Genomic DNA, 144,179 nt, shown 5'->3' with positions numbered 1-144,179 from the left:
GGCTCTCTAGTGCAGAGTATCCCTTCACTGCTATAGGCTGTTCATAGTAGATTAGGATAGTCTATGTCTCATTGATCTCTAAACCATAACTATGCTTCAAAACAATGGGACAGCTTAATCCAGAAATTGAGACATTCAAGTAAGTATCAGTGAGGGCTGTTCTTTTAGCTTGTGATGAAAAGTACTTTGCAACATCAAGCTGGGATGATGTATATCAGGAAGAGTTTGATTTTGATTTTTTTTCTATTTCATTCCTGGTTAGCAGGAGAAAAATACTGCACCTGTGTTGGTCACCTAAATTACGAATGTTCCTTCTCCAAACACTTAACATTGAAGGAATGCATTTCCCTTCCCTACTTACCTTGTTTTCTTTATTCCTTGTCATTGTTGTTTCTTTATATCTACTATGAAATTCTTGTAACTTACCAGAGTTTTGTCAATCTAATGCAGCTTTTTTCTTTCTTTCTTTCCTTTTTTTCCCCCTTAATTCTATCTATCTATCTATCTATCTATCTATCTATCTATCTATCTATCTATCTATTTATTTTTATATTTTTTAAATCTAAATACATTGTTCCCTTTTGCAGAAATGCAACTGCTTGCCCTTCATAAATATTTTTTGTGCCTGGTCTGTCAATGGAAACGTTGCCTGGTAAAGTAGAGGAAAGAGAGGGAAAAGGCATTCAACTCTGAAGAGCATCCTCTAAGCAAATCAGTCACATATTCAAATTAGAGAGGACATATTAAGATTTGGTTAAATTAAATTATAGCATCAGTACCAATGTATTGCAGGGGCGAGTGAGTGAGAAAGTAAAGATGAGGCCAAATTATCCTCCACTGAACAGAAGATGAGTGGAGAGTTGAGCTTGAAGTTTCGCTTCTCATAGCTTCCTGTTGAGACCACACTGTACTTATATGCTAGTCTGTAAGGTGGCTAAAATCCTGTTGAAGTCCTCCCTTGTCTTCCTCTTTTCCTTGGAGTGCAAGAGAACTAGGCACAAGTCCCAGCAGGATAAGTGCTTTGTGTTTCCCACATCAGAGCCACCATCTCCACCATGACATGGCCAAAGATGCCATGACCTCAAAACCATGTTTACAGCAGGGACTCTGGGGACATCTTTTAGCCCATAGATCTTTACCTTGATTAAACTTAATTTGCATTAGTACATTTACCAGTTTATCAGCAGAAGAGGAAGTTTAGGAGTGGTAAAATAATAGCTCTCCCCCTCTTAGATATGCTCTAGTACCTCTAAAGATGAGGGATGGTCTTTCTCTGCAGTTCAGGAATACATCTCCCATTGGAAGTCACTTGTGGAAAAGCCTAACTCCAGCCCATGAAGACTGCAAAGGATAATTACAGTGTATGTTTCTTAGTAAAAAGTGCTTTATTTTGTTTTGTTATATATGTAGTTCTACAAAGGAAGAGCTGTGCATTTACCACTATCTTTGTTGTATGTTCTTTCAGTCCAGATGTGATGATTTTTTCCCAGAAGGAGACTATAGTGTTCAAACCAAGGTTTTCCTGGATTCTCTGCAAATATATTTATGTATATGAGAAAAATATGCTACGTGCGTATTAGAATTAGGAAGTGGAGGACAATGACAAATACCGAGAAACTGTTAGTCCAAGATTTTCAAAAATGAAGGCTAAAGCTCAACTCCTAGGTGCATTAATGAACATTAATGAATACAGTACCTAGTTTCCTCACATCCTCAGAATCTGGAAGCAGATTTATCAGGCTCTCCACAAATGATCAGAATGTTTGGTTCTCAAAGTTGCAAATGCTATTCTTTGTCCACTCTGCATAGGTGGGAGAGCAGCTCGCTCATAATTTGCAGTGGACACTAACCCAGAGCTAGCCCACAGCCCTAAGTGCTCAGTAGATGGTATAGAATGTGCTAGAGCACCTGAACTCTCTTCAGAGGGCTCAGTTACTGCTGTCTCTGTCTAAATGTAGACACACACACGTCTCTTCTCTCAGCACAACTCCAACCTGCAGTCATCGCAGTAAGACATGTACTCTCTGTAGCACCTCTGGGACATAAAACATTATCCGCTCCCTGCCAGATCTTCTTGGTGTTGCTTTCCAAAAACGTTTTCTCAAAGGGAGGATACAACACAGAGGCCAGCCAGCAGCTCCAGACTCAGTAGGAGGTAACAATCTGCCCAGGCTCTGTGTGTCCTAATAATACATTTTAGCAGCAATAAATATCTGTTTTAATTTGAGTGACAATGTCCCATGTGGCCATTTTAATAGGGTCTGGAAATTCTGAACACAGAGCATTTCTGCTTTTGCAGCCCATAATAAACAGCAATGTTTGGTCAGCAAAATCTTCCTTTTACAAAACACCTTAGACTGGATTTCCATGCACATCCCCCACCCCTTAATAATGCTCTCAAAATTCTCTCTACATAACATTTAGGTAACTGGAAGGCAATACTTCGCAATGTAATCGTTTGTGGAACTTTTCTAATTGCTAATACAACTGCTAACTGAGGAGAACAGAAACATAGAACTCTCCAACTGAAATCACACCTGATATCCCAGGATTTCTCTGACAGGTATCATGCTGTATTTCTTTATTGTTTCCAGATTAATGTTTATACTGCCATGGACAAACAACAATAATGAAAAAAATAAATATCTTTTTTTTGCATTATTAGTTGTTAAATTTATCTTTTTTAGACAAGCAACTTTCTGAACTTCAGGCAAAGACAGGAATAACCCATGTCTAAAATCAATCAGAGGCAAATGCAACACAGTCCTTTGCTTCTTTGTGAGTCAAATGCTCTAGCCTGCAAATAAACATCTGCAAATAAGAAAAAAATAATGAAAAAGTCATTTTGATTGGGTGTCACATGTGAGAACTACCTGAGGGCAAATAACTGTGAGGATTACATTCTTATCAGCCCCTTCTGATAATAGCTTGTTTGCTGGGGACAGTCTGCTAGTGTTGGCCCAGTGGGTCAGATAACAATCCCCAGGCTCTCCCTCTCTTCCCCTGCTGTGACCCGGCCCATCTGCTTCTCTCTGGCCATATGGTACAGAAGTATCTGGGACTGGAGACATTATTGCTTTATGCATCTGAATGTTCTTTGCTTTCACTGAAACTTCACCATAAGGACATTCCTTTGAACATACCCTGACAAAAGTTTTTAGTGGTGGTGATGGCTTGGGTATTCATTTCAGAGTTCAAATGAGCAGTGATGTTTATGTCAACAGAGAATATCTAACAGATAGATGGGTGAGTAGGAAAGCTGATTGTGTGTTGCCTCCCCAGCTTACCTCAAATGCAGTATTACTTAGTCTGCCTCTTAAGAATGAAAACAGACTGGAATGTGCAAAAGAAGGGTTTTTGTTTGCTACTATTATGCCTGTGTGTTGTATGCCTGTATGAGCATAGTGCAGCTGTGGCATTGGCACTGCAAAGAGAAGGCAAGAAGCCCATTGGGGCAAGCTGTGCTGCGCCAGGAAGAGCTCCTCTCCTCTGGACCAGGCTAGGAGGTCCTGGGGCGTTGTGTCACTGCCTTACTCTGGATGAGGAGCACACAGGTACATCCTCCCTGAGTGCACTGCAAACTTCCAATTAGGACTAATGAGGGTTCAGCCCAGGCAGCAAAGGAAGGAGAGACAATAGCAAATGCACAATACTCCTCTTCATATTCCCTTTACCAAGAGAAGGATGTAATTATTGTGTGGTCTTTAACATAACAAAGTCCGTACAGTGGACAGGGTCCTGGGGCCCTTATCAGCTGGGACCTCTGGATATTGTTGCAAGCACCTTCATAATGGTGGTCTGAACTGGAAAATTAAAACAGGGATTCTTATGCAAACGTTACTCTAATAAGCTGATTTACAAAGTCTTTGAGGCAAGTGTCCAGTGGCACAGTTGTAGTTCAGTCTGTGTAAGGATTTAAAACAACAATAAAAAAACAGACTAACCTCTCCTATGGAATCTGTTTCTATATCTTTGTCATTCATTCCCCCTCTTATTTTTTCTATGGTCTACTCATGTTTTCACACAACCCCTATGGGATTTGTTATGGAAAATGCCACAGAATTATGAAATCAGCGAGATTCTCTAGAAGAATGCAGTGTTTTTGGCTACACTTTATGTTTTGTCAGTTTAACCCAACGTTTCACAGTACCAAGGAATTGTTCATTGTTTTCTTTTGTTTAATTATTTTAAGTATTGTTTTTAGTTATGATAAGCTCAACAGCTCTTGAGAATCCCTTTCTGAATCTGTTTTTAATGCCTAGAGGTCAGAAAATAATTAACATATTTTCTTGGGAAATCTGAAGATTTAAATTTGATTGAGAGTCTCTGTGCTGGAATTCGATGTAGATAGTCTGGCCTTTCTGCAAACAATGAAGCTGACCGCCTGCTGCTCATGTAAAATAGACCCCCAACCTCATGATGTCACAGCGAGTTTTGCCATGCCCTGGGCCAGCATTTAATTGGTCAAAATGTGTGAGCCCTCACCCTCTACAGCTACATCTGTCTGTGAGAGAAGGGAGGCTGGGGGAAGAGGAACAGAGAAAGAGAGAGGTGGGGTCGTCCTTTTTCTTGCCTATTCTATAAGACACAGCGAGGACCACATTACCTGGAAGGAAATAGAATGTTTTTTGCATTAGAACCATTCTCGTTCCTTCTGCTTGGAAAATTTATACAGATATGAGTCGCAGAATCATAGAATAATTAAGGCTGGAAAAGACTTCTAAGATCATCTAGTCCAAGAAATGGCGACACATATCTTGGATAATACAGAAGCATCTACATCTACCATGAGACTGTAATTTCCTTTAGAAAGTTTACTCTTTCTAAAGAGAGAGAGCACATAAAGCAAACTTCTTATTTTTTAATTTGGTACTTGCATTCAGTGAGGCTTTAGAAACCCTCCATATTAGGCCTTCTTCTGTTAGATGCTGTAAAGAGATTTTTTTAAGAGTCATGTAATACAATCACATTTCATTCTACAAATAATGTCACACCAATTAATACACATTACAAATAATTGATAAAGAGAATTTCTCAAGGATGTCTTTCATCATAGTCAACATGTACATGCCTGGGGCCCCCAGCACAAGGAGAATGCAGGGCTGTTGGAGCTGGTCCAGAGGTAGCCACAAAGATGAAGAGAGGGCTGGGGCACTTCCTCTGTGATGAAAAGTTGAGGGAGCTGGTACTGTTTAGCTTGGGGAAGAGAAGGCTACAGGCTTCCAGTACTTGAAATAAACCTACAAGGAGGAGGGGGACCCACTTGTACACAGGTAGATAGTGACAGGACAAGGGCAAATGGATTTAAACTGAAAGAGGGGAGTTTTAGCTTAGATGTTTGGAAGAAATTCTTCACTCAGTGGATGATGAGGCACTGGTACAGGTTGCCCAGAGGAAAACTGTGAGTGCCTCATGCCTGCTCAAGGCCAGGCTTGATGGGTTCCTGAGCAGCCTGATCTATAGCAGTTGGCAATCCTGCCCATGCCTGGGGGTTGGAACCTGATGATTTTGAGGTCCCTTCCAACTCAAGCCATTCTATGATTCTATGATCTCTCAGTCTGTGAATAACTATCTCTCATCCTACAGTATTGTTGTTCCTTAAAATGTACAAAAATGATTGTAGGATCTCAAACTCATGATAATCTAATATCTGGTTGAAAGAACAGGCCTTACACATGGCTTAATGGAATGACAAAACCAGTTCAGGTGATTCAAGGATAACGGGGGCTCTTCCCAAGAGCAGAGCATAGGGATGATGCCCTCAAGCCAGACAGTTCACTTCTCCTGACTTTTGATTTTCAGTGCTTGATACTTTCATGCTACATTCTCTTGATTTCTAAAAGTATTCAGTACCAAGCAAACCAGGGGATCAAACTGTAAGGCTGGAGTAAGGTTGAATGAATTGAGAGTATTAAGTACTGGGGAGCAGGACTAATGAAACAGTAGGTTAAAATTGTGAATGGAAGCTTCCTTAAGGATTAATTTCCAAATATGGTAAAAGGAAACTGATTCTTTTCATTTTTCTGATGTGAGCTTTTCTACATAAAATCTATTTTTAACACAGGGTTTTGTTTCTGTTTTTGCTTGTTTTCATACAAAAATCTTTATGAATGTCTTGATGCACAGTCAGGATTTCTTACAGTTTGCAAATACATGAATGAAGCTAAACTCAATTTGACACTAGTCTGTGCAATACAAAGACCAAGATGGGATGCAAACTTGAACTTGCTCAAAGCTGAGTAATGCTAGACTGTTATCTTGTCATTAAGAATTTATTTGAGTCTCTATCTGTTCAGCAACTCTAATTAATGATCATTTAACTGTACTGTCAGTCCCATTTAAATCTGAGTGTTGCCAGTTGCTTCCTTCATGCAGGCAGCCAATGGGTGCCGGAGGAGTCGTCCATGCATAGCATTGCCCTAGTGGCGCTGGGCCTATAGCATCCCAGTTTAATAGGGCATTCAGAGCTCATTAGCGAGGAAACACATCAGGAGTGACCGCTCCAGTGCCACACGTTGCAACTAATAGCCTCACCAAACAGAATCGTTTCTGTTTCTGCTCACTTGTTTTTGAATCCTTTCAATGTCAACAAGTGGTCATGTCGGCAGGAGCCCGCCATTCTCCCCAACAGTTTTATCCGTTGCTCTCCTGAGCCAGACTTGTGTCCTCCTCCATTGTTCCAGCAACAATGGAGCCTGAGCAATCACAAAGGCTTCACAGCCATTCATCATCAGCTCACGAATTCTGGGGAGATTACCCGCCAAACTTTTGGGCCATAGTTTTGGCATAATGTGTGAATACCCGTGAAATACAGTTTCTGAAGTTTAAACTTTTGTTTCAAATGCTCAGAATGGTAGTTTGGGGGGAGGGAGGGGTCCGGGTGTAGGGACTGGATGGAGGGAATGAAGAGGAAATAAAACCCAATACTGTTCTGGCCAAAACAAGAGAAGATCCTGTGGAGGGGAGATAAGAGATGATGAGAGAGCCACTGGAACTAGAGGTGGAGAAAAAAAGCAACTGGGGAAATGGATGTGTGCAAAAAAGTGTGATCATGTTTTTGGCTGACAGACTTGGAAAAGGTCTTTTGGCTTCACAAGGAGACACCAACAGCTCTTGTATAAGCAGACTTTGGGAGGCTCAGGAATGGGGTGCCCCTCACAAAACTCCCCAAGCCTTGTCTCTTCCTTCCATTCATGCTAATAGCCAGTATTTCTTCCTGGTTACAGGAAACGTGATTGGCAAAAGGCCCACTGGAAATACTCCAGTGCTGCTTGGTTTTTGGACTAGACCAGTGTTTAGCTCGTGTTGTATTAAGCACTGCACAAAAACATACTGAAAGACAGACCTCTTCCTTCTCATCCTTATTCAAAAAATAAGATAGGCACGTGGAAAGTGAGTGGATATTTTACAACTGGAAATTTGAGATGTGAAGATAAAATGACTTGACCAAGGTCAGATAGTAAAGGTCAGAGGTGAGAATCAAAGCTAGAATGTGCAAGATCCGGTTAATATTTTGTGTGTTACATTTACAATGGCACTTTCTTTATACCTGAAATGTCTGGGCTGAATTGCACCTTCTTGAATGCTTGCTAAATAGTTGTGGGGAAGCATTAATTTATTGTGTGCTGGCTGCTCTTCAGACATTCTCAATACACCCTAATACTCCATGTGGGGTGATGTGGAAATAGTATACTGTGATCTTAATGCATAATAGTATCATCAGGTGTTTGCACAGGACCTGACAATGAGCTTGACAGATATTTCCATTTCTTCCTTATTTTGTGCTCTTTCTGAACTTTACCTTGTCTTGATTTTGCCTTTGTAAGGACCATTGGCCATGTCCTAGTCAGCAAGATTTTATTATAGGATTAATTGGAAACTTATGATATCCCGCAATCTTTTGACTGGAGATTTCTCTTGTTGACTTGTTCACAATAATCTAAATGGAAAAAAATAAATAAACACATAAGCATAATTTCTTTATTCTTTTTTTCCCTATAAAATAGAACCTACCGTACAGCCTGGGCTGGTATAAAAACCCCAAGTGATATTGCATACCTATCGAACACATTTCCTCTTAATGTTTTGAGTGGGGATCTGTACCTCTCTCCATCAGCAAAGCTAATGGAAAATAATGTGAACATTTCAGGCCTTTTTTTTTTTTAATGTGATCATTGCCATTCAAAGATTGTCACAAACCGCTAATTCGATAAATACCAGATGTCCTGTTAGCACGTGAAGACCTACTGAATGCAGAAGAGAACAACACTAAAATCGGGCTAAGTATAATTCGGGGTTATCTATTGTTTGTATCTCACCTGGTTTCAGTAAAGTTACACCCAACTAATATTGCAACAGGGCAGGTGTTTTTTTTGCCTCCTGTAGTGTAAGGATGGAATACTCAAACAAAAAGAAATGCCTGCAATATGCCTCACTGATGTTTGTAGTTTGGGAATAAATTTATGAGCCTGATCTGGTGTTAATTTGAAACTAGACTAAAGCAATTCCGCTGATTTCATTCATGTGTGGTGTATGAGGAATCAAAAGCATGAAACCCTTCAGTTCCAGTTGTCCTAATAGTTACCATGTATAACTGTTGGGTGAGTCATCACTGGTGGTAAAATCTTTATGAAGCAGAGCAAAATAAATACCATGAAGTCAAAGTCTCATCTAACAGAGGCCTCTGTGTAGGGGTTTGTTGATTGAGGGAGTCGCAGCTACATCCATAACTGAACTTTGCACTTCTGAGGACAGAGAGTATTTGTCATTCTGGGTCATCTGCAGTCCTGAGTTGGGTGCTGAAGCTCTGTAAGATGTAGGAGAAGAAAGCAGGCAGGAATAGGAACCACAATAGCTAAACAGGAAACCATAGTCCAGAAATTCCACCTTCCTCCATTTGCATGTGGCTGATTGGGTAGACATACACAAGGGACATGTATTGTCAAGCCTTGCAGACAGGGTAATCAGAAGAACTTCACAGCAAGCAATCTCAGCAGGTTTAAGTGTAATCATTTCAGCAACTGGGAATTAAATGGGAATATCCATGTACAGTATCAAGTACTCAGGAATCTTCAGACCTATTAGCACAGGAAACCACTAAGTTGCTGAGCTTACGCAGCAGCTTCGGAGAATTTCATGTGCAGAATTGGGTTGTGGAGCGAATTATCAGTTATGACCAAAATCTTGACTTTGGTAAGAGGATTTTGGTCTCAGTCACTTGTGCCGTAATAATAAATATGTATTCAAGTTTTTCAAGGATATAATTCTTTTTTCTTTTCTTCCTAGTTTTTTTTATCCTCCTCTCTAAAGCTGCTTATGAAAGAGGTAGCTGCTCCTTTTCAGAGTCAAAGCAGTATATTCTGAACTGAATGCTAACTACACTTGGGGCCAGACCAAAGAGGGGTTTGGGCAGTTGTTCAGATCTGGGGTTTTGGCTTCAGAATTGTGAATAATTATACAAAGGGGAAATTATATCTTAAAAATGTATAGATAGCTGTCTCTAATATTTCTTCAGATTTTCTTGAAGTTTGAGGTTTTCCATAAGAGAAAGCAAATCTTGGTATGTAAAAAAGTCTCTCTTGTTCTTTTTGTTTTTGAATTATGAGAATGTTGATAAGCTGCATAGATTTTGGGACCTGGAATTAAATGTGTAAGGCTGGATAGGTAAAAAATTCTAGTGGTTCTCGCAAGGCTCCTTTCAGAGTTTCTTGTAGTCTTCTGAAACCAGATACTGCAACTTTTCTCCAGTCGAAGTCCTGTGAAGTCTTAACTGCATGCATCTGCCTAGACATAAACTGCTCATTTGCTTAAAATTCTTTACATTGGGATGAATTCTGTTTTATGGAAGCAAAATACAGGGGAAGTGATGTGAATGTCTACATCTTTGCAGGTCTGAGGTTTACAGGTGAACAAAGCAGTTATCTGAGAGGTGTGCTTGCCTCCCAAAGTGAAGTTTTCTTGTTAAGAAAACCTTTTTATTCATAGCTTAAAATCACATCTGAACAAAGAATGTTTTGCTGTATAGAACTGATGACTGAAAAGAAAATTTTAATAATTTTGAATGAGAGTAGAGAAAAAAAATTAAAAAAAATAGCACATAGGGAAGTTTTCTGAACTATGGACTAACTGGCTGGAGGCAAGTTTCCTTCCTGATATTGATATATTGATCTCATCAATACTTTGATACTGTTTTCTGATATTACATCTCAAACTGGTATTTCAAAATGACTCTTCTGCACCATGATTTCGTTTCTTGTCATCAATAGATACGTAATTAATTGGTAAATATATTGGGCACCTGAGATGTCACATGGAAAAATCAGGAAAAGCTTTTTTACAGAAAGGGTTGTTATGCACTGGAATGGGCTCCCCAGGGAGGTGGTTGAGTCACTGTCCTTGGATGTGCCTAAAAACTGTTTGGATGTGGTGCTCAGGGACATGATTTAGCAGAGAGTTGTTAGTTAGGGTAGTACTGTAGTTGGTTGTGGTTGGACTTGATGATCTTTAAGGTATTTTGCAACCTGGGCAATTCTATGATTTTATGATTCTGTGGGCTCTTGTATTGCTCAGTATCTTGCTTCATATTCCACATTTGGGTATAAGTAAGTATTATTTTTAGGTGGAAAAGTTGTTCCATTTAGAGTCCAGTAAAAACCTCCTTTAACTAGTGTTAAAGTTGCAGAAGTTCATTCTTCTACCTTCTTTTGTGAATATCTCTTTCATGCTTCACAGATGGAGCTTCTGGGTTTAAATAGCAATGTTTATACTGTTGAGCTAACCTTAGGTTTAACAACAGTGTAAGGAGGCTGTAAAGTGGTGAGAAGAGGGAAAGCATAGGCTTCAACATCAGAGAACTGATAAAAGGGTTAATCTCTTGAACAAGCATGAGCCAATCCAGCTTTCACTGCTGCATGCTCCTATGAACACAGGGTATTGCCTTTGGGTGCAGAAACTTCATGGCCTCAGGAGTTCATTTCTCCTCATACTTCCTAGGAATATAATCTTGGTTTTTAAGACCTGGAATTTTGACTATCCAGTGAAAAACAAATTGTTCAAAACCAAACCCTATGTTTTCTAGACCAAACTGTGTTGCATAGCTGTTAGTTTCTTTTCTCTTTTTTCTTTCTTTTTCTTTATTTCTCTTTTTTTTTTCTTTTTTCTTTCTTACTTTTTTTTTTCTTTTTTTTTTTTTTCTTCTTCTTTTTTTCCTTTTTGAGCAAGTAACTTAAAGAACAGCCTTTCCTTGTTGATTGCTCTACCATTCATTGAACCGCATATGGTTTTTGTCTTGGGAATCATCCAACATGTCACAAAGGAAGTGATACTGGACAGTTACTAGGCAGCTTTTGTGTACTTTGGGGTTAGGGGAAGATGGTATTTTAATAGATTTCCTTGGGGATCTCTTAGAAGGATAATTTAATTGTTGAAATTAAATTTTGGACCCCTGTCACAAATCATTACCTTATCTTTCATCCATCTATTCAGTTGTTCAAACTAATAAAACATGCACACTGCCCTCCATTCACGAGATTCCCCTTATGTTTTTAACTGGTAACTCTGGCTAATAATTAGCGGGTGGCCTGTTTCTGCTTGAGAATTTTTTTGAACGAATGGGTAGTTTCTTTAGCTACCATATCCACAAAGGGTGGGAACGTTCATTCACTCAAAATGAGAATCCACAAAATCACATGAATATTGGTGAAATTCAAGGATGAAAATGCCTGAAAGGACAATGCAACTCAAAGCATCACTTTGAACATTTGCATTTTAATCAATTGCAGGCAAATTTTAGGCAAGTGAAATGTTTTTTATGAGATCACAACCCCCTGCTCCCCCAGTGGAACTGTTTGTCTCCATTGCTATGGTGGTGTTTTATACATTTAAGCTTTCTCTTGGTAATGCTTTCAGAAGTTTTCTGCTGAATTTTGTTGTAGCTATTTGATTGAAGTACATGAGATGAAGTGCACCCTTGTTGTTTTCTGTCTTCTCTTGCCCAGGGGCTCTCTCCCTGCACTTGTGTTGGAGGAACCATTCAAAGTCCTGTTGCCTCAGCTGTTCTTACCAGGTCCAAGCTGTGTTCCATCCTCAGAAATACAGGCAGCATCTGCATTCATTCCATCCAACTCTTACTTGCAGGTGTAGCTTCTCTTGTTCCCTTTGTAATGTGCAGCTTCTCCCAATCAGTCTGAACTCTGTGGTTCTCCCAAGGATACTATGAAGGAGCAAGAATTTCAGCAGTTTGTGTAGGAAAGGCGGGGGGGGGGGGCTCTCTAAGTCAGCAGAGGCAATTTAAGGTGAGAATACAAAGTAAATAGTAACATAATAGTAACATCTACATAGCATGTGCTGTTAAGTTAGTGGTATGGTCTCAGAGCATTCCTTAACATTCTGCAAAAGTTCAGGTGACCTAGAAGCTGCTTGAACTTGAACTTGATATGAAGGCTGCATCAGCCTTATGTTCATTCTACAAAATTAGGAGTGGAGAGTCAAAAACTTGTAGGTTGCTTATTTCTCACAGTCTGACCAAATTGTTGAGACATCTGTGACTATGGGGACACTGAGGGATTTTGAGTGAAATGATTGTGTTTATATATAAGATAGGGTTTTCAGAAGGGCTTAAGCTTGGCCTAGCTTTCCTTCCATAGAGATAACTGGGTTTTTAAAAGAAGAATCACTGTGTCTTTGAAGAACTCAAAGTTCTCTTAAAATTCTTCCTTTGCAGGCAATGAACAAGCAGCATACATCCCTGCTGTTGAGTATTTGCCATCTTAAAAAAGGAGAAAACAGAATACTTAGGAACATCAGGTCCAAAAATACAATTATTAGTGTTTAGACAGAGAAGGTGTTACTTAGCAAACTGCACACAGCTTGCTAGATTATTTCTTTTCTTCAATTCTCTACTCACTTCTTGCTCCCTACTAAAAAAAATCCTTTTGCAATCTGTTCCCTTTCACCTTAAGAAATATTCTCTGAGATGTTATGAGATCAGAAAACATATATTTAGGATCACAGCAAACAAATAATAATGGCATTTGGGGCTGCTTTCGCTGAAGTCTTGCTACAACCCCTATTGTCTTAGAATGGGAATAATTACGCAAGTTAATAGATCTGCTTCTAAATATAAGTATTTTTTTTCTACTTGCTTTGGTGAAAATAGGATAAAATCTAGTGCCTCACATGCTTGGGAGCTGACCGCAGCTTAACACAGCTCTTACACATTTCTTTATTCCCAGTGCTAAGAAAATCCCAGCTTTTTTATGTTTCATCAAAAATATTTTTCTGGAACAAACCAAAACAAACAGAACCCAAGCGGCCTTTTGTTGGTTGCTCCACATCCCAAAGAGTCCCAGGCACTTAGTGACACAGCATCTGTCTTGGATGCTATTGAAGGCATTCAGCCCCTAAACGCTCTTCCACTGGCATTCTTTTATACTGTGGTATTTGACAAACTCATACAACTGTGATAGAGGACAGAGGAAAGGCATCCTTTGAGTAAGATAGAAAATATTTAGTCTTCTCTCCACCTAATCAGCTAACATCCTAAGGAACCCATGTGTGCCATTTTGACTTGTTTTTCACTTTGAAGGAAGCCAACTATCTTTCTGTTGTGTCATTATTATTAAAATTGTTGTTGTTCTTGCTGTTAACAACTGCGATTGGAATAATCCCTCCAGGATTTAAAACTGAAAGCTCCAAGCCTCAGTGCACTTTTACTGAATGTATGTTCAAGATTACACCCAAGATGTGTGCTGCTTATTTTGAATTTTATTTTCTCTAATTTAGAAGGAGAAAATGAATAAATACAATTTCTTCCTCAGTAAATCTGTGAACAGAGACTAATGATGGTCCTTTGAGAACGGCTTCTTTAAACCATCTGAGGTGTTTATTTTGTGTATGAAGAAAGACTTCACTGCTCTGAGTAATATAATCCTGGCTGTGTGTAGAAATGGTGTGTGTATGCGTGTGTGTGGAAGGGGGAAGGACAATTGTTCTTTTTGTTCTTAAAATACTACTTTTTATAGAGAGCTTTAGTGTAGCCCTCTGTATTTTTCCTCGCTATCGAGAAATCCAGTGAAATAGTATCTATTTCCTCAGATCGCTGTTGTAGAGACCGTAATGCCGAATGGGTAGTAGATATGCTAAATTAGAGGGGATTTTTTTTAATCACCTTTGTGGAAGTGTTTGTTCTTGTATCTTTTGCTTTTCTTCATAGAAAGGGTGGGGGAAAAGAAAGAAAAAGAAAAACTTCACAGAATAGTAAACCTGAGACAGGGATTCGAGTGCCAGACAGTTGAATGAACAGGATAATCGGGGTATTTTTTTGACAGGTGCGACAGCCTGCCTATGACTGGCATTATAATCATTACCATTTTAATAAGGCTCTAATAGGGGGGCCGATAATTCAATGGGGTGTGAGGATCCTAATTCAACTCCCAATCCCACATGAATGTGCTAGAATTTGTGGGCTTTGTTTTCCTCTTTTGTACCCCTGAATGCAAATAATTACTGGCTATAGATTCAAAAATTCTTAGAACTGGAAGCTAAATTAGCTCTCCTAATACTGCACAAGAATGTCAATACTCAGGGAGAAAAAAAAAAGGAAGTAAGTGGTTTTTGGTTGGGTTTTTGTTTTTGTTGTTGTTATTGGGGGGTTTTTTTTGTTTGTTTTTTGGGCTTTTTTTTCTTACACTCGTGTTACTGTGAAGGTTCTGCAGCTTAAGTGGTTTGGTTGGAAGCATGAATACTAGCACTGTTTCTAAAGGACATGCAGCTCACTTTATTCCCCCTCCACCTCCCTTCCCCCCCCCCCCCCCCCCGAAAAAAGGAAAAGTACATAAATTTGCCTGAAAATCATTTCTGACAATTCATACCCTGCTTTCTATCTGTTATATTTTGTTGATGTTTTCTTGGTCTATTTCACTGTGTATTCTTATAGCAGTGGTTTGTGTGTCTGTGACCACAGTTTCCCAGGCACCCTTTGGACTCTAGCATGGTCAGTATCCCGTTCAGATGACCTTACAAGACAGTTTTGAATATTGTGCCAGTGCCTTATGCTGCAGTCCCAGGCTGAGTACTGAAGACACTGAGTCCTTGCAGGAGCTGTTCAGTGCTTGAGCAGAACTGATCTTGAAAAGTAGTAGTGCTCACTAAACTCTGTTTAGGAGAGTACTCACATTTGTGTTCAAAAGGCATTTGAACAGTTGCTATAAACCAAAAAGCCAAATGGTAAGTAGCTGCTCTGCCATGTTCCTGCTGACTGCTATACAGAAGCAGATGAACTGGAATGGTCTCCTCCTCACCCCTCTCTCCATTTAGAACCATCCCAAAAATCACAGGCCCTTCAGTTTTTTCTTTTTCCATTTTTTTTCTTCCCTCAGCAGGCCTATACAATGGATTTTGCTATTCATTTGTGATCAATAATACATATGATAATTTCTAATTAATGAACAAACATGCTACACGGGACAGGACTTTGAAAAAGGGAGAGGGTTATTTCCATATAACCCCTTGCAGCTGGAATCGGCTTGTGCCGCCCACTATTTCTTATTCCAAATTAGCTGTGGAGTCTTGCCATGATTTTAGTCCTCTTACTCTTTTTGCACAAATATGGTTTGATGCATAAGGAGTATGAGTAGTGCTTGATGTACAAAGGAGTAAAAGATAAGCAAATGCACTTTATACCATGTGAAAGCAGGAAATAACTGAGGTAGATGAACTGATCCGGGAAAACCAGCTTGAACCTGTGCCCCAAACTGAAATGCAGAATTTTGGAGGTTTGCCAAAATCTGGTTAATCTTTCTCCCTCTCTGTCTTTTAATGGTATTTATGGTTTTGCCGCACTTCCTGGTTTCAGCTGGGTCCAAAAGCAGGAGACCAAAATATCGCTGAAGAGGCTATTCAAGGTATTTCCAGCTGGCTAGGACAAGGGAATGAGGGATCTCTCACAATAAGGTTTGTTCCAGAAGCATTTTTGCCCAATTTCCATCCTGACGAGATTCTGATAAGCAGCCAAGCAGTTAGGAAAGTATCCTAATTAAATAGAAACTTTGAAAATATGTCCACTCAAAAGTAACCTCTGTCCTTCATGTGGGAAACCTGTGTAGGGCGAGAAGTCTATCTTTTTCCTCTTTGCTTGGAAGATGTTAGCCTTGTTTGACCTTGGAAAGCTCCTCACTGAATTGCTGTGAACAATTTGTGTTCAACATTTGTTGCATTTCAGGATTTCATGAACACTGGGATGCAAACCTAGATAGTCTTTATTAAGATGCTGAAATTAATTCTATATCCTACTATGAATATGAGTGGAAGAAATGAAATTTTCACTCATTATGATAAGGGTACATCAGTACAGAACATGACCTCAAACATCGATCTTCCAGGCTGTCTATCTTGGTCAACCAATGACATCTGAGTTGCCTCAGAAAGCACCCTGCAGATTCTTTAGGACTTCTCTCCACTGCAGTCCTGCCTGCAGAAGGGGGTTGGAAGTGGATGGGCTTTAAGGTCTCCTCCAACTTAATTCATTCTATGATTCTATGATTTTACTGTATTAAGAGTTTCTGTTTTCAGTTCTCACAGAAGGATCACCAGGCATCCTCTTCATCCTCTATGCATTTGTGTAGAGAGACAGAGAAGACTTAACACCTCCACAAAGTTTTTATCTTTTTCATTGTGGGCTGACAGTTCACATTATGTACACAAGACTGGTAAATGATTCAGAGGATACGATGTCACAGTCCAGAAGTGGAAGTGTTATTATATTGACACTGACTGAAAGGCTTGTAAGTAAGTATCTTTAAAATATTGTGCTGTAGTTGCAATGCAAGAAAAAAAATGTTTCTTTTTCAAATCTGTGCCTGTAATGTACAAACTCCTGGTCCACAGATTTGATCTGAACACTAAACATCTTGTTTAAATCAGATTAGCTGACACCAAACAGTTGTCACTGAAGAAATACCACGTTTCTTCAGGCAGAAAATCACATGAATTGGAAATGATCACTGTGATTCACCAGGCATTTTGAAGAGTATATGGAGAATCATTCTCTGCTGCACATAGTTGGATTTAGTCTAGGTGCTATTACAAAACAATCTGAGAAGCTGGGAGAAGCTTTGGAAAAACTCACATAGTGCAGAGCAAAAATGTAGCTGGAAAGGTACATCTTCCCATCCACTTGCCTTATCTTTTGTTGATGACATGGCTAATTATTACTGCTGTATGACAGTTTTCCACCTGGTACTAAAAAGATTGTTGAGAAGTTTGTGGAGGACTGACCGAGAAACTAGATGTTCTTTCCTTATTTACCAGGCCTAGCCATAGGTCTGGGGCTAAGCAGAGGACTAGAACAAGTATCCTGCCCCAGACAGCTCAGCGCCCTGAGAAAAATATAACATAAAAAGAACATAATGGAACATTTGTCTATCCTGTGGTTATATGGAATAACATGGTGGAGGAAAACTGGTTCTAAACATAGAGGCAATTGAAAAGAGAATCCAGAGTAATTTCTCTTGCTTTGTAGCCTTCCATGAGTTCCATGTTGCTATTACCAGCTGGTGAAGTCAGAGGAAACTAGTTGGAATATCTTTTGTGGCTGTGAAGAAGACAGTGAAACAACAGTAGCCACCAGTCTGCAATGCATTGAGAGTATGGCCTTTACTGAGTGTTTTCTCCTATGCAGGGTTTAAAATACTTCCTTTTTTTTTTTTTTTTTTTTTTTTTTTAACTAGAAAATCCCTAAAGAATTTAAAGGATACTTGCAAAAATGAGATCTCTCCCTGTTTCATTTTTCAACTGTTGCACTCACATAAGTCACTCATGCAAATGCTTTTATGGGTTTAGCTAAAGCGGTTACTGGGTTGGAGTTAATTAGGATTGACCCAAGCCACTAGGACAATACCCTTGATACTAGCTCCAGTGAATCCAAATTTGCAATGGGACATGAAATGGAGCAAAGTTTGGCCCTTTCTGATAGAGTCTGAAGTGGAAGGAAACAAGGGGTGTGGAGATGCTGACTTTCCCTCTCCCAAATCAGGAACCTGAATGATATTAATAAGGTCCTGTTGAGGTTTCTTCATTTAGTGAGTAGCAAACATCTTTGCAGCTGGAAAATTATTCAGACTTAATTAAAGTGCTTTCCAAAATATGGAAAGAAAGTAAAAGCTGTGACATTTAGATTTTAATAATATTATCCAGGCCCAAGGATTATGATGCAGTAATCAAAGATTTTGCTTTTGTATCCCCACTGGCATATTTCCTGGCCCCAGCATTTAGCTGCTCTTGACAAAATAAGACCTAACACTAATCTTTCTCTGAACACGTGCATCAAGATTCACAAAGTGTTGTGGAGAAGGACTGTGGTAAGGAAGGTGCTGCTGTTAAGAGAATTACTGTAAAAGTTTTGACCATTAGTGTTCACTCTTATGTGGCAAATGTAACCAAGTTCCCCTAAGGTGCTGGAAGTTTCACTGTGTGAAGAATTTAGATTAACATTAAATACAGGAGGTTTTAGAAATCATTCACCTTGAAGATTGGCAAAACTGGCATATTCACAGCAGAAGTGAAAGACATGTTTTATCTGCGTTGTCCTTTGTAATTATGCTTCTGAATAACACAAGTATTATCACACCAGGGTTAGTGCCAAAGGATTACCCAAAGTTTTTCAAATGGGATGGTAAAGTGGTGCAAACAGGTGCACAGACAAAGAGGAAAACGAGGGGGGAAAAGTGAGAGAAAGAAAGCTGAGGCCTTCTAGTTTCAGCCACATAACAAAATTAATGGTTTCTCTAAATGAATAGCATGGCTAGATTACTATTGAGCCTGTAAAATTAGAGGAATGACTCAGATTCTTCATTTCAGTCCTATTTTAATTTAAGCAAAGAAGGTCAAACTTAATTGTGCTTCACCTCAGAAAAAAGAAAAAATCTTTTCACTGGAATAATTTTGCACAGGACAAAGTGAGTCATAAGAATAATATGGTCTCTGAAACCTGCTTGCCAATAGCTCCCTATGCAAACCGGTTCTTTCTGACCAAGACCTCTCTTTGAATGTCCCACACGTGTGTATTCAGAAAGAGAGAAGGAGGCATTTCTAAATGAAGCTGAAAACATCTTTACAAGAAAAACAACCAGCACAAGACCACGGTCCTTGTTATTCTTTTCTGGTGTTGCCTTTTTAATCTATCTTTATGTATTGATTTATTTGCGTACATTAGCACCATGTGGATGCTTCCCAATCACTGCATCTCAAAAACAACAGTTTATGTTTGCACAGTTCTTTTGCAAGATTAAATAAGGAGATTGCTGGTTCCACTTTGGAATAGTAAACACTGTATGTATATCAGGAGATGTGTTTCAGTATTTCCTGCCAAATACTGAGCTGTTAAGGGCTAAGAATTTGGATGTGGACTTCAAGGGGAAAGTTTGGTGAGGACAGTTTCACTCTCCCTCATGAGGAGCTCTCTGTTACATGGCAGCTTCGGGAGTGTGCTGTGGCATGGGGAAGCAGGGCTTCAGGGATCTGAGTCCCTGAGGAAAGTGTCACGTCTCACAGATTTCTGTGTTACCTCCATCTGTTGGTGCTCACTGGGAAAAAGAGGCAGTTTTGGTTATGGATTACCCTATGTTTGAGGGAAGCCTTCAGGTAACCACAGGCTGGTTGCTACAGACTTGATCCCCAGGATGCTACAAAAAGATGTGGGAGCTCCGAGTGGGTACGGAGGAGTGGGAGGTGGGACAAGTCTGGCATCACGTGTTGCTGTTTCCTGTGAATAGTGCCCTATACTGGGATTTCTTAGCAAGACCTTGAAGGTCTCTACATTGCACCTGTAGCTTTCCTTTGTTAATTAGGGCATGGTGGCACCTCCTGGGGATAGTTGTTATAAAGATTTATCAGTGTAAAATCTTAAATTTCTAGTCCCTGAATCATGTGATATGAGCAAATGATGGGCTTCGTGGCCATGCAAATAAATAGAAGCCTTGTGATGCCCCATCCCCTCTGCTTTCCTGTCGGTTCTGTTCTTGTGCATTACTAAAGGGCATTGAAATTGCACAAGTCAGTTGTCTCAGTGGGCTTGGAGCCCTGCTGGCTCACAAGAAAGGGGACAGCGGGAAGTTTAGGGGCAACAGAGTACACATGTATGTGTTCCCTCCACACGCACGCCCTGCCTGTCATCCCAGCAAGACCCATCACCCTCCTGATTGTCATTTTGATCCTACTTCTTCAGATGACATGCTCTGAGTCCTCCAGCCATGGCTGAGGATTGACACTTCCCTGTCCCAGAAAAAGACATGAGTTTCTTTAATCCACAGTAGCCTCTATGGAGAGTCAGATTTGGTTTCTAACTGAATTTGAAGTAGTGCTGGCTTGCTGACAGTAACTGCTCACTGTTGTCTTATTTCTTCTGTGTTGCATTATGGCCAAGAGGGTCAGTCCGACATCAAGTCTTAGTTTACTCAGAAAACAGAACTTCTTTTCTTGTGAGTAACTTTAACATTTCTGTGGATACATGTAAATAGTGTTTCCCTATGGTTTGGAACAATTGTACTGAAACAAGAGGCTAGTATTGTCAAAACCATTGTTTCTTTCTTTTTATTTAGTTAATTTTGGAAAGGAGCAAATTTATCTGTGTTTGACAAGGTCTGTATTGCTTGATAGGGAAGTATTTTGTTTGAGAATGCAGGGTAACCCTAACTGCATGGTTCTCAAGGAAGTTTGCAGTAAGTGAATATTTCGTGTTCCCAGAGTCCAAGACTTTTGTGAGATTTGGTATTCTCTGAAGGATGCTGTGGTACCTGGGATCAATTGAGGCTCTAAGAAAAAATAGTTGTTCATTAAATGTGGTTTAAAGCAGTTCACCAAGTGAGACATTTCTGCCTCCTTAGTCTTCCTGAAGTTTGATGTATGGATATGGGTATGGACAAGATGAGATTCTTCTTTATTCTTTCTTTTTAGCTCAGTTCTCTAGGAAACGTTGTATGTTAACCTGGCTCTTGGTATCTCTACCTATCAGCTGTCTAATTTTTCAGCACAGCTACTGGATAGAAGAGGACAGATGAATGCTTTTACTGCACGAAAGCCTGAAACTTAAGCTCAGTTGTACTATTACCAACAGAGAATCTGCAGGGGGATGAGAGATATGCAGATACAGGCCTCCTGCTGCTCTGCTTAGCAGACAGCACACTTCCTTCCTTAGATCTCTCATTATGTACTGTGTTTATAAGGATATTCACTGAGGATCACAGCTGTTGGAGTGGGTCCACCAGAGGGTCACAAAGATGATCAGAGGCCTGGGGCACAATTTGCTTCACCAAAGAACAAATTACTACAGCCATGTTGCTGCTCCATCTGATGCAGAAGGACCACCTCACCCTTGGCTGCCCTCAGCACTGAAGGGATCAAAGCGGCCCTACCACCCTCTGCCATGCTGGGTGTGAATTGTGACTTGCACCAGGACAGCTTCACAGAAACTGATGCAATTAATGGAAATTGCAAATTCAGTAACGGCCAAAACTGAGCAGGAACTGCTAAATAAGAATGAAAACCTCACTGATTTCCAACAATTGTTTCTTTGCGATATTGATTCCTGGAGGAGTTTTGAAGAGAGATGGGTGCAGGAGGGAGAAGAGAAAGATATCTGAGAGCTACAAGGGACCAGAATCTCTTAAGGACTTTGGAGGTAATACAGTGCAAAAAGCAGTATGTTCATGGCACACAGGTTGTGAGGACCCAAAGCTAACAGGCAGCTCTTGTGGTGTCCTCTGGGAGCACAACCGTGAGAGGCTGGGATCTGGGATAACACTGTCTCCATGTGAATATACATTCTGAGAGAGAAAATGTGTCCCTAGAGGAAGGGGCTGTACAGTGGTACTTTGAAAGGACGCCCAGGATTTAAATGTGCCAGCATTTGTGAAGGCATTGAACTGATACCAAATTTAAAAACAAAAAAAAAGGAAAAAAATAAATAAAAAGGAGGAGTTTTTTATAAGCCAGTGGAGATTTCCAAAAACACTTGACAACCACCACAACAGTCCTTGGTCTCTCTATTTTATTTACGTGACTTCACAGAAATATCCTAAAAAAAAGAAACCCAAAAAACAACTAAAAATAATGTATTATCTGTCATTATCACATACATTCAAACAAACAAACAAACAGCTATTGCACAGGAGGACGATAATGCCAGGAACTGACATCTTCCTTCTTCTCCATTTATCTCAGTAATGCACTCAGTCTGGTGACTGTGATATTGAGCATTGTCAGGTTAGGTTTCCACTAATTAATGAAAAACAGGCTGAAAGCACAAAGGATTAATTTGGCCTATTCAATCTGATCACAAACATTTTGAGAATCTGTTTAGGATTTTTTGTTTTCTTGTTGTGTTTTTTTTTTCTTCTGAAGGGTGTGAGGTAAACCGAGATAAACAACATCTTCTTGCAGCTAGTCAGCCACAAAAGAAACGTGGATTTACCTAATAGGGTCAAAGCTAAGAAAAGCGGAGTATTGTTCCCAGGAGCCCAGCAAGGCTGTTATCTTATGGAGAAAGCTGATACAGGGGCTTTAACAACTTCAGAGCAAGTAAATATCCCCATGGACTTCGGAAGAAAGCTTTGCTCTGCATTGGGAGGGTGTTTTGCATTATCAGTCTCAGGTGCATCTAATGATGCCTCCTGTGTTTCTGGCAGCCACAGGTCCTTTACAAGCCTTTTGCTTTCAGTTTAATATGAAGCATCAGAGTCAGGTTCTCAGCTGGTGAAATCAATGTACTCAAGAGAGTGGAAATCTATATTCAGGTCCTACATGTGTAGTATTGAGTGTCTTTGATTAAACTATAATCAGAAACCAGCAAAGAGATAATTGGCATATGTATTATTGCAAAACGTGTAAAACCCAATTCTAGGCTGATGCTTTAAATATGTAGCTAAGCTGGTGCACTAGCAATGAGTGAATAGCTTGCTTCAAGAAAAGGTGCACACTGGCTTAATTACATGTTATGCTCATCAATAAAAGGTCAAAACAATTGAATCAATATTTTATGGTGCTGTTGTAAACTGTAGTTATAGCATATTAGATTATGAATGGCTGACAAATTTAAAGGCATGTAACTGAATAAAAGTCTGAGTAACTGTTATGTGTGCAATTTAGAACCAGTTATACCTTCCAATTGAGAAGATTTGTTTCTAATTAATATAAAAACTGTTTATTTCAATCCTAGGCAGGCAGTATTTAAATACAACAACAAGTCACCTGGGAGTTTCATCTAATGCATTTTGTGGCAAGCTGTTATGCTGCTCTGAAATAAATCCCACATGAGGGAACAGTACTTGCTTCATTCTAAGAATAGAGGTACTCTCTGCATGCTTTTTTCCTTTTTTTGATTTGTTATTTCTTCTTTATTCTGAGCATACAAAAATGTTTTCGGCCTAGTTTCTGATGAAGAAACAGTACAAGATGTAGTGCTGCTGCAATTTCCTGTATGTTTTATTGCCTGTATATTCTTAACCGTCTATTGGCATCTGCCACTGGGGAGAGATGTCATGTATGCACTGAATGAAAAGGGAGCCCTAGCAAGAGGAGCATATGGTGCCAATAAGGCAGGGAGGTGCACAGGGATAGGCAGTGTGCTGTTGAGCAGCATTTTCAGCCTTCTTAATAGTTAATGGTTTATAGAGTTTCTGGAAATTGTGAGACTATTGCTGTTTTCTTGTAGGAACATTTGAAATGGACTTGTTAAGATCTTTCTAAACATAATTATGAGATTTGGTGTATTTACAGAAGTTCCTAAAACCCTGTCCCTAGAATAGTCATAGGACTGTGGAATCATTGAACAGCTTAGGTAGGAAGGGATCTTAAAGATCATCAAGTTCCAACTCCCTTGAGGGGTCACTGACTTATTCCTTGTATGATAGGATGGTGTGGGAAAAATCATATCCTAATAATGTTGTTGTTGTTAAATTAAAAATACATTCAACATTTTTTTTTGCACCTGTAGTTAAAAGGTATAGAAAAACTTCTTGATTTCATGTGAATTCATCTTTAACCATCTTTTCCTCTCATTCATTTCCTTCAAATTTCTCAGTTTTCTCCCTTCTATTTTTTTTTTTCTCCCCAATTTCTTCTGATCTCCTCATTCCCCATTTGCATGCACTGTGGTGACAGACAGACATGCAGCTCATCCTGGGTCATCTCAGGATCAGTGTAGGCCAAAGAAAAATCAGGCACACTGGTGAGTGTTGGCACTGGTAATTCTCTCTCCTTTCATAATTCCCTGGGTAGGTTGTGAATCTTTGCTAAGTTTCCAATGGAAAAAAACAAACAAACACAAAAAAAAACCATAAAACATAACTACTCTTAGCCATCTGATGGTCTGGGCCAGATTTCTCATTGAGACTCAGGCAGGGTTTATCTAATAAGTTTGAGTAAGGAGTCAGCAATTACCAGTTCCATAACTCTCCCCTGTTTAGCTGATGGACAAATTAGCTCCTTGCAAACTGAGGAAAGCCAATGCCTTTGTTTCATTTTCCCTTGGCTTAGCTGTAAAGTTAGCCTCACATAAGTCTCCCTGGTTCTCAACTGCATACTAATATGGTGCTTACTGATTATTTCTTCCTTTCTTGAAGGAAGCACAGGACCCAGCATTGTACACAGCATCTGGTACTTCTCCATTTTGCCCTGCTCTTAGCCCAGGTGCATGACTTAGCTGGAGGCTGCTGCATGGCCCACGGCATAATCCCTAGAAATAGCGCAAAGCAGTACGTGAAGTCCAGAGCTCTGTCTCATTGATGTGTTTTGTGGCACCACCATCATCTTTCAGGACAACCAAGTCTGCTCCTTGTGAAGAATGGCTTTGTATTAGAACTGGGGAGCAAGGAATGTTATGGTCCTGGCTCATGGAAGTGTTTGCCATGCAGTCAATTCCTATTTACAGGGAATAAATGAAGCAATTTAGATAACAGAGGAATGAGGCAAAGCCTCATTTGTTTCTCTTTTTCCAACATAAAAGTAGTTCCACCGCCTCCTAACACACTTATTTCTGTGTATCTCTGTATTTTCTTGTTTGTTGTGCCCCTCAGCACAGTGAGCTTTAAGATAGACGTGTTGATGAGCAAAAAGAAATAACTTCCTGTAAAAAATGATAAATCCCATGCTAAACCGAGACTCACACTCTGAGTGAAAACCTTTTAGATTTCAGCTGATGACTGAAATATAACTGCTATAGTTCATTGGCTTTTAGGATGCCTGGGCTCTAATATGTCGGCTAGCTGGGGTTATTGAAAAATTATGTGCTGCTTTCAGCAGCACATGGAATAAGTAGGTCCTCTATAAACCACAGCTGCACTGAATTGGGTGAGGCTATTTCAGGTTGAACCACATGCCTTGAGGTGAATCCAGAAGGAATCACTGTCAGTGATCAAACACTGATATATTAACATACCCCCTGATCTTGCTGTAATTTGAGTCATTTATGAGTCTTTACTCAGTAGAGACTTAGAACCACGCTCACTTCAAGCCTGAATTATCTTTCTGCCTGAAGAGCAGGTGGCCAGTCAGTGCTCAGGTGGGGATTATTGCTGCTGACCGTGTTAGAAGGCTTGCTCTGCACCTGCCTCCTCCTCGTAACAAGCACACAGATAAAGAGAATCCGGTTCCCTGGCACTGCCAACCAACCCTTCCAATCTTTCAAAAACAAATACTCAGCCTTGACTGTAAAATAAAATAGAAAATAAGAGTTACAACTACCTTCTATTGACTGTTGATTGACCTGAGTACTCTCCAACAGTGAACATAAAAGATTAGATATCACTTTCCATACAGGTGTTTAAGTAAATGATTTTTCTTCTTACCAGGAGGCTGAATTGTTTAAATTCTGGAAAATGTCTGTGTGCAGCTTTACAAGTGTACTTAGCAACAGGGAGGTATTGCCTTATGCCTTCAAAGGTGGTGATTTACGGAGCCCTGTGCAATGTTTCCAAAATCAAGAGTTTTGTTAAAGCTTAGCAGTATGCACTAAAAAGAGATCTCTGACATTGTGCTTGTATTTACAGGGCAAATACAGGAACAGACTTTTTAGAAATGAGTAACTCAAAGTGATGACACATAGGAAACAGACAGCACTATTGGTGGAAGAAAAGTCGGGTTCTTCTCCTTAAAGACTGGAACAAGTCAAGAGAAACTCCAGCATCTTTTAAGTTCCATGTGGTAAAGTAAGTCTGAGGAGATGAGTGAAAACAATTTCTGCTCAGAGAACAATTCTGTCCCTTTGCATCTTGCTGCAAGAAAGTGTTATTTCAGAGGCTAACTGTCCTAATTTGAAAGCACTTAGTCATCGAGCAGTTGAAAGAAATACGCTGTATAGAGACTGCTACCTGGACAAAGACAGTGTATTTTACTAATTTAGACAGTTTATTAGCAGGACGATGCCACTGCGATCTAGATCCTTGTTGCTACTTTACATCAAGAAGAAAGTTACCCTTTACTTCACAAGTGTGTTCTCATAGTTTTCATTGATACAGAGTGGCTAATGAGGAGACAACTGTGCTTTAGTTGTTGTTTCAAAAACTGTGTTTTTGTTGTTGTTGTGCTTTGTAATGGTCAGTGTGCAGTGGGAAGGTTCATCCAGCCTGTTGAGATCTCAACAAGTTTATACTTGAGGCCTGCCAAATCTGCATGGACAGTTGTGGAATGGGTCTGGGCCAGATGTGAGCTGTGAAGAGCTAGTCCCAGGTCTCCTGCCTGGCTCTGTGCTGCTTCCATGCGTGCATGCAGAGTTGAGGTGAGTGGGCGGACACACTGCCATCATGGCTAGTACAACAAACAATTCACAGCATAAAGACAGTAATGTGATGTGGTCCTTTTTTATTTTTCAAGTTTCATTTCAGAAGCTCTAAAATTGCATTTCCTCTCTTTCATGCAATCACTTTCTATCTTACTTCGGGGAAAAATTTTCCTGCTTCTTCATTGGATTTTTTCCCGAAAAGATTAACCCTTTTCTCAAACATTTTTAAAATGCTTTTCTATGATTTTTCTTTCTGTGGCCAGTTTTTAAGCTAATGATTTGGTCTGGGAGCTGATCATTTAAGACTCGACACTGCTTGGTTTCAATATTTGTCTTCTAGCAAGTTCTACAAATCACAACCACTCATCCACCCTGAAGAGGAAAAGATTAAAGTCTTTTCTGGAGTTCACTGCAGGATGTGTATTCATCAAAACAGAAATGTTTTTATTATTATCTGTTTTATCAAAACAAGCATCTTAATTATTACATGAAGACCAGGTGTGCCCTTTGGCCCATCCTAGTGTGGTACCGAGTTTTACTTTGTACATACTACTTGTACTGTAGGCCACTGTTAGCACCAGTCTGTATTTTTGTGATTATGGTGTTTTAATTGCCAGTGATTTATCTCAGTAGGAATAGATCGGCTGAAATTGCTTATGACATTTTCCACACTTCAGGCTGTAATATTCAGGATGATTACTCCCAGCCAGGATCACATTTGAACCTGAAAGATCAAGCTTTAACGTGTTGGGCAGCTACGAGGTCTGCTCTTGTTTTTTGGACATTTCTCACTTTGTATCACTAGCCAGATCTTCACAAGAGTTAGTTTGTTTGCACACTTCTCCTCTGGCTGTGGGAGATGCGTGTTCAGTTCTTCCCCCCAAAAAGGCAAAGAAGAGATCTGCATCATCAGTTTCTCACATTTCTGCCAGCCATCATAACCTTAGACTAGTCCAAGGTGGCTCTGCATCAGTGGACAGGGGCTGCAGTCCCAACTGCACCGTACACCCATGTGCTGCAGCAGAGAAGAGGAGATAAGCTACTTAAGGGATTGGGCTCCTGCAAACTTGCTTCCTCTCTGGGCCAAGGCCAGCTTGGTCTTTCCAAGCTCACACTGCATCCCTTGTTGTCCAGCTCAGTGCTGCCTGCATTCAGACCCTGTGGGAATGCCATGAATTGGACCCAAATGATTGGTGATAGTCACAAGCCTGAAAACAAAAATGTACTTTAAAAGTCAGTTCCTATCTGGTATTGTGTTTGTCATGTAGGACTATTTCAGAGAAATCTAAACAGCTTCAATCAATGCTAAATGATAGAAGCAAATAAAGTGTCCTCTCCTGAAACCTCAGACAACAAATGAAAAGCAAGTAAGGGGAGGAATGGTGGAGTGTCTTATCATCTGCATGTTTGGCTAAGCCTCAAACAGAGTGAGAGAGATCAGGGTTGTATTGTCAGGGAGTTCAGTGAAAAGACACTCTGTTGGCTCTGATCTTGCCAGTCCAGTCCTGTGTGTGTGCTGACAGAGTTCCGAGCCCAAGCAAATATGCCTGGCAGAGAGGAAAAGTCTGCATGTGTCAGGCTGATAAAACTGCTGATCCTGCTGCAAGTGCATCTGCATGGCAGAGTAGTCCTCCATGCAGGTGGACAGACCCTGTGGGTCCATGATCCCCTGGGTTGGGTCTTGATTCACACTGGCTGGGAGAATGGGCAGTGTGTTATACCAAACTCCTTTTCTCCCACCTTGTATCTGTTTAAACTGTTATATCTGTATAGAGGATTTTTATGGCATATCTATGTTTATTTCCTATAAGAATTACTAATTAAAATGTTTCTGGAGATGTTTATGGATGGAAAAAAAAACAGAGCACCATAAAGTGTCAGATGGACTTTGGAAAAGTTAGTCTCTGCACAGTACACCCACAGAGACCCCAAATACCGCTTCACTTAGCTCATGTTGCAAAATTCTCAGAGGACTGACCAGACATAACATGTGAGAATCACAGCATACCATAGTTCAGGACTGCAACCATTGTCCTATGCAGCTCAGGTGCTGGCCAGGTGAGTACTGCAGTACACAATCAAAAAATCTGTTGCCTCTGGTGCCAGGAAAGGTGCTGGTGAGACAGAAGAGTGTGTCAGTATTGTTAATCATTAACTATATTGACTAAGTGAGCTTTTGATGTGGGAGATATTAGATTAAATTTTGTGGCTGAAATCTGTGAACCTTGCCCTTCCTTTAGACCTGTGTAGTGTTAGTCTAGCATACAGCCAGTTACCCTCAATGTGTTGATGCCTTGCAGCCCTGCCTACCAGATATGAAGCTAATATCTACACATGACCCTGTGTCATCCTCCTTATGCATATGAATTTGCTTTTCTAGCCATCACCAGAAGGTTCATCTCATCGACTCTTGTTACTGAAACAGCTTCTTCCATGGCCAAGAATTGAGCACCGCAACTTGGTGAACTTCATCTACCATATCAGACAACATGGAGTGCTTTTCCACCATTACATGTTCATCAAGAATCACAACTGCATTCACCTGACAGTTAGGATTACAGTATCCTATCAGCCAGGCCTATCATTTTTGCAATCTCACTGGTAAAGGAGGCAGCTATTCTGTGGCTTCATGCTGGGACACCTTGGGACACACTTTCTGTAGCTTATTTTGCTCTGCTGAACATGACAAACTGGACATAAGAAGGCATTATAAGTACTGGGTGAATGCTCATGTCTTTGCTGTCCATTGGAACAGTGTTAAAATAAGGATCCTCTTGACAACACTTAGGTATAAGCATCGTTTCCAGGTAGGAAAGTGTTCTGAAGATCTTAAGCCAGGTGATTTTAAAAATGCTCCTTTTGTAACAAACAGGACCTCGGCAGAAATTTTGGCTGATGCATCTGTGATGGAAAGGGGAATATATCAACATGACTTAGCCTTTGGCTCCCGGGAATGATTCCGCGTGTGGGAAACGCGGCTGCAAGAGCATCGGCTAAAGCGCGGTGATGTGGGTGCTGTCCGTGGTGCTGCCCCTCCGGCCGTGCGGGGCGGGTGTGGGTGGGTGTGGGTTAGAGCTGCCGGCGTGGATTGTGCAGGGCTTCGTGTGTGTTCACTCAAATCTGCTCAAGAACATGTATGCTCACATAGAAAGGTGGGTAAGTTACAGATTTTTCCAATTAACTGGCATTTTGATGACACTTAAAATCCATAATTCCTTATCAGTTAATTAATGTCTTCGTTATACTCAAAACATGTACTACTGTGACAAAACACAGTAATTAAAATTTCAAACAGTACCAAAAATGGCAACACCTTTTTTTTTATCGCAATAGCAGCCCTCTGAAAAAGTGAAAACATCTATTATTCATGTTTAAAATCTTGAACATTTTTGTATCTTGTCATCATATACACAGAGCAGAACTCTCATTGCAAATTTGGAAGTTTCTTATAGGTCTGTGGTTTTTGAACCTCCCACAAGGCTGAGAAGCCAGTGTGATCTTCAAGAAACCATACAAGTTACAATTGCCTTTGTATACATCTACTCCCATGGTTATAAATACTACGCAGAACATAAATGTGAAAGACTATTTTAACATAAATTGAAATATTTTAGAAGCCTTGCAGTGATTCCAGTGAACACTTCTTTCTTGGCCTACTGGTGGCAGAAAGCAGCACTTGGCCCATTAGCTGTTATGGTATTTTAGTCAGATAATAGAAATGCTGCTAGATGATCTTATAGGTCCTTTCCAACCTTGTGATTCTATGATTCTATGATCTTGTTGGGAAAAACAACAACTTCCACAAGCACACTTTTTATTGTTTGCTGCCAAGTTTTGTTCATTCCTGTGAGTACAGGTATAGGCAGTTGTATCATTGGCAGCCTAGGTATCAGCCTGAATATTTAAGCTGTTTCTGGGAATGTCAGAAACCAGCCAACAAGGGGAACTTGGCAAAGATGTTCAGCAAAACTTATCCCATAGCTGATGAGGTGTGTCCCTTTGCTGCACTCCACCTCTGGGTAGAATTTCTTCTGTTGTTCACCATTTAGAATCTGAATTGGACAGATGTGGCCTGCTCCCTGATGTATGCTGCTGGTGTCAAGCACCTCCTGACACCCATGGTGCTGCTCTGTTGTAACCAGCTAACAATAAGCTTTATCAAAGGAACCGTTTCACTGACTGCAGAATATCCCCTCATCATGTATGAAAGTGCTATTTTTGGTCTTAAATTCTATCATTCCTTGAGATGATGGGAGGGTTCTTCATGGACTGTTCATGTTTCATAACATTCATTTACAAACTATTCTAATTATCCCTCTAGTTACCCAAATGTAATCATGAATAAGTTACAGTGTGGAGCCATAACCCTTCTGCTGTGCCTCCCCTTGTGTTTTGATGGTGTGCTGTGAAACACCAATCCACTTCACAGGATTCCAATGCAGAGAACATGACAGGACTGTTGTGGTTTGCAGGATGTCAACAGCAGCTGTTCCAGCTCTGGAGCACCATGGAGGCAGCTGTTTGTGGGCTTTGCGCTCATTGAGGACCTGGGCATGCTGTTCTTATTGCCTTGTTGTGCTCTTGGTTTGAACCCTTCAGTGTCTGTTTGCTGACCTTTGTGTACTTATCATCCTCTTATCTCATTGAAAGGGACAAGTAGTTCTTGCCCCTTTGTTCCAGAAAATGCTTCATTGTCTACACAGTTTTCTAACTCAAAATAGATAAGGAAATCATTTCATCATTATTTGTTAGTTTGGCTCGTTGTTAGCAGGGATCTAGGGCAGCTGCATGCAGCTCTTAGATTCCTTAGAAAACATTGGGCCTTAAATACTGAAGTATTGTCTCAGAGAGGGGAACAGAATGAGGATGCACTTTGCTCTCTGTAACTGGTGAGATTAACAAGTGGATGTATAATGTGTTGCCTAATGACAAGAAAATATATCGAGTGACCAATTATCCTTCAGTTTCAACATTTTGCTAATATGTCATGTTGAATTTATGGCACCATCAGATGATATGTATGACCAAAAATGGGGATTTGATCTCTCAGAGAATGAGACCCAAGCTTATATCTAGGCTCTCAGGAGCAAAGTTGTCTGAGGGAAGATTTAATTCTACTGTCCTCCTTAGCAGATTCATGGTGCTAGTCTTGAAATAAATATAAGGTGTGAGGAGTATTACACACCACAAAAAAAAAATAAAAAAATCTAATTTACAGAGTTTATTCACCAGACAGCCTCCCAGTCTAGTACTTTCTTTTATACCACCCCTATGATGCAAAATGGGTGATTAACCCTACTTTGCAGATGGAATCTAAAATACAAGGAGGCAAAGTGTAGGGCCAAATGGCGAGCTGAGGACCCAGCAACTTAGCTTTTACAGCTTTCCTGTCACTGTATCACACCTCTGTGCATGCAGGCAAGGAGCCCAGCTTCACCTTTACCCATTCTAGAAGCAGCTTTCATCAAAGGCTGATGATCAGGATATGGGAGGTGAATAGCACTTTCCACAAAAGTATCTTTGTCGAGATAAATACCTCTCTGTGAATCAGACTGACAGCAGGAAAGCAGCTGAAGATACGGTCTGAAGCCTCAGCCCTGCAGGACTGTTACAAATATTACTGTCCCGACCTAATGAGCTACCACTGATCCTAAACAATGTCTGGGACAAAAGACTGGAGGGGGATTGGCTGCCCTTACCCTGCTGCCAGCAGACTTCTGACAGCCCATTAAGGTTATAGCTATTCAGGCCGGTTCAGACAGCCCCTTTTTTGTCTATTTCTTTTTTTTTTTTTTTTTTTTTCCTCCTTCTTCCTAATAACTCCCAGCTAATGAGCAGACAGTGTTATTTTTATTTTGCACAAAGAATGTGAAGATAAATAGGAGTATGTTCAGACTCTGGAAATGAAGTGAGGTGGCTGTGAAGCCCTCCTTGTAGAGATGTGAGGTGCATCGTGTGAGCCGAGGGAGAGCAGCTCTGCCCACTTCTTCCCCAGCTTTGCAGAAATGAGCAGGGGAAAGGAGATGAAGCCAAGACCTAGCTTGGCATGTGCCTTGGGCTGCCAGCATGCCTTGGCCGCTGCCCTCGCCGTGTGCCTCCCTCCCGTCCCACCGCCAGCATCGCAGAAGGCGCCTGTCTCTAACACTGTGCCCCCCTTCACTCATGCTTTACTAAGTGATTGGAGTTGCCCTCTTCCTTTTGCTCCTTCCCACCTCCTTCAAGCTCCCTCTTCAGCAACAAGCAGCATCACTAATTGCTTTTTAGGGTCTCTTTTCTGCTCTCTGTTCAAAATTCACGAGGCATTCCCTGGCCCCATTATGCTCCTTTCTGAACCTTTTCAGCCTCTTTTACAAACTTAGCACTTTCTGTGCTTCTCTTAGCCTTTGCAAAAACAAAACCCACAAAACCTTGGATTTTTTTTTTTTTAATTATTCTTCATATTATTATTATTATTATTATTTTTTGCAAGAAGGCCGCCTCTCTCCCTCCAAGTCCCCCTCCCCACCAGAAAAGCACACGCACCGGCCCGCCTCCCATTGAATGGGGGGCTTTGTGCGGGGAATTTCCGGAACACAGCCCAGGGCTGGAGGCGCAGTGTGAGTGGAGGGGCTTTGGGCAAGGAGCCTCCCCTTAAGCCCACCCCATTACCACGGTCACTGTTTGCCCTGGGCTCTCTAAAAGGACCATTGTTGCCTGTTGCCAGGTATTCCCTAGCAACACTTAAGCCAAGCTGCCTCCTCTATTTATGGCAGAAACTTTTCAATGGTCTCCAAAACACGTGCTTGTCAACTCAGGAGAATACCTTCAAACAGACACAGAAGAGAAAAAATAATCCCAAGCGCTCGCTTTGGTTGAAATATGTGTGTTGGGGGTGTCTTTCGATTTCTTGTCATTTACCTTGGATCAGAAACCCAAGCAATTACAATTTGAAAAAAAATCCCTCCCCATCGCCCCCTCCCAGCCCCAGACCCCTGCACTGCCCAGCCTTCCTACTAGCAGGTGGGTTGAGGGGCTGTTAATGGATGCAGGAGCTTTTGCTACATTTGGAAACTTTTTGCACAAAAGGTTCCTTCACTGTTTTAAGACAGATTTTGGTTTCTTTGTGTGTACCAGAGCCCTTGCAAGAACTACCCTGCTTGTTGTGCTGGCTGCTGGTGAATGGCCTTCTACCAAGGGGGGTGTAGGGTCAGAGAGAGGGGCAATTGTGTGCCTTTACAGCATGGGTGTAGCACCACTGAAACAGATCACCGATCAGTTGAGGTAATCATTTGAAGTGGATGTGGAGTTTGAAGGCACATCCATGCCTTTATTCCAGGAAGGACATACTTTCATGCTTGCCTTTCTGGAGTCAGTTTATCAGCTATAGACAGTAAGCAATCCAGTCAAGTTCAAGGAAGAAAACAGGCTGCTGAATCTCCAAAGGTTGCATGCACATTTTGGTGACTGGGTGTAATGAGGTGACCAAAAAGCTCTTAAGGGCAACTCCCTCTTGATAGTTACAGTCTTTAATGTTTGTGCATACATCACATCAAGAACTTTAACATAAGCTGGTATTGTTGTCAACTACATTTTATTACTTTTTTACATATCATGGTCACCAGTGGGGAAAATCTTACCAGATAGCAGGAAAACAGAAGGCATGGAAAGGATTTATGAAGGCAGTCAAAGCAGCATGGTACCCAGCTAACACTGAATTTTAATGGGCAGTGAGCGTCTCCGAGCTACCCATTCATATACTCATGCTGGCAGTGGATGTAATTCTGCCATCATAGAGGACAACACACTGCTGCAGCATTAGCACTATGTCTAGAGGAATAATCTGAAGCCTTCCCATCTGCAAATTTATACTAGTTTTCCTGACACGTCCTTTAAAGCTTCAGTACATCAGCATGACATCCTGATTTTCAAAGCATTTGGTTCTAAGTTACTACTGCCTCTTTTTTTTATGGACTTCTGCTGTCCTCTGTGGCTACTTCCCACACTTTTTTCCACCTGTTAGGTTTTTTGACTCAATCCCTGCATGCCTCTTCATCATCAGTCCCTCATTCATTGAGTTTTGTTCTTGTTTTCATCCCATCAGTCTCTCTTCCTGCCTATTTTTTTCCCCACTCTCACTTCACTATTTCTGACATCATTTCACCCCTGAGTAATTTGTCATGTATTTACCTTTCTCCTTTTAAACACTTAGCTTCTTTCCTTGTTTTGACTGTCATTGGCTTACCAGTCCATCACATTTTCCATTTTGTTCCTATGGGTCTTCTCTATATCACATCTACCTCTTCCCTATTCTTTTATCTTGTGAGCTTCATATATCTAAAGCTGCCTTTCTGATTATGGCTCAAACCTTCTCTAAGGCCTGTCTGCATCTGCTTTGTTGTCATATTTTACTATTTACTATTACCACTGTAACCTAAGGAATCCACATTTTGTGACCATAGAATAAAAGAGGAAGAAATTACATGATTTTAAAGAAGTGGGGGACTTGTTTCTCAGCTGTAGCCTCCAAGCTGTTGAGTGATTCTCTTTGATGACCTGTAACTATGGAAGCTTCTCAGTCAAGTAGTGTCATCTCATTCCAAAATGATAAGCACATTTTGCAGTGGTAGTACAGCTTTTCCTAGGTGTGTATATAGATGTCTCAATAGAAAGAAAATATAATACACCCACCTGTCTGCAACCAGCCCTGGTGCTTCTGCATCCCTGTCTGACACAGAGCAGTCTTTGCTCTCAGTTCAGCCTTCATAACCTCAGTTTTGTTTCTGTTTTATAGAAGTACTGTAATTAGAAGATGCTGCATTTCCTGTGTTAACATATTCCCCTGCAGAGCTTGACATTAGAGTGAATGTAAATGGTTTCTTGAAGTGCAAGATTAGGGCTGTTTAAATAATTGTTGTAATTGAAAATATGTGTATTATTATGTCTCAAGATGTTTTAGATTAAATTAATGAAGTTCACATCTGGAGGAGCAGACATTAACCCTTTATGTGATCCTGATCCCTTAACTAGGTAATAGAAATCTGAAGCTCAGATTTCCAGTTTACCTCACATAACCCAAATTTTCTTAGCACTGAAAAATATTTTGACTTACTCCATGATACTTTTCCTATTGTTGTGTGTAGCCTAGGGCAAATTACACAAAAACAATCAAGCACCTCAATATTTGGAAATTTGGCCAAACAGCTTCTGTTAAAACCTATAGACAACACAAAACCTAACAGAGACTCATCTTCCCTGAATTTAATTGCCAAGTAGAATAACAAGCATTTGAAGGACAAAATTTTAATTTCTGGAAATTTCCATGGTTGGACTTTTTCACACAGGCAGTGTGTAAAAAGGGTGTTCCTATTCCTTAAAACATCTTTCACAAGCTCTTCACTATCTTAGTCCCATGATCACATTTTACCTTAAATGAAACTTAAAAAGAGGCATGGAAAAAATGGATTCCCTCCAGAGGAACTGAATAATTGTTCTATACATTCTATAAACAAGGATTAACTTCTAGCTTCTCTTTTTGCAATTGTCCGATGGGCACTGTAAGTAAGTTTCTGCAAATGGCACAAAAAGTGGTTATTCCCAAGTGAGAAGATATATAGCTCTGGACAAGGGGTTTTTCTGAGGACAATGTTCTTCAGTTTAGGTAAAAGTCCTAAAGCTTTAGGAATTTTACTTTTGTCTACATTCCTAGAGCTTTAAGACTTTTACCTAAACTCACTTCCACCTTCCTCAGAGGAAATTGGCTTAAGTCACTCTCAGAATACAAAAAACATTAGCATGTGCCTTTTTTTTATATGCAATTTGTGAGCATACACGCAAGTAATAAACAGCCCTGCTGACTTGCATGCTCTGTGAGCAGTGCTGAGGCACACAATAAAAGGTAAATTACCAGACCTGACCAGTTCCATTCTTGCCACTGACTTCTTTAAAACTTGAGCCCTGCCACTCCAAGAGTGTTAAACCATCACTCAAGATCAGCGTATTTCCTCCTGGGACACACGAAGTATAAAAATCAGCCAAGATCAAAGTTGGAGCAATTCCTATTCCTCCTTTGTTCATTTTTGGAAAGTAAACTCTGTCTATCAGTTACATTTAATATGTATGCGAACTGATGGTGACCTTGGTATGACACATCCCTATAGACATAGCCTCTTTCATACTACTGAGTCACCTAGTTTCAAAGAGAATGCCTACATCTCTGTGTATTTTCTCTGTTTCCCATCCATATGGGTGTTTCACACTGAGCAGTATGCAGATATCTGCATACACAAGCACCACCTGGGATGTTAGTTTATAAAAATGCCTTGGGATGAGAATTTGAAGGAAGGAAAGCCTACCGTTCTTGTCAATATTCAATGGCAATGACTAAGCCACACCTCAGTTGAACATTTTCTAAAGGCTTAAATATTTTATACAATTTTCCCTTCTCTGTCACATGATCCTGCTCCTTTTTGAGACAGAAACACTTCAAACATCTGGTTCTAGCAGGCTTCCAGTCTGACTAGATTCAAGATACTGTGCTAAGAAGTCTGATAGACAGCTGATTTACTCATCCATACTCTGTTTCAATTTGTAGATACACATGGTTCTCGTCAAGTGTGAAGTTGACTTGCTCAGATAGCTGGAAATAGGACTGAATTTGCAAATCTTCAGGGTGAGATATCTTGAAAGAGTTTGTTTCACATAAAGTGTTGAAAACCTACTTTGAGAAAATAAGTCTTGAAATATTCCTTCTCACATTTGGGCACAGAGATCTTCACACACTCTTATGACCTCTGAAGATCCAAGTCACCTTTAGGCAACAGTTGAAGTTTATTCATGCTGAAGTCAATAAACACAAGGAACTGAGAGCTGATGATCAGTGTGAAGTAAGGATGATCTCCTCATGCTGCATAGCAGGCTGTTGCCTGTCTCTCAGAAAACACATTCCACGTATCAAACAGCTGCTTCCAGTAGAGAAGCCAAGAAGTTAATTGAAGAGACTGTGTGTTCCTCCTCAGTGCTGAGCTTTTCTCAGAGGGCAGCTGAGAACTAATTTCAGTGGGAATCCTCGCCTTGCTGTCATCCTAGTTACAGTTAGTGCAGCTGGGAAAGTACAGAGCAAGCTCTACTCACATAGCAAGTAGCTAAAGATGTTTTAAATTAGTGTTTATTGTTTTCCAGCTTCCTTATCCTTTTCAGTATCACCCACTGGCTCTCAAACAAAGTGTTTCCTCTGAATTTCCTTCTCTGGTCCTTTCTCTGCTGTGTGAAAAGTGCATACTTTAGGTGTGTCCTAACTTTCACAAAATCAAAGAAGAGGAATCCTGAACAGATTTGGACATGTCATCCACCTGAGAAGACAGGTGCTGACCTTCAGAGGCCATGGCATCTGGTGACTGAATCTTGAGAGGCTTAAGTGCTTCTTGCTGTTGCTCTTGCATCACTCCCTGATTTGGCAGGACAGGATGTTTCACAAAGGCCAATGGCCCTGCTGATCTTCACAGTAGTCAGCTTTTTCCTCTTTAAGAGGCAGTATCTTTCAGACCCTGATGAGTTCTTGCAGTCCTGTGTAACCTTTGCTTCAGCAATGATAACCACAAGTTAGAATAGCACCATTTAAAGGCTATTGACCCCATTCCTTGCCCTGAAGGCAGCACTGGCTATACAGCCATTCATAGATTAATAGACTTAAGTGCACAGCAGCACTATCGTCGCTGTACAGCAGCGTGCTCACAGTTGATTTTATCTATTTATGTATGTACTGGGAGAAAGGATTAGTTAAAACCTACAAAAGTAGGATCTTTGTGGTGTGTTGCTCCAGGTTGGCTCTTGGACTATGGGTGATTCCCTCTATGCAGAAATGCAAGGGTAAATTCTATGTTGCTAGAATGTACCCATATCCAGAGGTTTCTGACTCCTTCCTCCCATCAGTAGAAACATGGCTCTAGGAAAGGCTGGTATTGCTTGCAATGGGATCAGAGAAAGGATTTCTTCCTAAGCAGCTGATAGACACCTTGGTCTTAACTCTGAACATAAACCAAAGTGTCCTGTTTTTGCTTCAGTCTGGATATGGAGAAACTGTGTCTGATACCATGAAGACATCCCAAAATTAGTGTCTTGGAGTATTACTTATAGGAATAAGAGATGTTCTACATTATGACAGTGCAATTTTGTTACGAGTGTTCAGCAGTAGCACAGTGGAATTTTAACCTTGATTAGAGCTTCCAGGCACTTCCATAATAGCAGTGATGATTATGTTAACAATAATGACAATATAATAATGATGCAGTGTACAGGATGAGTTTGCTCCGTGCTCCTTCAATTCTCCTTTCCTCAAGTCTGACAAAAAGGAGCCTCAGACTGAATGGATCATTAAATGAGACCACACTGAAATAGTACCAGAACTCGTTTGGTTGATTGATTTGTACAGGCTGCATCTAATAATTAATAATTGAAGAAGAAACATAATGAGATTACACTGTAACCTTTTTCATGAAGTAACTGAAGTTCTTCTGAAAGCTGGACTCCATATGTAGTTCTGTCCTTATCTTGCCTGTTCACATTTATCTTTATTGAAAGCAACATTGCAAAAAGGAAACATGGATTTTCTGAAGGGACTCTCATCAGGATCCATATTTTGAATGAAAAAAAGTTTATAAAATGGTTGTTCTATGGACAGTTTTTGACTGGATGAAGATCCAATAGAAATCTATGGAGAAATCCTCATAACCTATTCCTACATGGAAACTGGAATGAAGACAAAGCTTTTGCTTCAAAATCTGCTTAGATCTTCAGATTTCATTAATGCTGTGGATTTTCAAAGATTAACTTTTCTCTTTCAAACTGCATTAATAGCATTAGGTCTCAATTAATCAGATTCAAAATTTGGAAACAAAGGAAGTATTTTGTCTGTATAATCACTGAGAAGCCATATAGTGAGATCTTTTCTTACCAGCCTTTCTAATGATTATTTCAGTCCAGATTTTTTTTTTTTTTTTTTTTTTTTTAAAGGAACCACTGAAATCTAGGCTTTGAATTTTGTAAATGAGCCTGCTGCCCAGTGCACTTCTCAGCAAGATAAGGGCAGAATGGCATTTGCAGAAATGCTTAGCTATCTCTCTAACAATCCTGCTTGGTTGTGGGCCCCTTGGTAACAGCTTGGCAAATCTGCAAAAGGAATGCGACTATATAGTTTGTGTGTGGATTGTTGAGTCATTATAGCCTCCAAATTGCACAGCAGATCATTAATCATAGGCCAAGATAGGCAATCACTGCAGAAACCTGATGAAAAGGCTCCAGAATAATGCCTGCTAAATCATGTTTAACATGCAGACCTTGCCTGTGCAGATATAGAAAGGGGGAGGTAAGGAAAAAAAATCATTCCCCTTTTAGGAAAGAAAACTTCTACTTATCTTTGATTTGCATTCAGCCCTCCCTCAATAGTCCTTAAGCCTGTTATTTAATTCATTTTGGTGCCAGGTCCCATCACAAAGCAAAAACCCTAACCAGGACCTATGCAGTCTATGACCTCCAAACCCCCTGTCTTTTCTTGTCAGTTCTATGTCATTTGTGCAGTTGAACTCCACCAATTTGAAATGCTGACCTCTTCCATAGACAACCTTATTCTCCTTGAGTGAAAGAAAGGGCCAAGGCCTACAGACCACTCAAGCGAGAGATGGCAAGAAAAGAGAAAAGTGGTTGACTCGTAAATCAATTTCCACAGCCCACCCAAAACCCACATGGACAATAACAGTGGTATTTTTTAAAAGTTGTGTTGTTGTGGTTTTCTTAATTGAGCTCATTCTCCTTAAAGAAAGTTTTGGGCTAAGTAAAATTATTCATCCAGGATGGAAAATTAGACCAGATCCCACTCACAACCCACTTCAAATCAGGGTATACTTTTATCAGACCTCTATTCCCACTTGTCATCCAAGCAGGAAAGGTGTACAGCTTCACCAACAGATCACAGATCTTTGTCCACACTGAGAGAGGTGGTAATATCTAAAGAAAGTGAAACATTAAAAAATCTCATATTTAACATGCTATGGGTTTCATTCTTCCCTTGTTACTCATTCAGGAAGACTTCCTGCTCCTCAAGTGATCTCACTGGACTGAATGGTTGTGTCTCTACTGCTCTTAAAGAGCAGCTATAGAAATAGGCTGGAGCACGTTATGACCACATGCCCCCAACCCCAACAGCAGCTTTGAGTTTTTCAGTTGTGGATCTGTCCATGCTGTTTCTCACTGGACTATTGCATCTCTGGATTTAGGACGAGTACATTCTTAAATTATATTACCATCATTTTCTACATTCCCAACAGAAAACAGCACTCCTCCCAAACCAAGCTGGTGTCTCCGTCTTTCTTTCCAAGGACCACAGTCCTTCAGAGCACAGAGATGACCTGCCTCTATTAGTACCCATTAGTGGTAGCAAGTCACACCCTTACAATGAATATAACAGATGAATCTTTCAAAATTTCCCATTGGCTGGACTTCTTTTATGTGCATCCACAGCTTCATGCTTCATACAACATGTCCACGGAAGAAAAAAATCTTCTGGGTGCAACTGAATTCAGTAGCACTGCCTTTGGCTGTCATGATCCTGAAGGACTGCCTGGAAGTAGTATCACAATATGCTCTTTCTCTTCTTTTTTCCCTTCAGCCTTTGACATAGGCTCCTTCCGGACTGCTCATACCCTATCCCCGGTTCTCTTCCTCAGAAGACAATCATCTTACAATATGATCTAAAAATCCTAATGCTTTACAAAGAATATAGAGTGTTATGTGTGGTTAAGGAGCTAGGAAAGTTACTCTTATCAGAAGAGAAGTAACTATAATGGCAGATTAACTCCTTCAGTAAGCCTGGCCTGTTGCACTGTATTTGCTCTAAATTACAAATGCTGATGGGATGCAGTTGAGGGGAGTGATTCCTCATCGAGGAAAGCAGATGCTTTGAAGGAATTATCCAGTAGAGCCTGCTCCACTGACGTGCCCCCATTGGTCTGCGCCTGCATGCCCTGTGGCTTACCAGCTCCACACCCTTGAGCAGAAGGAAGATTTGGAGCTGTTTATACCACTTGACCCTCCATACAGATGACTTTCCATCATCTGGGGCCAGCTGATGCTAAGCAGTAAATTACATTCAGGGGCATGCTGTCTCACTTCTCAATGGTGTTTTAGCATGAGAGCCAGAGTCCATAGAGCAGGGCTCATCACATGCTGCTACAGCAGCTGGAGCTAAGGGGAGTGTCAAGCTCATTATCTTTGATTATATGCCCACCAATGGAGCTAGGTGTGCTGGAGATGGATTTATTGGTGGCCGGCACTTTTGTCTGGGAGTGAAGCACTGTGTTAATCTGTCAGACAAGACTCCACATTACGCAAAAGAAAGAATTCAATAGGAAACAGGTGTATGTGGATAAAAATAATCATTGCTTTCACAGCCTGCACCTCTAAGTGCAGCAGCATCTGGAGCAGCTGAAAGAACAGTTCTTCCCAATCTCTTTCCTTCAGGGAACCAAGGCTTATAGTAAGCGGTCTGTGAAGCTTCACTCCAGATCAGTGAAATCCTTGTGTGTTACTGAAATACTCAGCTGTAATTTTGTTGGCTTTCTTAATCTGGTTTACCCCAATAAACTAGAGCTGATTTTATTCCAGACTGTATGAAATAATGCACCAAAAACCTGTATTTGACTATGTTTGCTATTATTCTAGCAAATACTCCCATGCAAAGCTCACTTTGCCGCACTACTTTATTTGGAGTACAGTATAGCATTTTTCAGTAGTCAGTGTGGTCTAGTCGAGAAAAAAAAATTCACATACCTTCAGGGGAGGCAAAATGCAAAAACTAGAGGAGAGAACTTGCTGTCAGACTTTCTGGATAGGTAATGCACATCTTGAATCTGTCCATTAATAGCTGAGTCTTTTGGTAAAACAATCTCATATGTATGATGATCGAATCAGAAGAATGGGGTCTGTAGGCAGTTTCTTGCGGGCTGCTGTTCAAGTGAATACTGGACAAGTAAACAGGCAAAGTCAAGAATAATATATTTGCCACTGCAGATTGTTGGCCTGGGAGATTTGCTTTGTAGTCTCCCAGAGGACATGAAGTTGTTTCTGAACTTCTGAGCTCAAGCTCATCAGTATTTATTGGCTACGGCCACTGGGCTGGTGATGGTGTCCAGTGTGCTGGAGAAGAGTTTGTAGAGCAGAGAGAGGAGAAGGACCTAAGAGAATGCACTGGTGCTATAAACCTTATCCTTACTGTGTCCCTTGATTCATATTTTACACATGGCTAATAGAAGAAGTAGGTGGAAACTTTACACTGGCACATCATTGAGGGAACCACTTTCAAATTCCTGTCTTCTTCAACAATTAGGTTGCAAGGTGTGCACTGTCTCAATTGCAGCAGCAGGCAGCTAGAAGGCATGTATTTCACAGTGATGTTAATAAGGCACATGCTCCCTCCCGGTTGTGTCTCACAGAAGTGGCTGTGCAGTCATGCAGGCCTTGCTTCTTTTCATGCTGTGGTGGCATCTGGCACAGCTAGATCCTTGTTTGGGTTATTTAATTGCTTCTTTGCCTGCCTTATGCAAACTACATTTGTAGCTGGATCTGATGTGGGCTTTTGGGCACTCGGACCCACTACTGTAGTACATTCAATAAGTGCCCTGCTCCATCCTGTAGGCTGTATTTCACACAGTCACCCAGTGACTTTATTCAGTTCACTGGTCCCCAGTGTTATTGTCACCCTGCAGAATTTACCAATACAATTTCGCCAAACAAAATTAGTCATTGCAATGTAGGTGTATGGAAGCTGTCCCAATCTGGAAGGATTCATTAAAATTCCCATAATGGTCTCCTTGTCAGGACTCTTGCCTTCTGTCTGGGAAGTATTTCAACAAGTCTGTCCTACTGTTGTGTTAATTAAACATTGTACTATTTATAAATGCTCTATTGGTCAGTAGCAGCTCCACACACAGAGAGTGAGAAGGAGCAGTGGTAACTAAAAGGGATGTGCCAAGAAGACAGAATTTGGCTGAGCAGAGAGCCAAGGGACAAGTTCAGCTGAGCAGAATGCCCCTCGTGGACCCGTCATTGTCCTCATCACCTGCCACTGCAGCCACAGTGGCCTTCTGACAAGGAATTTGGAGGGGGGGAGGAAGGAAGGAGATTCACTTGCTGCTTCTGTCAGCAGCTATTTTATGTCTGTTTGTTCATAAGTCATAATCCCTTCATGGCAATTACCATGGGGCGTTGTTGATGGTGAAAACATATCTGAGTTAGGAAAGGGACCAGGTAGGTGGAAGAAGGATAAAGACGTAAGTGGGTTTTGAAGATGGGCAAGTGCAGCCTCCAGCCCTGTTCGGGACTGAAAGAAGCTGACACTATCAAGGCCTTGGAGGTGTCTGCTTACTGATGCCAGTTCCTGATTTATTCCTCAATATCCCTGCTTCGTGCTGGTGCACCGTCCAGCAATGAATGGCATGGATGATTGGTGGGGAGCTTTACTCTCTTCCTTGTTGACTGTGGCTTTCTATTCCTGCCTCTTGTGTTGCATCCTGTGATACTTCAGGTCCACACCTTTTCTCTTTCTCCTAAATCAGGAGAAATCACAAGCATTTTTTAACCATCTTCTACAGGTTCACTAATCTCAGAGGCAGGAGAAGTTTGCCATGGTTCTCACCATCATACCCATAAAAGATAGGCTCTAAATTTTTTGTGAAGTCTAGAGGAATTTGGGTTCTGAAAACGAGGACTGTGCCTTTGCCTTGGCTTGCAAGTCTCCACCCTTCACCATACTGGTAAGGGTGATGAAAATGCCTCGATGAAGACTTATGCAGTGGTGTATATACCCTAGAAGCTTGTTCAAGGTGTAACTCTGAAACTGCCATGGCCCCAGACAGAACAGAGGCCAAGGAAGTGAAGGAGAACAAAGCAAAAATTTGGCATAAGAAGCACAAAGCTCTGCTAGGCTCATCCATGGACATTTATGTCTGGAACTTTACCTGGGTGCTCAGTTCCAGCTTCAGTTATGCATGCAAAATCGGTGAGGATTACATGAAGCTTTTGGGTTCATCTGTGCGGCAACGCTACCAGTGAGAGAGAGACATGAGAGAGGCAGCTAGGATTATTCGTCCGCCAGTTATTCAAGATAGGAAATGCAGTAATTGTCCTTGCTCTACAGGGCCCTCTGCTGGGCAAAACTGCATGATGTGAGTTACTGTAACTTAAATGTGTCCCAACTGCCTATTCTTGAGCCTCTTGGGTCAGCAGCTCCCAACAGAATTTGTGTGGCAAGGAGGAATGTGCACGGAAAGTGCTTAGAAACTTCAAGCAAGTTTTTGAAGAACACTCATCTGAATAACCAAAGGCATTATCAGCAAAGAAGTGACCATTTGCTTGTAGACCAACAGCTGGAAATTATCCCCTGTACGTTCTGAAACCTATTGCCACTCAATGAGTGCACAGTAGTGGATATGGCAAGAACAGTGAGTTCTGTGCCAGCCCTTTGTTTGTATATCCTTGGAGATGAAAAAGAGAGGTGATGAAGCATGCGCTTCGGTCTTACGGACACCTCACTTTGCTCCACCAGCCTTGTGCAAGCCCTCAGCACAGCAGGGCAGACACCTTGCCATGCTGTCCTTGATATGACACAGGACATGGGACTTTGCTCTCCTGTACTGTCACTCGGGTGCCTTTCAGGAGCACCGCATTCACCTCCCAGAGTGCACACGTGAATTATTGTTTACTCAGTAACAAATCAAACAAATTCCATCTCCTATTCAAAGCAAACTGTAGCGATAAAAGAGAGCTGATTTCCAGTATTATTAACACTGATGAATGTCTTCCCTTTGCTTGACTGTCTTTATTTCATGTACAGGTGGCTTTTCTTTTTTCTTTTTTTAGCCATTTAGAAATGTCATCACCAGTTAATTAGCAATGCATTGTTACCTGAAAGTAAAAGCAAGCCTATCTTAAACCATATGGAAGGGGTTTAATCTGTGCTGTCACGGTATAATCCTGCTGAGATGGCTTCCTTTTTCAGTCAAAACTGCATTTCACACTTTACCAATATAGGGCTTTTCCTTTCTTGATCAAGAGTAATAAAGCTCTGCTGTGCAGCAAGCACAAATTGGAGCAGCTCACAGCTCTGACTGACAGCAGGAGGGGAGGGGGGGAAAGCAGTATGGCTGTGGGAAAGCGTGATGACCCCATCCCAAAAGGAGACTGTGGGCTTTTGTGAAATTGGACCAACTGAGTTTGGTCTCTGCTTCAGGGGGCAGTCACCATCCCTATCACTATGTTGGCCTATTCAAATAGGGCTGGTGATGAGAATCCTTGCAGTCTTTATCTTTCCTTCCCCAGTGCCAATGGTAATCCTACATAATGGAATCATAGAATTATATAATCATTTTAATTGGAAGGTACCCTTAAACGTTATCTAGTCCAACTCTCCAAGAGTTTAATCTCCATCAAGAGATTATAAAAGCCGAAAGCAAGAAAGCAGTGTGTTGCTGCAAGATGACTAGAAGATAATCTGGGCAGGATGCAGCAATCATTTGCAGGGACCACAAGATGGCCTGATAGGTCACATTTTCAAAGGAATTTTTCTCCCTAGCATCTTCCACATAACACAGAGGACAACATAAAGACATAAGGATGTTTGCTTTGATGTCTTTGGGAAGTGAGTTTTTTTGGATAAAAAGACAAATGTGACTGACCCTTTCCTGGAGGTTAGGTGAGGAGAACAAAGACCAAAAGGTGCTCAGAATGGCCCAAAAGGAAACATGAGTTGTCTGGCCTCCTGTACTGCTGGGCAATTGACATGCACTGGCTCTTCCCATAGCACCTTGCACTAAAGCAGAGTCAGCGTTTCAATGACCTCCTCTCCCTTCTTGGCTTTTGCATGTTCTCCCAGTGTTAAACACCTGTGGGCACCTGTGAGGAACTGTTCATGGTCTCCGTCTCACATTTCTAGTTCACGGGATGAAAAAGACTGAGCCAGGACCAAATTGTATCCAGTACCTAGACAGCTTCAACTCAATACTATGTCCCATCACAAAAAGCAGCTTTTCCTTAGTCACACACCCCCTACCCCCCCTCCAAATTTTTGCCCACCCTCTCCCTCTGCAACTAACAACTGTACCAGGGTAGAGGGAGAAGGAGATCTCAGGAAACTTTCCCCTTTCCCACTTGCTGCTTGTGTCAGCCCGTGAAAGCACCAGTACTCAGGGAGGTTCCTCCTCCTCTTATATCCTTTCGGGACTACATCTGGCTGTAGAGCAGCTGAACGCTGAAGAGGAAAGCAAGCCCCATATTGTCAGTTTGAATTGTGCTGTCCCAAGGTGTGCATGTTACAAAGGCCTGGAATTCCCATTTCTAAAGCCAGAGCTCCTTTGCCAAAGGATATAGAATCACAGAATCATTATCATTGGGAAAAACTTTCAAGATCACCTGGTTCAACCACCAGCCCATCCCCACCACGCCCACTGACCATGTCCATCAGTGCCTCTTCACACTTCCAGGGGTGATGACTGCACCACCTCCCTGGGCAGCCTGTGCCACTGCAACACCACTCTTTTGTGGAAGAAATGTTTTCTAATATCCAGCCTGATCTTCCCTGGCACAACTTGAGGCCATTACCTCTCTTCCTACCTCTTGTAGGGCTGGAGACACTCCTTATTTTCAGGCACTTTATATTTTCCTGTGATGTTCTGTTTTGTGTTGGATTTTTTTTTTCAACACACACATGACATAATGCCCCTAACACACAATAGTACTCTCTCCCACCCTCCACCCCCTGCCTACAGAAGCTGTGGTGTACTAATCTGCTCCTTAGTATTGACATAGGCAGGTATGTGCAACAGGACAGCAAAGGCAACAAGATCATGGAACAGACTCAAGACATGATCTGGAACTTTGCTTTCAGTAAGTATCATAGAATCATTTGAATTGGAAGGAGCATTAAAGGCCATCTAGTCCAACTCCCCTGCAATGAACAGGGACAGCCACAGCTAGATTAGGGTGCTCAGAGCCCCTTCAGCCTGACTTTGAATGTCTCCAGGGATGGGGCATCCACCACCTCCCTGGGCAACCTGTGCCAGTGCAATACCATCGTGATTGTAAAAAAAGTTTTCCTTATACATATATATGTATATATATACATAGAGGTGCAGATACAAAGGCGCAGAACTCAGTTATAATGTAGATGCTTGGAAAAATCCCTGTTTTGACAAGGAAACCCAAGCCTGGATGTCTATTTACAAACAGACGTAGCTTTCAATAGCTGGGTGTACAGTCTCTCTGTGAGATCTGTTCCAGTGCCTCACCACCTTTACTGTATATTGTATATCTTGCTCTTTAGATTTTTCTTTTTTAGGAAAGCATATTAAAAATGTACCCCAGACCCAGCAATCATATGTTCAGTTCTTTTTCCCTAGCAATACCTACTGTCAAGGGCATGGAGCTATTGAAAGCTATTGCTACTGGGCACCCACATGGCATAGAAACTTGGGTGCAAGACTTTGGAGGGAGCTGAATGCAGAAGGTGTAGGAGTTGTGCTGTACGGCTGTTTCACCAAACACCTCAATGGAGCATTGCAGGAGAGTGCAGGGAAAGGCTGAAGGCACCCAGAGATGGTGTGAACACGCATTACGGTCCTGGGAGAAAATGTCATTTTTGTGCCTGAGACAGAGGGAGAAACATGCAAAGACAGCATCCAGCTGCAGGTTCTTTTCCCTTCTTTTTCCAGCCTCGGGATGAACTGCAGAGCTGTTTTGGCAGCCCGGCCTGTCCGCTTGTCTCTCTGCAGTTGCCCCCCTCCCTCCCTCTCCCTCCCGCAGCTCCGGAGGGTGGAGGTGCGATTCGCTATGCCACTTTTTTATTTCCAGCACGCTTGACAGGCTGGGCGAGGAAGGCGTTAATGTTTTCTGACAGGCCCCCTCTAATTGTTGGAGCTTTTCTTCTCTGCCTTTTCTGTGAAATTCTGACTTAGGCGAGCAGCATAACAAAATGCTCTGGCATTGAAATGTGCGCTTGCACTACACTGGGCCGGGGAAACAGCATTATTCATGAAGATTTTCAGCTGTTTTTGTCTTTTAACTAACCTTTGAGTTTGATCAGAGGCGAGCCGGGCTCCCTTTCTCAAAAGGCGGTCTTGGCAACCCGACAATGGAGCCAAACTGTTTTCCCTGTTCAAGAGATAACTATGCCGTTGAGTTGGTACATGGGGAAATTAATCTTCAGGCGCATACAAATGATAGATTTAACTCGGTCTGCAATCGCCCGCATGGGATTATTAATAGGATGGGGGTAAGGAGCAGGAAAAAAAAAATTGGGCTGGGGTGGGCAAACTGAAATTAAAGGAAAAAGGAAAAAAAAAAAATCCCAACCCCATCATCCCTTTTGATCGCATAAAGCCCGCGATTGATTCCTCACCACTTGCCTTTTGCAGCAGGAATTAGCCCCGCATTGTGCGGGCTGACACGCCAAAAGCGAGCCCGCTCGGGAGCAAGAAGTTGCAGCTCGCTGGGACTGACCGGGGGGGTTGAGGGAGGGCGATGGGGGACGGGAGGGACGGGGGGGGGGGGGGGGCAAGACCTTATCCCTGCGTGCCCCGAGTGGAGGAGCCGCCCCCGGCCGGAGCGATGCTGCCGGGCAGCTGCCCGCTCTCCTCGTGTGCCCCGGGACGGGGGAACGCGGGGATGCGTGGCGGTGCGGGGCGGGAGCGGGCGGCACCTGCGGCGGGCGCACGCCGCCCCCGAGCCTGTCGGGCCCCCCCATACCCCCCCGCCGGGAGAAAGGCTGCGGCGTGACACGCGCGGGGGCAGCGCTGCCCGCTGCCTGCCCGCCCCGGCGGCCCCCCCAGGGGAGAGCATTCAAAAGGCAGGAGCTGCAAGGCGGGGAGGGAATGAAGGGGAGGTGTGTGTGTGACGGGGGGGGGGGGGGGGGTAGAAAATGAGAGGAAAAAAAAAAAAAAAAAACCGAAAAAAAAAAGAAAACAAAGTTTTGAAAAAGGCTCGCAATGCTCTGGCAATGGGGGCTCTCCGGGATGCAGAGCCGGGGGGTAGGGGGGAAAGGATCTCTCCCCAACTCCTACCTGGATGTCTGGGGAGCGGGACTGAGTGAGGGGGAGCGACCCGATTTGGGGAGGGGGGGAAGCGTTTGTTAACGGGCCGTTTTTCCACCGTGACGATAAATACATCCAGAGGTTAATCAATGAATAACACGCGGCCCAGCGACCTCCATCTGCAGCCCCCTCCTCGCTTTGCAGTTCCCCCCCTCATCCTCCCGGCCCCGAGCAGCTCCACAACTTCTCCTGCTCCCAAAGAAGTCCCTGATTTATGGAGTTTGCCGATGCTAAGTGAATACTGTCTGTCAGGCAGCGCTGAAAGGCGCTCCGCACTAATACAAGAAAAGGGCTTTGTGTTGCTAAGCGATTAGAGCAGATGTAATGAGATTTACCCCAATCCTGCTTTGCCCTTTCCCTATCTTCAGTAAAATTGTGTGTGTGTGTTTTCTTTCTTTCTTTCTTTCGGGAGGGGGACCGAGGGGAGGAGGTGGGGAATTTCAGAGCCGGCCTTACGCATTGTAGTGAACAACGGCGTAACTTTGCCTTTAGTTTAATGAGTCTGGATATTTACTATTCAGAAGTGAGCAAAAAAGAACACCTGTCTACACAAGGAAGAGAAATTTCGCCTTTGTAACAGAATGAAACATTATCCTAATGTTATATTCATAGCTATAAATTACCCGCTCTGCTTTCTTTGCATACCTTATCTGCGCGCCGGCAAAAGTGGGTAAATAAAAAGGGAGATGCCGCAAAGGATGGAGGCGTATAGCGGTTATTATTTTCATAACTAAACATCAGCTCCTAAACAGGGAGTGCTTCATTGGAGCAACCAGGGTGACCCCAGGCTCCCCCCAGGGAAACGTTATTGGTCACTTCAGGGCATGCGGCTGCAGGGAGTGCACTTGGAAGGCAGTGTGGAGAGGTCACAATACACTGGACATCAGAGCAGGCTGCACAGAGAATCAGTGGAGACACCATCCCTGGAGGTGTTTATGGAAAGGGTAGACATGATACTGATGGATATTATTTTAGAGGGGAATAGTGGTGGTAGGTGAACGGTTGGACTGGATGATCTTAAGAGCTCTTTTCCAGCCGTAATGGCTCTGTCATTGAGATGTCCACGTGTCCACGTGTATCTGCACATCTACACATGCGAGTGCACAAATACACACCCCACCGCAGAACCTTCGTGTGCACCACTGAAGTTTTTCGCTCTTGTTTTTAAAGCAATACATCCCTGCACAGTGACGCTGGGCGGGTAACACAGCGTAACATACATACAGACACACACACACAAACACCGCAGCTCTCCCCGCTCTTTGTTGTTTTGGTGTGTTGGTTCCCCCCCCCCCCCCCCCCCTCCCTTTTTGGAAGATGCATTTTGCACTTTGCTTTCCGCTCGGCTTGGTGCACGCCAACTGAATGTGCAATGCTGCCGGAGCCGGGCGCGGAGCAGGAGGCGGATTCTGGTCACGTCCATGCTCACTGACAACAAGCGGGCCAGCCAAAAAAAGAGGGGAAAAAAAAGAAAAAGGGGAAAGGGAGGGGGGGTCCAATTTCTTTTTGAATCTTGGTAATTGGGTACTTTTACACACAGATCACGCTGTTTGGGCAGAATAACAAGTGTAGAAAGCCCAGTGTCTCAGAGCTGCCACCCATTCCTACGACAGTATTTATTTATTTTCTCCCCTCGCACCCCACCTTCCTCTAACCCCCTCCCCCCTCCTGCTCTATGTATGCAGCCAGACCAGCACAGGGATGGGGTGCAGTGCCCAGTTTTGGGGCTCCATCCCTTGGGGGACACACAGAGGGTGACACAGCATCCCATCACCTTTTGGAATGGGATTACATAGAACGGTAAGAAAGCAATGGTGATACCGCTCCATCTTTGAATATTTATATAAAGACATACACGGTACATCCATCAGATACAAACACTTCACAGGCATCCCAGCTCCACCACAGGATCCTTCAACATTTCATCCTTACATTCGCTGTTGTCAGTGGCAAAACAGAAGTACGTGCAGGAGGCAGCCGAGCGTTTCAATTAAAAAAAGTTTTATTACGAAACTAGTTTGTATAAAACAGGGTTATACAGGGCCTGGTGAGCTTGTCATAGAGCAATACGAAAAAGGCAGTGCCAGCGGGGCCGGTTGTTCCCTTATTTGTAGTATTATACTTGTGGGTTTGTTTGTTTTTTTGCCCCCAAAGGGGAGCATACAAAAACAGACGGCCGCTCTTCTGCGTTTGGACAATAGCTGCATAAACGTCGTTCCCTCGGAACACAGTTTAATAACGTTATTAATACATGAACGAAGTTTCTATAAAGTAAGACACGTCGGTGCTAAAGTACAGCTGGAGGGAGTCCAAGGCCTCGACAAAAGCACGGACCGAGATGGCAGCGGGAAAGTAACGCTGACCGCACGTCTACACACCGAGAGGTAAAAGCATCGTGTATTAAAAAACGTATCAAGATATACACATTTTAAACCATTTGTACAAAACCTCTATAAATCTCTCTCTCTCTTATGTACAAAAATAGCTTAATATATCCCCAAACTGGTCAGGGAGGATACAAATAGATTTTCTTATAATAAAAAAATTCACCAAAATAATAATTAAAAAAGAAAATAATAATTGGAAGCATTCTATGATGGAAAAAAAAACAACAACCAAAAAGGTCGGAGGAAGGGCGACTCTGGAACAGGTTGGGAGTTGGGGTGGGGTGGGGGTTCTTTGAGTACAGCATAGCTTCATCTCGACATCTCCACAAACACCGGGAAACGTGGTCCAGAGAGCGCGGAGCGGGACTGGCAGCAGGGAAAGGGCTCCTTGGGGCCACCGCAGGGCACAGAACGGGGTTCGGGCCTCCGGGCTGAGGGCGGCCGCCCCGCCCGCCCCGCGGGGACGCAGCCGCCCGCCGAGAGCCGTGCCCGCACCGCCCTCCGACGGCGGGGGAGAGGAAAACGCAACAGTTGGTGGTGGGCCGGCGGCGGGGTGCTCTGCGAGCGTGGCTGCGGGAGAGCCGCTTATCTCCCCTTTCGCGAGCGTCCTGAAACGACAAAAAAAGAGAGGAGGTCAGAGCCGCGCAGGGGAGAGAACCGACGGGGAAAGAGAGCCGTCGGGGAGCGCCGGAACCCCCTCCCCGGCCGCCCTCGCACACCCACCTGCCGGGGTCGGCTCAGAACCAGCTGGTGAAGTCGAGCAGCTCCTGCTCCTCGGGGCTGAGCGGGTCGTAGGAGCCCTCGTCGGAGGAGTAGGAGGAGACGGGGGAACCCGCCATGGAGTTCATGTCGTGGGAGTAACCGGGCGAGATGGTGGGCGACAGCACGCCGGCCTGGAAAGCGGCGCTGACGGCGTCGTGCTCGTCGAGCAGCTGCTGCAGGGCTCGGATGTACTCGACGGCGGAGCGCAGCGTCTCCACTTTGCTCATCTTCTTGTTGGCCGCGCCGTTGGGAACGTGCTCGCGGAGCGTGGCGAAGCCCAAGTTCACCAGCTTGACGCGGTTGCGCTCCCGCTCGTTGCGCCGCGCTACGGCGGCGGGCTGCTGCTGCGGGAGGCTGTAGCCGAAGCCGCTGAAGTTGAGCCGCCTCTTGCAACGCATCAGCTCCGGCGAGGCCGAGCGCTGCCGCTTGGCGGCCCGCGCCGCGGACGGCTTCCCTCCGGGAGACGGCCGCCCGCCCGCCGGGCTCAGCTGCGGGAGCGGCGGCGGCGGCGCCCCCGGGGGCGGCCCCGGCGGAGCGGCGGCGGCGGCGGCGGCCACGGCAGCGGCGAAGAAGCAGGCGGGCTGCAGGAAGGGCGGCTGCCCGCTGGCCATCCCGGCGGGGCTGCCGCTGGCCATGGGCTCGGGGGCGTCGTGCGAGGCGGGGGCGCTCCCCGTTGCCCCCCGCCGGAGGTGGAAAGAGAAAGGGGAGAGAAAGGAGCGGCGGCGCCCGCTCGTCACGCGCGGAAGACGGAGAGGGGAGAGCGGCCGCGGAGGGCGGCAGGCGGGCGGGCGGTAGCGGAGCGGCTCGGGCCCCCCCCTCCTTTCGCCCTCCGAGCGGCGGCGGCGGGGAGGCTCGTGGCGCTCGCGTGTGCGCGGGCTGCTTTGCAAAGCCCCTTTTGCAAAACGGCGGCCGGGGATTGTGTCTCTTATAAGGGGCGGACGGGGCTCGCCCCCCCCCTCCTCTCTCCCCTCTCCTCTCTCCGGCACACACACGCCCGCGCTGCCCCCCGCCCACCCCCCCGCACACAAGCACGCTCTGCACCTTGCGCCTTCCACGCTCCCCGGCTCCGCGGCCGCGGGGCGCCGCCGCCCTTCAGCACTTTGGGGAAGAGAGGGGGGCGGTGGGGATAGGGAGGGGAACACGACACGTCCCCCCAACACACACACACACACACACACATCCACACCCCCTTACAGACCCCCCCCCCCCCCCCATCACACCGCCCCCGCCGCACGCGCGCTGCCCGCCGCGCGGCCCCGCCTCCCCCCGCCCCCCCGGGGTCCGCTCCCCCCGCCCCCGCCCCTCCTGGGTTTGTTGTTGCAAGTGCGTGCGCCCGGCGCGTGCCGCGCTCCCGGCCCTGAGCAAACACCCGCGCTGGGGCGCCGGGCCGGGCGGCGGCGAAGGAGGAGGAGGAGGAGAGAGCGAACCGACGGGGCGGGTCGTGGAGCCCGTGGGCAGCGCAGGGATGGGGGACGTGGGGGTGCTCGGGGGCGCGGTGCTGAATGAGGTGGGGGTGGCTGTGACTTGTGGCACGTGTAGCTCGGGGATGCTCGGTCCGAGTTGTCACTCCAAGTGCTGGGGTCTTTCGGGCGCCGAGTGCCACAGGACGGGAGCAGCACGAGGAGAGTGAGTGTGTTTTGTGGGGCACCGTAAAGGCTCGGGGTGCTCAATGGGACTGAGCAAGTCAGTGTACCCATGACTGCTAAGTCCCATTTCCCATTATTTCCCATTACTTCCCATTATTTCCCTGCCTGCTCCATGCTTCCTACACGTTGCTGTCTCCCCAAGCAGGTGGTGGCATCATTGGAGCATGGGCATCCTGGGTGACACAGCTGGAGGGACACAGCCATATGGCCATGGCTACATGGACATGGCCAGGCTCAGCACTGGGCAGCAGCAGTGAGCCCCCCTGGCACATCCTTCTTTTCCTGCCCTCCTACCTTGCACAAATCTGTGTATCCATGCAAGACTGTCACACAGTTTTGAACCTTGCTCCTCACCTTTTTGTGTACTTCTCCACTCTGAAAACTCAGAAATGAGTGCTACCTATTGCTCAAAACAGCAGGGCTGTTGGCAGGTAGCATTATCATGGGTGGGATTGCCTCCCTAGGAAGTCCCTAGCAAGTGGCTGCCGTGCCCACTACTCATAGCAGCCTGAAGGCATGGTGGAAGGTGACCTGAACAGCCCAATCTGCTCAGGTATCAGTGGAAATGAAGGGAAGAAGCAGCCCTGTAGGCTCTAGAGCTGCAGAGTCAGCCCTGATCCTTGCTGGGCACTTGGGTGTCAGCAGCAATGTGAAATGGCAGAATGGTACTGTGCACCCACTGGGTGGTCTCTGAGCGAATTATTGTGGCACTTCTTTATGCATTTGTATGATGGAAACGATGAAGTGTATCTGTGAGTTCTATCCTCCGGCAAATATTTTATTTCAAGGTCCTCTTCACTTATCACTGAGTTTCGTTCTCATTTTTAGCTTACTGTCCCATCAAGCATAGAAAATTAATTGATCTCTCATGGGACCACAACATATAGACAGGACACAGCACTCATTTTTAGTCTCTGCATATTAAGCTTGCATTCCATTCAACGCCTTCTGGATGATTTACTCAGAGAAGCTGTGGGTGCTCAAGGCCAGGTTGGATGGAACCCTGGGCAGCCTGAGCTTCTGGGTGGCAGCCCTGTCCACAGCAGGAGGTCAGAAATGGGTGGGCTTTAAGATCCCTTCCAACCCAAAATGTTCTATTATACTATGATTAGCTCAGGGACATCCCCTGTCTGACATCACTGCACTGGAAGCAGCATCAGTAGCACCGGATGCAGTACATCATCTGATGTCATAGGAGTGAGAGAATGGGAAGGCATCAGGGCTGCCATTCATCCCCAGTATTCTGGGATGGGGCAACACAGATCAGGAAATTAATCACCAAAGGAATTGCAGCCTTATAAGCTGTAAACGTGCTTAGAATAATTCTTCTGATGTTGCCCACTGCAAGAACTGAAGTGGAAACAACAGCATGGAGGTTCCTGTTCTTTTACCCAGGAGGAAAAATGGGACCAGAGTTCCTGGGTCCGAAGTTCTTCAGTCTCAGGAGGCTCTGAATGAGAGCTCTTAGGGAGGCAAAAGATGCCAGTCCCTGAGGTCACCACATGTAACTGTGCATCAACACTTTGTGTGTCCTCGCCTGGCTCTTCCCTGTTCCCAGGCAGTGATGGAAGCAGAGCATTTCCCTCCCTGTGCCATCCCCACTGCAGCAGAACAAGTCCACCCTTCACATTGTTGCAGTAATGCCAAACCCAGCATCTCCCCACTATGCTTGCTTCACAGAGCAGAGGGTCCAAGGCTGTCAGATACTCAGATAACAAATATTGCTGCAAGGCCCCGACCTCCACCCACTTGTGTGCATGGTCCTGCACCTGCACTTTGAAATTCCTAATTCTAACATAATGATAAATAGCTGTCGCCTTTTTTTTTTTTTTTTTTTCTTTTTTCTTTTTTCTTTTTTCTTTTTTCTTTTTTCTTTTCTTTTCCTTTTCTTTTCCTTTTCTTTTCTTTTCCTTTTCTTTTTTCTCCTCTCCTCTCCTCTCCTCTCCTCTCCTCTCCTCTCCTCTCCTCTCCTCTCCTCTCCTCTCCTCTCCTCTCCTCTCCTCTCCTCTCCTCTCCTCTCCTCTCCTCTCCTCTCCTCTCCTCTCCTCTCCTCTCCTCTCCTCTCCTCTCCTCTCCTCTCCTTTCTCCTTTCGTCTTTTCTCCTTTCCTCTTTCCTCTTTCCTCTTTCCTCTTTCCTCTTTCCTCTTTCCTCTTTCCTCTTTCCTCTTTTCTCTTTTCCCTTATGATTATTTCTAAACCTGGTACTCCCATTGTTTTATTGCAGCTTTTCCTGTGCCTGAATTACAGTCACTCTTATGAGCTCTTTTGAAGTCCTTTATTATTGTTGTTGTTGTTGTTATTGTTGTTGTTGTTATTATTTAAACTTTTGCATGCTTCCTCTCCCCCCTCCCCCCCCCCCTCCCTTTTAAAGGCCATTTATGTTATGATTAAATGCCGCCTTGGAAAAGCAGAACGAAAGTCGTTAATCTATATAGACCTTCAAAGAATCGATACATTGGGGACTTCTGTAGGATTTGTTACACTCCATTTTGTTACAGTAGGCAGCTCGTCTGGATTTGGGCACATGTGTTTCTCTCCCTCCCCTCGACCCCCCCCCCACCCCTCTGCCAGCTCCCCCCCCAAGAGTGAAAATAAAGTAAAAGGTCTTTCATGGTAAACAAAACCAGCTTATTCTCCACATAGAACACATGAATAGCTGGAAAAAAACTTACAATAAATGCTGCATTTTTTTCTCTGCTGGGTATAGCATTCAAGATCAGTCCAGTATTCAAGAAGCAGTCCATTTTTTGCTCAGCAAGAGAGTTTAGAAAAGAAGCGTGGGGTCTATTCAAGGATCTTTTCCCCCTTCACAATTGCTGGGCTTTATGAAACCTATCTTCCATGCCTTGTCAGAGTATTTCTGGGGACCAATTAGTGCTTTGTTGCAAGGCTTCTTTGCTGAATCTTTGAGCAGCAAGAAAAAGCTCTCTTGAGTCTCTCCTTATTTTGACTATTTCAGTCATTACTCAGTGTAATAATTAATATGACAACTGGACGCTGAAGTTTGTATAGAAACACCTCGGCTGCAGGAGGGAGCGTGCAGTGGGTGGTAACAAGCTACGGATCAGCCCAAGGAGCCACACACACAAGGGGGAAAAAAGAGGGGGAGAGAGAATAATGAATGAAAAGAAAGAGGGAAAGAATAAAGATAAATAAATAGTTGGCGCAACCCGAAGAAGTATAATACAGACTTGGAAGGGGAAAAAAAGGCAATTAGGAGGTGGGGGGAGGAGAGGTGGATGGACCCCATGGAGGTGAACTTATTTTGTAACAGTTTCTGCGTGGACAAAATTTCTGAAACTTTCCTACTTTCAGTGGAAAGGAGAATGATTTTTGGTGGTGAGTGTTCCTTTGGAGAAGTGACCTGCAAGGAGCATCTGCCTTCACTTTTGCGCACTGAATGGACTTATGTGTCCCTTCTTGAGCATCCCTTTAAAGAACGGTGTGTATACATTAAACTGTGTTGGTGAATAACTGCTGTCTGTCCCACAAGAAAGTTGGGAGAGTTACTTGTGTTGTGCCCTCTCAGTGAGGAATGAAGCCTGTGCCCCACATGAGGAAATAAATCCAACATTTGACCAAGGACAGCACCGAATTCCTCTCAAAAGGCGTCTTGGGACAAACACTCATCACTTTGGAGACATTTCTTAGGCTGCCAATTAGGGCATAATAAATAATTAGAGGTTTTAAGCATATTAGATACAGCTCATGCTAATGAGCTACATCAGGTCTTGTGCTAACCTGAAGTGACAGTTTGCATATAGGGCTGAGAAAAAAAAAAAAGAGAGGGGGAGGGTGTGATGGTGAAAGGAAAGGAAAGGAAAGGAAAGGAAAGGAAAGGAAAGGAAAGGAAAGGAAAGGAAAGGAAAGGAAAGGAAAGGAAAGGAAAGGAAAGGAAAGGAAAGGAAAGGAAAGGAAGAAGGAAAGGAAGAAGGAAAGGAAGAAGGAAAGGAAGAAGGAAAGGAAGAAGGAAAGGAAGAAGGAAAGGAAGAAGGAAAGGAAGAAGGAAAGGAAGAAGGAAAGGAAGAAGGAAAGGAAGAAGGAAAGGAAGAAGGAAAGGAAGAAGGAAAGGAAGAAGGAAAGGAAGAAGGAAAGGAAGAAGGAAAGGAAGAAGGAAAGGAAGAAGGAAAGGAAGAAGGAAAGGAAGAAGGAAAGGAAGAAGGAAAGGAAGAAGGAAAGGAAGAAGGAAAGGAAGAAGGAAAGGAAGAAGGAAAGGAAGAAGGAAAGGAAGAAGGAAAGGAAGAAAGAAATGAAAAGAAAGAAATGAAAAGAAAGAAATGAAAAGAAGGAAGGAAGGAAGGAAGGAAGGAAGGAAGGAAGGAAGGAAGGAAGGAAGGAAGGAAGGAAGGAAGGAAGGAAGGAAGGAAGGAAGGAAGGAAGGAAGGAAGGAAGGAAGGAAGGAAGGAAGGAAGGAAGGAAGGAAGGAAGGAAGGAAGGAAGGAAGGAAGGAAGGAAGGAAGGAAGGGAGGAAGGGAGGAAGGGAGGAAGGGAGGAAGGGAGGGAGGGAGGAAGGGAGGGAGGGAGGAAGGGAGGGAGGGAGGGAGGGAGGGAGGGAGGGAGGGAGGGAGGGAGGGAGGGAGGGAGGGAGGGAGGGAGGGAGGGAGAGAGAGAAGGAGGAAGGGAGGGAGGAAGGGAGGGAGGGAGGAAAAGGAAAAAAGCAGCAATGGCCACAGCCACCCCTATCCCACCCCGCGCCCGGTTCCCCCTCGGCAGCTCCCGCGGGTCCCGCCGGACGCTGCCGCTCCGGCCCCGCAGCCCTTCGGCCGCCGGTGCCCCATTGTGCGGCCACGCGTCCCGCGTCCATCACGGCCGGGGATAAATCAGCCGCGTTGCTCCCGCCTCCCCGCTTTTTGGGTAGCAAAATTGAGGATGGAGGAAAGAAAAGGTTTGGAGGGGGAGGGGGGGGGGAAGGGAAGAGGTTGGGGCAAGTTTTCCGGAGGATCCCTTCTGAGGTGGTAGGAGGGTAGGAGAGGGTTCGGGCCGTAAGTGCTGCAGCTTCGGAGGCAGCAACCTCCCCGAGTATACGGGGCTTCTGCAGACTCTTGTCCCTGTCTTCGGAGGCCGCTGCCATGGGGACACATTGCCACCTCGCGGCCATCCACGGCAGGGATGGGATGGAGTTGCCGTCCGATGCAGGGCTGAGAGAAGAGCCTGGCTCTGCAAGGAGAGTGAAATGTGGCTGGAAGTTTAGTGATCATAGGGTGGGAGGAAATTCGGTCTGACTGGTGTCTAAAGGAGAACCACAGCACCGTGAGACCCTTGGTAAATGCATGCACAACATCCACAAATCATAGAATCATGGAATTATTAAAATGGAAAAAGATTTCTCAGATCAAGTCCAGCTGTCTGCCCATCCCCACCATGCCCACTGACCACGTTCCTCAGTCCCGCATCCCCATGGTTCTGCATCACCTCCAGGGATGGTGACTCCACCATCTCCCTGGGCAGCCTAAGCCTGTGCAGCACTGCTCTTTCAGAGAGGATATTGTTCCCAATACTCTATCTGAACACACCTGGCACAACTTAAGGCCATTATCTCTTGTCCTATCACTGTTACCTGGGAGAAAAGGGTGACCCTCCCTAACCACAACCTCCTTTCATGTCATTGTAGAGAGCAACAAGGTAACCCCCAAGCTTCCTCTTCTCAGACTAAACAATCCCAGTTCCCTCAGCTGCTCCCTATCAGACTTGTGCTCCAGACCCCTCACATCTCTGTTGCCTTTCTCTGGATACAATCCAGGGCCTCAATATTTTCTTGTAGTGAGGGGCCCTCACTAAAGGACACCCCCTGCCTTAGTCACATGAATCAACATTGAATCTTCCTTTGGGATTTAAGAGCTTCTAGGAATGCCTCCTTCTTCTTGATGCTCCCTCAGATTGAGCAGGATACCTGAACCAGGGATCTAGGCATCCTCCCACAGGAAAGGACATCCCTGCCCTAACCATGGAACACACAGCTCAGGGGAGTCATTGCTCTCTGAACACTGAATAAAGGCAGAGAAGGGAGAGAGCACTTTGAAAAGCAGCCAAAGTCTATGGTCCTTTGAACTTGCTTTGTCCTGGCCAGTGAAAGCAGCCAACTTTCAGTGCAAAGAGCCCTTTCAGTTGTGTCTGAGCACCATGGCCAGAAATAGATGTGTGTGTAGTGTGTTTGTGCCAGGAGCAGGGATACTCTGAAGGGATGTATGGGATGTTTAGACGGAGGCAATAAAATAGCAAATCCTGGCTAGCAGTCTCACTGTGGGGTAAAGGACCTGTGCTTGGTACACTGAACCAGGGCTTCAAAGGCAGCTCAGGTAATTTGGATTCTGAAACTGTCCAAGGTAACCAGGACTGATGCAATCTTGCGTTCATGCTGCAATGACATTGGCTTGATCTGTGGAGCAAATATCAGCGTGCATGCACACACAAATGTGCACCTTTGCTCCAGAACAAGAGAATTTGGGAATTCTTCTGGTGAGAAACTTTGCTTCCTGCAGTCCCAGTGCCTTGTGCTACCAGACAACTTCTGGAGGTTCTCACTGATTAAATACAACTGATACACACATCTAAGTTTTTTAAGATCTAGTTGAAAAGTGTATCACATTGAGAGTCATGGCCTGTGGGAAAAGCAAGGAGCAAACTAGAATTGATGGAAACTGCCCTGTCTTACATGGGGAATACTATAATCAATGCTATTGCAATCCTAATCTCACCACCTTAATGCAAGGTGACCTCCAATGTCTTTGTTGTGGATAAGGCTATGCCAGGTGTTGTACAAACATAGGGCACAGAATACTGCCTCCTGTAGTGAACTCATTGACTGAACAATTCAAAAACATTAGGTTTGATGCTGCTGGCAATTAGGAAGGCCAACCTCCCTTTCCACTACTGGATCATCTCTCCTTGTCCCAGACTGCTAACTCAGTGTTAGCAGTGCTTAGCATGTTGTGTGTATCAGAGTAGGCTGCATATAGCCAAAGAAACAGCCAAAGAAACCCTCCAAAAAATGGATATATTCATGCCCAAAGTGATGAATTACTGCAGATGCACATCATACAGCAAATAATGTAGACTGGATATAAGGAAAAAGTGTTCTATAATAACGGTAGCAAGGCACTGGAATAGGTTGCCCAAAGAGGTGGTGGATGCCCCCTCCCTAGAGACACTCAAAGTCAGGCTGGAGAGGCTCTGAGCGCCCTGCTATAATTGTGGGTGTCCCTGTTCATTGCAGGGCAGTTGAACTAGATGGCCTTTAAGGGTCCCTACCAACTCAAAAAATTCTTTGATTTTATGATTTCAGTGGGCTAGTTTCTGATACTACAGTCATGGTGCTGAACATGGGCTTGGACTAGGATTCCCGCAAGTGGGTTCCTACTGTGATGCTGATCAGATTTGATAGTTACTGGATTTCATATTTACAAATAATTCACATCAAGTGTTTGCAAAAATTCACCATTCTGAATTCTCTCTAGTGCATGCAGTAGGGACTCCCTCACATCTACAGCAATCATGAAGAGTTGATTCTTCTGTTCCATAGAACAAAGAATTGGAGCTCTCTCTTCTGTGTTCATCCCAAAAATGTAGTAAGATTACCTGCCTCAACATAGCTTGTCTTAGTGTGGACTCCATCTTTCCAAATAACAAAGTAGACCTTGACCAGTTGTTTGGATTTGTTTATTTATTCCACCTGTCATCTTGTATCATTCTATAATTTTCCATCATTATCTCAAAGGGAAGAACCTGGAACACAGGAAGCTCCATATAAACACAAGGAAAAACTTCTTTCCTGTGAGGGTGACAGAGCATTGGAACAAGCTGCCCAGAGAGGCAGACTTCTGTGGAGATATTCAAGACCCATTTGGACATCTACCTGCTGTAGCGAACATGTTTTATGAGAAGCTTGAGCTCAGTGATCTCTGAAGGCCCCTTCCAATCCTGTGATTCTGTGATTCCCTTTGGTGACTCTTTCCAAACCAAGTCTGTATCAACTCTTTGTGCTAAACCTTTTCCAAAATCCTTCTTACCCTTGCGACTCTCCATGGCTGACATTTCATGCAAGGACACATACACCTTTTGCAATTCTTTTGCATAGTCCATGCTCCTTTTTCTTTTTTCCCCTTTATGTTCCTCACTTTTCCATGTCCAGACACGTATTTCACTGTGATATTTACATGGCTGACTCCTGTTTCATGCTTCTTTTATGTTTGGCCTCTCTTATCTCTTTGCCTGGTGTAATGAACTGTGCCTCCTGCTCTCTGACCACTTGGATGCAGCCCAAAAGGCCCTGTTAAAACACAAACATCCCAGCTGCTGTGCCATGCCCTGTGTCTGGCACACAGTGAGAGGCTCCTGGAGAACATCTGATCTCCAATCATGTGGAGTGATCCCTGATGGGCAGCCCACCTGATAGCAAATGCGCACAGCCACAGGAAGGCTGAGACAGAGACAGAACAGAGATGTGCAGGAATGAAAGCAGTGGCTGAATCAGGAGGAGGAGGGCTGCTAATTCAAAGCATGTTGCTCATCCCCAGTGGGCAAAGATAAAAACAATATGCTGGAGTGCTCTTATGGGGACCCAGAGGGGTTGGCTAGTCCATATGACAGGACAGGGTGGGTGGGTGGGTGGGGGGTGTGGAGTGAGAACGCCCCTTTGGCACAACATCCAGGGGAGGGAGCTGAAGAAAGGAATGGTTTTGCCTTGCTTGCTCCACTTTAAATACCTTTGCACAGAGCTCTGGCCACCGTGGTAAGATTGGAAGGCTTCACCTGCAGTCTTTCTGCGTGAGCATTGTCTCTTCTTCACCATGGATGCACAGCACTGCAAGATGAATGGAGACTCCTTCCAGGTGAGCAGTGCGGCCTATCTCTAACCCTAACCCAAACTGTAACCTTAACCCAAACTGCAACCCTAAAATTAACTGTAACCCTAAGCCCACATGCTTGCAAATCTTGTGCCCTGTTCTCCGAAATGCCCATGACGGGAGAAAATAAGGTGCATGTCTCATGTTTTGCAGTCCTTGGTTGCCACCATTGTCCCTTTTGGAAGCCGGTGGTGTTGTGCTCTCAGACATGCAGTGGGGATGAAAATGAAAACATAACAAGGGGAGAAAGAAAGGAGAGATGTCAGAGAACACAAAAAAAAATCCTTGCATATAGGGAAAATAGAAGAAGCAGCAGAAAAAAAAACCAGCAGCAAATTAGAGAGGTCTCTTTAGCCCAAGTAATGAAAGCAAGCTGCTAAAGTAATGCAGCTGAAGTTATGTGCTTCTGTGGCTGAGCTGTTTGTTAACTTTTTGCACTCTGACTACCATTTTTAATGTTTGCTGACTTACTTTGAACCCTTTGTTTTGGAAAATTCAGGAAAATACTGAAATCCGTGTATTTTGGTTACAGGCACTGTAGTTAGTACAGGAGTAAGTGATGTTAACTTGAGGACAGCATAGTTAATTATTAGGACAATATTTTGTCCTGCACAGTGCCTCTGATGGCAAAGAAAAACTTCTACAGATATGCAAAAAGAGCTTCATATTCCAGAACTGTTCCTAGGGATATAGCAGCCAAGGAAGCTTGGTTTCCTACCGCTTTGTGTGCAGTGTGGTTGAATTTCACCCCAGATTTGTTAGCATTTCACCATGTTACTTCTCCAGGTTGTTTAATTGCTTGGCCATGGTGAGATCTATGGGAACTGAGCATCTAAATGTCATAAGAAAATGAACACTAAGTGGCTTGGAAACTAGTTCCATTTTCAGAAGTAACTTAGGAATCTTATTTTCTTTAAAATACTTTCCCCCCCCCCCCCCTTTTTTTTTTTCTCTACTATTTATTACATCTACTAACTCTGTCACTTGAGACAGAGAGGTGAAAGTTTACTCTCTCTGAAACTTCAGGAAACATTTTCTTTAGCTTCAGCAGTTGTGGAATTCCCACTGAAGGGCTTTACTCAACCATCTCAGAAATGGATTAGAAGGCTGGCAGGTCTGTGTCATAGTCCTCTAGTACAGCCGTGTGTACTAGAAAGGCAATGTCAATGCCTGTGTGAAGTAGTTAATGAAAAACTTAGATTTGTATTGCACTCAGGCAAACTGTCCTTGCATCTACACATCACTGATGTAAGAGATAGTGCTAGGTCCAGAAACCAATCTATCTGTTTGTCAACTTGTACTTATTTTACTTCCTAGGAAAAAAGACTAAGAGCTGACTTTTTAATTTTATTTTTATTATTATTATTTTCGATGCAGTATTTATTGATAACATATGAATATCATACAGACAGTATTTCAGTGACAATGAAACAACTTGTTCAACTCTCAATCATCATTACAGAAGTAAAAGAGTAGAACTGACCCAAAGGTGCAATCCATCCCTGTATGAGGATGAAAGACAAGAAATTAGAATGAGAACTGAGAATGGATAAACTGCGATCAATAGTAAAAAAATATGCATATGTAGTACAAAAAGCTCAGCAATAGATTTGGGTATTTATGTTGATGTGTTTGTTCCAGTGTGTGCTGCCTGAACATACATATACAGATAAAAACTGGTTAGCAGTCAGGAAATCAGTCATTTTAATCTTCCTTCATCTTGCACTGAAAATCTCTTCCTCTGTGGACAGAATCAAACATGCACTAATTTTTGAACAAAGACCTCCCAGTGAACTACATTCAGATGCAGATGTGCAAGAAGTTAATAACTGTCATCATGTTTGCAGAACTAGTGCCCAGTCCCTTCTGCAATGTGCCTTTTTCTTAAGCACCAACATAAACTAATTTACAAGAGTGGGAAAATGAGTGAAAATAGCCTGAAAGTGTCATGCAAATCCATGCTAGTCACCAACGAGAATATATCTGCTTTGGAAAGAAGTCTTCCGAGGCACTGAGGGCAATCTTATGGTGTAAAGAAATCAATTAATATCAAAATTGCCCTGAAAATGAAACTGGGTAGAAAAATCTGTTGTCGCTCTTTGGCAGTGAATACTTACATTAGCAGCAGCTTAAAAGACAGCCTGAAGAATCAGCAATTATGTATTTTACAGAAGAAGGTAATTTATTATAATGCTGCCTTAGGACATGTAGTGTCATCAAGAGTTTTATAGCTTCCAAGCAGTTGGATTTAATTATTAATGTCTATTACAAATACTGCCTTTGCTATTTTTAAGGACAATATAGCAAACCAAACCCCTTTATACTCTGATTTATACGTTACATTTAGCAATAGCTAAAATGAGGTCAGATTCTGACTAAAAATGTAGATCCTAATAGGGAAAAAGTGGAAGGATAGATACACTGAGTTGGGTTTTGACTTAGGACTTGTTACATCAGCACCGCTATGTGTTACGAATGTCTGGTGTGATCTTTGAAATGCCATCCTGACGTTATGCATCCAAGGCCAGTAGAAGTTAAAAAAACACAAATAAGGTCTTACTGTGTGTTCCAAGAGTTTTTGGTGGTTGTACACTGTACAAATTACACTGATAGTAGAAATGCTAAGCAATTCGGTGTTGCTGTTTTATCTAGAGTATTAATGTAACAGAAGCTAGGAGGTGTCTCACTGTAGTCAAAACCAGAGTAATGTTTCCAGTATTCCCTGAGCTTGATACACTTGAGAAGAAAAGCAGGGCAGAAATGGAGGGAGGCTGTTTTCATTTTTTACTACCTTCCTCACCCATGGGACTTAATTTAAGGGAATATATTGTGTGTCTCTACCATCATAAACAAGGGCAGCCCCAAAGTGGTTCTCTTTCCCTCGGAAGCAACAGTTGTTTAAATCCTTTTTAAAAGATCTTCATGTTCTCCTTACGTTGCTAATGCAGTGCAAAAGAGAGGTGGAGAAAAGCAAAACTGACTCCTGGGGTGAATATAGTGATTTTCTTTCTCACTTCTTTCAGGAATCCGTGTACATTGAAGAGCCCTCAAACAAAAATGGCGTGATTTCTTTGATTTTCTCTTTGAAAGAAGAAGTTGGGGCACTGGCTAAAGTTCTGCGCACATTTGAGGTAAATATTTTTCTTCATGAGACCCAACCATGTATTTATCTTTTCCCACTGCAGCAGCATTTGCTCTGCATGTTCTCAATTCTATTTGATCGCCACTGTGGCATTCTTTATTTATTTATTTATTTATTATTTTCTGGAGTTGAAAGCATGGGAAGTCCTGTAACAGGAGTTTCCTTTTTAGGCTCAAACCTTGCAGTGTTTTCATTTAAAACCTCCACCTTTAACTGACACGAGGATGAAAAAAATATATTATTATTATTATTTTTTTTTCTGCATTTAAAGAAGGGAGTATTCCATTGCAGCAGCTAAAGTAAGAAGCAGAAGTGAATTGGGCAATAACCTGAGACTGACATTTGTGTAGGGATATGTACAACGAAGGAAGGCAAATATAACCTGATAATGAGCCATGTGGAATGAAGCATTTCTATGTGGAGGAATAACTGCCCTCTAAGCACCTGTGAAGCCCAGTAAATCTGACATAAATGAACCTACCATCTCCCCGTATTGGTAGTTCTACAGAGAGTAGGAGGGTACCTCCAAAGCAGTATGAGAAAGGCAGCGTTTTGCAGTTTGTTCACTCCCAAGGATCATACTGGCTTAATTGGAAAGCTTTAGGGGATAAAGGGAGCCATTTACATTCCGGGACATTGTATGCCTGTTTATTCTTAAAGAAATATTTCCCAGATGTCATGGATGCCTTTTAATAAGCACGAAAGCCTTCCAGTTCAGAATGGTTATGTTGCAACATGTTTATGTATGTACTCTGTGCTCCCATGCAAATACTCCGTGCTCCCAAGCAAATATGCTCTGTTATATTGGTTTTGCAACTTAAAGAAAAACAAACAACACATTATCACATGTTTGTTGTGTCTGAAGGCAGTTCTTTCTGTGGAACTCTGTAAGTTGTGGCATGCATACTTTCTGTTCATAAACTGAATTGTCAAAGAAATGAAATATTTGTGTTCTACAACTACAAATGAAGAATAATTATGAATTATGGGCCATATTTGACTCATTAAGATGAATTGGAATTCATACTAATGACAACAGACCTTGCCTAAATCTGTGAATTGACTGCTGCAATTCAGTCCTGCAAAATGCCTATATGTTGGCAGCATGTGTGCCTTCTAATGAACTAAGGAGGTCTAATGATATTCCATTACTAAATGCATTACCATCTCCTAAGCAAATTATTATAATTTTTAAAGGAAAACTGCTATGTGAAGGAGATATGTAGCTGCCTAAAGGATATAACATTTCTGAATCCAAAGCAGGTACCTAAAGGAAGCCAGCTAAATTATGGCTTTCAGTCATGGCATCCAAAAGGACAGAAATTCAGGTAAAGATGCCGGTGCTTTTGAATGGGTGGATTGATGACTGGACTAAGTGATCTTAGTGATCATTTCAGTCTTACTGATCATGATTCTAGAATTCTTTGATTAGTATCCCAGTGAGATCAATTCTTTTTCTGAAAATTTACAGCCTCCCCCCAGCACCAAGATTTAGAAAAGACCTGGTATAGGTGCTCCTAGGCTAGCTTTACACTCTGTTGGCAACTCAGTAGAGAAATTGATGGTTCTCTCCTTGTGTAAGAGCGAAGGATCTCTATGCCTGAGGCAACTACATCTATTCTATCCTTGCTTGATAAAAACAGCTGCTAGACTCAAGTCAGTGGCAGGAGTAGGTCCAGAACCACTGTTGGTGGGCTCTTCTGTAGACCGAGACCCCCCACAATGTCCCAAGAGATGGTTGTGGCCTAAGGAAATGTGTCAAGTTGGTCTGAGAGGAGTGGTACAGAGAGGAGATGTGGGTGCGGCTCTTCTGTCTGTTACTGCCTTGTGTAGCCACATGAAGTGGTAAAAAAATAAAAACCCCACAATATGCGATCAGTCTGTTCCCTAGAGCAGCAGCAGTGATGCAGCTTCCAGCCTTTGCTGTGGTTTCATCTGACAGGTAGCTAATCACCACACAGTCGTTTGCTCACTTCCCCCTGCTTCCCAGTGGGATGGAGGAGAGACTGGGGGGAAAAAGACAAGCAGAAACTATAAAAATGAGTGTGTTATCAACATTGTTTTTCTCCTAGAACCAAACCATAGCATCATACCAGACACTCTGAAGAAAACAATTCTTCTAGGTAAAACTAAGACACCCCTACAGAGAGATGAACCTCTGCATCCACTTGCATTATGGTAGGCGTTGGCTGTGCATGGTGAATTCAGAACCTCCTGGTCCTTACCAAAGGCTGTATCTGCACAAGCTGTCAGGGCTTTTCAAGGAACTTGGGCATGGGAAAGCAGGTGGAGAACAGCACGATGCACTCTCTTCCTGCCAGCTGGCTCCTGGGAGTACAAAATAGGCCGTGCCTCCAGCTCTGGCTTTGAGGATTTTGCCTCTTCTCTAGCCAACCTATAAATCTACACTGAGCCTGGAAGAGAGGCAGTGTTAAAAAAGCTGTAAATTTGAGAGTATTGAAAAGAAATCTTCTCTCAAGAGAGGGAGGCTCAGAAGCAAGGTTCAGATTAAGAAATGAAGGCATGAGAAGACACTTAAAGAAATGAGAGACCTAGCACTGCCAGCAGCAGCCAAGCTGCTTTTCTGTGAAGTAGATCTCTGTGTGGACAAGGGGAGGTTCTTTCTCTTTTTAAGAGCTGGAGCAAAAATTTCTGTCATGTTGCAAGGACTGTTATGTCATTCTTGTATCCCTGCTTAGGATGCAGGAGCATCTGCTCACATCCAAGCTCAGATCCTGCATATGCTCCACTTTCATGCTGGGCTGACACATGACCAGGTATCAGCTTCTATTCCAAGCTGGCCTTCAGTGCAGCAGGATCCTGAGGGGAGCTGCTCTGTTCTTAGCTTTCTGGGAGGCCCAGAAACAATGGCACACCAAGCCTCGTGGTTGCTCCCTAGTCTAGATGGAGCAAAACTCCTAAAGAAGTGCCCAGTGAAAAGCTCCCAGATCCAAACACAGTCCAGATGAACTAGGTAAGCCTTTACTGTGGGCCAGGGTGGACTGAAGGTAGGGACACCTCCTATTCAAGCAGGTGAATGCACAAAGACAGTCGCTACAGAATGCTCATGTCTCAGAATTACATCCTGTAACTGTGGCACCAAATCTAAGGGAATTTTAGTGTCTTGCAAAATAGTCTGTTAGTGTTCACCCTATTCAAACTTCCTTCAGAATCGCTCATACAGCTGACAGAGTGCCACTTGCTCTCACATCTACTTTTTGCTAAGAGACCCAACCTCTTTTTTTTCTATTGAGGTCTTAGTTGCACACAAGGTGGTGGCTGCAGTAATAACTGTTGCTTTACATGTGTAGCTTGTGTTTTTTTTCTAAAGAATCTCCTCTATGTGCTCAGCTTCTTATGTCTGCTGACTTTATGTTCAAAACCTTCTTTATTAATATCTACTTTTCTTGACATTTGCTTATCTCACATTCTCTCAGTGTATTGCAGTTCTAGGTCAATGTGCAACCTTCAAAAAGAATAAGTAGATGCAATAGCTCCTCAATCATGTCCAGCAATAAGCAAATCATTAATCCACTTTCTTTCCATGCTAGCTGATCTGTGTGTATATTGGCATGTGGCAAAGATTTGCTTTTTGTTTAAATAACCAAACTCAATTATTTTCACTTGAAGAACCTCTTTATACCTAGTTTTTATCCATCCCACGGTGGATGCAGCTTGTCCATGGGCTCTGCTTGGAAAATCTTCTGTCTTCATTGTAAGCTTGAGGGTAGTGTACAGACAGCATAAGCCCATCATCAGAATCACTACACTCAATTTGAATAGGACCTTCATTATACTATGGCACTAGTTTGCGCAGCCATACACTGATTGCTTGGCTTATGGTGTTAGAAAAGACAAGAGCTACAAAGCCAAAACTGGTATAAACTTATCAGTCTAAAACAGAACCTCCCACATAAGCAAAATATCATGCTTAAAATCAGGAAGACAGAGTAGTCATTATGTTTCTTCTTTGATTCACTGAATCCCTTCTTCTCTTCACTGACATGACTATCATCAAAACCAGAGCAGGAGTTCAGTACAGGATCTGGCTTTCAGCTGTGTTACTTCCAGTGAGTAGGGCACTAGCTCACAGCCACACTGATTTGCACCAAGTAGAACTCCTGCTCTCAGAGTAAATCACTACTCATTGGAGGAATAGTTGGGAATGACAGGCTGCACTAAACAAGACCCTGAGCTTTCAGAGCCAGCAAGGATGACTGCGTTTTTTTTCTTCTTTGTAGCTTACTTTATTCATCAGAAAGTCCAAAGTGATGTTCATCTCTTCATCCCTTGGGTTGGCATTGGCTCCGTGGTGTTGTTTCTAAACCAGTAGAGGCAGGCAGTCACTTTGGCCAGGGTATCGGAGATGCCTGCACTGATTGGTGAACACACAGGCCTGCCTCTCCACTGCAGTACATATCTGAACATCTACAACATCTTTTCCATATGTGAATTCAGTGTCCTTGTTCCATGTTCTCAGGATGGTTCTACCTCTTTCTAGGGCCAGTGGAGCAGGGCTTTTTGATCAAGTGAAATATGGCATTTTATACAGGGGAATGCTTTTCTTCTAATTTTTATTTATTTATTTATTTATTTAGGTTTTATTTTCTTGTTATGTTATGTCAAACACTTCATGCTAAACTTCCATGCTGGAGAGGGGACAGGTGCTGATGTGGTCCCCTCTGGGTCCCTTGGTATCCGTAAGCCTGTTCATGTAGTGTAGACAATGGCAGATGTGAGGGAGAAAATGCGGAAGCTCTGTCTTTAGCTGAGAATCTAACTCTTGGACAGTAAAGTTGAATACAAGTTCCTTAGTCTTCACTTTAGGAACCTGTGGCTGAAAGCATCTTTGCAACTTCCTAACTTCCTTGATCTATGAAAATTAGGCAGTGAATTTCTACTAGTCAAACCTAGTGAGCACCCTGGTCTAGCTGTCCTCTGATGAGGATTTGGACTAGTTGATCTTTAGATGTTCCTTCCAACTCAAACAATTCTATGATTCTACTATTCTTCTGAAAGACTTTTCCTTCACTTTCCTGAACTAACTTGTGGTAAGCGCTAAAAGAACTCATCACTTATGTTGCTGCTGTTCCCATATAAGGAATACAAGTAAATCCTTATTCTGGATAATTTCATTCAAGTTCTCACTGAATGCTCATCAACAGTGTTGTAGAGCTGTTGCTGGTCTTCATCTAATAACAAGGTGGCATCTCTTGATGAAGCCAAGCTTATTTAAGTCAATACTCATGTACACAAGCTGGAGATGGATTTCACAGTGCTAATTAGTTTTAGCAACCATGTTCTGGAGCACTTAGAAATATTAAAACAGAAGAAGATACAAATGCTACATGAGGCATTAGTTCATATCATTTCCAGAAAGTATCCATCTCCACTCAAAGTTTCTCAAACTAGCTATGAGAATGCAACTTTTACAAGATTCAGTCCACTAAACTAGTTGAGGAATGGCAACTTCTGCTGCCAGTAGCCTGCACAAGATTGCTGATGTAGTTACATCAAACTGACTGGATCCCAACTGTGTGGGGATGTTGCAGCATGGGAGACAATCTGTTAGCATGGTACAGATGGCATAATCTGAGGAAGAGGACAGAATTGCTCCAGGGCATCTGAGAAGAAATCAAGGATGATTTCTAGCTGTGTGGAAAGGTAGTCAGGGAGAAAATCTTTCTGTCTCTTCTACTGCCTTTGTAGTGAGTTGGTATCTATATTGATAAAGCCTTTCATTCAAAAAATCATGACTTCAGCAAAAGAGGCTTTGTTTCAACTTGGTTTTTGAGCCCTCAGGACATCTCTTGAGATTTATTTCTCTAATGGGAAGTGATAGAAATACAGGCAATTTGAATACTCAGTTAATGAAAGTTAGGATCTCTTACCCCCAGGAGTGGGTAGCAGCAAGAAATTTTGAGAGACTTCTGATGATAACTTCAGGAAGTCAGACAACACCATACTCTTGTGATCTTGCTTAAATATTAGAACTAAATGCTTCCCTTAGTCCTTGAGGCAGAATCTATTCTGTTATTCACACTTGCACTGCTTTGGATCAAATGCAAAGTGAGCTGCTACCTCTCCTCTACCAGCACAGAGTATTCCAGCAGGCATGTGGCTGTATCATGGATCATGATGAGAGACTCAGTCTTTATGTTGGCCATAAACATGAGGAGAAGTAGGGGAAGATCAATGTGCTGCAAGTTCTTCACAAGTGTAGTGGCCACAATGGGTCAAATTAAACAGAGGAATGCCAAATCTTGAGCTTTGTGTTCAAGTTATTTCTACCAGCTCTAAAACAGTAAGGACAGGAGAGACAAGTTTGAGTGTAAATCCAACGTCACTCATGACAGACCAGATCTTCTGAAACTCAGAGTTGGTATCCAACAACAAACATTAACTCAGAAATCTTGAAACTTCACCAGATAAATAGATGATTTGCCCTATCCTTGGAGGTACTAAAGCCAGGTTGGATGGGGCCCTGGGCAGCCTGATTTGATAGGTGGCAGCCTTGCCCATGGCATGAGTTTGGAACTGGGTGGGTTTTGTGGTTGGGCTTTGAGATCTCTTCCAACCTTAGCCATTCCCTGATTCTATGATCTAGAATTTGTGTTAGTTGTCACTTCAGAACATATACTGTAAATATTTCAAGCTCTACTAATTACACAGAGATTGAAAATTGCTCAAAAATAAAACCAAAAGCCCCCATCAACGTTTTTCAGGTAGCCATTTGGCTTCAGATGTTAGAGGTTTAAACTAGTGAGAAACTTGATACCACTGCAAGATTCAACAATACTAAGTATACAGTTTAGAATGAGGTGAAACTATGAACAATAAACACTAGATGGAGTTCTTGGACTAGAATGAAACTGAGTTTTTTAAACAACACTGTTAATGGAACCACTGTAAGTATTTAGAAATTGGGAGTTTGTTATAAATGCACTGCATAAGACAGCATGCTTCTATGAGAGAGGCAGTTCAGGGATGTATGCTGCTGAATTCCTCCTTTGAAAACAGTTACCAGAAGGGTTCTCCCTTCAGCTGCTCTGCTGCTGTGTCCTGAAGCCTTCACACAAGGAACTACTGGATTGGTTTTGCATGTCACCGAGCTGCACATGCCCCTTGAATAACAGCCAAAATGGCTTCAAATCCTGCAGGAAGGCAGCTATGCTAGTCCTAGGTGTAAGGAAAGAGGTGACTCTCTCTATAAGATCCTTCTGTCCTGTAGTTATTTTTTTTTGTTTTGTTAGTTTGTTTCTCCCAATCTCCTCTTTTTTTCTATGGTACTTTGGGAGTCACTGATACTTCTGCTGCCTTGTGCCCACCCCATGACTTGTCTCTTAGTTCTCAAACCCAGCATGTTCCCTCCATTTTGCAGGAACTATTGGTTGTTCAGCTGGTTACTGAGCCCAGTTGGAGAACTGGTACAGCTGACGAATCACCTGGCCAAAAATAAAATATACAGTTTGAGGAAACCTGTGAGATGTCTCACACAACTACACTACCCCTGGGTGAAGGATGTTGAGTGGGGAAGAGAAGTAGTTGGTAACAGCTGCTGAATAGAGATGTTACCACAACCTCTGCAACAAACTGGACCCAGTTCTCTTGTGATACTAAGCAGATACAGGGTATAATGCCCTAATGCACCAGTGGAAAGTGAATGTAAAGCAGCACTTCGGTGTGTCTGGATCACCCTTTGCATAGAGATGTATTTTACACTCGCTTTCTACCTTTGTGAGTGGCTATGCCAGGGGGGTGCCAGCCCCATGTTACTACACTGATCTTCATGTTGTGGTCATGGTGAAAGGGTCCTGTGCCTGCTCTCTGTCAAAAGCTTTCCAGCTTGGAGTTATTTGAATTTCTATCTCCTGGCCAATCTGCCGTCCAGTGCCTCACTGTGCAGAGGGGACAATGTGCAGTCTGTTTGTGAAATGGGGCTTTGGAGGCCTAAAACAAATTGTCCTCAGGGCCCAGCACAGTGACAGCCATTCTCTGCCCGCAGACAGCCCCATGAGGACAGTATCTCTCCAGAGCAGCAGTTGGTGGTGAATGAGCTTTTGACCTTTTCAACTTATTGTATTGGTATCTAGCCAAACAATTTAAGTTCATCTGTAGCGTGTGACACTCAGAAAACAGAGGAATGACATGCATGCTGTTTCCTACAAAGTAATAAACTGCCTTTTGTGGTGGAGTGAATGAGGTCTTTACTGCTGATGGCCAGATGCCCCCCTGCGCTGTGCAAGCACTGAGAGCAGCAAAGAAAACCTTAAAGTGCTTGAGAAGCTCAAGCTAGAGGGAGGTAGAGAAAAAAAAGTCTTCCCTCTTTTTTCCCTGTAGGTCACAAATAGATCCTTGCAGCATTTCTTCATGGATGAAATCCTGACCCCACTGCAGGGGGTTTATGCTGACACTAGTGGGGCCATCATTTCACCCCATGTAGTCTGGGATCTACTTGAGCCTGAAAGCAGAACAGCAGTGTCAGTCTGACTGCTGAAAACCATGCGTTAGCTCCTCTAACTCCTCTGTGTTTACTCTTTAGGCCAACATTTTCTCAAAGGGTGAACTCTTTTCCCTATAAGTGAGAAACTGTGACCCAGACATGGCTGTGGCTGTCGTGGGAGCCTGAAGGAAGGTCAACACTGACTAAAATCTGTTAAAAAGTTTTTAAAAAAGGTTTCTAAAAAATATGGTATTAGCTACTGATTGCTTTACTTTTATCATACTTTGCTTGTCATGGTGACAGCTGAAATCAGATGCCAGCTAGTCATAGTAGTTACAGCTATGGTTGCAAATAATCCCTCTCTTCATAGCTAGGAGGTGCTGCTGTTTGAAAGTGGAGGTCCTTGTTGAGACAGATTTTTACTTTCTGCATTAAAGAAAAGATTTTGCTTTTGTTGAGAAAGTGATCAGATTCTGGAGCAGCTTGCTCAGAGAGGCTGCAAAGTTCCTATCATCTGCAGAGATACTCAATATCTAACTGAACACAGTCCTGAACAGTCAGCTTTTGTGAAGTCTACTTGAGCAAGTGCTCAGACTGGGTGATTTCTGTAGGTCCCATGCACTCTCATTGACTACAATTCTTTGTTTTTTGTTATTCTATTCTCTTACAAAACCCACATTTGTATTTACACAACCCTGGGCTACCTTTCTGGTGCAGATCCATGTTTCCTATTGGATCTCTGCCCAAAACCTGCTCACAGACCTGGAAGCTGTGGAGGTGGCTTTGCAGATGACTGTTGGCTGGGCAGAAGCTTAGATCATAGGCCAACCCAATCCTTGCTTTTATGACCTCCTTTAAAAATGTTCATAAATACAGCAATCACCTTCTGTTAAGAGGGAGAAACTTTTTTTCCCATATTAATCCTGGGAAAAATTCTTATCCACACAGATGAGATTCCAGTATGTTTACACTACTGGAGTTGTCATTTACAATACAAATCCTATTTGCAACTTGTATTACTTTTTTCAAAGGTTTATGTGGAAATGGTTTTTATACTTCTGCTTCTCAGTTTTCTTTTGCATCCCCTCCATTTTTAAAGCCTTCAGTCCAGTGGCCATCAGAGTCAAGTCTCTACTTATGAATTGTTAGTACTATATGGTATAAGTAGTTGACTGGTGCCTAGTCTTTATGTTGTATTCCTTCTTTCAGATGGTGTGTGACCAAAATCTTTCTTTCACATAGGAAAAAGGCATAAATCTGACTCACATTGAATCCCGACCTTCTCGTCTCAATAAAGATGAGTATGAGTTCTTCATTAACTTGGAAGGCAAGAATGTCCCAGCACTGGACAAGATCATCAAGTCCTTAAGAAATGATATTGGAGTAACAGTGCATGAGCTTTCACGAACAAAGAAGAAGGACACTGGTAAGGATACACTGGCAAAGATAATATTGACAAGGAGTATTCATGTTGCACACTTATTTCTTTTTCCTCCAACGAAAGTGTTATCCTTGGACCTGCATGATTGTGTCTCTTTCCTTCTGTCTACTTTGTGTGTATTGTAAGCTTTTTCATACAGATTTTTTCAATATAGATTGCCATGCTCCATTTTTTGGCCAAGTTTTTAACGAGGTCTCATATGAACTGGTGTTACAGTATTTTGTCTTCACAGGTTTGGTTGACACCACATGCAGTCTCTTAAAGACAGCCTTATTGCAGCATGTTGATTCACCAGTTTTTGCTCATTTGCTGACTTCTTACAAACTCTTTATTTAATAGATGCTTCCTACAAAGTCCAGCAGCCTTTCAGATTATCCTCATTCAGAAAGGATCAGATAGAAAATGGAAGCATAACAAAACAAGAAGTTACCATGAAGCACAGATTTCCACCTTCATTTCCATCTCGTTGAATGTCTTTGCAACCTCATGAATCACACCGGAAAAACCTTGTGGTGTTGTGGAGGTGATAAGAGCCCAATTACATGCAAAGCCTGGCATGAAATGGTAGCATTCTCAGGGGGATAGTGCACTCCTTTAAACACCAGGATTTACTTTCCAACATCAGTCTCACGAGCTCTGTCCACTGGCCTCTGAAGCCCCTTCCCATGTGTGGCACTTGCACCTCTGGGCTGACATGAAACGAGGGGAGGAAAAGTTCCCAGAAGTGTCTGTTTCTCTTTCCCCTATTCTCTTTCATCCAGGTATATGCATATCAAACACTGTTTGCCTCTCAATTATTTGTGCCTCCCCTAACTTCTGCTATTGAAATTAGTGAAGCTCTACCACCCACTTCAGTGGGATCAAGAATAACTCTTCACTACTGGAAGAAGTTCTGGGAATAACAGTAGTTCTGCATTTGGAGGAAATAAGGAAAGATTTTCTGAGCTGTCACACTCCTAATTTTTGCTGGAGTTGAGACTGCCTTCTACAGTGGTGGCTGCCCAATGTTCACTCTGAGACATACATAAATGCCGCTTCAGATAACAGATGTGATTTTAATAGGATTTCAGACTTTAAATACTTTAGGTCTGGATTGTCCTCTTCCTTTCTAGGAACAACATGAAAGGACATTAATACCTTCATGAGATCAGGCCTGGTAATCCCTTTACCATCTCCTTTGTGTTCTCCCCATGACATTACATTTGAAGATGAAAACAAAGTTGGGAAATATTCTTTGGAGTCAGTTCTCTCCATTCATGAGATGGAGGGACAAAGGGTTCATTAGGTGATTTATGGTCGTGTCAAAGATTTTCTCCTTTTAGGACTTTTTTATTATTATTATTATTTCCAGGAGAAAGGTACAGGACCTAGCAGGTTTACCATTGCTTTTGTTTTTCTAATTGTTATTATGAAGGTCTTAAAATTATATGCAAACCTAGGCCAGAGACAGATAGAGATGCAGCTCTAAATGCCATCCAGGGAGTTTTTGTGACTGAAATTCTGACCTCAGAGAAGTAAAAACACCCATGGTCTGCTGGTCTGCTGTAGGATTAGATTTCTCTGCATGTTAATGTGTTGATCAAAGCATTTTTTGAGCTAGATTATCCTAGTGTGTGAGTTCTGCAGAAAGGAAATTGATCCCCTTCCTTATGAGAGGATAACTTGTGTTTGTTTCTTAGTTTTAATTACTGAGAAACAGTATAAACTAGGAGCAGCTCATTGCCAAGGGAGGAGAGGAAGACTGATATTTCTTCTTGCTTTTCCCCTTTTTCTTTTCTTCATATTTCAGCTTCTCTCGTGAGTAGTGAGGATCCAGTCAAACTGAAATCCCCAAAGAGCCACATCTGAAAATTCAAAGAAGCACTGCTTAGGGATTGAGATGTGGGTGGCAAATTCTCTGCTGAGGCAGATACGAGGGCAGACTGAAATGGAACATACTGAGCTGTAGGAAGAGTGGTAAAATGTAGCCCTTTATTTCCGATGGCATTAACAATTAATACGCCTTGTGGTGCCTTTTAGGTCAGACTGCCTTTCAAAAGTATGCATCCTCTTGGCAAATCTGGTCACAACCTACAGATGTGCTTTTGTGAAATTTTATTCCCAGAGCACAGAATGAGAGTGATGCAACTCCAGGGAGCAAAATCACAAGCATATGGCTCATGGGGATATTGTCACACTCTTCTCAGCTGACAGGTAAAGCTGGGAATGTTTTTTCCCAGAGCCAATCTACAGTCCCATGAGTTTGATTCTTTCACCATTGCCTACATTTGCTCTCAGCCCTTCCTTTGTATGGATTCACATTGCTCATGCTCATGATTTGAGCAGCAAACCCCTCTTTCATTCAGTTTCCCATAGGAAGCAGATAGTGCTGCTCTTAGGGCAGTGCTTTGTGGAGAGTTAGAAAAAACTTACTGTCCTCTCTCAATAGCTAAGCATTAAACACATGCACGTGCTATATTGGACAAAGTATAAATGAAAGATTCAGTGTTTTTATTTTGTTCTGTGATTATTATTATTATTATTCTTCATCTGGACACTCTAATTGTTTTTAGGGTCTTTACTCTTGTAAAGGCAAAAGGCAGTTTTGGTTTTCCTTTCACACACCAAAAAGTTACAAATAGCAGGTTCAGATCAACAGTGTAATGTCATCTGAGAGCAAACCAGCAAAATGCCATGAATGTAACAGTAGTTTTAAAGCTCCAGATGAGATGGGATAGCAGTCACTGGGCCAAATGGCTTTTGTAGAGATGGAAGGATTTGTTGTGAAAACAGTGTTTCTCTTAATAGCTCTTTTTGGAAACAAGATGGGTATCCGCAGACCTCTTAGACCCCATGAATAAAAAGAATTAAATATTATTCTGTTGCTGCATTAGGGAAATGCAGACAATTTATTGCATTTCTGAGACAGTCTGGAGGCTGATTTTCTGTAGAGGCCTTGTTTGCTAAACCCTGAGGCTGGCCAAGGCATTGGGGGCTGTTTAAAAAAGGGCTAAACCTGGGCCTCGAACTGCTATAAATTGCATAGACCTGTCTTTGACCCTCTTCACAATGATCCAAATGGAAGAGTTCTGTAGAAGTCCTTGCTGTCCTGCTTTGCTGACCCTCATATAAATGGCTTATTAGCATTCTGCTAAGCATTTGACCCCATGGTAATTTGGTCACCACTTGGGTGTCCAGAACAATCCCATAAATGCCGCTGTTTCACTTACAGACAAATCAATATTTATTACTGATCAGCCCACGTTTGCTCCTCAGACCTTCACAGAGGCCCAGTGTTGCAACAGCTTGCTCTGGCTATTTGTTAATGGCCATGCAGACAGACAGTGAGTCTGGCAATGGAGCTGGAGGAGGCTGTCACAAACAAAATATGGGACAGATTAATCAGGGGATAATTTGATTTGATAGTTGCTGGGGGGCGGGGGGGTTGGGGACAGCATCCAAGCACATCACAGCCACAGAAAGGCCCTTCTGCACCCTGATGCCTGTTGTTGGGGCTGTATGGATTGGGTGCTGTGGCTGTACCATGGTTGTTCTCAGCACCTGTGATTATTGTTGCCAGAAGTGCTTTAAAAGGTTCAGAATGTAACATTAGTTTACAGTGGTGCAAATAACCCAGAGCATCCATAGGATTCCTCTTCTAGATCCTACTGCTTTCAACCAATGGAGCTCTCCTTGAGCTACTGTCATTGCATGGAGTGTGTGAGGGGGGAACAGGGAATAAGTCTAGTACCTACAGTGGCTGTGCACCTAAAAGATAAGATGCTGTGCCTGTGTAAGGGGAAAGTAAGCTACCTATCTACAGGTAGTAGAGTCAGAGTCTGTCATTGCATCAGCCTTGGGCATCGGTCTGTCCTACAATTTATCACAATCTGCACCATGTACTCAGGGAAAGCTGTGAATAAAATGTGTTTAATGAATGCAAATCATTATTATACACATTTTATCACTTCTTGAAATTGGAATGATTCAAACCATGGCCACCTTAAGCTTTCTAAATCAAGGCAGCAGATCCCTTCATATTTCACAGAATCACAGAATCACAGAATCACAGAATTACCCGGGTTGGAAGGGACCTCAAGGATCATGTAGTTCCAACCCCCCTGCCTAGCAGGGCCACCAAACATACACCTTTACTAGATCAGGTTGCCCAGGGTCCCGTCCAACCTGGCCTTGAACACCTCCAAGGACGGGGCATCCACAACCTCCCTGGGCAGCCTGTTCCAGGGCCTAACCACTCTTCTAGTGAAGAACTTTCCCCTAACATCCAACCTAAATCTTCCCTCCTTCAACTTAAAACCATTTCTCCTAGTCCTGCTATTATCAGCCCTTTCGAAGAGTTTACTCCCTTCCTGGGAGTAAGTTCCCTTCAGGTACTGAAAGGCTGCAATGAGGTCACCCCGCAACCTTCTCTTCTCCAGGCTGAACAAACCCAACTCCCTCAGCCTGTCCTCATAGGGGAGGTGCTCCAGCCCCCTGATCATCTTCGTGGCCCTCCTCTGGACCCTTTCCAAAATCTCCATATCTTTTTTGTACTGAGGGCTCCACACCTGGACACAGTACTCCAGATGGGGCCTCACAAGAGCAGAGTAGAGAGGGACGATCACCTCCCTATCCCTGCTGACCACCCCTCTCCTGATGGAGCCCAGGATCCCATTTGCTTTCCGGGCTGCCAGAGCGCACTGCTGGCTCATGTTAAGTTTCTCATCTATCAGGACCCCTAGGTCTTTTTCTGCCGAGCTGCTCTCAAGGACAACTCCTCCCAGCCTGTACAGGTGCCTGGGGTTCTTCCGGCCCAAGTGCAAAACCTTGCACTTTGCTGTGTTGAACGTCATTAGGTTCACCCGAGCCCAGCTTTCCAGCCTGTCAAGGTCCCTCTGAATGGCATCCGTTCCCTCCACCGTATCGACTGCACCACTCAGCTTGGTGTCATCAGCAAACTTGCTGAGGGTGCACTCCATTCCCTCATCGATGTCATTAATAAAGATGTTAAAGAGCACCGGTCCCAAATTTCCACTGTAGACCTCAGCCCCATTGGTCTTTCCAAACAATCTGGACCTTTCTCTTCATGGTGTATCCCTGGCAGAGGTGATTCCTCATTCAAACATTGGCAAATCCTTTCCTGTAGGGCTTTACCTGACAGGCAGCTTTTGTCAGGATTGTGATAGTGGGGTGTCAGCTCCCCTAACAACAGTGGGGAGTCTGAAGCACAAAGCAGTGTGGCAGTCCCCCACCCACAGCACACAAAAGTCAGTGGCAGAGCTGGGAGATAGATGCCATCATGTCCTGCTGCTTGTATAAAAAATAGGGGCAGGATGGCTGGGTGGCTCACCCCTAATACGGTAGAAGACAGTACTGACTCCTTTCTAGGAGTCAGTATAACTCTCTAACTCCTTCTAGTCACCTCCCCCAGCTGGTTTAACTTACAAGGCATCAAACAAAAAGGTCAGTGCCCTTTGGGGAAACAAACCAGCTAGTGGTAAACCCAGTGGTCACTTAGAGCAGATCTTCTGGGACTGTTGCTGCCATCTAGTGACTTTTTCAGGCCTGTCTATTAGGGCAAAGCGGAAGGGTGTGCAGCTCGAAATAGGGGACCAAGTCTAATGGGTCTCCGCAGAAATGCTGGTTGGAGCCGGGCTGGATGGAGACAGGAGCTGCATGGACAGAGTCAATATGGTTGTGGGACCCCAGATTAGAGGGTGTAAGTGATCTGCATGCAGCCAAACCATGGCCACCCAAAAAGTGACTCGTGTTGCTCTGGCCACTCTGCGCAGGTGCCTCGCAGAAACCCAGCACCACAAAAGCAAGGCTAAATAGTCCTGGAGGCAGCATGATCCTCTTATCCCTTCGGTGGTCCATCAGGAGCCAGGATGATCCCTGTCAGCAAGGCACTGCGGGAGCTCACATAGCAGCTGCCAACAGAATCCTCAGAGGCTCTGTCCTTGGGGGGGGGGGGGGGGGGGGGGAGCTTTTCCTGTGATCAGGTTAATTAGGCACAAAACCCAAAATCAAATGGGGAGGTATGGCTGAGTGACAGTGCTCCCAGCAGCTTAGTGAAGCCACACAGAGTGATGTTCTCCAGGCTGTCTGAGCAGGTGACCCTGTTCATTGAGAAGGTCACAAAATGAACTGCCAACATTTTACTGACAGAGAAATGGCTGAGAGATCTCAAGCTTGGAGCAGTAGACTTTAAAGTTATTCTATCCTACTGAGGATAGATCTGTCAGACTGACTTGTATGTGGAGTGGAGAGCATATGGGATGTGAATACAGAGCCTGAGAATAGGGTGCATCATTACATGGACCTGTTGTCTCTGACCCTCAGTAAAAGCAGAGTAGACCCAGAAATGACAAGGGTACAGCCAAACCCTCCTAAAAGAGGTGGACAAGAGATCATCCTAGCACAGCCAGTGTGAATATGTGCCAGGCCTCTTGTTGCTGAGGGGAGTGCCGGGAGTGCCTACACTGCAAGTTAAGCATAGACATGGCTCCAAAGGTCTGGTCTGTTCCACGAGTCTTGCAATGAGCCCCTCCTTGTAGCTCAGTTGCTGTGAAGGCACTTGCTTTCCACTTTCCCCTGTCCAAGCACACCACATCTGGAAAGTCCCATTGTTCTTCCTTGCCCTCCACCTTATGACCTTCTGTAAACAGAAGGCCACAAAGGCATTCCATGCCATGTAGTCAGTGTGGTCCCATTTCAAATCCTGGCTGCACTGCAGGAAGCGGGTATAGAATGTGAGTTACAAGGCAATGATGAACCAGGCCCAGAATTTTAATTAAATGAATACATTATTGTATAATGGGTGCAGTAATACAATGCTAGTTTGAGGTATCAGAGTGCCATTTATCATTTTATTTTGGCATCCAAGCCTAAGTGAGGCCACCAAGTAAGTCTTAGAAAGAGATTTTCAGAAGACATTCCTTTGAAACAGTTGATTTGAGCTACTGTGAAAGCAAGGACAGTCTGGAAAAATTCCTATGTTTTGGTAAGCCAAGAAACCAGAATAATAAACAGAAAATCATAAACATCACAAGCCAGCTCTGTGCCAAGGGCTGGACTTTCCTGATGCTCTGTATTTTCCCACAGTGCAGAATAGCCACAAATTCAACACAACTTGCAGGGTTTGCTGTTGCCTCCTACTACAGGGAAGGAAGTCTGAAGACATTAGAACCTTACATGTGTTTCTTTATATTTATGTTTGAGAGTTGGATAGATGAGAAGGAGGCTCAAAAACCATCAACAAAGTATCTGTTTCTTTTCTGCTTTGCAGTGCCATGGTTCCCAAGAAGTATCCAGGAGCTGGACAGATTTGCCAATCAGATCCTAAGCTATGGAGCAGAGCTGGATGCTGACCATCCTGTAAGAAAAAGAACTTAGTTGTTTGTTTGTTTGTTTTCTTGTCCACGTGTTTCTAGTTATTTGGATAGACATTTTTCTCATTTACATTTGCTCTGCTTTAAGACAAGTACAGTAGACTAAGTCTCAAGGTTTAGAACAAGAGAGGTGCTACATTTCTAAAGCTAGAATCAGTTCATTCCCTTCTATGAAGTAGATCAACCCCAAAGTTGTTTTAATTTAAGCAAATACCAGCAGGTCTAAAGAGTCGGATACTTCATCAGAGCAGAAGGCCACCACAGGGGCACCTCGGGTTTTCCCATATGGCTCTGATATGCTGACTTGAGACTCAGTTTATGAATCACTAGCAACAAAATCCTCAGAAGCAGAGGTAACAGCCTGGAGGTAGGAAGAATGTTTGTACATCTTATATCACAAACACACAACTGAGCTTAGAACATTGTGATGTAGTTGTTAAATCTGTCAGGAGTTTTGTTTGGTGAGACATGAAAAAAGAAAAGGTTCCTTTTTCAAAAGATTCATGGTTAAAGTGGTAGAGTTAGTTTTACTCACTGGCTTAGCTGAACATTTTTTCAGCTCTTCCAAATATAGGAATACTTGCTGCTTCTACTTCTTCTCCAAGCAAACAACAACTTATTTTCATTTGTCAATACACAGTGAGTTCCATGCAGTGCAAAAGAAATTGCTGCTATTACTTTAATTGAGATAGGCTGATTATAAATAAATTACATGCAGCGCAACAAAAATTGCTGCTATTAGTTTAATTGAGATGAGGTGATTAGTCATTCACTAGCTATTGCTTAATTCGAGAGGTGTTATGTATCATATACAATGATTCATGATACTCGGTGCAGTTGTATGAAAGGCAGAATGAAAAGAGATACACAGAGCCAATGGCCCCCTCATGTGTCATGTGGGAATAGACCACGACTGTGTTAAAAGAAAGAAACAAAAACATAGATGTTGAAGGGAATGAACAGCTCTGCTTCAGTTCCTAGAATTATTTAGAGAGAGCTTTATTCAGGTTGCATTAAGAAAGAAGACAACTTCTGGGTAAATAGACATGGCAACATAAAGAGTATAGAAACAGAGAAATTAAAAAAACCTTTGGAATTTTAGTACTAAAGTATGAGATTTGGCCGCAAGTACATCTATGCCATGCTAATCTGTATTTTTTATGCCAATGCTGGCCGTTATTTGACTGATGCGCTTCAATTGGTGCTCTACCTCTGCCCTCTCCTTTACCTGATTGTGTTTCATGGCCCCCCAGTCCTGTCACTCCATGCACCTCTGAGAGAGACATTCACGAACTCCAGCAGTGCCCATGATGTTACTGCTATTTGCCTCACAGATATTTCTTCTATCTGTGAAGGACATCACTTTTGGTGCTGAAGACACTCCTAGCCCTGAGAAACTTGCATCCTACATAAGTATCACAGTAGGATAGGAGAATGGTTATCCTAGTAGAACATTTAGAAATTATATTTCTTAACTGATCAGACAGATGATTAGCTGCAAAGGTCAAACTGCTAACCACGAAGTCTAATAGACATTCTCTACAATGATTAAATCCTGTACCTCTGGGGCTCCCTGGAAGCTCACTGCTCCTCAGACCAGCCATGCTCTCAGCAGAAGAAAGGCTCTTCACCACCTGCATTTACCCATCATTGCTGTTTCTCTTTAGGGGTTCACAGATCCTGTGTACCGGGCTCGGAGGAAGGAGTTTGCAGACATTGCCTACAACTATAGACAGTGAGTGTTCCATGTGAGGGCAGAAAACAAACCTATGTCTCCTGCTGTCTTTGGGGTTCTGTCCCTGCTGTGAGCCCTGTTTTCTTTCATAAGAGTCCTCCTTCTGCTTGCTTTTCTTTTTTGTATGTTTAAATCTTCCTGTTCATGCATTTATCCTCAAATTGCAGTAAAACAAAAGTAAATTGTTGCAGGCACATGTTCAGATGAGAACATTACCTATTCTCTTTCCCCACAGCACCCCTTATCTCTGGCTTTGTTGTCTAATTGAACAGCAGACTAAGTTGCCACTACAAAGACATGAGCATTGAATAAAGCTGTTTCTGGTATTCTCCTCATTAAACCAGGGCTGGGGGAGGAGAGTCTATCATTTACATTAAAGCAGGAGCTGCATACACTATTAAAATAATGAATAACTTATGGTTCTGATGCTAATCCAATGCCTGATACTCTACTTTTATCTTGTGTGACCCAGCTGCAATCAGCAGTTTGGGCTCTAATTTCTCAAGAAAAAATGAATGGAGATGATAAATTCAGTTAGAACAGGCTTGCTTGATTGCTTTCAGTGATCAAATCTGGAGGAGATAGAGTTCTGTTCCCAGAGCCATTCACACATTTACATCAGTTCTATTTGGTCTGATTCTTGCTGAGATTGGTAAAAAATTGTGATTGCAAACGATAAGGTAACATATGTTGTACATTTAGAGCTCTACTTCTGATAGAACTGTGATAAAAAAGATAATTCCTGAGCCAAAAAGCTTATAATGCATTCATAAAATGAGAGAAATAATTGCCCTAATTGATATAAAGTGAAAAAAAGCCAGGTGAAAAAAGTCAGAAGTCTAATTTATGGCTAGAAAAAATGAATAAGGCTTTGTGGCCAAATTTAGATGGATTTAGTTTCCATTCATAAGTATCCCATGGAAGATTTAACTTTTTCAGATAGCAGATAGCAAATTCTCGTCTCTAGTTTGTAGGCTTTCATCATATCCCACACAGAAATGAGTTCATATTGCACCCTCTGCCTCCACTCCTATATTCAACCCAAAACCTGCTTAGGGAGATGAAACTGTTATATTCCAAGATGTAACTAATTACTAGTTAGTCTGTTATCCAGATTCTCAGACACTCTGGAGCCTCTACAGGCTAGAATCTATGTCCAAAAAGCACCTTTAATGTGAAATTCTTGGACATTTCAATAAGATCTTCCAGCTATAGAGCAATGAGCAGTATGTGAAAGCCCACATTTGGGCTTCTGGGACTTGTGGAAAGATGTGGGCTTTTTTGTGGCTTTGGATGTTGAGTCATGAGGGCCCAAATAGATACTGTATTTGATCTGGGTGCTTCGCCTGGCAGATGCCTTCCAGGGTCTGTAGCAGGATAAGCAGAGGCAAAGGGGGTGTCCCCTTCATGGAGGGACAGGAGCATGGAGAAGCAGGCAGATGGAGAGGGGCAACTAAAGCTATGAGGCACTGTGGGAACTGTCTGAAAAGGTAACGATGCTTAGCTTGTAAAGGCAGTTACAAAGGTGAAATTACTTTTTGATCAGTTTTCTCATATTTTTATTTCCCTTATCAATTTAATCTTCTTATGTGCCCCCTCTCCTGTGATTATTTTGTCCTCTTTTGTCCCGCTGTTTGATGTTCTTTGTTGCATTTGCTGCTCTCTACCCATGTTCTTTTGCCTCCTTTCTTGGTACTTTTACCACTCATTTTCATTGAACACCTCATTTCCCTGATTTGTTTCTGCTTTTCTCTTAGCCTGCCTTCTTCCTCCTGTCTTCCTTTGCTTCTGTCCCTGTGGATCCCTGCAATTTTCAAACTGAAATTTGAAAGATTTTTAAGCCATATCTTCCCCCTGCTGCCCAGGAAGGTGGCTGAGGATTACTTAGATGTTCTATAGAAACAAAAATCCCCCAGCAAGCTTCATAATCCAACCTGATGTTTAAAGCTCCACAGATCAAGGAGGGCTGATACAGAGGTGCAGAAAATGATGGTGCTCCAGTGCAGCTGCCCTGAGGCTCAGTGAAAAAATGAGAGAGTGGAATGGTGGTGTGTCATCAAGAGTTAACAATGGGTCTCTGGGGCTTGGAAAGCTTCAGCATTACTCCAGCAGTGATGTTAACCCTATTAAGTTACTTAAAACCCTTTGATTTTTCAAAGCTGTTGGATTCACCTATGGCCCTATCATTATTGCTAAGGAATTGACTATTCACAGGAGGCCAAAACACATTGCTTGTGACCATCTTAATACCTGCTAGCTTCAACATGAGCTAAGTACGGGGAGGCCTGAGGGTGGGATTTGACTCAAAATTACTTATTACAATAAAAAAGTCAAACTAGCTGAAGTCTGCACCTGTTGTAGCATAAAGCCCACCCCAGAGTTTCTCTGACCCCCACAATGCAATTTTCTGGAGATGATGGTTTCCCTGTTACAACAAAGACAGTTAATGTTGTGTGCATTAGAGCAAGAAATTCAACAGCTGTTCTATACCTGGTAATGGAAAGAAACTGAAATCATCATCCAGTTAATATTTTTAAAATAACATTTCAGTAAGACAAATAAGCACTAATTTATTTATGTCACCATTTTGCAAGAAGTGGACTGAAGAACTCTTTCTCATCGAATCACAGAACGGCCTGGGTTGAAAAGGACCACAGTGATCATCCAGTTTCAGCCCCCCTGCTATGTGCAGGGTCACCAACCACCAGACCAGGCTGCCCAGAGCCACATCCAGCCTGGTCTTGAATGCCTCCAGGGATGGGGCATCCACAACCTCCTTGGGCAACCTGTTCCAGTGTGTCACCACCCTCTGAGTGAAAAAATTCCTCTTAATATCTAACCTAAACCTTCCCTGTCTCAGTTTGAAACCATTCCCCTTTGTCCTACCACTATCCACCCTTGTAAATAGCTGTTACCCCTCCTGTTTATATGCTCCCTTCAAGTACTGAAAGGCCACAATGAGGTCTTCTCAGATCCTTCTTTTTTCTAAGCTCAGCAAGATCTGAGTTCTCATCTGAGTTCAGTGAGTTATTCCCTGCCATTAGCTAGGAATGGGCAATTTTTTGCACCTGAATGTGAGAGCCAATGTGTCTTCCTTACTGCAACTTCCTGCAACTTCCAGCCTATGGAAAGCTCCTGGATAGGACAGCGGTAGCACTGGACAATTTCTCTGTCACTCCTATTGAGTGTACCTTTTTTTTTTTTTTTTTTTTTCCAGTGGTCAGCCTATTCCTCGAGTTACCTACACAGAAGAAGAAAAGAAAACCTGGGGCACCGTCTTCAGAGAGCTGAAGAATCTCTATCCAACTCATGCTTGTTATGAGCATAACCACGTGTTCCCACTGCTGGAGAAGTACTGTGGCTACCGGGAGGATAACATCCCCCAGCTTGAAGATGTTTCGAAGTTCTTGCAGAGTATGTTTGAATCATTAAAACAAAAACAGACAAATGTAAAAACCTTATCAAAAAACAAAACAAACATGCCAAACCCCAAATGTCTGTGGGGATGATGCTTTAACAGAGACTTTCTGTGGGTACTTGGTCACATCATTTAGACTGTCTCATATCCCTCTAAAAGTTTCAGGAGTACAGTGGTACAGATGCTCAGATGTTATGATGGTGGTACATGTGGGTAGAAAATTCCCTTCTCTTTAGCAATTAAATTCTGCTTAACATAGGTAGAGCAAAGAAAAAAAAAAGTTAAAATGTTCTTTTACTGCAATGTGTTCAGGTAAGGATAAATCAAGCATCTTAGGTGCTTTTGACATGCCATGTTTTTTGTCCCTTCAGCTTGCACTGGATTTCGCCTGCGTCCTGTTGCAGGCTTGCTCTCCTCTCGGGATTTCTTGGCTGGACTGGCATTCCGAGTATTTCACTCTACACAGTATATTCGTCATGCATCCAAACCTATGTACACGCCAGAGCCGTAAGTATTTTGGAACAGAAAGTAAGTAAAATTATAGGGTCAGGCCAACTGATAATAACAATGCAGGACTCCAGAACACTCCTGGGAACAGATCTGACAGGGAGCAGACAAGAGACTACTCTTCTAAAAACACTATTTGAGGGTTTCTAATCTTTTTAGTAAGCTGTATCCACTTCTGAAAGTTCTTCTGGGATTGATCAGACAGTTTTGCTATCTGAAGACTTGCTAGCAATGTGGCTGGATGGTGAGAGAGCAGTGTACAAAAACATTTAGCTCACCTATTAACATCCAAAGCAGTAGTGTGAAATACGATGCAGAAATGGTTCAACATGGTGCAAGCAAACTTCTGGTAGCAAGATAAATGAAGCCCATGTAAATGACTCCTTTTCTTTTAACGTTTTATATATTTTTCTCTCTGTCTCTGTCTGTTGTCCTTTTCCACTTACTGTTTTCAAGTGAGTAAGTTCTCTTCTTCCTCTGCTTCATATTACTCTTCTGACCCTCCCTCACTGTTTCTTTGCACTCTACTTCTTCCCATAACTTCCCTTTCCCCTCCATTTTTCCATTCCTTATTCATCTAATTTTCCTCCCTGCTTCTCCTCACCCTATTCCCATCTTGTACAAAGACACATTGGAATATGTTTTGCTCTCATCTCCTCACAAAACGTCCAGGCAAACTGGGGCAAATGGTACAGTGGAAAGCCTCACTGCCAACCCCTTCTGTTATGCAGTTCCTGCAAGTCTCATGATCTGTCTCTGGGAGAGTGCAGTGAATTACATACTTCACATCTTGGTTGGCATCTTTCCCTCTGAGACCCCGGCCTCTGACATTCCCAATTCAAATCTTGTTGAGTTGTTCTGGTGTAGCCCAGTTTTCCTGGGCATGTGTCTCCTTGAATGCCTGCTCTTCAGGTGCCTGTCCAGTATACATCTTGCACAGACCTTGGCCTACTGGGAGCATTTCATTCCCCCCCACTTCCTGTCTCATCAAACTGCTTCTCTGTCTTTGAGGAATCTAGTAGTGTCTAGGTGAGTTCTTCCCCAAACTTGCCAGCTGCTAGTTCAACTCATGATGAAAACAGTTCCACCTGAGGAAGGGAGAACTCCCATCTTTCAGTGGGGGTTCTATGCCTGAACAGTGACTGGGGCTGGGATCCTGAGATGTCTCTAGCATGAGCTTCATCTAAAGCTACTTCCTGTCCCTGAGACAGAAAAGTGCATGTTCCCTTTGGTGAGGTGATTTCTTCCTTGTTTTCCTGAGCTGAGGAAGTGGACAATTGGAAGCATCATTTCCTTCCATGAAGGAAAAACAAATAACATATCCTTTCTTTGACTGATGTATGATAAAACCACTGAAAAGTTATAGGAGTGCAAACCTTCTCATCACAGGAAAAATTTACTCCAAGATTTCTGAGCATTATTTGCTTGTAGAGTGCATTTCCTAAATAAAATTTACCCATGTCATATTTTCCTGCAGTGATATTTGCCATGAGCTGCTTGGACACGTGCCTCTTTTTGCTGATCCCAGTTTTGCTCAGTTTTCCCAGGTAAGTTACCTAGTATTTATACTATTTTTACAACTGAACACATCACAGCCTAGGTAGCTAATAGGACAAACCAAGAGCCATGAAAAATAGTATGGGATGGGATGGCATGAGATGGGATGGCACAGTATGGCATGGCATGGCATGGCATGGCATAGCATGGGATGACATAGAATGCAATGAAATGGGAAGGGATGAGGGAGAATTCACTTTCAAAGTTATTGTTCAAGTATGGATGAAGTCAGCTGAGTCTCTCTTTCAAAATAACAAATGGTGTTAATTATTTTCCTTGCTTTTTGGTAATCTGAATGTTAAGATTTAGTTATAATTGATAGGTACTGAAATTACAAATATCTACAGGTAGTAGGTTCTAAAGAGTTGTGAAGAACCAAGACAGAAAATAAGAGAACACAGCTATGCACCTGGCTAAAACTGTATGAAAGTGCAGATGATGCCATGCAGGCTGTGAATTGTGACTTATTGAAATCTACACACAAATCACATAGGTGATCTTACGTACCCACACCCCAAATGTCTGCCTCGTGTGGGTTGCTTTTTACAGGCAAGCCCTTTGAGAAAAAATCATCTAAAAACTTTGTAGATGCTGATACTTCTGGGAAAAGTTGAACAGCTCATGAGTCAGATGGGTTATCAATTCATTCTGTAATCCAAACACCAAAAAAGTGAAGATATTTTTTTTTAATTGAAGCCACGAAGGAAGCTATCGCAGAAATGTGAAGTGAAGAATTACCTGTTTATGAGTGTGGAAGAAGTCTGGAGTAAAGTTTTCTCTTTGGTAGTGTTAGCATGACTGGAAAAGAAGACAAACCTCAGGGAAGAAGTAAACTTTTGGCTGCATCTTACCATAGAACAAATAAAAACAGGAGGGCATAGTCAGAAAAATAGAAAGAAAGAATCAAAAAGAAACTCAAGGAAGGGAAGACAAAGAGAAAGGCAGGCCAGAAGGACAGAAAGACTGAGGGAAGGAAGGGATAATGATCTTGATGTAACATCTTGCTCACAAAACAGAATTTGATTTGATGTAATTAATAGCATTCAGTTTTGCTCTCAGGAAAGCCCATTGCCAGACACTGCTTCACGATAAGCCCTACTGTCTTTGGTTTACTAGAATTTACCATGGCAGTAGCTGTTCCAATGCTTTTGGTGTGGGGAGGGCAGAGGGGTGGGTGATTATTGGTGTTCAATTCACACTGGAGTAAACTGAAAAAAATACCCGGTCATTATACAGTCTTGCCTAGCAGTCTTCTGAATTCAGATACTGTGTGCTTCCTAGGAAAGTTTCCATTAGCTCCCAAGGTATGAAGAAGCTTTTTCAAACCATGTCCTGACTTTTGGAAAGCAAGCAAACAAACAAACAAACAAACAAACAAAAAACCAACAAAAAAAGCAGCCAAACAAGCTCTCTTTCAAGGCTGCAAGAAAGCTCTTGTAATAAGGACACATTCAAGCAGAGATTAAATATTTAAGGTGTATGGATGTAATTGATTTGTGTTCCCTTGACTATCATTCTCTTTGGTGTGCATTGTAGGCTTGATGAAAATTTTGTTTAACCTCAATGGTTTTTGAAGCAGACTTAAAGAGTCATGTCTCATAAATAACACTTAGACAGGACCCTTTTGTTCATTTCTGGAGGGATCTCTAGTTTAAAATTGATGCTGCATGATATGAACATGTCCTGTAAACATTTGTGTGTGGTAGTATGAGATGGTAACATTTAAAATGGGAGAAATTACATAAGACAAGACAGGAAGAATGTTTGCAATAAATGACTTGAAGAATAATGGTTTATTGTTGCAGGAAATTGGACTGGCATCTCTGGGAGCTCCAGATGATTTCATCGAGAAACTTGCTACGGTAATTTAATAAATGAGATCTCAGTTCTCCAAGGCACCCTGTGTTGTTTTAATTCTGCTGCTACTGAGGTCACTGATAGAACTCCCATAGAGTTGAATGAGAACAGAGCAAAGTCCATGATTGGAAAACCCCACCCTGAAACAGTTGCACTAAAGGAAAATAGTTTTGGCACCTCTTATTCAAAGTGACAGTTGTGATTGAAAACAGAGGGTTGGACAAGACTTCCTCCAGCACAAACATTGGGCAAGAAGAGACTAAGTGTTACTACATGCTGCTGGGAAATTTTGGAAGACAGCTTCAGTAACTGTTCTACCTGCCAGGGTCCCTTTTCTTATACCCTGCCAAACAGATAACATCCCCTGCAATCAGTGACCCGTCTGAATCCTGCTCTGGGAGAACTGTGACTCCACACACCAGGATATGCATATGAGATTAGTGTTACCAGTGCCAAATCACCTGGGAAGAGTCCTGCATTGTCTTTGCTGTTTTTGATAGATGAAGGAGGTGGTTTTTTTGTTTTTTTGTTTTTTTTTGTTTTTTTTTTTTTTTTTTTTGAGCGAGTGTCCTTTCAAACATATAGTGACAGAGCAAAAAGTTGAGTGAGGCTACACACTAGGGTCTACTATTACTAGAAAAGTTCATTACTTCCGTGCTGCTGCAGACAGATACCCTCTGAGGAAAACAGGAAACATACTTCTATCATCAAAGGTTCAAACTTCAGCTGGGTTGGCCAGTCAAAATGAAATTTTATTGCTATGCTTTTCTTGTCTGCTCTGCTGACAAATGTAAGCACGGTAAAGCATAACACTTTTTTGTCAGGGAGCTGAATTTGCAGACACGCTGAGTCTAGTATGGCCCTCTCAGGAGAATTTCAATCTGTGATGGCATTTCCTGTGTTTATACATTTGTTGTTTGACATACAGCAACATTTTAAATAGAAATGCGAATTCTAAAGGCATTCAAATCAATGATGTATACCTGTACTTTCTGATCAAGGAATCATGTCCTGTATAATTTTTTTGCTAGGTTTATTGGTTTACTGTGGAGTTTGGGCTATGTAAGGAAGGAGATTCAGTAAAGGCATATGGCGCTGGGCTGCTGTCTTCATTTGGGGAGCTGCAGGTATGTTCTTTAAAACAGTATCTCAGTTATGTTATGCAGTTCATTCCTGGGTTTTTAAAATTACTCAAATATATCTTCTGTCTGTCTTTAGATCCTTATTTTGATTCACACTTTGTCGTATATAATGTTATATTTTTTTGAAGTGCTCTATCTAATGTAATGCGTCAGTGTATGTAGGCAGAAATGTCTCATAGCAGCTTCTTCCCTATTAAGTTGCCATATAATTGGTATTTCATAGTAGCAGGTCTTTCCTCCATAAAAGTGGGTGGTATTCAGGAGATCTATCTTTCTTTTTATAACAAATTAAAGCACTATTTAACTGAAACATATTTCTTACCCTTTCACTTGTAGTACTGTTTATCAAATAAGCCTGAGCTTCGGCCTCTTGTTCTCGAGAACACTTCTGTGCAGGAGTACAATGTTACTGAGTTCCAGCCTACCTACTTTGTTGCTGAAAGTTTTAACGATGCAAAAGAAAAGCTAAGGTAAGCCATTCATTCAAAATATAACCCAGCTCCTCACCCACTGCAAATACAACAGATCTCACTGTTGTAACAGGTATTGGTTTGACAGAAATGTTTTGAGAAGCTTTAGAAAAAGTTGTACAATTCTCTAAGAGTCTAAACAGTTGTTACACTCAAACTCTTCTCATAGGTAGTAAAGCCATACATATATGAAGCCAAGAACTTATGGTTACTCTAGTTAAGAGTAATTTCATCTGTTTAACCAAAATATACAAAATATATAGACAAAACAAGTTTATTTAACAATAATATAGTTAAACTTCATTATATAAAAAAGAATTCCTTGTGTCTTCTCTCTTTTCTTTTTAACTTATGTTCACCCTTACACTTTCTTTTGTGTCTTAAAGTCAATTTTAGTCTGGGGGTAGGGGGTGGAGCTGTTAAGTTATCAGCATCTCCTGAGGTCTTCAGAGCAAGACTGTGATGCTAATAAATAATATTTCCTTTTCTCTTTCCTGAAGAAGAGAAAGATGTTTACATTTCCTTTCTTCCTTCTTAGCCCAAGATCTGTTCAGGGTCATTGATATCTTTTCTAACATGCTTTACATATTTTTTGTCTCTTTTTTTCTCTTCTCAAATTGTATCTGTGGGTCTTTTGTTTGTCTGGTTTTTGTTTTCTCTCAGCTCCTAAGTTACTATGAACACTTGATCAGCTGGAACCGCTGATAGCCTAGGGACCACAGCATCATCTGACCTACCCTACCTTATCCTACTCTCCCCACTCCTCCCCTCCCCTTCTTTCCCTTTCCCTTTCCCTTTCCCTTTCCCTTTCCCTTTCCCTTTCCCTTTCCCTTTCCTCCCCTCCCCTCCCCTCCCCTCCCCTCCCCTCCCTTCCCCTCCCCTCCCCTCCCCTCCCCATTCCATTCCATTCCATTCCATTCCATTCCATTCCATTCCATTCCATTCCATTCCATCCTATCCTATCCCTGTCTATCTTATCCCATTCCATCCTATCCTATCCTATCCTATCCTATCCTATCCTATCCTATCCTATCCTATCCTATCCTATCCTATCCTATCCTATCCTATCCTATCCTGTCCTGTCCTGTCCTGTCCTGTCCTGTCCTGTCCTATCCTATCCTATCCTATCCTGACCCACCCCATTCTATCCCATCTTACCCTCATGCCTTTAGGCCTCATTTATCAGCCCTCTAATAGTCCTTCATTTTACATCATACTTTAGGGTCAGACTTAATTCACCCTGTACCGCATAACTACTTTATATTCCTGCCTCTATAAAAATGATTAACACTAAGCATTATAAAACAGTGGTTTTTTTCAGAATTGAGCAAAACTTGGAAATATTGGGTAATAGCTACATGGTTAGTAGACAACTGATATTACAACTATACAAAACTACCAGCAAGCCTAATATCCCCAGTCCTGAGGCCTCTGTTGTTAGCTTAATACAGAGCCTCCAGCTTGTTACCAACAGTGTGTTTACAAGCCTACAGGGCTACTTAATAAATCTTTCAGTCATCTGTGACTCAAATACAAATTCAGTTCCAGTACAAGACTTTGAAGCAAAGGTCCAGTTTCAGTCCTGGTTCTTGAAACAGAACTGGTTCAGACTGTACTTGGGGTTCAGCTTGGGTTCCACCTCACAGAAATATTTCTATTTTTCTTCAATAACAGTATCAACAACAACATTCCTTCTGGACATTAGCCAAGCATCTGGGGATTAGTCTTGTTCACACTCAATAAATCTTTCACAGCAGATGCTATACAGGGACTTGTCCCAGATCTGCTGTCTCTTCTTTATTTTTCTTCCTCTCTTCCACTTTCCCCTATTTGCAGATTAACACAAACCAAGACCCAAGACATTCACCTGCCCCAGGCTAGGTCTTTCTAGCTACCTTCCCTACTGTTTCCTCAGTCATCATAAATATGCAACCTCTACTCCTGCCTTTTTCTGTGGTGCAATACTTGAAAAATATAACTTTCTTGTCTGGATTATGCTATTTACATACTGCATACAGTTTCTGCTTTCACAGTGTATTTCTCTAGATGAGGAGAAAGCCCTACTCTAAAGAGAAAAAGAAGATGTTGCCTTACCCTATAGATTTTACTGTTTTTTTCACTTGTTTCAAAAATAGAACTGGAAACTGGTTAAACAGAGGTGAAGGTTTTGCTTCAGTGCCTGTGTTGGTGGATTACATGTGGATGTGTTTGTGTGTGTAATAGAACAACTCCCTAAAAAATGCTTCTGAGGTTGACCTGAAATATTTCACCTAGAAGTATTCATCTTCTAACAAGGGCCTTATTTGCAGCAGAGATTTAAGAAGACCATCCTCTAAAGAGGACCTTTTCACTTAGAAAAGCTGAACTGGCAATACTAAATTCTTTCATCACAGCCCACATAATTGTTTCTTTTTGTCACACCTTGTGGCTTGCTCACACAGAACTCTATTGGAAACAATGGTCTTATCCGTTAATAATTATGGCTAAACTGAGGAGCAATGTAGAAGTGGCATCCAACATATTCCACTGTTCTGGGACTGTGGGATTAAACATACTGAGTCAGAGCCTATACAGTGAGGCTTCAAAATCAACCCTTGTGCGCTTTCTTTCGTCCTTCAGCAAAAACTTCTGTAATCTGAAGCAGATATATAAACCAGTATCCTGCTGGGGCCTGCAAAGAGCCTGGAACAATAGCTCTGACCATCATTTCCCACTCAGTTCTCCCTTCTACAATTCTGTGGTAACGCAAATTAGCGTTATCCCAAGATACTTAAATCTTAATGTTTCTGACATGGAATTAACTGTTTTGCAGCAGAGAAGACTGAGAATTTGGGTGACAAAACTGCAGCTTCACTCCACCGACTCGTTTTTCAGTGACCTGGCAATCACCAACAACTGTGCCAGAACTTTGCCTGTTCCCTGATACTGCAGGATGGCATAATATTTGACTTTGCTTTTCCAGAAATTGTAGACAAGGATTTTGCATTACTGAAAGAAAAATGAGGTTTTATTTTTTGGCAAATACTGATAGCTATGTAGTTGCCTTGTATAAGGAGAAGTGTAGAATAATTAGATTTGCTTGGAAAAACTAGAGGTAGTAAGGACAAATAAAGATTCAAGATTATTACAGAACACCACGTGTCTCATCTCACTCAGAAATAATTTCAGTTGCTTCCTCCCTTAGATATTCCCCTCATCAGCAGATGTACATGCCAACTGAGAAGAGTTGCTGAAAAACAGAGCTTTTAACGTTCATATGTGTTTTTCTATTTTTGCCTCAGGAAATTTGCTCAAACAATCCCTCGTCCTTTCTCTGTTCGGTACAATCCCTACACCCAGAGGATTGAAGTCTTGGACAATGCAAAGCAGCTGAAGAACTTAGCTGACACTATCAACAGTAAGGAATTATGGATCTGTTAGCCTAAATACCTCTAAGCTCAAATCAGAAATAGTAACCACAAAGCAGATTTTGTCTTTGCCCTTTGTGCTCTGAGCTTGACCATGATCAAGCATCAGATATCTTTTTTATTGTACAAAAATTCCTTTCTAATTATAGCCAAGCTTCAAAATATCATTTTCACTTGACTAGAGTTAGTCACATCTGAAAAATCCATTTAACTGGAGGTGCTAGGAAAACTCAGAGGCCCTGCAATGGTTTCTGATCTGTGTCTCTAGCTGTTTTTAATAAACAAGAGAAGTTTGGCTTATTTACATATTCATTTTTGTTTCTTGCTTTCTCATGATATGTTTTTTTCCTTAACATTGTCTGCCCTGCCAAAAATCAGCATTCCTGATCCTACAAGCCAACCTTGTATGTCTGATGAAAGTGAAGGGCTGACTCTGAATACCGTGCTCCAGTATGACCTACATAAATGTGTCCAGTTATATAACTGTGAATAAAAATATATACAGGAATGTTAGTAATGAGCTAGCTGTAGGACTAATTATTCTGATTATTTTCTTTACAGGTGAGATGGGGATCCTCTGCAATGCCCTCCAGAAGATCAAATGAAGATTTTCTGTAACTCTTGCAAATCACTGGCTACATAAAAGTAGTACTCATATGCAAAAATGCCAGTCTTCACCTAGCTTCAGTTTATTATCTTCCTATGTACTGCATGAATGCCTATGTCATATACCTTAATTATCAATAGATTAGCAGAGAAAGAAACTCTTGCCTCTTTTGGCCTTCAGGCCTAATACTTTTTTTTTTTTTTTTTTTTTTCTCCTCATTAAAATATAAAAATAATCTCAGTTTTGGGAATCTAGAGAAACTCTGTGCATATATTGTACCAAAAGTTATCAGAAGGGGGAGATCTCAACCATGCAGAACTATGGTCTGTTACAAACATGGGGTTGCTTTACCACACTTGGCTCAGTGACAAAATAGTAATGACCTACACAGAGTAATCCTTTTTTTTTTTTTTTTTTTTTTTCCCTCAAGTCATTCCCCCCTCAGTACCTCACATGTGTGCATGTTTCACATGAAATGATGAACTTTACATACTTCAAAGGTCTGTATGCTTCCTGGCCCTGTTAATCATGACTTCCCTTGTTGAAACTATACCTCTTCTTTTACATATGAACACTTGCCTCCTGAAATAATACTTCTTGTTCTTCAGAATTTGATGTTGCCATTGATTAAAAGCACAAATGCTAGTGGAAAAGACAGCAAGTATGCTGCAGCTTCATTGACACAAATTTATCACCATGCAAAATTATACTGTATTTGCACAAGCACTAATCCCAAAATGGTTTCTTCAGGCCAAAAACATGGTATGCTATGTTGCTTCACTGGTTTGCAGAGTGGAGCTTGTCAGGAAGGCACTAACACTGCCTGTCTAAAACATGGAGTCCGTGCCTCAGTACTGTACCCACAAAAAAGCATTTTCAGAGAAGAGTTAGCTAAAGACACATCTGTGTGGCTTTTTGTAGTTCGATGTGAGATCATTAAGCCAGTATTATTGGCAAGCAAGACAAAATTTAAAGATTTTAGTGGTGCATCAATGCATTATTAGCTCAGACTCAGCTGTAACAGCTCTGTTATAATATTATGTAACATCGTGGATTCAGAGTTTATTCAATGTGCTTACAAAAGAGGATAGTTCTTTCAGTACTCACTGTGGAAGGCTGAAATATGAAGGCTACTTTCAGTAGCCTTCACCCTATGAGGGAGAGTGCTTTAATCAGAACTGCTGCAAGGTTTCTCCTAACTTTCTAGATTCATAATCCAGATGGATATTAGTACTCATCCTCAATGACAGTGTCTTCTTCCATCAGGAGGAGAAGTGATGCTTACAGTATAGATGAAAATATTAGAGCCTTCGAACTCCTAAGTTCTTGTATCTGTGTCTATAATTCCAACCAAAGCTATCACAGAATCAGCATTGTAAGAACTGGAAGGGACCTCTGGAGATCATCTAGTCCATCTCCCTGCTAAAGCACATTCCCTAAAGTAGGTTTGACAGGAAAGCAACCAGGCAGATTTTGAATATCTCCAGAAAAGGAGACTCCATAAACTCTCTGGGCAGCTTATTCCAGTAACTCCCACAGAAAAGAAGTACTTTGTCTTCCTTATATGGAACTTCCTATGTTCCAGTTTGTGCCCGTTGCCCCTTGTTCTGTCACCGAGCACTGTTGAAAATATTCTGGCCGCATTCACTTGATATCTACTGATAAGATTCCCTCTGTCTTCCCCAGGCTGAACAGTCCCAGGGCTCTCATCATTTCCTCATTAGAGATGCTCCAGGCCCCTCACCACCTCTGTGATTTTCCACTGGGCTCTTTCAAGAGGTTCCCTGTCTTTCTTGAACTGGGAAGCCCAGAACTGGGCACAACACTCCCCCCCATGTTATGGGGGACACTGTCTAAGGTCTTGCTGATGTCAATCCACTTCTCTCTTGTCGTCTACTCACCTGGTCATGGCATCACAGAAACCTACTTGATTTGTCAAGTGTGATTTCCCCTTGGTCAGTCCATGTTGACTGGTCCTAATAGCCTTCTTCTATTTGCTTGGAGATGTCATCCATTACTTTCTGGGGGACAGAGGTGAGCATGACTGGCCTGTAGTTTCCCCAGTTCATATTCTCATCCTTTTTGAAGACTGGAGTTACACTGACTTTCCACCATCTCAGGCACCTCTCTTCCATGATCTTTCATGATAGAAAGAGGTTTGGCAATCAAATTCTGCCAGCCCTGTAAGTTCAGCACTTGCTGATGCATCACATTGGGACCCATGGATCTGTGTGTGTCAAATTTGCCTAAAAGATCTCAGATCAGATCCTTCTCTGATCTGAATCTTCCTCTCCCCAGACTATCTTTAGGATCTGGCATTCCTGAGAGGAAGTCCTAGCAGTAAAGACCGAATCAAAAAAGATGTTCAGTAACTACACCTTCTTAGCGTCCTCTATTTCCAAAGAACCCACCTCATACAGGAGAGGACCCATGTTTTCACTAGCCTTCCTTTCTGAACCTGACATTCGTAAAGGAACCTTTTCTGTTGCCCTTGACCTCCCCTCTCTGGATTTTATTCCAAGTGGGCCTTAGTCTTCCATGTGTCTTTCTTGCAGGCCCTGAAAGTGTTCCTGTATTCATTTTTTTTCCCCCATAAGCTCCATGTCTCCTACCATCTTTGCCTGATTTCTGGCTCTTATGGATGCACTGATCTTGAGCTATGGGAGACATAGGTTAGCTCCGTCTTAGTCTGAGAGCTTTCTAACTCACACGCATTTTCTTTCAAGATAGCTCCTAAATCATTAGGCTTTTTAGATTTTCCTTCTTTCCCCTGCTTCCACTTTTTCTTTTTCTGCCTGGAATGTAGATTTTCAGGCAGCAAGTGGAAGAGGAGGTATTTCCAGATTAATCCAAAGGATGAGTCACAGAGAGAGAAGAATTTTGCTGTTCAGAAGGCTATTACTGCACTTCATCCCGTAACTTTCACTCAAGGTAGAGAAATGCTCTCTTGGACCAGTCTATATTGTAAAATACTTCTCCATAACTCTCTAATTGAAAGAGTGAGATCAACATTTATAAACTGCAACTGAATGGAGCAAAACAATCCAGAAAAGTATTTCCAGCTTGAAAATATAATGCTTTATGATACTAGGATGATTAAAGAGTTATATTACAGTCAGAAGACTCAGACATGGAGGAGACTGTTAAAGTCCTTAAGTCCCGTACCTACTGTTGTGCTACTTTAGTGTGAAAATCAATGTACCTTCCATGTAAACATCATCCTCTAGGAAGACAGAAAGTACAACTGTTTCCATTTTATTTACAGTAAGCAATAGCATTGATCTAAGGATATCATTGGAATCTTTTTTGTAGAATTATGCAAAATGGTATCATTTTGGTGCACTGAAGTAAGATTTTTTAGCTCTGTATCTTTTTTTTTTTCTTTTCTTTTCTTTCTTTCTTTCTTTTTTTCTCATGACAATAGCTGTTTAGTTCTTTCAGTCTTGCTTTGCATGTATTTTCAGTGTCAAAGTAACGCATATTTTAATCTCTTCATAAAATGGAAACCCTAATGTAAATGTTTCACAAAAAGGCTATTTCATCTGAGGGCTGAAATCTTTCAGATTAATCCTCAGACAGCTTTCAAAACTCCGCTTTTGATCTCTGTTATATATGACAGCAGTAGTAAATCTACAATGATACTGAGAATACAGGAGTTGTGGTTATCTTTTCTGTGCAGGTAGAACAGTTTAAGGACACTGATGCTGTAATTGTGATTCTGTGTCCCTTAATGCAAGTGCAAATGGACAGTAACTTCAGTCAAAGCTGTTCACTAAGACTCAGAGATGAGAAAAAGTTAAATGCTCAATATTTTAAAAGTAGTGAAACTATACTGAGAATAGATTTTCCTTGCAGAAAAATAACAGCTTCAGTGTGACTTAAATAGTACAGAGTAAACTGCATTTGAAAGTGTATTCTTAATGAACCACTTTTTATTTCCATGCTGAAGATGATTAAAAACATGTACCAAAATCCTTTTTGTTTTGTTTGGAAATGGTAACTCCTTCACACATGTTGATCAGAATTAAATATCCAGGTAAGAAGGAAGGATCATTTGATGTGAGATCCAATTAAAAAAATATCACACTGATTACTTTACCTTTGCACACTCAGCATATTTTTGTATGCTTCTCTGATTAACCTATCCCTAGATCACCTTCTAAGTAAGTGGCACTCACTTCTATCTCACCATTTCCATCTTCAAACTTTGCTTTAAGTGACCAAAGAAGAGGACCACGAGGTCCTCTTCCTTTTCAGTGACTTTAACCAAGATCACTGATGGTGGTGGAAGGAGTCATTAACACAAGTTACATGATTGTGTGGTCTCCTCTGGGCTTCTTAAGATGCTGGCTGACAGTATCCTTTCACTAGAAGTGTTTTATTCCTCAAAGATGTCAAAATTCTTGAAAGAGTGCACGAGTGTACTATTTTAAAGCCTGTATCTTTACTCATTCATATTAAGTTGACAATTGGCAAAGAAGAATTTTAATGATAAAATTTAACCATTTAAATTAATCTAAGTAAAATGAATATCATGGCTACATTTTCTCATATGGATAGCACTGAGTTCATACATGGTGGAGAAATTCACAGTGGGAACAGATGAAAAATGGGCAGGATATCTGTGGTGATCAGTCATGGCTTCCACCCAGGATCTGTGCAAGAAAGTGTTACCCTATTTCTCGAGTAGGAAAGGCCAACTTTCTGAAAGAAGAAACTGCCTGTTCCTATAGCAAGGGATAACACATCATGCTTCTGTCCTCACATAGCCCTTTAAACTGTAGCCTCCAGCCTAGAACCTGTCCTTCTATACTCCAAGAGGTCCTACAAAGTTCTGAAAACAAAATTCTGAGAATGGGGCATAATGTGTGGAAATCAAATACTATAACCACAGTGTAGTTATAAAGCAGGTGTGTTTAATCAGCAGTGTGTACATGCTGGATGCAGAGGGAGTATTCCCACCTAGCCTGAGTACTGAAGGGCAAGAATCACAGAATCACAGAATCAAGAACAAGCAGCTTACGTATCATTAGATGCCCAAGAAAAGTTTAGATTATTCCAACGAGTCCTCAGAAGTATTGACATCTTCCCCCCCCTCCTCCCCCCCGCCCCCCAATACCAACCTTGAGTCTCAGTCCTTTTACACATGCATATCTCTTGGTTGTTGTTTGGTGGTCTTTCTGATGAAGACCTGGGTCAGGTTGGAGGACACTTGGCTGGCTCTGGTTGGTCATCTCATCAGCTACAATTCCGTTCACCAATCTGCTGCTTATTTGAAAATTTGTGGTTCACCATCCCAGTTTGCTGTTTCACATTCCAGAGATGGGGACGGTAACAATGTTATTTAGAAAAACAGGAGACCCACTGTCTGCATTAATTGTCTAGGTCTGTTATTAGCAGTGAGAACCTAGCTTAGCAAGGTCAAATCTGCAGCTGCTTATTCAGCACCTCATGAAGACACATAACTTCTAACTTAAACTACTTTCCCTAATTCAGATGTCCTACCAAAGCTGATTTAAATCATAACACATTGTGTGGGTCCTTTCAGGGATCCTCAAATGTGGATTTTAGGTGGCAATAAAGTGCCCATTGACTGGGAAAGGACATGTTACCACCTAGAGAGTTACAGCACTCTGTATTGGATGGTCTGCAAAGCTTTGTTTGTTCTGTTTAATGGGTAGCTCATGACTCCAGTATGGCTCTATTGAGAAATCTCAATCTGTATGCATCTGTTTTGTGTTGTACAAGCATGACAGGAATCTATCTTACACAAGAATGTAGAGACAGTCATAAAAGTCTGCTGCTTCTGCTTTCCTTGTATTTACGACCAGTGCCTTCAACATGCACCTCAGGCCCTCAGGATTTCATCTACAGTACAAGGACTCAGGAGTTAATAGGCTGGAGTAGGATATCTCATATAATCTATTTGTGCCATGCTTATGACTAGGATGTGGGGATGTATGCATTCATTCTACTTAGAGAAGCCCAGCGTGGGTTCAGATAATCAGATTCACCTTGGCTTATTAATCTGCACCCAGCCTTGCCATCACTGTTATGGGAACATGAGAACGGGGAGAACACTATTCCTGCCCAAAGCCCACTCCCTGCCCCCACCTCCCCCATTCAATTCATTTTACTGGCAGAGTTAAGGCTGGTGCTTTCTTGGGCTTCATAGGAACAGCTTATGTCCCCCGAGACATGATTTTGGACACGGATGGGGTGTCCAGTGCCGTGGACCCTGGGCAGACTATGGAGATGAAAATGCCCGAACCCTGAACCCGGCCTGGTTCAGCACCTCGGACAGCGATTAACCTGGCTCTGCCCGCGGGCTGGGCACTGCAGTGGGGTTGGAGCTCCGCAGTCTGCTGCTTACCCTTCTGCTGAGCCCGGATTGCACTACTCAGGATAGATCACTGTCCCTCAGGGACAATGAGATTTACCTTCTGGGAATAGTGATCCCAACATACCCTCTGGGTTTGCATGTCTTGACTAGGCAACAGCTGAGGGAGTTGAGAACTTCCCAGTGCTCTGTTTTGAGCCAAGGGAAAATGCAGGGTGATTATTGGTTTATGGGGGTCAAAATCTAGTTGCATCATGTTTATATGACCTGTCCAAAGATCAGTTCATCACGAGGGTATGAGATCCAGCCAGGATCAGCTAAGGGATGCATCAGAAATGGCTGCATATGCAAAGGAAGGACAGAACAGAGGCTTTTGGCTTCCAAGATGACTTCCATGGGGATTCCAGTATGCTTTAACTTGGGGCAGGAAATACAGGTGCTCAGAACCAGAAACATATTTATAGACTTTAAAGGATGTCACACTATATAGGGGCAGAACGGAAATCTCCTTGCACTTGTCTTACCAGCAGAGAGAAGGAAGTTACCCTGGAATTTTAAAGAATTTATATTACTAGAAGTAAAATCCTGATAGAAATAAGTTGCAACACAGAAACTTAGCTTAGAGGCAGCACTCAGTCTGTAGGGATAGAGCAGAACAGGTCAGAGACTGTAAAGAGGAAAATCTCAAAGGTAGGCAGTGAGCTTTGACTGGCTCAAATCTCCCTGGCTATCCCACAGTTGCATCAGTTCCAAGGGAACATCACTTGGATTTGGCTGGGAAGTGGGAGAAGAGACTATTGATTCCCTGGGAGGATGACAGTCCAGGCTCAAAGATGTAAATGATACTCAGGCTAATTGCCTATCCACAAAGGGGCCCCACTCTATGGGTGAACAGCTTGCAGACACCTTCAAACAGAGGGGGTGGGCCCCACTTTGAAGTTACTCAGAATAGGGGGGTTATCTTGGGTTCTTGCGCATATCCTACGTAGGTGGTTTCCCTTGATGTGTCTGGCACGGTCGACATAAGTGACCCTATATCTAGCCCACCACCCACATAGATCCACTGCACCTCCATTTCCATCACAATCCCTGGCCATTACTCCGGGAGAAGCACTCACATTGTTAGTCAGTTTCCATTGGACATCTCACTGCTGCAATCCACTCCCTTGGCTCCCAATGAAGACTTACTTTGGAGTGACCTCAGGCCAAGTGCAAGAAGCCAGTAAGGAGAAGATGTGTAGCACAGAGTCTCTGAACAGGAGAGGTAGTCTTGACTCCACCAAGGGGGATGACAGAGACGGTCTCATATTGACCTTCACCCTCTATAATGTGAAGAAGACTGAGCTCTCTAAGGCAGCTAGAGTTTTTGAGGTACAGAACCCACTTTTCACCAGTTATTCCCTTCCTCCACTGACTATCCACTATTCCTCCACTACTGTCCCTATTGATTTCACCTCTCCCATTCTGCATCTCCCATTCTCTCACCTTTCTCTCTCTCTTTGTCTGTGCTCTTGACCTATACCTCCATCTGCTTTAGTCCTTTCTTCTTGCTCCTGTTGTGCTACAGCTGCTCAGAGAGCTTGACTGATCACTCTAGATGGTGAAGGAAAATTTTCTGAATGGAGGAAGCACCTAGACAGTTATTTACAAGAATCATAATTTTATGCAAGAGCAGATACAGGTCTGTTTCTTCTTTCTATCAGTTGAAGTGGTCAGCTATGGATGAACAACAGAAAAACGTCTGAAGTACTTAAATGTGGGGATGTTAGGTGCCAGTGATTTTTTTTTTCTGCATATTTGACAGGAAAGACAGAAAATACAAGAGCTGTAAATCACAAAGGCGTTATGTATTCTAAGAGCACAAACCATCACTACAAAGTGCTCACCCTTTTCTGAGAAAATGAATAACCCAAAATTAAAGCTCTGTGTTCATTACTTCTTTTTAATTATTTGCAGTTATTTAATGATTATGGTGCAATTACACATCAATAGATCTGCTTCCATTTTGCTGGCTCTTGAGAGTTACACTCATTTGTTATTTCTGCACAGATGAAATGCTGCAATCAACAATATCTCATCTTTCATCTCCATCTCCTTCTACCTAATTCTACTGTGTTTACTCTGGCTCTGCCTGTATCTTCCTTCTAAACTGGGCATTAGCAGGCTTCATTACTTAACATGTTCTTCTTGCTAAGATCTTTTTAAATCGTCTATTAAAGACACTGCAGAACTGTCTCTGGACTTGGCTTTTCATTTTTTGGAAAAGCTTCATCATATTAACAACCATCTCTTGCAGATGTTTGAAACTGAGATCCATCACTTTGAAACCAGGAGAGTCAAAAAGCTCAAGAACTCTGCTGATGATATTGACATTTTTGTTGAATGTCAAGTTCATAGTGCTGATATTAGTTGTCTTATCAACTCCTTAAAGAGAGTAACAGAGGATGTGAAAACTAGCAAAGAAGATAAAGGTAAGAACGATATGCATACGTTCATGTTGTTTTGTTTGTATTTGGATTAGGTTTTTGTTGTTGGCAGTTCTTTTTCTGAGTTTTTTGTTTGTTTGTTTTTAATTACCTTTAGCTCTATAATAATAATTTAATTAGACTGGAAAGCGGGTGAGCATGCATTCCCTTTTTTTCATTTAAAACAAATAAAAAACCAAAAAAGCACACAAACTTGTGTGACTCTTTTCCCTGGGATCATTCCCACTGTTGTGAAAAGGGAGGCATTTTGGCACTGCCAATGGAACAGAGGTGAGAAGAGTGTTCCAAAATGAGGGAAACAAAAAGGAAAGAGAAGCAAAATAAGAAACTCAGGAGAAACTGGAAACTCTTCAGTGACAGGAAACCTGTGGACTGAGAACTGCGAGCTTGGAAGAGAAGTGACTGCTATGAGCCTCTGCAGAGTGAACATAGACACTTGCTGGGAATGCATTAATATGGCAGGGACTCTGAATGCTTCTTTCACTTATAGTGTACGGTGTTGGTTTTGCTAAAAAAGAGCTGTAGATGTCTGTTTACTGTGCCCTGCCTGCTGCCATTTGGCTCCAGTAGGACTCTCTTGTGTTACACTGCTCTTCCACTGAAAAGACCTAACTGCAATCAGCTGGAAAAAGCTTCCAGAGTGTAAGAGGGAGAGAGGATCAGTAGAAATCCTTCAGGTAGTGGTCTGACTGGTAGAAGCAGGGGATGAGCTCCTTGTAAATTGCTGCAGGTGGCTACTCTGCTGATAGCCAGTCGAATTACCATAGCAGGATGAAAAGTTTATTTGCCAGAGATAGACTGCTCTTTGTCCTGTTTACTGGCAGATAGGGAATGGATGAGTACAGGAAACTATTAGGGACTTTTCACATAATCCTGGGGATGCCAGAAATGCCCCTGGTAGATGAGAGAAATAGACTGAATCACTCTGAATATGAAATTGCCATCAAGCTTCCTATACTTGCCAAGACCAGGCAGCAATCCTCAGGGACCTTTTAGGTAATCTAGTTGTGTCTGGATGCCTTTGGATGTTTCTTGAAATTCATCTTCAGGCTAGTGACAAGAGGCAGTCCATACCAAGCTGTCATCAGGGACTGCAGGGTTATCAAAAGGATACTGCTGCCATCAGGTTAAGCGGAGAGCCAAGCTGGCTTTGGAGCTAAAGGAGTGTTTCTTTCCTTGGTAGCTGAGAGATTTGTGCTCAGAAGAAATTCTTCATTGTAGATGTGCTGGAACTAGGATCTGTGTTTAGAATGATCTGCTAAAAGATTGAGGGGGGGAAAAAAAAAGAGCGTGATGTAAGACATGTCAGACTTGTATTTCTTCCTTCTTATTGCAGCACTCGCTATAATTGCATGAAAGAACTGAACTTTCCCAAAACTGATGTCTCTTTCCATCCTTACACTTTAGCGCTTAGATATAATTTGATAGGGCTAAAGCTAGATTTTCCATTCAGTATATAGATGCCTGATGTCTTCTTATCAAGTATCAGATTCAGGTGACTCCTAAAGGACCTTTACTCAGTTGCAGTGACAGAGTGTGGCTTCAGCATCAGTCTGATCTCAGAAAGCAGCATCAACTTTGTATTTCTTCTGTGGTTTTAAAATTAATTAATTATAAACGCTGGGATTTAAATTAAAAATAGTACTGTATAAATATTCTTTAAGTCACCAAATAAGTTCCTCGCTTCAAGGGAAGAAAACTGTTTGAAATTCAGCCAATGCTTTATTTATTTTCCTGTGGGAGGGAAAAAAAAGAAAGACATAGAAAAAAAATCTATATTCTTGGCCTGTTTTGTTTTGAGACAGTTCACATTTTTCTTTTAAATTGTTTTTCTCACTTTTAACAGCATAAAAATATGGGAATACTGTTTAGAGAAGATCAAAATATTTTTGAAATCCAAAATGTAGAACGCAATTTGTTGTACCGTTTCAAACATCTCATTTGGTCTCAGATGAAATATTTTTGACTTTAAAGATTATTTCTCCTAATTGAAACTGAGAGTTTATTCTTACAAGTTAGTTTCAGATCATTTTTCATCCAGCCCTACAGCTTGGTCAACAAACTGAAACTCGGTTACTGAGATATGGTGATGCACAGTTATGAATATTTATATATTCAATAACGAAAAGAAGAATTGTAATCATCCACATAGCTTCCGCTTTTTATGCCTTTTTAAAATTATTTGATCCTTGTCACGGAGTTATCTAGATCAATCCTATTTCATTTAATTCTTGTTACTTTCTCGACAGTGCCCTGGTTCCCCAGAAAAATTCAAGACCTAGACAAATGTCACCATCTGATCACCACGTACGAACCCAGTTTTGACCATTCTCACCCTGTAAGTTTGAGGTCATGGTTGGTTTGTTTTCCAAAAGCGAACCTTCTATAGGGAATGTATATGTATACATATACATATATTTGAGGACAATTTCAGTAATAACAGAATACTCTGGGGAAAAAAAAAAAGCAAAGAAGAGACTAAGAAGACTAAGTTCTTCTGTTTTGCTAAATAGGAGGTGTAAGTACTGAATAGAGTGAAAGAAAGCATTAGTCGTGTAGAATTACTGAAGTACTGAGTAGGAATAAATTGATGCTGCAGAATGCAGTGCAACGTAGAAATGCCTAAACTTGAAGCAAGTTAGTTCAGGCACTGGAAACAATTTTTCTGTTGCAGGAAGGAGCACAAATCAGCCTTGCTTACTGTGTTGCTGAGCAAAGTTCAGTTTGGGCTGGCTGGCAGAAAGGATCAAAATGTATACAGCTGGCTCAGCAGAAATTTTGTGTATATGTTTACTACCTACAAGGTAGCTTAGGCTATCCATCTCAACAGTTTCACTTAGTCCTTTACTGTCTCTTTAAGAGCTTAAAAAGGAAACAAATGATACTATGACATCATTTGCTGAGGCACCCTGACACTGATTATGAACTGTTGTGCTTTCTCGGGGAGATCCCTGCTGCAGGGACAAAGATGAAAGATTCACCATGAAGAGCATGGTCCTACGGCTTTATGATGTGTTTTACATAGACACATTACACCTACTGACTAGCAAAGGTGGCACCTGAATGACCATATTATCCATAACACACAACAAAAGATAATTGAAAAAATTGAAAAGAAATTGTAGTATTACTGCTATTATTGCTACACTGAAAATTATGTGAATAAACCTAAGGGAGAAAATTGGCTTGTAGAAGGCAAAAAGGTTCCAGAAAATATTTGAGAATAATAAATATTTGTACAGTGATGCAGATCAACCCCACTTTATGAGTTATATTAGTAACTTTGTGCCAGATTTCAGATGTTATTCTTGTTATGGATGGTGTAAAATTCAAAGGAACTTTATGTTTTTTCATATTTAATAGCTAGAGAACCCTGCTTGAAGCTAGACTTCTAGTAAACACTGAGGAGGAAAAAATGAAAATTTCCACATTTATTATGTAAAATGCCTTTTTGAACCAACATGTCTGGATGCATCTTTATTATAACATGGCGATAAATGAGCATGAGGAGATACAGCTGAATGAATGTATTTTTTTATGTAGCAAGTGGTGGTTCCACTGATTTCTATACCGTGAGGACTCCTTCTTTTCCCAGTGTTCAGGTGTGTTGTGTTTTATCTGGCAAGATGATACCAGGCTTGGTACTGTTACATTCATTGCTCTCCAATGCTGCAGCTTATGTTCTTAGTAAACAAGGGTAATGACTTCCAGCAAAAGAGACAAGCCACCTCTAATTCAATTATATTTTTAGTATGAATTTCATTTAAATTTGACTGTAGTTTTAATGGTATGTGATGTAGTGTTTATGAACAATGTCAAAACATTTCCACCAAGCCATGTTACTTTATTCTTTTTCACAAAGACCAGTGTTTTCAGTAGAATGTCATGGATGTAACTGAGCACAGACTTTGGCTTACCTCATTCAAAGGGATCAAGATTCACTGCCTTAGAGAAAACAACTTAAAAGGCCTAGATGTTTTGAATCCTTCTGCCAGATAATTTATTCATGCTCTGAAACATCTCTTAATGTAAAGGTGTTTTTTTTTTTTTTTTTTTTTTTTTTTTTTTTGTTTGTTTGTTTGTTTTTTAAATTATGTTCTAACTCAGGGATATTCTGACCTGGAGTACAGGAAAAGGAGGGCGTACTTTGCTGACCTTGCCCATAATTACAGAGTGTAAGTATAAGCCTGTTGAAGAGACGTTAATCTCACTGTGTATTTCAGATATTGTCATGTGGAGGAAATACCAGAAACTGAATATTTTATCAATACATCTATGAAGCTATCTCATAGAACACAGGATCTGGAAACAGAACATTTACCTCCATACAAAACAGACTTTTCTCACAGCACAGCAAATATATCTTAAGATAAAGTCACAAGGTTGTATTTACATATCACTGGATATCTAAACGGAGCTAATTCCTCCCTATGGGTCTTTCTTTTCAACCTTGTGGCTTTTTTTAGGATAAGTTCCCAATCTGAAATTGATCTTTTTCAAGAAACTACAAGTAATGATGTTTATGACATTTGCTGTCAAGATTTTAGAATGTATTTATGACAAAGAAGAGAATATCTACAATTTTCATTATTTGTCTGTCTATGACTATGCCCATTCAGATTAAAATTCCCAACTAAATTTTCCCTAATTGGAGCAGTGCTCTTGTGACCATAGTTTTTTCTAATAGGAAGACAGAAAAGCCTAAAAAACTCTCATGTCTCATGTGTATGACTGAAAATATTACTGTTTTTCTGCATTAAACTGCTGTCTTGGGGAGACAACTAGGTGGTTAGAACAGGTTGTGGATTATCAGTCTCATGGAGTCCAAGAAATGGTAAAATCTCCCAGGTCAGAATTCTATTTGACTATAGTTTTCTCAGTACCATTACATGTAGTCCATCATAAGACATCACAAAAGTGTAGAATTAACTGACTCAGAGCTATTGGAGAAGTGACAGTGAGAAAGACAAGACCATCTATCAGAGAAATTAGAGGCAACCATCATTGTATGCCCGTGCAACTCTGTGCTGATGAGTTTGATGACGATATCGTGTAGATCATGTCCTCCGGAGACAGATCATGTAGGCACACAGTGTAGCTTGATTGCATTCAGCAGAGGTAGAGTTAAGCCTGAATGCCTCTTCTTTCTTCTGACAAGCAGAACATAGCTCTCTTAACACATCCCTGTTTTCTCCCCAGATTTAACAGAGAAAATACACATATAAGAATCTACCTAGACAAATAAGTGATTAATTATATACTATTTCCTATTCCTATATTAATTACAGCAAACATTAATTGTGCAGGCAAAGAAAGAAAATGTTAAATTTGAATTTCAATCTTTCTTTAGAAACACAAATTACTTCCTCTCTTCTTTACAGTGGGGACCCTTTGCCTCACATCGAGTACACAGTGCAGGAGATTGCAACTTGGTGAGTCTGTCACTTATACTCTGACTCCTGCGCATTTCCACTACAGTACCAGGAAGGACTATGAATGTGAAGCAGTTCTTTTGAAACTGTATTTAACCAATTAAGATTTTACTCCATAGTAAAGTATTTTCTTTTGGTTGGTTGTTTCACAAAAAAGCCATTCTCAGAGCTAAAACTAACTACTCACTTTCTAGAGCAAAACACATTGTTCTGACCATCTTCCTGCTAGATCGTTACACGAAGATATCAGAAGCCACAAAACCCCTGAAGCCCAGAGTAGAATATCTTAAACTTGGGAAAGGTGCCATGTGCACATAGTACTCTTTGTTTAAATGGAAAGACAACTCAAAGGTGGGGAAAAAGAAGAATGCTGGAGAACTGAAAAAATGAGAGTTTAAGTCATTTGCTCAAATTATATAGGGAAGTTATGTCAATGACAGGTATTAAATATATATATTAGATGTCTCATTCCAGGACCTCAACCAAAGAGCCTTCTTATCTTTTTCAGTGATCATTTTATTTCAAACAAGATTTACCATGTCACTGAAAGACAGAAGGGTGTTGCCCATAATCACATAGAGAACTTGAATCCAACTCAGCCAGGCAGTCATATTATTATTAAGCTCTAATAGGTTTTTATAAAATCTTTCTGTTGACAAAGACTGATGGCCAGTGTCATGCTCATGACTGCTACCACTAGCCAGCAATCTTGACACAGTATATTGCGTGGGAAACTCATATTGAAGAAAATTTAATTTGGTGTTCTTTCTTTCCCCCCTCCCCAACTTTCCTTTCCTTCCCTTCCCCCCGCCCCCCGTCCCTTCCCCCTAACCCTGCAAACTCTGTCATTCCAGTTCTCCACCTGGAATTAGTCCCACTGTGGTAACAGAACAGACCTTTACAGCAGAATCTTTCTATTTCCTCAAAAAGCAAGCCCTAGCTATCTACGTCACCCTGTTTTGTGATACAGTTTTCCAAATTAGACCTCCCAGTGGTTATCACAATTCCCTGGGGCTGTGATCTGAGGTCAGGTAACAGTGGAACAAACAAATGTAATTGATAACAGTGCAATCAAATGGGAAATTTGTAGCACAGACTAAATTCTCCTGAAGAGAATTCTCGTTGAAGAGCTGCTGAATGCCTTCAGTTTGTAGCAACATGGTTGTAAAAATGAACGCTAATCAAGTGCAGAAATATGATGCTCAGAAAAAAAGAGGGTGCAGACGATCTGAGTTTCTGTTTTTCAGCAGCAGGCTGTAGAAGGCCCAGAAACTGAGTAATCATGCAAGACTTTCTGTGGGTAAAAGATATGACAAGAAAAAGAGAGAATCTAGGACCTGTCACATCTTCATAAAAAATCTGAATTGTACCTCTTTTTATCCAGATTGATAAGGAAATTTATGTAAATGTGGATATTGTCTTTCTCTTCCCATCTCTGGACCAGACGACCTTCAAGTAGCAGCTTAATGGTCCTCTATGGAGACAAGAGATGCAGAACACAATGCGATTATTTTAGATAAAGAAAGGATGGAGTTCAGTAATTTTTAAATTCTACTTCAGTTTTCTAAAAGATGATCCACAATCAAGGGCCCTTTACAATCAAATTAGCACCTCTGTGTGATGAAGCATCACATCTATTTGAGGCAGTACATTAGGGCAAGCTAAACTGCCCTCTGGAAGCGTGTGTTACTCTCTTTTGCCTTTTGAGGGAACTTAGATTATTTCCTCAGTGGTTCTTAGAGAGAATGAATGCTTGACTTAGGACAATTCATCACTGCTCTCTGAGACTCTCTGTGTATCTGTGGTAGTCAATGTTTGGACAAACAGTAGAGTGATACTTTGATAAAAGGGACCATATGTGCAGCAGTGTAAACAGTTCTGTCCTCTCTGAACTCCAGTCCAGGGTGGAACTGTGTACTAGTTCAGATCCCATGCAATCCCACTGAACTCAGTTGTTGTCTGGGGGGAATAAGCTAAGGCAACATTTGAACTCTAGTTATTCTCATTTTTTCTTAATTCTTCCATGGAAATGGCCCAGTCTCCTGCAGCTTTTGCAATAGTGACAGCAGCCACTGTTTCCCTCTGTTCTTTTATTTTTATTCCTCTTAATTTTTTTTTAGATTTCTGTTGTGTTTTGTTCTGTTTTTTTTGTTGTTGTTGTTGTTTTGTTTTGTTTTTTCCCTTTCCCCTTCATTCTGATTCATTACTCCCACAATGTGTAAGACATCCATGCAAATGGACAGACATTACAGGGACTGGCTACCACCTCCATAGCAACAATAGCATCACACACACACACGCACACACAAAAACCCAATACAAAAACAACAAAAGGTCATTTTCCATAACCAGTATTTCCAAGAATGATCTCAATTTTCATAAAACAAGGTTTATAAAAGTTGTTAACACCCTAGGGCTACGTCTGAGCAAGAATAACCATTTCTATAAGTTTTCGTTTGTTTGTTTTTTGCCATCCTGTTACTACTTGTTAGTTTTTTATTAGTTTTTAGACTGTCACCTATGCTTGAGGGTTATGCTTCTTTAGGCATCTAATTAATGAAGTGGAACATATTACTCAGCTCTTTCTTTCTAGGAGAGAAGTCTACAGGCAGCTGAGAAGCCTCTACCCTACTCACGCCTGTACACAGTATCTGGATGCTTTCCAGCAGCTGGAGAAATACTGTGGATACCAAGAGGACAACATACCTCAACTTCAGGACGTGTCCAGATTTCTAAAAGGCCAGTCCTTTTGAACCATAACTCTTGTTCTATGGTTTCCTGGATATTTGCTGGTAGCTGGAAAGCTGCATGGAGGAGAAGGATCTGGAGGTGTTAGCTAACTGCCAGATGAACAAGAGCCAGCAGTGAGCCCATGTGGCCAAGAAGGCCAATGGCATTCTGGTTTGTGTCAGAAATAGTGTAGTCAACAGGATGAGGGAAGTGATCATCCCTATGTACTCAGCACTGGTGAGGACAAATCTTGAGTACTATGTTCAGTTTTGGGTCCCCTGTGGAAAGAAAAATGCTGAGGCCCTGGACTACGTCCAGAGAAAGGAAAAGGAACTGTGTAGAGTCTGGAGCACAAGTCTGATGGGGAGCAGCTGAGGGAACTGGTGTTGTTTAGTCTGGAGAAGAGGAGGATCAGGGAAAACCTTTTTGCCCTTTACAAAGAACTGAAAGGGGGTTGTGGTGAGGTGGGAATCAGCCTCTTCTTCCAGGTAACAATGATTCAACATGAGAGAATAGCCCTAAGTTGCATCAGAGGAGGTTCATGCTGGATATTAGGAACAGTTTCTTCTCAGAAGGAGTGGTGCTGCACTGGCAGAGGCTGCCCAGGGAGGTGGTGGAGTCACTGTGTCTGGAGGTTTCCAAGTAAAGTGTAAATGTGGCATATTAGGGACATGGTAAGTGGGCACGGTGCTGATGGGTTGATGGTTGGACTTGATCTTAGAATAAAGAGAGCCTGCAGTACTATTATTAAGCCACAGGATAAATACATTCTCTCATCCAATCAGATGTGTCAGCCAGATGATTTACTGCTGTTATCAAAATTAACTAAAGAAAGGTTGTCTTTGAAACCTCTTTGTTTATCCTGAGTGACAAGCAGATGTGCCAGAGAGTAGAGGACAGCTGCTTATCAGGCCAAAACAAATAAATAAAAACTTTGACTTAACTTTACATAAATTCTGTTTAAATCTTGTATTCAATGAATAAAATGACCTGTTCCATGTATTAGTATGTGAAGCTAGTAAACTTCGATAAGCTTTCAGTGCCTGGATATGTTTCCAAGACACTGTCAATTTTAGTAAAGTTAAATTATCTGATGATAAATACTTTATTGTACCTTTAGTGTAAGAGAGTGGAGGGTTGGCTTATAAATTGTACCTCTCGTGAACATGTCAGCACCATCACAGCTAGTTGTAGGAATTTTCATATGTATTATGTATTCTCTTCTGTATTTTCTCATTTATTATTCCTCTCTTCAGCTACCTGTTTCTTCCCTGGGCTTATGAATATTTTTCTCATGAAGAAGTTTATCTCATCTTGTTTCATTTGCACAGTAGCTGACAGTAGAGAGATCCAGAAATTATGTGATACTGACCTGATTACCACAGATATTCAATACTCTGTAATTTAATCAGCTGACTAAAGTGAGAGAGTTTAGGACAATGTAAGAATATCCTGTCATAGCACTATTTCTCCTGCTCGTGTTGTTGACAGGATTTGATAGCATGGAGTCTGAACCTGTTCAGTTATTTTGTAGGCTCTTGTTCTAAAATTTCTCCGTACAGTAAAAATGGTCATTCTAAAAGTTCTTCAAGTAAAATTTGAGGTAATATTTAAGCTTAACTACTTCAAAAAGAGCATGGCTAGTGTAAGTTAACTGTCCAAATTACTTATCTGATTGGAGATGAGGCATGTCAGAGGCATTTTATTCCATCCCAATGGAATGGGATGCCAAAGGAAAATGGAAAGAATGTCCCTCTAGAATGCTGGTCCTACTTTCCTTAAAATGCAGATAAAATCTACTATTTAGCCTTAAGACTTTCTGAAACATTCAGCAGAGACAGAACAGAGATGGTAGAATGCATTATGTTTACAGATAAAGACATTTAAGAATCAGTAAGATATTTTGGGTGCTTGAAGGCTTTGAATTGATATTCCCTTTATTTTTAATGACTAATACAATTGTTTCACTGTGCAGAAAATTTTTAGGATTGCATTAAGCTTGACATGATTACAAGATTTCTTTGTAACAAATTCTGAGTCAGAAGCATCTGTAATATCTTTAAAAACTATGTTGAAGACAACCTTGTGCCAGTCATCCACTGGGTGAAGGGAATGATATATAAGGAGTTATTAACTTTAAATTTGGTTGGCTTTTACCACCATTTTTTGGCAATGCCAAAATTTTTGCTCCTGCAACTCATGAATCAACAGCTTAGGCTCTTTCCTGTACTATGGATGTACAGTGTTTCACCAACCAAACCTCAGTTAACCTCTAGGCCATTAGGTCTCCCAAAGTTCTTTGGCACACTGTAGAGGAATTTCACTTGCTACACCCTGTGTAAAGATGCATTGTGCAGCTCATTCTGTCACTGGTTAGGTCTGGTTGAGCTCTGAACTCTTCCAGTTTGGACACAAATCCCAGCACATATCTTTTCTGATATTTTTATCCAGCCTGTAATGGCTGGACCATTCTTTAGTATATGTGATGATATGCCTTTGTGTAATAAACTATGGAGATGCAAAGAGAGGGAAGAATATTCTGGATGGAAAATTATCATGTTATAGCCAGCCTAGTAAGCCAGATGAAATTCCATCTTTTCTTTTACACAGCAGTGTCTGTGAACTCTGCCAAGCAATTCCTTTTCACTTTAATAGAAGTAGAACTACAAGATCTGCCTAGTGTTACCTAGTCTGGTAGTGAGGTTGGTTTATACACAAATGGACCCTACATCGTAAGTATTTTGTAACTACATAAAGTGAATTTAAAGGATTAACCAGTAGACAGATTAACAAGATCATAGTATCATCATAGTATCATAGTCTCGTGTGGGTTGGAAGGGACCTTAGAGATCATCGAGTCCAACCCCCCGGGATTCGAGCCTCCTGTGTAGCAGATTGGCACTTCTACCACTTGCACCACAGGGGATTCAAACCCGGGCCTTCAGTGTTGCAACGCGGCATTCCTACCACTGTGCCACCAGGGCACACAAGATAAGAGGTTTTTTAAAATAAATAAATAAATAAATGAAATCAGATAAACCTAGGTACTTCTTTCTTTCTAGGAAAGATGTTTGGATTCAGACATTCATTGTCCTCTGCAGCTGGGAGAAATTACAGCCAGTGAACTGGTTCAAACAAGTTCACACTACAACGTGCAGTACTGTATGCACAAATTTTTCTAGGGCAAGATTTAAGCCTTACGGATCACTTTAGGTCAACTGCTCAAGATCTTCTCTTCATCTGTTTTTGACTTCAGAGACCTTTGGGCAGAAAGTCCAGTCATTCAAGCCTCCAATTCTCTACTGATTGCTGGTTTTATTGTGCACTGATGAAATGAAAGTTCAGATTTTGTAGATAATGCCTTCAGCAGATAACTTTTTCCTATGGCTTTGGTAGGCAACTTGCCAAGCCTGTTCCATCAACACACTGTCTGATTCACTGGCCTATTTTTAAAAGAGCATCCCAGGGAACACAAGCTTTAATTTTCATTTCCTTTCAGCTCCTCCAGCGTGGATTCTAAAACAATATAAATTTCTATAGACCTTCTCATAGTCTTCCAAAACTGATTTACTTTAAAGCTTAGTACTGGTCTGATACATTTTGCAGATGGTTCAGACTCAGAATTTATCCCCAGAATTACCAAATCTGAGCTTTTCTGGTTAGCCCAATATAATATCAGCAATAAGGGAGTCCCCTTGTTTCAGCTTCTGGCCAGTCCATATGGAGACACAGCTGATAATCTTCCCATTACCCATAGCACCTTGCTTTCCTAATGGAGAAGGGAATAGAACAGGAAGATTTTTGCATCCCTGGTTAATTCTGATACCTTTGGTCAGCTTGTAAATAGACATCATCTCCACAGATATATATATATATGAATATATATATATATATGAAAATATATATATATATGAAAATATATATATATATGAATATATATATATATATGAATATATATATATATATATTTGTTCAGCTTCTTTTGCCTTTTTGTACCCATTACTTTGAATCTGGGAAAGCAATAGAAGATGAGCATGGTAAACTCTAACTATCCCCTCATACTGTCAGGTGGAAGCATTCATTCTATTCATTCTTTTTTGTCCTGAATAGTTTCACTTTCTTTGTCACTTCTATTTCTTCCAATAAGTCTTGTTTCTCTTTCTCTTTCTCTTTCTCTTTCTCTTTCTCTTTCTCTTTCTCTTTCTCTTTCTCTTTCTCTTTCTCTTTCTCTTTCTCTTTCTCTTTCTTTCTCCTTCTCTTTCCCTTTCTCTCTTTTTCTCTGTCTCTCTTTTTTTTTTCTCTCTCTCTTTCTCTCTTTTTCCCTTCTCCCCCCCGCCCCCTTTTTTTTTTCCCTTTTAAATGAGAAAAGTACTAATAGGCAGAAAGAGCCAGACTAGAAATGCTGGAAGAAAGATTAAAAAACAAAACAAATCTAGTAAACTGTTTTGTTTCTGGGTGGGATTTGTTTGTCTGTTTGCTTACATTAAAAAATTCTGTTCCGGGGCTTCATGACACAATAGGATATGGAAAAGGAAAAAAAGCAATTTCTTATTTTTTTAAGTAGTTTTATGCTTTAAAGCAAATGAAATGTCATTTATGGAAGCTGAGAATGTAACACAGATTTTGAATATAGAACTTCAAAAAGATTGCCATTGGCTCTCTTTAAAAGCAGTGCTTTTCAGTTTTCTTAGCTTTGTAGACCACCAACATGTTTCCCATGGAAATGAAGATTGTGTTTTCTTTTAACCATAGAACTGATTATTTTGCTAGCTGTTCTCACAGACATTCCATAGGAATACAGGGTGCTCACGATAGCACTGATAGCACAGTGTAAAAACCAAGTGCAAGTGTTGTGTTCTTTCCTGTAGATACATGCAAAACAAAATGTATATGGTCACATCACTAGGAGGGTATTTAGTTAGTTCTAGGCAACCATGATGGTGAAAAAATCAGAAGGAAAGACAGCTGAGAATAGCTAATAAAAACTCTGACATTAAATGGCTAAGGGCCAAATTTCAACACACTCATCTCTAACAAGGACCTATTTGTTCTTTCTCCTGAGACTGAAAGATAAAACTGACAGTGAGGCTTTCCAGTGTTGATCTAAATAATACGTTTGAAGCACTGACAAACTGAAATGAAGTTGGGTAGCATGTGAGGTGTTTTGAACTAGATACACTGACAAGAAGAAAAATTGCCTAGAGTGGGTCATACTCACAGTTCACGTACTTCTGTCTTCAAAAGCATGAAGTACCAGAGATTTTAGAGTAGGGAATAAGAGATTCTGCAGGACAGGCATGCACAGCAACCAAATGTGCAAGAAGAGCAAGGTTTCTCAGGCAAGTTGGTGGTTTGGAGTTGTGCCTTAAATTCCTGTTTACCATCTTTTACACATGCTATGCAGCAAATGAGAGAGAATCAAAGGATGAGGAAACTAGCAAGGGTATGAAAATTCAGGTTCTATCTTGAATCATAGGGACCATGTGTGATCTCAGACACACCACTGACATATGGGACAAAATAGATAAATATGCATAAATGTGTTAGAAATTTAAGCTGGAGTGAGCAGGATTTCTGTTCCTCATATCACTGTTGTGTGACTAAATGTAGGATGAGCAGTTTGGTAATTTTATGTTACAGTAGTTGGACCTGTAAAATCATAGGAACATTTAGATATTGATAAGTCAGTATGTTCCTACAGTCCTTAGGTGGAGGAAGATACTGCAACAGAGTACTAAGACCTGCTGAAACAGCTTACCTGAAGTGAGTGTGTCATACAATTAACTGTGAGAAGTCCTAAATTATGTCTCACTGTCCTTTGCAGAAACAACAGGTTTCCAGCTGAGACCAGCAGCAGGACTGTTGTCTGCTCGTGACTTCCTTGCCAGCCTGGCATTTCGTGTCTTCCAGTGCACACAGTATATAAGGCATTTCTCTTCACCTAGACATTCCCCGGAGCCGTAAGTATGATAACCTGGCACAATTCCATCCATCTGGATGGAAATAATTCCCTTGGAAATAATTCTGGAGCTCTATCCAGTGGTCCACAGAATTAAATAGTTTGAGAAACTGGTAGCTGAAGATTTAGAAGGGGAAGTCAAGCATGCAAGGGTGTGGGTCTCTTTCGCTATTGCAAAGTTGTCTGAAGAAGGAAAAGACTGGAGAATATCTGGTTTAATCTTTTCATCCTGCCTTCATTTACCATCTGCTGAGGTTTGATTCCCTGCTGTGAAACTCTCCCAGTAACTGCTGGCCAGACAACAGCAATTACATTTCATGAGAAATTGCAAGTTCACAGACATTTTTGTTGTATGCTGGGACAAAACAGGGTCTTTTCAAAGATGTTGTGACATAGGAGACTGTTGCCCATGCCATCTCAAGTGAGACAATAGCCAGTGTAGCGGGAGGCAGCTGGCACCCTGGAGCAGAAGAGAATGCTTTGCCAAATTCTCTGCAAAGCCAGACCAGGTATGGAAGCACCTACTGTGGATTAATTAAAACACCCTCATGCTAGCTCCCTATAGCAGTCTGTTGGCTAAAGTCTTCACAGGATGTTCACATAGAACAGGGAAAAAAAATACAACAACAGAAACAATCATTCTCCCCTTTATTAAATGTGAAAGTCACTTGTTTTCCAGAGATTGCTGCCATGAACTGCTGGGTCATGTTCCCATGCTAGCCAACAAGGAGTTTGCCCAGTTCTCACAGGTAAGAAGCTTGTTCTGCTGGCTGTTTAACCAACTGCTTTGTGTGGCAGGCCAGAGATGCTTTTAAGGCCTGCAGCTCACTGTGGACATCTTGTAAAAGGAAGGGTAAGCAATGTTGTAGGACTTCTCTGTGGGAGGGCTGTGTCGGCTTACAGCAGGATGCTGGTTGAGCCCTTTGTGGTGCTGCTTGTTTGATCTGTGCAGACTGCACTATTCCCCTGGCTTCCTGTCTCACACCAAATAAACCCAGCCACCAACAGCCATTCAGCCCCTAGGCTGACTCTGTCTCCAAACGTACATTTTTATCTCACATGATACTTCAGTTTTGGCCATCACCATGTCATTCATTTGAGATGTTTTTCTTTTTACAACTGAATAGGTTCTCACAGAATTGCTCATACTGATGAGGAGGCTCCAAAAAAACAACAGAGCTTCTTTGTACAGTAATAATATATTTAGTATGAGCAGTTAAAATCAGACTCAAGTGAACTCAATGACCTAGTGTAATTAAAGACTTTGGAATTATGAATGTGTCTCAGAACCGTAGCAGGAGGAAGAAGATAATTCATATTCTAGGCTTATCTGTTAGTGAAAACTGGCAATAGGTGCAGAAGGTTAAATGATGTAGGTCCCCGTATAAATATCTGAAAAAGAAAACCAGATCATGGTCTGCAATTGTATCAACGTGGATACATGCCAATTTCCATTTTGGTCATTAAATATTGTTTATTAGTGTAATGGTTATTGTAGTTCTTTCTGGAAGAGCTCTTTAGTTCAATGCTAGAACTGAAGTCACCATAGAAATAAGAGAACATAGCATTTACAAAACTTTTAGCTTTACCCTTGCTCCGCCTATAATATTGATTATGTAACATGGGATAACATTGAAGAATTTTCACATTTTTCGTTTCACATTTTCACAAAGCTGGCATTCAACCCATTAATCTATTTATTTATTTTTGTTACATTCAATATGAAAAGATGCATGAGGGATAATAAACAGTTTGGTTTGTTTGATGCGTTATGCATTTCTCAGGATAGCCAAAAGGAAGCACATACAGATTTTTATTGTGGAAACAGTAATTAACAGGGAGCATAGTTAGGTCTAAACAGTATTGCCTCTGCATGGATCTGACACATTCACAAGGGCTTTCAAATAGAAAATGAGAGACAGAAAGGTAACATCAGAGATAAAACTCACCTTGCAGTTTTTATGTATCATTCCTCCCTATAAATCTGTGCCTGGGATAGTCCAGCATTAGGCTGAGAGATGGTTAACTTTACACAGAGAACTCTGAGGATTAAACACTCATCTAATGTGGCTCCCAGTGGTATGTAGCTGGGGGCCAGGGAGAGGTAGGCATCCTGGAAGCCGTGGAAGGTCATTTTGGGTGACAAAAACAATGGATAGTTCATGCTATTCATGCTAGAAATGATGTGGTCCTCCCCCTTCCCCTCTTTCTCTCCCTTGGGCTGAATAATCACACTAGTGTAACACTGCCTGCTTGCCTACTTGCTTTAGGATATTGGACTGGCTTCCCTTGGATCATCTGAAGTAGAGATTGAGAAACTGTCCACAGTAAGTACAGGCAGCAGTTTAATATCAGAGGCGAAACCAAAAGGCTCACTGCATATCACTCACTGTTTAGGGAAGGTTTTTCTCTAATGTCACAGATTAACCATGCAAAAATGAGAGCATCAGCAGAACTGTCTTTTCTCCACAGCAACAGGTTAGGGAAGTACTGTAGCAGGAACTGGAGCCCCTCTGGAGGAGCCCAGAAGCATGTGATTCTACTTTGAGGAAAAGCTTACACTTTCTGCTGCTTTAAGGATGTGCTCCTGAATCTGAGTCTCTACAGTTTCAGTCACAGGAAGGTCCCAATTCACTTTAAAGATTCACCTTATCGACTGGATACTCAATGTGATTTCCACAAATTCTCCCACACAGAGAGGCTCAGGGCACCATCATAATTCAGGGCACCCCATATTCATTACTCTCACAAAAAAATCTGGAAGCATATACTGACACTTGGTTCTGAGTCACTAGTCTTTATATATATGTAAAAACAACTCATGCAACCCCTGGTTGCCGTCTTGGTCTGAAAGTGGGCTAGAGGACAGATGCTTTTTTTTCTGATAATGGCAACCATTTCCCACTCTTGATTATATTTGCAGTTTTATCCTCACCCACCAGGATGAAGATTGTGCAGGAAATGGGGTAGACGAGAGGAGGTGATCATACCTGAAATTCCTCAAGCAGTGCACAGGCCCACTCCTGCCAAAGTGGAAAGTGGCACAGTCTGAATGAGATTATGACTCACCTAAAATGTATTTGTAGGCAGATGTATGTTGCTCCTTTCTTAGACCGGAGAGGATGCAATAAGATTAAGATTCATGTTTTGATTAGTGGTAAGAATGACGTGTGCCAGGAAGACATTTTCAGCTATTTCACAGGTCTTGGAGAGACTGGGTAAAGGCCAACGTCTTATACAGAATTCCTCTGCCAGTTTCCCTCCCTGTCTCTGGATAGGATAGAGTTTATGTTATCAGATAAGTCCTAGATCTAAAATTTTCACAATATTATTTAGGGTTTTGGGAGATAGAATGATAGGACTATTTTGAAAGAGTTTCCTGCTGTTAAGGATTTGTGAGAATACTACTTATTAAGTGCAATTCAGGTATTCTGAATAGTAAACATATTTTGGATTAGCCTCTCAACCATCTTTTTTTTTTAAAAAAAAAAGTTAGGCATCTAGTCTAGGCTTATTTTTTAGAATTCTTGACCAGAAAACGAACCTAATAGATTTATATGGATTAAAGGACATTCTATCCTGACAGAGATATCTACCCTAAATTCTTGTTTCCCTATGGAAGTCCCTGTCACACTTCATTGATTATAATAATGTAATTAGTGTGGATGATAAAACAACATCTAAGCTTTCTAAAAGTTTATTAAAAGCCACAAAGCTGTACTTTTTGAATGTCTTGTATTTTCCACGTTTTGCACAACACCTACCTAGTATCTCAGAGGTCAAGCTGTGTCCAGAATTGTGCCTTTACCATCCATTTCCTCATATAGTACAAGAAGGGAAGGGCTAACAGGTTGGCAGAGCCAAGAGTAGATTTTTATCACACCACAGTCCAGCAGGAAAAGGAAGCATGATCCTAATCATGCTTTATTGCAAGAAAATCCCAGAGAGGTGTACCTTTATTTTCTATTGTAGCAAATTTAAAATTGGTATTATATTTACGGGTACATTGCTGCTCTTTAGTCATTCTTTGGTTCTTTTTAATGCTATCATATGGATCTAAGAGAAGGGAACTGCCGTGTCAAGGACTTTTCTAAGTGCCTTGAACCTCCTGTGGGTGTTTAGTCATGCCTCTGGGAGCTATCACAGTTTGTCAGTCTTCACTGACTATAATGCAACTCAATTTTATTTATTAAAATCTATTTAAGGATACCTACAATTATCAGGTTTTGTCCTTTTTGAGCAGTGAGAATAGGAAGGATGTCAGGTTTTGGAAAATATGTATTATAATTTCGGTGTTTTATACATTGGAGAGAAAAAATAATTTTCCTAAAACATATAGTTGTAAAATTTGAAGAAACGAAAATCATTAATGACTAAGAATAAAGAAGTTGGAAAAAAAGAAAAGCTTAAAAATGGAATGCCTGTTGAGACTACCATTTTCAGAAACTGTTCTCATTATCAGCTTTATTGGTTTACTGTGGAGTTTGGTCTCTGCAAGCAAAACGGATCCATCAAAGCTTATGGGGCAGGATTGCTTTCATCTTATGGGGAGCTTACGGTATGTATCATCTATATGGTATCTAAAGATTTCTACGATGCAGTTTTCTAAACTCACTGATAAAAGCAAGATATTTCCTCACATAATACAATATTCTTTAAGATACTGATTTTTCTTTTCTGAAGAAATTCATTCTTCCTCACAAGGAGATGCTGAGTAGCAGACAAACTACTGTAGGATTTTACAGCTTTTCAACCTTGAGAGATGAAATGTGATGAAAGGAAACAACCTATAATGTATCAGATTTACTTCTTATTACTTCTGTCCAGTAGCAATGCAACTGACTTGAACATAAAACCATGCTCTTTTCTAGACTATACACTAGAGGGCAATATCATGCCTACTATGAACTCAGCTGCACATTTGACCTTTGTGTGTGTATAAATCTGAAAGGCATTGACTGTCGTGACCAAATGAAGTGCAAAAAACCTGTAAATTAGACGGACAATAGCAAATAGAAAATGCTTTAGAAATGTTACATTCATAAATATATTTCAGAACTACTTCTACTTTAATTTTTACAGAGATTAAAATTTGAGTATGCAGGCTGGATACAGCTCTTCCGGGACAAAGCACCCAAAGAAAGAGAGACTGTATACCTATAAAGAAAGCTTATCGATTTCACCTTCTTTAGGAAAACAGTTGGTAGGGAAGATATTCTCTTTTCCTCAGTTTCGTAGTACACTGAACCAGATGATGTACTTCTAAATGCAAAAAATTCTGGTGTCAGTAGTCCTCAGCTGCTTCAAGTTATGAAGATAGTGGGTGATTTTTGGCATTAGCAAGCAGAAAAAGGGTTTTCAACAAAACCAAAGGGGAAGAGGGGGGACAAAGTACTCTTTTAAGACTCTTTATAAACCAGAAATGAAAGTTTTCATGGGAGATATATAAAAGCAGACTATAGACATTTCTATGACATAGACACAGCAGTCTACCACACAGCTACACGATACATTCATGTGAAACCATGGTTTTGTATTAGTATATGTTGGACTCCCAAGGTGTATAACCTATAGTTTTAAATCAAATACAATTTCTTGTTAAACAAGATAATAAATGCCTCCAATACTTATGTTAGCTTTTGTGGTAATATCCACCACAGAACCTATATGCACAATATTACCTTCCCTTCTGTTTTCTTTTGATAAAGTTGAACATAAAAGTCATGCTAGAAAAACCTGTCTTTGGTGGTTAGAATTGCATGTACCAGACTTGTACTTTCCTTCCTCACCAGACACCAACCAAAGTACCCTTCTCTTCACTAGACACCAGACAACAAACTGTTCTGTTTTGGATTTAAGTAGTAGGCAAGCACTGCATGCTCACAAAAACTGCTTCATGTAACACAAAAGAATAACAGCATTTCAGATTCACTAACTATAAGGTTGACTATAGAAGTGATAACCATCTTTGATTGATAGCTGATTGCTGTCATTACTTTGATTATCAGTATTTGAATGGTAATGTTGCTGGAAAAGCTTTCCATATAACTGGGTTTATTTGGGTCTTCATCCATCTTATTCCTGAAATTACATATAGATATGATGGCATTTGTGCTTAATAGGTAATAAAGAAGTATTTGCTCCCAATCCCTTCCCTGCTTACTTTTCACATAATAACCAAAACAACGTGAAAATTTGTAAGCAATTGATAAGCAATTATGCTACGTGCCATGTGCTGACCCCATGTGAGCTCTGGAGATTTGTTCCTATGTAGCTTTTTGGACAGCAGATTAGTGATTTCTGTGCACTTCACCTTGAGTATCTGAAACTTCTGGTACTCTAATTACCTGGCCTCAAGCACTGAAGTTTCCTTTTAGGGCAGATTGATTCACCTTATGGACTTTTATTCGGAACAAAATTGAAATCCAGAAAGTTTCCATTTAATCATTCTAGTCTAGTTTATTTCTGATTAAAGTATAGGATCAGTGGTAGTGTAAGGGAAGTGCTGAGATCCTATGTTTAAGCAATTCCTATCTAGCAACTTGAAAGCACATGGCAACTCATTCTTTTTCAACTAAAGAGGAGAAATATGTGTAATGCAGTGCCTATTTCAGTAGAAGTATTCTCTTTCTTTCTTTCTTTCTTTCTTTCTTTCTTTCTTTCTTTCTTTCTTTCTTTCTTTCTTTCTTTCTTTCTTTCTTTCTTTCTTTCTTTCTTTCTTTCTTTCTTTTTAACAAATACAGTGTTGGCCAGACAGTTTTGAGTTTTGTTAAAGAAGATGAAGTAAAAGTTATTCCTTGCACGTGGTTCAGAAAGTACTGAAGCTCATGGTGGCCTTCAGTTGCTTAAAGAGTTCATTTTGTAGCTTTAGACTAGCTCTTGAAAAACCTCTAGATAAATTTCACTCTTGCCTAGGAGAAAGCCATTGTCCATCCTGATAGTAACTTGCTGGCCTTCTCAATACAACTCACTGATACCCTCAGTATAAATGTTAAGATGCAGGCTTACCACTGGAATCCCCAGACTCAATATTATCTAGAGGTCCAGCAAAGTGAAACAGGTAGGCTCTCTGCTTCTTCTATGACCAGGGAGACATACTATTGTAACCTGAATGAGGAAGAGGTTTTTTCATCACTGAAGGCACCTGGACCACTTAAAGCAGGGTGATTCGGTCTCTGAGGACACAATAATGACAGGAGTTATAAAGGCCACATTGTTGGCTGCAAGAAGTTAACAACTAACAAGCTGGAAGGGGTGTGTAGTGTTGCATCTAGCTAATATTACATGGGAATTCAGCATCAGGAAGGTGTCTACAAGTATCTCTGAACTTCAGTCTGGATCAACTCTCTGTGTGAGTATGACTGTAACCCAAGGAATTGTGTCCTGACTATGAATTCTTCAAAATGCTTTTCTTTTCTTCATAACACCCACTCTTACCGGTAGGAAGTCTATTTCAGGTATTTTCTGTGTATGAGCTGACGCTGCCTAAACAGTAACTCGGAGAAAGGCAGGTGATGAAAGATAGAGGTGAAATGACCCCAGCCTGGTACTTGAATCCACGTTATCTAACAAATCATTTAATGACAGCAGCTAGGTATCAGAAAGGACAGTAAAACCATACCCAAGTCTAAACTGAACAGTTGTAATGGTCTGACTGCTGGCCAACCTTGCCTCTTCTGAACTGTAAGAATTCCTCCCCAATAGCTCTTAGTATTGCAGTGTTTATTTCACTATACTCTGTCAGCTGTTCTGCATTATCCAAAATGCTTCTCCTGTTAACACTCAGCTGGACTCTGTCCTACATACTGTAAAATCTTATGGCTCATACCACACTTCTGGCAGCACTCAGTGCTACATATGCTTTTCTTGCAGCACAACAAGTACTTAACTTGTAGAGGCCTTTCAGGCCATCCGGTTTCAAGCAGAACTTCCACTAAAATCAATGGGATTGCAGCTCTGCTTCAATACTGACAGCATAGCGGGACCCCTGTGAGGTTTTGAGTTTCTAAAATGTTTTCCCATTAGTCCCCTGGGTTTCTAAGATTATAAGAGCAGCCTTATGTTTGTGTATATCATCCATCTTAGATTGTATGAGTGCTCTCCAAGGTTTATTCTTCAATTACACACTGCAAATGAAGAACAGGAAAAATACCATCTTTTAGTGTTTTATATTCTTGTCCTTATTTTTATTTTTAAAGCGTATATGAATTTCTGCACCAATTCTGCAGCAAATTGGCCTACTGGTTGAGGCAGGCCTCCAATGGTGGAGAGTTCAGACTCAGTTCAGTGAAATATGCAAAAATGTGCTTAAGGGGACTGTCTGAATTAAGTCTTGAAAAGCGTCACCCAGTCTTACCAGCTCTTTACAAGTACCATGGGAGCTGGCATTTGCATTATGAAATAGTGAAAGGAGCCTTCTGAAGACTGGAGAAGTAGAGAGAAAGACAAACAGGCAGCCAGCAAAAATGGACTGCTACAAAAAGACTGTCCCTAATCAGATGGAACTCCTCTGTCCAGGCTGAGGATGCAAAGAAAGTTCTTGCTTTTGACCACAGTTGCCTTTTTTTTTTGTCAGTGTCAAGACCATTTCACTTGAGTGGACATAGCACTCACTATCCTGGCTACCTGGAAGCCAAACCAGCTTTTAGGCACATCTGTAGCGGAGTCCAAATGGTACTGGAACTGAGCTGGTTTTAAGCTTGCCTTGGGCTCAGAAGAACCTGAGCAGAAGTTCTAGAAGAAGTTCTCCATGCTCCAAACACACCCACAGAGTGCAGTGTATATTTATGTTGAGTGTTGGGAAAACTTAAAGAGTGCTTAACTGGCATGAAAGTTGTGCTGAAAATGCCAAGAGCATTCCACTTACTCTTTAGTGCAATAGGAAATGTGGACTTTGTAACATGGTCTGGGGAATTCAGAACAGCTGTGCTGTACCATGATTCTTCTGTGATATTGGTTGAAAAAAGACTTTTTTTTTTTTTTTTGTTAAAGACTAATATTCTGGGGCATAGCATACAGTCCCTCCTTCCTGTCTGAGGACGTGGCTATGGTACCAAATCATACAACACTGTAATAGGGAAAATCTCTCTGTCTCTCATTCTGTTCAAGCAGAGTGAAACAGAACTTTTATTGTTACTAGCAGTTATTTATGAGAAACAGCTTACACTGGTGAAAGAACGGGAATTGATACTACCTTTAACTATTGCACAACAAGTATTTTACAGCCCAGTAGGCAGTAATTCTTGCTATGTACAATCATCTATTCTAACCTTTGTTATTCCTTTTACAAAGTATGCTTTATCAAATGAGCCAGAGTACAAGCCCTTTGATCCAGAAGTGACTGCAGTTCACCCCTATCAGGATCAAGCCTTCCAGCCTGTCTATTTCATAGCAGAAAATTTTGAAGATGCCAAGACCAAACTCCAGTAAGTAATTTCACTGAAGGGGACATGGTAGCTTGAATTCTAATCATAAATACAGCTACCACTACTGTAATAACTGTGCTAGGCTATCTTCTCATTTCTGCACAGTGGTTTTCTTAGAGTGAAGATATACACAACAATGTTTAACTGAGTAAAGCTTCATAGGAGATCATAGCTATGTATTCCTATGCCCTTAACCATTCTTCACCTTACAGTGCCTCATCTTAGCAGCTTCTGAAGGGTGCCTCTGTATTATTCCAGACAAATGGGAAATCGTGAAGAACCGACTTACTCAAGGTCACAAGGAAAATTTATAGTAGTATCAGGAATTAACATGGATCAGCGGGGGGCTTAAAAACAAGATTGTCTTTTTCCTCTGATTATATCTGCACAAGAATGCAGACTCAGCATTCACAGGCAATCTAATTTCTACCAAGTAGCCAACTGCAACCTAAATAATATTATTTCACATTAGTTTGAGGTGTTTCTAAATGAATTTCTGTGTCTGTGTTATGTAATAAGGGCTTTTGTTTTTTGTCTTTTTTTTTTTTTTTTTTTTTTTTTTTTTTAAGGAAGCAGAGATTAAATTCTGGGCCTCCATCTCCAACAGTTAGAACAACAAGACCAATTCTGGCTGGAGGCAGGAGGCTGGTTGTGGAGCTACTGGGAAGCATGCAGGAGTTGAAATGAGGAATTTATTAGGGGAGGAGATCTCGGGCCAGACTTCTTCCCAGCTCCCCCCACCTCCTGCCCTGAAGTGCGGTCTGCTGGGGTTATGGCAATAGCAAATTAGGCTCCTCATCTTAAATCTGAGGGTTCAGATTTAGTTATTGTCTTGGCACTGTAAAAACACAGCTGAGAACTCACTGGCAGAAGAGAGACTTTCAAGAGCTTTTGACTCAGGCAGACCTGAAAAGAACTTAAAAGGACAAAGAATACACCACAGTCAGACTTAAAGCTTTTTCATACTTTTTTTCAAGATAGTTGCTCAGCCAAAACTCAAAATAACCAAAGACTCAAGAATCTGTCAGAACGGAAAACATAAGGCAACATCAGTACAGGGGGTTCCTACCAGCATGCACTTAATGGAAACACACTGTCAAAAATGGCAAGCAATTGTGGGTGTTGGTGTTTTGTTTGTTGTTTTTTTTTTGTTGTTGTTGTTGTTGTTGTTTCTTTTAGAGCAGATGGCAAAATAGCTGAGGATGCCTAGTATGGATAGATTTTTAAGATTTTAAGCAGAAAGAGCTACCTCAGGTTATTTCTTGGAAGTGAAGGCAGCAGACATGCTGTGTTTCTGCATTCCTCTAGCTTGTGGTTGTAATAACTCTGAGCTGTGTTAACGTAGAGCTGTAAGAGCGCAGACGGATCTGAGCCAGCCACACTGAAAAGCAGGCAATGCAGATCTTCTGGGCTGCAAAACACTTCAGCTGCAGGGAGGATATACTGCACCAGAAAACTTTAAGGAGTGACAGTAAGGAAGATGTCACAGCAGCCACAGTCAGCCTGAGAAATCTATGCCTACATACTGATAAATTAGGTCCTTCATGTAGTGAAATAGTTTCTGAACTAGTAAATCTGTCTCTCCTCATAGAAACTATGCAATGAAGATCAAGAAGCCTTTTTCTCTGTGCTACGACCCATTCACCAGCAGCATAGAGGTTCTGGATACACCACAGAAGGTCAAGAGGGAAGTCAGTCGGCTGAAAGAGGACCTGAAAAACCTGTGCATGTCCCTTGAAAATCTCTCCTAAAACTGCAGCAGTTCTTCTCACCTGGCACTGATATATATATAGGCAGTTCCAGCACTTGAAAATTTAGTGAAGTTATAGCTGCATACTAAAATCTTCATCCCACAAACAGCTCTGTCAAGCAAATCTTTTCACTGTAATTTAAGTTGCTGACTTAGCCACATTAATGAGTTCCTATTGAATATGCTTCAATGGCAAACAACACCAAATTACTCCAATTTCTGGTAGGTGATATGAGCTGCAGCTGTTTGTTATGTATTTATCTCTTTTTTAAATGTAAGTTTTCTATTCATCTCTTGAAGTTATCTGTCACCTTTTGAAGTTATCTATCACAGAGTAGCACAGTAACTCTTCAGTCACAAAATCTCTTCTTGCTTAAATGACATGATCGCAATCTTTTGGGCTGGCTGGCTGCCTGCAGCCCTTGCAGCTAGCTCATTTCTGCTAGCAATTATGATCAGCTATTGTACTCATAAACTATGAATGGTTCTCTTACAATGTACAAATACAAGGGTTTATAAGACAGACCTTCTATTTCTTCTTGCCATTTATTTTTTCAGCAGTCATCTTATTTAGTTCAAAAGTGGCTAAATAATTTTCTGTCTCATTTAAGTTCACAGAATGTGTGTCCACTGACTAAAAAAAGAGAAAAGATAGAAACTTTGAGGTCCATGATACTCTGGCTCTAAAACATACCTGCTCGATTTCAAAAAGAAATTAAGATTCTGGAGAATAAAAAATAGATGTGGAGAAACACCTTCAAAGAAGCCTACAAGAAATAATGTCTCACTGATTTTTCATGGGATTCATACAGGCCTGGACACCTTTAAAAATCTTTGTGGTTTTTCTTTTTTGACATTATGACACTTGTGGTAATAATCAAAATTACGAAGGAACTAAACATCAATATATTCTAAGATCAAACAGCAGAAGCAATATAGCTTTGGTATGGATACAATATCAGGTATGTGCTGCAACTTGCCTTGCCTCCCGCTCTAGTCTCTTTTTCAGATGTGCCTGAAATTTATTTACACTCCGTGAGTCACATTTCACAGAAACAATTCTTTAGTTGTCCTTTCATTTTCATCTTCCGCTGTTCACACATGGAGACTAATTTAGGAAGAGTAGGCTCATGCCTGGGAAGATTCCCTCTTTGCTTAGTAGTAATGCTGAAACAAGTGACGGGTATGGCATAAACAGGAGCCATGTGGATATCATGGCTGAAGCCGGGTGACAGTATTCCACAGATGTCAACGTAGATTTATCCTGCACATCAAAGAAATCTTGCTTGTATTTTCAAAAGTGTATTTAGTCTGAGGCAGACAGCAAGCTGGTAGTTTGTTCTCTGCTATCCACAAACTGACAGCATACATGGCCTGAACTCTGATGTAAATGTGAGGTGGTTTGGCTCTTGGAAAAGGAGTCATCAGTTCTGCCTTAACTGGTCACCATGGAATAAGAGTGTGTACACAGAAAGTTACAGCAGAGCAATTCACATGCTGTTATTTCATACAGAGCTTATCTCACTATAATTTGTCAGTGTGCCAGGCTCTACAAAAACTCTCTTATTGGGACTGGGTTAATGGGAATTTGTCTCTTAAATCTTCATGTCCATAAGCACTTCAGAAAATTCTCCCATGGGCACTAATAGAGAATTCAAGATTTGTGAAGCTGCTGTAATGTCTCCATTTTATTAAAATGTGGTGATACCTAACAAATTTGGATTCATCTTGGCAAAATTGCTATGGTCCCCTTTATCTAAACAGCAGGAATATTTCAAGCTCTTTCTTGTTCATTGAAGCCCTGGATTTTTCTATTCTACTTCAGGAAAATATTATTTTTGTACTGTAAAACCTATTTTGCTAGAGATTCAGACAGGGACTGGCTGAAGTGGGTTCTTTTGCTTTCGGTCTATTTCTGCTGTGATGTATGATGATCTCTCAACATTCTTTTATGGATTTAGTTCTACTTATCCTGCTTTTACACGCTCACAAATACCGTTTTTCTTCAGAGCAAACTGTTTGGTTACATATTGTAATAATTTATCTGTGTATTTGCTGCCAAATGGTACATAGGCAAAAATGCTTGATAGCTCACAACAGATTGTTTTTAGAAATATTATTTTCATCAACCATTACCTTTCAAACTGAAACATGTGCACCACCTTTGTGTGTTTTCCTTTTTTTCTTTCCTCTTAACTGGAAGATAATGCCAGAGCGAAAGAGCTATCAAAATATTTTCTATAGATGGATTCTGTAGGCCATAGGGTCTTTTTCATGTATTCCCTCTGAAATGGTTGAATGTGGAGTTTATACTTGAGTTTGGCTATTGCTCAGAACAGACCTATATTTGGAAGAAATGAGAGACCTGACGGATTTGTTTTGCCCAAGGCCTCACACTTTCCTTGGAGGAACTCCAGGCCCGCCCACACACCCTTGTCTTTTCCAGTTCCTGTAGCAATGAGAGAAAAAGAAACCATTTGGAGCCAGATTCTCCAATCATTACACATGCTGAGTAGTACCTGATCTCTCAAATAATCCCAACAACAGTACTGAGCCTATTAAAGTGCTGTGTGCAGAAAGTCAGAGCAGGATTATCAAAACCTCTATGGGTGTACGTTCTTTTTTATTCTCTTAGTGATAGTCAATCTGAATACATGGCTATGGTAGGCTCCAGCACAGCTTAACGAAGTTTCAAAAGTAATGAATTTTGCTACTAAACTATTAAGAAGCAAAAATATTTTTTTCAAAGGAGGCATCTTTCTTCCCTTACTAGGGCAAACCTTACCCCTGGATAACCATATTTGATGCTTTTCTCTAATAGAGTTCAAATTCTTCGTATTTGGTGTAATGACAAACAAAAGCCTTCAGGGTTACATCCTTAAGAGATACGCTGGTCAGGTTGCTCTTCCAACAGCCATTTATTCATTTTCTCACAGAAGCCAAGAAGTACCTCATACTCTTGTCAGTCTAAGATGGGGGTGATGTGAGAGGTACTGATGGGGCCTCCCAATGAAAATAATGGCAGAGGAAAAAGCACCAACCAGTAAAAATATGTCTTTTTGTCAGTTTGCATTTCAGCAGTTTCACATTAATCTTGCACAAGAAGGCTCCAAAGCCAAGTAAAACACATCCTGTGACTTGAAACTGAACTGATGAACTCCCCATGGGTCCTTTGCTTATCCCGATAAACTTATTTTTCCTAGATGGAGTGCATTTAGAACAAAATAGTATATGTTATTAAATCTGTATTGTGTTGTTAAGTTATACATGGGAGAGTCAGTAAATTCAGTTTGTGGGTTTGTTTTGTTTTTTTGGCTAATCAAGTCTGACCTCTACCAATTTTGGTCCACTCTCAAGCCTCCAGCTGTTTCCCAGCTTCCCTGCAGATTTTCTAGGGATGCCAAGGGTACCACTGTGTAAGGAGAATACATAGTTATGCAATTTGGGGAATTTGGCAGGACAGGAAGAGGAAATTTAGGCAGGCCTCCCACCCACTCCCATGAGAAACAGTATTGTATTATAAGGCAGAACTGTCATCCTCCGAAAGACCTTCTCAATCATTTCTCTCTGGCTCCTTTAACATTTCAACTTTTCTACTACCTGATGAACATAAAACCATACTTAACCAATTAAGGAAACCACAGAATCAATCAAACAAACATACAGGAGGCCTTCCCAGAAAGGAACCACTACATTTCACTCAGCCTCCCTTGTCTCTGCTGACTCATGAAGGAGGAAGAAAATAAACAAACAAACAAATAAAAGCAAATTCCACAAAAATGATAGTGTAATCCTGAAGAAACTTAAAACATGGTATTTTTCACTGCACAGCTACTCACATGAAGATCATCTTACAGCAGTGACTGAAATGCCACAACTTACCCAGCAAATTGCAGACATCAGTTAATCACAGACAGAAGTGTTCCATGACTGTTGGAAGCAGAAAATAAAACTACCAAGAAAAACCCTCTTGTAGCCTTGCCTTACTGAAAAAAACAGAAGGTTCGCTGGAGTCTGCTTCAGCAGATATTCTACTGCATGGAAAAATTCCAACTGGCAAAGAAATAGAGGGGTATAGACATACATCTCTTGGAATGTCACCCCACCACTAAACAGAAGTTGATATGTGGGCTTTTAGATTTAGTTAGAGGATACTATGCAGCATCCTCCAGCTGGTGCATGGTCAGAAGCTGGTAGAAAGGTTACTGTCTGTATCATATTATATATACATTAACTTTGTGTAACACTAGTGGCTGAGGCCCGAAGTGAAAGCATATCTGGCAACCTCTCCCACCACAAGAATTCCTCAGGGGAAAGGAAGCCAAACTAGAAGATGAGTGTGGCTAACAACTAGGAGAACAAAAGAAAAGTAAATGGAAAGGACTGGTGGTTAAACCCAAATCATGTTTATTTTGCATGTGTTATTTCATATATTTGAGAAAAACAAACAAACAAAAAACAACAACATTTGTTGTTTTTAAAAGGGAGTCTTAATAAAGTTTGTATCTGCAAGAGTATGGATAAGTTAAGGTCACCTGAGACGGTGCTGGATGAATATTATCCTAATCTAAGACATTTGCTTTCAAGATGTGGTACAAAGGTTAGAAAATAGAAAAGGGGTCTTTGGTTTTTGGAAAAGAGGTTTTTTACATGTTGTATGAAGAAGTAGAAACTGCCCAGGAAGTACTGCTGCCTTACAAGGCTCAAGAACCCTAAATGTTGAATTAAGGCTGTCTTAAGAGGTGAAAGAAAACACCGAAGTAGTGCATCCTCTGCAGAAGGCTGTAGATTTGTTACTGCTATAGCTTTATGCTAGGTACTGCTTTCCACCCTTCTTTTTTGTCATGTTTTGTCGTGACTTTCCTTTTAACCCTTTATTTAAAATGCTGATTGCTGATCCCTTTGACTTGTGCTTGAAAATGAGAAAAATTTTGTCACTGAACTCAATGAACTTTACTATTACTTTCTCAGAGTTTTGGATGGTACTTAAGCAACAATTAGGCCCTCTTTAGCTTAAACTTGGCCCTCGCTAAAGAAAACTAACCTAGCCAAATGGTTACATTTGGTTAAAAGAGGTGACAGCTATCATCCAATGTATGCAAAACAGATTTATACTTCTATCCACAATTGGTATTGTTTATCTTCAAGGCACATCTTTCACTAAATTATTCAGGGCAGATTTGAACATAAACTAATAACTATAAGACACAGCACGTAATGCCTGTCAGGTAAAGTAGATTGAAAAGAAAACTCTAGCCTGGAAGAGCAATACCAGAACTGGAGAGTTTCAAGTAATTTTCTAACAATTACAAGGCCTACTTCAGCTGTTGCTGAAGCCCTGAATATGCTTTTGACTTTGTTAAAGCCAGTTTGACTGATCCCAGTCATAAATTTTGAATCAATGGCAAAATTCCTGCTGAACAGGCTAATCATTAAAATGTGGAAATAAAAATAAAGGATCAATTTGCAGTCATATTTCTGTGTTGCATTTATGACTCTCATATTTACTGACAGGGGGAAAAAAAAACAAGCAATTATCATTACTATTGAAATATTCCTTGAAGTGGTAGACTGACACATCTAAATTTCCTGGCATAAGCAGACAAAATAAGTCATAGAAGAAAAATATCTATTAACTTGTTAATTAACAAATACTGTATTTCAAGAATATCTCACAAGACAAAACAGACAATTATTATTAGGTTTTGTACAAGTGTTGGAAACATTCTCAATAAAACTCATTATTAAAAAAAAAAAAAAAAAAAAAAAGACTTTTTAAGTATTTCCTGAATGAATCCCAAAACTGATGGGGTAGAAAAGGAATGTGTGTTGGATGATGACATGAATTTTGTAAAGTGTTTAAGTCTTGCACTTCAGGCATTTCAGTTTTGTTCTTACACTTGTATTAGTTCATATTTCTTGGTTTAAATCTAAGGAAACAAAATGATTTCACTCAAATCTTGAGTCTCTAGTGTCTTACAAAGGCAGGCTTTGCAGCCAAATCCAGATTTTAGCTCCATATATAAAATACCGTGTTAGCTGTAGGGAGGAAGAAGTTTCTTAAATGAAACTTGTCAGATGCAACTTTTTTCCAATTACCAAGAAGCAAATCAACATTACCAGCATGAAGCTTGATTTTAAGACAGTTTGTCATCCAATATGGGTACTAAGTTCATACACAGTTTAGTAATAATTTCACCTCATCACTGATGTAATAATAAGTTTATGGTGATATAGCTTGCTTGGGATGTGAGCAAATCACCCAAGCGCATTTTCTTGTTATGTCATTAGTTTCTGCAATGCTATTTTCCTTGCCTTAATGGAGTTCATGAAAAACTTCAAACAAACAACAATAACAAAACCAAAGCAATGAAATGAACCAAAAAATAAAAATAAAAAGAAGAAGAAGAAACAGCAGAGGAAAAATGACTTTCCTTTTGCCTTTATATCTCTATTTGTACAGGAATCAGACTGAAAACATAAAGCAAATAGACAATTAAGTATTTATGCAGAAAATTTCACAGTTTCTACTTCAATCACAAAGATAGGCTGTAAGAAACTCTTGATTAATTTCCACAAGTTGTTCTTCACATTCCACTAGTTTACTAAAGCCTCTAGCTCTTGGTCAAGAGATGAATAAAATAAGAGTTAATAAAAGGACTGTTAGGCTCAGTATGGTTTCCACTGATGGTTTAGTTCCATGTCACAAGATAAAATAAAATGGTACTACTCCACCAGTTTCAGTAGAGCTATCTCAGGCTGTGCCAGACAGAGCATCATAGCCCAGTACACTGAGTACTGGTACACAGGAAAGAAAGTTCAGATTTAGAGCTTTCTAATACATCAATTTTGAGATTATGGAATTCTAACTATATTTGTGTGCATGAGAGAGGAAAATAAAATGTATAACTTAGGAAATAGAAGGAGACTTTTATTAGGAAAACAAGGAGACTTTTTTTTATATGTAAGGAGCCCAATTTAGAAAAATAGAACTATTAAATTAGTAAAGACCACAAAGTCCAACCATTGACTCATCACCACCATGCCCACTAAACCAGGTCCCATTCTTCCCCACTTATAGACGTGAGGAAGAATGTAGTCCAATAGGTAGAGGAACAAATAAAAAACAACAAGAACTGTTTTTCTCTGAATTCTTCTTTCATCATCACAGAATATACTGAAACAAATTTATCTTCAGCGAAAATCATGTGCCACATTACCAGACTTCCACCCTTACTAAAAAGTTATCATTCTCAATTCACATGAATATCCTTCACTAGTAAGATCCCAGTAAATGAAATCAATACATATCTAAGAGTAAATTCTTTGGTACATTATCCATTTCTCCACAGCATCTCTGCCAAGTCACAACGTTGGTCTGTCCTGTTGCATTTCAACCTGGCATAGATTCTCTGTGGAATAGAGGAGCAAAGGGACAACAGGTGAACAGAAACAGGAGAGAGTCCTGCATTTCTGATAGATCTGTGAAACATTTTTAAGGTGCTTGAAGCAGATCAAGAGACGAGGGATTTAGTTATGGAGCTGAACTGGAAAAGCTCCTCTAGTGCATTTGCTGCCCACTGGGGATCTAAGCTTAGCTTGTGTTTTTTCCACAGCAAAAAAGGAAGTTATGTAGTCTTTTCCATCTCTCCATAAAACAGACTGGCTGGGGTCAGAAGGGAGCTTTAATGTTTCAGTTGTTTCTTTGGGAAAAGGAGATGGAGAGGGAAATGGCTAGAGAGCAAAAGAGTCATTCACGCCCCGCAGTACCCATGGGCATGACATTATTCTGAAGGTGGAATCAAAAGGTAGAGAAGTTTTTCTTCTTTGCCAAAAAGGAAACAGTGAGATCAATGTCTGGAATGATGAAGAAGCTACTGAGCAGAATCACAATGAGGTTGGAAGTCTCCACAGAATTTGTCTAGTCCATCGTTTCAAAGAGAGGAGGGTCAATTGGAACATTAGGACAATGGGGGATAGACTCAAGTTGCTCCAGGGAAGGTTCAGGCTGGATATCAGGAGAATTTTATTCTTAAAAATAGCAGTTAGGCATTGGAATGGCTTGCTCAGGGGTGTGGTAAAGTCACAGTCCCTGGAGGTGTTTAAGGAAAGGGTAGATGTAGTGCAGCGTTTGAGGCACGGACTCAGATGTGAACGATCCAAATCGTTTATTACAAGTTCTCACATCCCTTAAATACCTTCACAAGTTGTTATTTTCTAACTTTCCCATCCGCCCTTACAACTTTCCCAAACACCTTTACATGTCAACAAAGCATTCTACAAAACACTTTTCAACTGTCCATGCAGGCACATATCCAATCAGAGCTGTGAGACTCTTCTTCTCCTTGCAGAGGTGTCCTTGGTTCTCATGCTGTTTATCTTGCTCCACAGCTGCTGCTCTGAACAGCTTTTCTTGTATACCCACAATGTAGTAGTTAGGGACATGGTTTAGTGGGTAATATTGGTGGTAGGTGAGTGGTTGGACTAGATGATCTTAGACGTCTTTTCCAACCTTAATGACTCTATTATTCTATATTGCTCAATAAATGGCTAGTTAGGTTTTGAATATCTTCAAGGGCAGAAAATCTAGCAACCTCTCTGGGTATCTTGTTATAGTTTCAAATGCTCTCCAGTAACAAATACTTTTATCTTCTATTTCATTTTGTGCCCATTGCCTCACGCCCTTTCAGAAGGTATTAATGAAAAAAGTCTAACTATCTTCTTTACTCTTCACATCAGATCTTTCCACACATTGGAATGGATAACCCAGATAAGCATTCCTTTCTCCAAGCTGAACAGCCACAACTCTCTCAGTGTCTTCCTGCATGTAAAAGACTCTCATCTCTAAACCATTTAAACAGACCTGCTCCACTCTGTTGTTTTCTTTTTACTAACACCCCATATGTGTTCTCCTGATGCTAATTCCATCTCTTACATGTTCCTTTTTTTAATGTTTTAGATTTGTCTGAAGCTCCTTATTTTATCTATCCAGGATATCTCCTTCTATTTGGGCTACATGTCTAGATGGACAATTCTTGGGCTTGGAAATAAATAAATAAATAAATAAATATTTAGAGGATGTGGGAGAAGAAACAGAAGGAAATCAGAGTAATTGTTATTAGCAACATAGTAACTGAACACTGAGGTGCTGTTCCAATTACTAATCAGCATGGAAGCACAGCACTGAAATGAAAGAGAGCTGCAGTACCTGGTGATAAAATCACCGAGGGTTAGGGACTGCAAGGTGGTACACTGCCAGATGACTTGTTGTATGAGCTAGTGCTTGGAAGACAATCAAGCTGCAGGCAGCCTTGATGGTTGCAGTTGAGAACAGGCAGAGGAGCTGCTATATTGACATTAGTACGCTTCTATCACAGGAACATGATTTCATCCTATTTGCTCCTCTCTGCATCCTAAAGGAGAAATAGACTGCCATATCACACTGAGGGGTACCCTCCAGCTGTCATGGCACTTCAGAGCTCCAGCAGATTTCTGTAATCTGTCTGACTTTAGTTGGCTTTTGAGATCCTGAAATGGCTGTTTGAAGCACTTTGTACTGTCCTGGACACCTTAAGTAGAACCGTGCTTAGGGCCCGAGAGTAAAGTAGCTCTGCGTTATTTACATTTTGTCCACGAGGTGGTAGCGCAGCATTAACATTAGTGTAAAGATGGTGGCTAGCTCAACTTTGGACCAGTTAGGGACCTGACAGACTCCCACTACTGGATAACGCTGATATTGTTCTTCCTTTTGTTAACTTTTTAACAAAACAACAGCATGGCATGTTAGACCAAAGACATACATAAATATATTTGTACAAATATATATATATATATATAAAGAGTAACAGAGATCTATTCCATGAATGAAAGAGCCAAATGGAAAGAACAAGGGATAAAATAATGAAACACATCTTTGAGATTTTGTCTTGCTTTCAGAACTGAAGAGGCAATATATTATCAAATGCTACTCAAGGATGAAGGAGTCACTCAGGATGCAGTTGCCCCGAGCATAAAAGTTGAGTGCCTCTCAGACAGGAGAACAGTGTATCTTGTCCCTTCAAGACCCAGCAGAACCTATATCTAGCAGCTTTTAGGACAGTATCTTGGTCATCTCTTTAGCAAAACTTTTAGGCTGTTTTCTAAATCTACATTACTTTGTAGTTTTGCCTTGGCAACAACATTACTGGCTTCCTGCAATCTCATCTACAACTCCCCTGCACTTACCATTGCTCACAGTTGCCTATCATACCTTGCAGCATAACTGCGAATGATCAATAAACTAATACAACATTCTTCGTATTCTTCTTTCCCTCGTGACTAATGTTTTGTTGTTGTTGTTGTTTGTTTGTTTCCTTGCTTGTTTGTTTTTATGAAAAATTTCAGAGGTCTGGTTCACAACGCAGACTCATAAACAGTTGTGCTGCAACAAACAAGAAGGTTTGCTTGCAGTAGAGCATTAGGAGTGGAAACAAACACACTAAGCTAGAGATTAGCCAATGAACACTTTGTATCATGGATCAGTGACTGTAGTTTCCCATGGTGAGTGAGTTTTCTTGAAAGGATTTGTGTTTGAAGTCTATCATACAGAGAAGGGCAAAATGTCATTTAAAATAGGTACTTCACATTGATGTTGTGCTCATTGCTACACAGAAAGTTACTTGATGGCAGAATATATGGCTATTCTTTTTACTATTATATCAGTGTAGACAAGCTAAATAACACCTTGTGAAGTTTCATGCCTGTTCAAAAACTCTCCTTTCTCTAAGGTAATGAAAGTCTGTCTGTGAGTGATTTTTAGCAGTTGGGTTTTCATGCAATAAAAAAATGAGAGCATTTATGATGACATGAGATGACTGCTTTTCCTCATTGAATTGTCATCAATATTGGGATAAGTAAATTAAACTAGTAGTGATTTTCAATCAGAAATAAAAAGGTGCGGCAAAAGCTTTAACTCCTAATTAGTATGGTCTCTATCTTCATTTCACATCATGGTGCTGATGAATTAAAACACTCAACAGACTCCTTAATTTGATGTCTCCCTCAACACTCTACCAGAGATAGTTTCTCTAACCTCAAACCCAGTTTGCTAGGCTTCTTGTATAAGAAGGATAGAGTATATTAATGTCAAAGGGATAAAAATAATATTTTAAAATATTATTTGGTACCAGAGCCTAGTACTGGGACAAAATTTTTGCTTGAGTCTTTTTACCAGTAATTCTAGGTGGTCTCCTAGTGAAGTGCTGGAAAACCCTTCTTAGTGTCATAGGGACTGCCCACAATCCTTACGACCAAGACAAAGTATTGCACAAAACTACACAGGCTCTTAGTTCCCAAGGGCATTACTACATACCATGGTCTGAGTATAATTCTTCATCTATTACTGTAACTGTAGTAGGAGGTCTTTCGTCAGTACACCCTTATATTCTGCTGATAAAATATGATAAA

The 144,179-nt window shown here is 41.5% G+C and overlaps 3 protein-coding genes across 3 annotated transcripts; 2 read left to right on the top strand and 1 right to left on the bottom strand.

The window, feature by feature from the left end:
- Nucleotides 1-51,862: 51,862 nt before the first annotated feature.
- ASCL1 (achaete-scute family bHLH transcription factor 1) lies at nucleotides 51,863-53,998 on the bottom strand. Its single transcript, XM_015864667.3, has 2 exons — nucleotides 52,989-53,998; nucleotides 51,863-52,873 (listed from the first exon to the last, which is right to left on the bottom strand). Exon 1 carries the CDS (start codon nucleotides 53,660-53,662, stop codon nucleotides 53,003-53,005), a length of 660 nt encoding a protein of 219 aa, XP_015720153.2. The 5' UTR covers nucleotides 53,663-53,998; the 3' UTR covers nucleotides 51,863-52,873; nucleotides 52,989-53,002.
- A 9,400-nt stretch (nucleotides 53,999-63,398) lies between these two features.
- PAH (phenylalanine hydroxylase) lies at nucleotides 63,399-102,584 on the top strand. Its single transcript, XM_015867612.3, has 13 exons — nucleotides 63,399-63,501; nucleotides 66,540-66,647; nucleotides 76,344-76,527; nucleotides 83,810-83,898; nucleotides 85,580-85,647; nucleotides 88,865-89,061; nucleotides 89,437-89,572; nucleotides 91,050-91,119; nucleotides 92,935-92,991; nucleotides 94,018-94,113; nucleotides 94,465-94,598; nucleotides 97,880-97,995; nucleotides 98,567-102,584. The coding sequence occupies exons 1-13, from the start codon at nucleotides 63,460-63,462 to the stop codon at nucleotides 98,608-98,610; spliced, it is 1,341 nt and encodes a 446-aa protein (XP_015723098.1). The 5' UTR covers nucleotides 63,399-63,459; the 3' UTR covers nucleotides 98,611-102,584.
- Nucleotides 102,585-106,019: 3,435 nt separating this feature from the next.
- LOC107314887 (tyrosine 3-monooxygenase-like) lies at nucleotides 106,020-133,259 on the top strand. Its single transcript, XM_015864655.3, has 12 exons — nucleotides 106,020-106,323; nucleotides 107,249-107,423; nucleotides 109,688-109,776; nucleotides 111,546-111,613; nucleotides 112,820-112,870; nucleotides 115,464-115,609; nucleotides 121,425-121,560; nucleotides 122,239-122,308; nucleotides 123,830-123,886; nucleotides 126,022-126,117; nucleotides 130,851-130,984; nucleotides 132,576-133,259. Exons 1-12 carry the CDS (start codon nucleotides 106,129-106,131, stop codon nucleotides 132,733-132,735), a joined length of 1,377 nt encoding a protein of 458 aa, XP_015720141.2. The 5' UTR covers nucleotides 106,020-106,128; the 3' UTR covers nucleotides 132,736-133,259.
- The last annotated feature ends 10,920 nt before the right edge of the window (nucleotides 133,260-144,179 follow it).

This window comes from Coturnix japonica, chromosome 1 (assembly GCF_054131305.1).
Source record: "Coturnix japonica strain WE chromosome 1, WE-NBRP24, whole genome shotgun sequence".
NCBI classification, from domain to species: Eukaryota; Metazoa; Chordata; class Aves; order Galliformes; family Phasianidae; genus Coturnix; species Coturnix japonica.
Note: the sequence above shows the minus strand (reverse complement) of the source record. Positions and strands in the feature narration are given on the sequence as shown.

Excerpts from the sequence above, each read along its gene's own strand:
- ASCL1 (XM_015864667.3), bottom strand. The coding sequence starts at position 53,662 with ATGGCCAGCGGCAGCCCCGCCGGGATGGCCAGCGGGCAGCCGCCCTTC.
- LOC107314887 (XM_015864655.3), top strand. The coding sequence starts at position 106,129 with ATGAAGACTTACTTTGGAGTGACCTCAGGCCAAGTGCAAGAAGCCAGT. Across the intron at positions 112,871-115,463 it reads GTGCAGGAGATTGCAACTTG|GAGAGAAGTCTACAGGCAGC; the intron begins GTGAGTCTGTCA and ends CTTTCTTTCTAG. Across the intron at positions 121,561-122,238 it reads CCTAGACATTCCCCGGAGCC|AGATTGCTGCCATGAACTGC; the intron begins GTAAGTATGATA and ends CTTGTTTTCCAG.
- PAH (XM_015867612.3), top strand. The coding sequence starts at position 63,460 with ATGGATGCACAGCACTGCAAGATGAATGGAGACTCCTTCCAG. Across the intron at positions 92,992-94,017 it reads TCATCGAGAAACTTGCTACG|GTTTATTGGTTTACTGTGGA; the intron begins GTAATTTAATAA and ends TTTTTTTGCTAG. Across the intron at positions 97,996-98,566 it reads CTTAGCTGACACTATCAACA|GTGAGATGGGGATCCTCTGC; the intron begins GTAAGGAATTAT and ends TTTTCTTTACAG.